Genomic DNA, 144,179 nt, shown 5'->3' with positions numbered 1-144,179 from the left:
GGAGGACGAGGAGGACGCTCACACTGTGGGGAGATATCGCAGGATCCAGGGGACAAGGTAAGTCAGCTTTTCCTGGATCCTGCGATGCGATCCCGAGTCTGGCTCGGGGTTACCGCTTTTGGTACTGAAATTCCACCCCGAGCCAGACTCGGGAATACCGCCAGGGAGGTTAAATTAGTTTAATTTGTTTTGTTTATTTGAGTTTGAATCGATTCTAATTTTCTAAATTTGGTCGAATTGAAAAGAATAGAACAGAAAAGAAACAAGAGAATAGAATACATTGGAAAGAATATAACCTTAGTATTGTTAGTTAAATTAGAATATAACCTTAGTAATATAAGTTAAATTAGTTTAATTTGTTTATTTTGTTTTGGGGGAAAAAAAGGGGAATTTATCAGACGTGCAACCGACCAGATTCCTTTCATTTTGTCCATTATCATGTCTGCAAAGAACAGGGCCAGCACCTGATAGTGTGAAGTGGATGTGGTTCAGGGGAAGACTGACCTTGAACGGTGATTTCCTTTTTTCTATTCAGTGATCCCAGTAGCCGTTGCCCAGGCCTGCTGCAGAAGCAAGGGAGGCGTCCCACTGCTACAGAACACATCATCCTTCCCACCAGAGAGATAAAGTGCATCAAACGGGGGCTCCTCCAACATCTTGGCTGAAAGAAATCTCAAGGGAGACTGGTGAGAGGGTCGCAGATTCGCAGTCAAGCTAGAATACTGACATTGTTCATATTGTTCACTTGCAAGAAGTGTTTTTCCCAAAATACTACACACAACTGCCTTAGAATTCTGCTGCTGAACTAGGCCTAACTTGGCCACTTTTACCTGCTTTTCAATCAAGCTGCTGAAATTGTCACTTAAAGATCCTCTATCTCTTTCATCCCAACCTCTTGAGTGCAACTACACCCTGTTCCAAATTATTATGCCAATGATATTTTTCCCATTTACCTAAATAATTGATGTAAACAACAGTCAGCGTAATTCTCATTTTATCAACTATTAAGAGTACAATTCAAAGTTTATTGAACAAACCTCCTAATGATAACAGTTTTTTTTTTTTTCAAAATAAAAAACTTACAATGCACTGTTCCAAATTATTACGCACAGTAAGTTTCAAAACACTTTATAGGTTGTAAAGAACTTAAAATTGTCATTTGTTGTGTTTGCAGCATACTTACTGAAATCAAAAGCTATTTCAATCAAACTTTGAACAACATTTTAACTTTCTAAACATTTTAACAGGTCACGTTACATTTTAACATAGGACCCGTTATTTGAAAGTCTTGCTTCCATTGAACTTGTGAGTTTTTGGACAGTTTCTGCTTGAATTTGTTTGCAAGATGTTAGAATAGCCTCCCAGAGCTGCTGTTTGTATGCCATGACTAGTATGTTTACGGATAGGGTTAATATGGTTGCTTTGTCAACTAAATTGCAGTACCCTTGCCTTGTAATTTGGTACGTAGTGCCGTTGCGCTTTCTTGTGCTGACACCCAGACGTCTTGCTGGGTCATGTAACCGCGGCAGGCACGTGATGCGCCATGATGACGCGTGACGTCATTACGTTCCGTACTGCGCATGCGTCGGCGTCCCTATATAACTCCAGACGGTGCACCTGCTCCATGTGGATGCTGCCTGCTGGGTTTCTGTGTGAGACAAATGCCGCCTTGTCTCCACTAAGGTACTAAATACAGCATTTGATTCTATGCAATGACAATCATCATACAATCTGCTCTTACTTTTTGGCTTTATTATAATAACAAGGAGACTTAATTTAATGAATTTCTTTATTATCTTTTTTGATCTATTACTATTCAAGTTACTATTACAATGGAGGCAATGCTCGATATTTGTTAAACATTACATGCTCTTGCTTTGCCTTCCTTTTTGTAAAGTATTTTCATTTATTTAACCCTTGTTATTTTGTTCTGTAGGACTGATTTTTTCCAACAAGTGTAGCTATATACTTTCATGAACGTCTTTGTTGAGAGGACTCACTTTGTTCTTGGGGACCCTTGTGAAGGATCTCTCGAGCCTTGAGGATTTACATTTCTTGCTTGGGTAACCATCTCCCCTGCCTGAATATATATCTCCATTTGGTATCATCTTTTACCATCTAATTTTAATATTCTATTCCATGAATCAGTATTGGTGTGTACATTTTTTATAGTCATGATGTTTTCCATGTTTGACATTGCTCTCTTTTCTGTAAGTCTAGATTTTATCTGTTTCTTGGTTTCAGAGCATCACCAATTATTGTCTCCTCCATGCCCCCGAAGAAGGGATTCATCCTAAATCTCCCGAAATGCGTCAGTCTATAGGAGAAGTGCTTTTCTACTTATATATTGGATACTATATATTGTTCTGTGCATCACTGTTATCTTTGTTTATGACAGTGCTTTTTATCTAATACATTTTTCTATTTTTCTATTTTTTGAATAATATTTGTGTCTTCTAAAAAGTTCGCCCTTAAAGTCACTTTTGTACCGGGGGGTACTTGCCTTTATATACAATATATTTTACCAGAGTTTCAGTTTGCAAAGTATAGAAGGAAAAATAGGACTGAATGCAACTTCAGATACTGTAGACTTTCCCAACACAACTTTTCCCTAATTCGAACAGACCAAGATATTTGCTGCAAAATAGAATCAACAATAATGTTCTAACAAAAATGGTATCAAATATGCTGTATGACTTTTATGTTACACAGGAGAAAGGTAAAGTTCATAGAAAACGTTTGCCTTTTAAATACGCATAGCTTTTTTGCCTAAATGATGTTACAGTACATTTCTATGCAAAAAAAAAATCATCTGTTTGTGCAAATTGTTAGTGTAACCAGAAGATAACATCATGTCGGACTTGCACAGACCCAAATTAGCATAACCTCTACAAATTAAGAGTGACAGTGCACATGCTTGTGTAAGCATTTAAGAGCATGCAATACAAGCAAATGTCAATCACAGCATCAAAGGCATTTATTTATTTATTTATGTATCCCAGTTGTATTGGGAGAGGGATCTGAGAATTAATGGTGTGAAGAGATCATTTTATTTTTCAGCATTTAGGGCCCCTTTTTCACTAATGCACTTTGTTGTGGTGTGTTACCAAACTCACATTACTATACACTGCACAATTTTGCAATTTCATCACAATGCCTTGCATGTGAGTTGCAATACAATGCATCGTGCCTTGTTTTGTTTTGTCTCTCTTTTTTTATACACTTTTATTTTTTTTTCTTCTTCATGAAAAGGCTAGATCAGACCAGGAGGGATGTCAGCCAGACCGCAATATACCTCTGCAAGAAAAACATCACTTATGTTACAGATCTATTTCTTGTTAGTTATTAGCAAGTTATATATATCACTATTGTAGTGATTCATTTCTGTAAGGGGAGACAGGGCACAGCTGATCCAGCACTACTCTGCCTAAAGCCTCGTACACACGACCGGATTTCCTGACAGAAAATGTGTGATGACAGGCTGTTGGCGGAAAATCCGACCGTTTGTACGCTCCATCGGACAATTGTTGTCGGATTTTCCACGGACAAATGTTGGATGGCAGGTTTTAAAAATTTCCGTGGACAAATGTGTGTTGTCGGATTTTCAGAGCGTGTGTACACAAGTCCGTCGGACAAAAGTCCAAAGTACAAACACGCATGCTCGGAAGCGAGGACGAGCCAGAAGCGGTCGGTCTTGTAAACTAGCGTTTGTAATGCAGAATTAACATTCGTGACGTGGCAAATTATGAAATCTCTAAATGCAGCGCACAATTCTCTTCTTCTTTAATGGGATAATAATGAAGCTGCTTTGCTGGTGATACTGATGGAGTTATTGCAAACAAATTTTCAAAGGTTTTTTTTTCTAATGATATCAAGAATAATATTATTATGCCTTTTTTTTTTTGGGGGGGGGGGGGAGCAAGTTACCACAACATCATTATCCTTTCATTTTTAAGATCAAAAATACAACTATGTTGGTGTCCCTTGTCAATTTTACATTGTATTTTTTTAAATGTAACTGCCTACTCCCAAACTGTCATTTGAAGTAAAACACATTGCCAAGTATTATTCTACACAATTTAAAAAAAAAATTGTGCATTAAAAAAGAAAACAAATAAAATTAGGCATGCTATCTGCCAATAGAACTTAACCAAAAAGTGCATTCTATGCATCCAAAAATATAGAAAATATACCAAATCAAATCATTATTCAACCAAAAAAATTAAATAAAAGCCTCATGCATGTGTCCTGCTTCTTAATATAGGGGGTCAGCAATGCCAAGAGTTGGTGAAAGCAGAGGTCCGTCATCCGGAGATAATTCCGAAAATCATCTGGATTATTCTCCTGGAGCTCCTGAGTCATAATTAATGGTGACATAATTGGTCACCATTAATAAAGCAACCAATTTTTGGTCCAAGAAATCCTCCTCCTCCTGTTCCTGGACTGGACTTGGGTCAAAGCAATAATTCCAAGGCCAATAATAAATATTATCTCCTTTGATTCCACAACATGTCTGGTTGACGAACGGCCGAGCACAGAGGAAATGTTGATCAGGTTATAGACGACATTAGAAAACTCACATTTGAAATACAGATGTATTGTGTGATGATTGCACTCTCAGATGCCACCTGTGACGTGTGCAGAGATCTTAAGGCTCACAGACAGCAATCCAATAACCAGCAGATTGAGAGTGATTGTCATTGGAGCAGGTTAACAAAACAATTAAGCTTTTACACACATACCCAGATAGCAAGGATAACTTGCCACACATTTCTGGCAGTATTGAACTGTAAGTCTTGTGAACTTGCTGCACATCTTCCCTGGCAAGGTGTACACTTGCAGAGCACTTGAAGCACAAGTTCTTGTTGAGACTTTTCCAATTTATAGCAAATTTGTGAGGCAAGTCTCTAGCAAGAGCAAAATTGCAGTGGTGAGTCTACAGCAAGAGCTCTGCAAGTCTCCATTTTTGGCAAGAAAAAAGAAGCAAGCAGCGCAAATCTATAATCCCACAATCTGGTGATAGTGAACCCACTGCGGTTAACTGCTTGCTGCCCGCCCACCGTCAAATGACGGCAGGGCAGTGGAGCTCTCGTTCTGGGACAAAGTCATATGACGGTGTCCCAGAACGGCTGCTCTCGCGCGCCCTCAGGGGCGCACAACGAGGCGATCGTGGGGGCGCATCACGGCGATCGCTGCTGCGCTATGTTGCTAGGACACGGCGCAACCCCGATCTCTGTAAAGAGCCGCGTCTGCGGCTCTTTAACCATGTGATCGGCTGTAAACAAGGAAGTGCCGGTAATCGGCTCTCCTCACCTTACACTGACAGAGTGTGAGGAGAGGAGAGCCGATCAGAGGCATCTCCTGACAGGGGGACATCTAGGAATGTAATCAGGGCACTGATCATCAGAGCCCTGATTACAATAGTGCAATACACTGTCACCAATCAATGCCCACCAATGCCAGCTATCAGTGCCCACCAGTGGCAGCAATCAGTACCCACCACTGCCCACAAGTGCCACCAATCAGTGCCCATTAGCGATGCCAGTCAGTACTGGCAATCAGTGCTGCCCATCAATGCCCATCACTGCTGTCAATCAATGCCCATCAGTATCACCCATCAGTGCCACCCATCAGTGCCCATCAGTACCCCTATCCATGCCACCTCTCAGTGCCCACCAGTGCCGCCTATTAGTGCCCATCAGTGCCACCAAACAGTGCCCATCAGTGCCGCCTATCAATGCTCATGAGTGTCACATATCAGTGCCACCTATCAGTGCCCATAAGTGCGGCATATTAGTGCCTCCTCATCAGTGCAACCTAATCAGTGCCCATAAGTGCCACCTCATCAATGCCTACCAGTTCAGCCTATCAGTGCCCATAAGTGCCTTCTCATCAGCGCACATCAGTGAAGGCAGAAAATTAATTAGTTACATTAGTTAAATTTACTGACAGCAAAAAAGTAAAAAAAAACATTTTTTTTTTTCAAAATTTTTGGTCTTTTTTTTTGTAAAAAATAAAAAACCCAGCAGTGATTAAATACCAAAAGAAAGCTTTATTTGTGTGAAGAAAATTATAAAAAATGTGTTTGGGTACAGTGTAGCACGACCGCGCAATTGTCATTCAAAGTGCGACAGTGCTGAAAGCTGAAAAATGGCCTGGGCAGGAAGGGGGTGTAAGTGCCCGGTAGGCAAATGGTTAAAGGGGTTGTAAACCTTCGTGTTTTTTCACCTTAAAGCATCCTATATTTTACCATTTCCCTAAAAAATGTACCTCAGTTCACTGAATAGTGCATTAAGACAAAACTTATCCTTATAGAAAAATGTATTAAAATATTTGAATAGAATCAATACATAACACTGGATTACATCTTAGTTATTTTTTTATTAGGGTGAACATTTAACAAAACATAAAAAAGAACATTTGTAATATGAAAAAGAACTCAAAAACAATAAAAATGACACAAAAAACACACAAAACAAAAATTGAAGTGATATGCGATACTATGTGAAACAGTGATGAAGTGCACTAATTCAAGAAGCTAAGCAGCAAAAATAGACAAATGTGCATGAATGCCTATCCCTAATTTAAAAAAAAAAAACACAAAACAAAAATTGCAGTAATCTGCGATAATATGTGATACTATGTGAAACAGTGATAAAGTGCACTAATTCAAGAAGTTAAACGGCAAAAAGACAAATATGCACAAATGACAATCCCTAATTTAAAAATAAAAAATACAATAAAATGCAATATGTGAAACAGTGATAAAAGTGCTTGAATCAAAATTCATCTGATTTTACATTAAAAAAAAACAATAAAATAAGTCCCAAATAATAAAGTGCATGTGCATCAAAACGCAATAAGATGTGAAGGTCACATGCTCAAAAAAACTGTTCTTGAAAGTTGTGAACACAGTTGTTCCCACCATCCAGGCATCCACCTGACACAATTACTTGCTATCTAGGATAGTAGCTGTCACCACTTGGTTTAACAGAAACACACATCATTCATAGCATTTTCTGTTGCAATTTTGACCTTTATAGAAAATGTCTGTATCACTCCGCTCCAACATCCAAAAAGAAATGTAACACCCTTTACAATATGGTAGATTCCCTACACAGGTAAAGTCCCTTAAATTCTAGTTAGAGCATTCAGCAATTCAGCTTAACATTTTTTTTAAATTGTATGAAAGGCAAGAGAAATTGTGCAATAAGCTTCTTACTGTACAAAACTGACATAACATACAATAAGCAACAGTAAAATAAATGGGATTAAAAGAGAAAAGTTCTTAGCAATATTTGCCTGGTCTTTGGTTCTGTCCAATGCACTTGTAAAGCAAGTCCAATCTGATGTATCAGAATCCCTAGCTTATTTTCTCAGTATCCTTAGTAGTTTCATGTCAAACATGAGTTGCAGATACAGCCACTTTTTTTCTGGTCCCTGGAGTGAGTTGATGTTACAAAATTAACACCCAATGAAATGGTTTAAGGGGTGTGTCGAAGGGGCAGTAGAATATTTTCTAATGCTTCAGCGGACACCCGATTGTGAGATTCTTTAGGGGTACCTGGACTATTGAGTACACCTAAACACTCTGGGACTTCTGAATGACCCCTAAATGCAGCATCCCCTCAGTGTCCTTCTTCATGTCTACTTGCACCTGCAGCAAGACCTGGTGGGCAAACTATTTGATGAAAGGATGTGCTCCTTGTAAACTGAAAGGTGTTTCCTCTCAGCCCCCAGGTTTCCTTGTGAAACAGTCAAGGTGTGCTGCGAACATCTCCAGCAGCTGTGTTTCCTGTGTAGAAGAGAGATGTCAATTGAGCTCCCAACTCATAAGTGTCAGCTAAGGAATCTCAACAGTGGGTCTGTTTCTTCCTTTTCAGCTCAGCAGCATTATTCCATTACATATGCTGTTCTTTCATGGTGTGTTTTGAGCATATTTATATGAAATGTTCCTGGAATTATAACTTCTTGTTCCAAACTTACCACATAGGTGATATCATTCAGGCACTTTGTGATTGGATATGGCCTCTCCCATACAGCCTAAAGTTTGGTCTGCCACATAAGGAGTAAAACCCTCTGACCTATGATGTACATCCACTCTCCAGCATTACGGCTTATACTATCATTTTTGTTTGGCCTTCCCCTGTCATGTTCTTCTGTACCTTCCCAACAAGAGTCTCCATTGTGTCCTGGAACCTTAGCACATATTCGGCCACAGAGATCTCAGGGCCAGCAATCTTGCCCTCCCAAGTATCTTGGATAAGGTTTAAGGGTTCTCTCACTCCCCTTTCATATAGAACTTCCAGTGGTGAAAAGCCTGCCAGGTCATGGCCGGCTGGATTGCCCCAGCAGAAGGAGAGCAAGCAGGGGTCAGGTAGCTGATGAAGCAGATAAGGGATAAGCAAAAGCGTAGTCAATAAACAAGCCAAAAGGTCAATAAGGAGAAGTAGCTAGATGGGATCATATGGAAGCGTAGGCAATGAACAGGCCAAGGATCAATAACGAGTGGTAGTGGTAGTGCAAACGAGCAAGATATTGGCTGGAGAGACAATAATTTGGTATAACAGGAAGTGCAGAGACATGGTTTAAATCAGGAAGTTCATGAGAAGAGCAAAGTGTTCAAGGTTCACCATAAGCAAGATACAAGATAAAGTTGTCCAAGTATCAGACAGGGAGCTTTCTAGCATCTCAGGTGGCACACCTCTGGACCCTGATAAAATGAGGCAAATATAATTCCCAGTTCCTTTCCTATAAGTTCACAAACATCCTCAGAATTTGTATTTCTAACAGAGAGACTGCATCAGGTTGAACATTAACCGACCTTGATCACTGAGGAGCTCTACAGCATCAGGAAGTATCAGCATCTTTATCTGCCCTGAGGGAGGATAATGCCACAGCCTCTGGGTACCAGCTGGCATAGTAAACTAGTTTCAGCATGTATCATTTGCATGAACTTCTGGGAATCATTTACAGGCAAAGGTTATAGTGGAGCCCTGTGATCACCTGCTATATCAATTTGCTGACAGGTAACACAGGATTACCATTAGCTGGCTACATCTATAAGCATGGTAGGCCAAAAAAATATCTGTATCACTCACGTCTTGGTCTTAGTGATTACCAAGTGACCTGCTAGGGGAATTTCATGCACCACCTTCAACAAATGTCCTCCAGATCTGTCAGATATGTTGAGCTGTCTTTTGACCATTTCTGCCTCACTGCCCTTGGTGGGAAAATCCTCCCTATACAACTTTTCATTGTCCCATTGTCATTTTGTTTGTTTCCCTCCACAGGGGGCTGGAGGCTAGGCTTCTGAGCTTCTCTAGATTTGGGTCAATCTGCAGTATTTGCTCAAAGTGGCACTACAAGTCCTAGCTAATTGTTCTGGTTAACAAGGACAGCAGCTAAGGCTTCTATGGGTGCCATATCCCTGCTCTGCAACTAGAGACTGTGCCTCAACAGACTTTTTAGACCTATAAGTGACTGCTAACACTGGCAATACATTGTCATAAGATTCAACAATTACATTTTTTACATCAGACATACATTGAGTAACTTTGCACAGTGGATACTTCATCCCCAACTCCTTCCTTAGGAAAATTTTGCATCTCCTCCCCACTTTCCTCCCTTAGTCTATCCCCATGTTGCCCAGATGTCACAACCACATCTTTACACAGTAACTTAGTATGTTCAGAAGGTCTCAAATCCCAGGTGTCATCAGAAGTCGCATAGCATGAGACCAGACCCACCACATTTGCACATATTAGCCCCAGAATCTTGTCCAAGACTCTGCCCTATCTCATTCTATTCCCTCCCCCCCAATAAATAAAAAACATGCATAAACTACATATGAGTAAGTTCTCCCAACACCATTGAAAATTTCCCTGGAATAATATCCTCTGGGCCCACTAGTTCAGGGTGAATGAGTGTGAATTCTACACCAGTATCTGAAAAACCAGTAACAGTTCAATTTCCCACAATGGAAGACTGTGGGTTGGTGTTTTTGCCCCTTGCTTTGCCACTGATGAACAACAGAGGGGGGCTTGCCAGCTAGGTGAAGCTGGCTTCTTCTCATCAGGACAACTGTTCCTGAGACGTCTGAGCAACTGACACCCACAAACGTTTAGCACCTGTGGGTGTCAGTTGGTGCCAACTTGCAGTTGTCAGATAGCCAAGTGCTTATGTAAGTATCTACTAATTCTGATGTCACTTTGGCGCACTCAGAATTGAGTTCCATCACAAGTTGCTGAATTTCTGCATGACAGATGTGTCGGAGTTGATTCTTGAAAAACAGGCCTTCCAGGGAGTCTCGGGAATGTTTTTTAGTCCTTTAGTCCACTACTGGAATATTTTGTGAAGGTAGCTTACCACATTTCTGTAAGTGGCTACAATGATCACATTTTTTTGAGGTATATGTCTGGTGTCAATGAACATGTTGTAATTACAGTATCCTTCATGGCTTTATAATCATCAACCTCCTTGGTTAGCAATTACACATATGCCTCCACAGCTTTGCCTTTTAGCTCCATTGTCAGATAACAGGCCCACTGTGTCTATGGAAAGTGGTAATGACTGGAAAATTTGGCTGTATGGATGTCGCTGTTGCTAGAATTCAGCCATCTCTAGTTCATGTTGACAGGCAGCTTCCCTCTATGCAGCCTTTCTCTCAGCCTGACGCTCTGCAGCTGCAGCCTGGTACCCCAAAAAAACTACAAAATCTGTCGTGCCTGCATATTTGCCTCATATAAATCACAAAAAAGTCAAAAAGTCTTCTGTGTGTGTGCCACATGTTTTACTATGCCTTGGTGGACACACATTCATCAGATTGTCTTTACTCATTTCTGTTTCCCCCCACTGGACCAGGCACGATTGTAAAATAAAAGATAGGATAAAAAAAAGAAAAAAAAGAATAGGATCTCTTTCTCTCTATACAATATACACATTATATATTGGCTTATCTCTAAGAACTGCTTCCACAAAGGTTACAGTCCTTTAGTGTCAAGTTATTCACTTTAACTCATGCACTAATGTTATGCTCTTAGTAGAAATTTCCTACCAGGCTGTCAACCAAAATGTGAGGATTCATAGGTGTGCGCAGCCTATTGCAATTGCTATTGGGTTAAAAATACTTTCAGTAGAGTTGCACTTTAAAGCGTCGTGCACACGGTCGGACTTTTCGACCGGACTGGTCCGACGGACCGAATCCGGCGGACAATCCGATCGTGTGTGGGCTTCATCGGACCTTCAGCGGACTTTTCCAGTCGAAAATCTGACGGACTTTAGATTTGGAACATGCTTCAAATCTTTACGTCGTAACTCCGCCAGACCCAGAAATCCGCTCGTCTGTATGCTAGTCTGATGGACAAAAACCGACGCTAGGGCAGCTATTGGCTACTGGCTATCAACTTCCTTATTTTAGTCTGGTGTATCATCACGTACTAATCCGTCGGACTTTGGTGTGATCGTGTGTAGGCAAGTCCGTTCGTTAAAGTCCGTCGGAAGTCTGTCAAAAGTCCGTTGAAAGTCTGTCGGAAAGTCCGTCGGACCAGTCCGGTCGAAAAGTCCGCCCGTGTGTACGCCCCATAAGTCTTATCGGTTGCGATAGGTTACTGCACATCATTGCTCTTCACACTAACCTATCACATAAGCCTGGTTTATTAAATGCTTATTTATTATTTAACACCTTTTGCAATTTGCCTACTTACTTTTGTACTTCCACTGTGCCAGGTTTATCTGCCGTCATTCAATTTAAGAAAAATAGGATTTTATTTTGCTTCCCAAAGGCTTGCTCAAGAGATTATTTTCCGCTTTGCAGCTTGGTTAAACAATTCAAATTGCACAGAATTCCCTCTTTAATCCTCTCCTGAAAAACATTGAACTTCCTATGAAATAATAAAGAAATCAGCGTGTCAGAGAAGTTTTTAGCAGCAAAAATTGGGTAATTCACAGAACAATTCAATTGTTAGTGCTGTACATGTTGTTCCGGCAGTCTATAGATCTCTGTTTTAAAGGCAGTTATTTTCAGTAAGTATGTTTTTTGTTAATTTAGTAATGTTCTGGAAGTAAGGTTGCCCAGCAGCACATGGGGTGAATTGAGAACCCTAATACAGTAAAACCTTGGTTTGAGAGAAAATTGGTTTTAGAGCGTTTTGCAAGAAAAGCAAAAATTTTTAATACATTTTGACTTGATATACAAACGATGTCTTGATATACAAGTAGCGTCATGTCACATCTGAGTATAAAAGAGGAGAGGCACCTCTAAGTGTAGTAATATGGTTACATTTAATGAAGGTACAACATTTAGCAACTCACATGGTTGATGATTAAAACAGGCACATCTAAATATGCAGGCATCCGGGGTAAAGCTGTCCACATAGACCATCCTCTGCACCGCCATCGATGTCATCCCTTCCATACGGCGCTCCGTGAGTGGTTCAAGCCTCTTTTTCAGATTGCTCTACTGCAGGGTGGTCTTCCCGGTTATGATTGCAGACTGAGAGCCGGTGGTGCAGAGGATGGTCTATGTGGACAGCTTTACCAGAGATGCCTGCATATTTAGATGTGCCTCTTTTAATCATCAACCATGTGAGTTGCTAAATGTTGTACCTTCATAAAATGTAACCGTATTGCTACACTTAGAGGAGCCTCTCTTCTTTTATACTCTGTAGCTCCAGCTGGATTTTGCTTCTAATCCCCTTGTGGAGGTTGACATTTGTGGATGGACATTTTATGGTAACACAACCCATCACATTGCTATAATCTTTTTATATGGACTATAAACTGAAGGACTTATGAATAAATGGTTGTGGAACGAATCATTTGAGTTTCCATTATTTCTTATGGGGAAATTCGGTTTGATATACAAGTGCCTTGGATTACATGCATGTTTCCGGAACGAATTATGCTCGCAATCCAAGGTTTTACGGCATTTACATTTTTCAAGATGCTAAAGTGGAGTTCGGCTTAAAACAAAAAAATTAAGAGCCAGCAGCTACAAATACTGCAGCTGCTGACTTATAATAATCAGACAATTACCTGTCCCAGGGTCCAGCGATGTGGGGGAACGAATCCCCGCTCGTCTCCCCCTCCTCTCTGCAACGCCAGCATTGTCACTGTGGGTGCCCAGCTGTGGCTTCACAGCTGCACGCACTGCGCAAGCACGAGCCACGCTGCGCATTGTGACTGGCCGGGCAATCATCTGTGATTTGTGACCTGTCGCAGATGATTGCCGAGAGGGAGGGGGGGGAGAGGTGAACTTATTTCCGGCGCCGCGGTGCCCCAGGAGGAAGTGGGAGTTGAAACCCTCTAAAAAGAGGGTTTCCGCCCCCCCCCAAAAAAAATGACATGCCAAATGTGGCATGTCAGGGGGTCACCTTCCCTTAAAGTGGCAGTTCCATTTTTGGGTGAAACTCCACTTAAGTAATGTGTAAGTGTTGCACGTTCAGGAATATATTACCTCTCACACAACTCCCCCTAAAAATACATTTGTTCAGGCAATATTTAGGCCCAGCATCTACTTTTTGGATTACGATGCTGGCTCACAGATGACATAGTAATGTCAATTCTGTTACCTGTACAGTACTTGTGCAAGATTAGGTTTGCCACACTAACAATAAATAAAATGTAACGTGACAACAGAAAAAAATAAATAATAACAGATAAAAGAAATCAAATGTGTCAAAAAGTGAGTCCAATGTGCTTAAACAGTCTGTTATAACACACCATGAAAGTTCCTAAAGTCAAGGTTCCAAATCTTTTTATACGTCCAGCAAGTGCGTCCAATGTATCCAACTTATTCACTCCTTGGTTATTTCCCACCTTGACTATTGCAACTCTTTCCTTAATGGCCTACCCTTACGCAAGCTATCCCCCCTTCAGTCTATTATGAATGCTGCTGCTAGACTAATACACCTCACTAATCGATCCGTGACTAGACATGTGCATTTCATTTCGTTCCGAATCGAAATTCGGACAAATTTTTCATTATTCGGAAATTCGGATGCATCAGAATTTCTGAATTACAAAAGTGATGAATTTAAACGAATCCGAAAAAAAGCGAACGAATTCGAATCCAAATTCAAATCGAATTCGAAAACATATTCAAATTCGAAAACATATTCGAATCAAAGTCGAAAACATATTCGAATCGAATTCAAAAACATAATCGAATTCGAAAACAAATTTGAATCGAATTTGAAAACAATAGAAATCGATTTTCTAAAAAATACAATAAAATATTTATTTATTTATTTATTTCAGGTACTTATATAGCGCCGTCAATTTACGCAGCGCTTTTACATATACATTGTACATTCACATCAGTCCCTACCCTCAAGGAGCTTACAATCTACAGTCCCTAACTCGCATTCATACATACTAGGGACAATTTAGACAGGATCCAATTAACCTACCAGCATGTCTTTGGAGTGTGGGAGGAAACCGGAGTACCCGGAGGAAACCCACGCAGGCACAGGGAGAACATGCAAACTCCAGGCAGGTAGTGTCGTGGGTGGGATTCGAACCAGCGACCCTTCTCACTGCTAGGTGAAAGTGCTATCCACTGCACCACTGTGCCGCCCTCAAATAGAATATAAAATCATAAAGCAATAGAATACATATATATAATATTTTTTTTATTCTGTTTTATTGTTTTTCTATGCTTTTCTTTTCTTTTCTATTATTTTCTATTCTTTAATAGACTTTTCTATTCAAATTCGAATTCATTCTATACGAAATTCGAATTTCGGAACATGGCTTCTGAAAATCGAATTTCGTATAGAATGAATTTGAATTTGAATAGAAAAGATTAGAATAGAAAAGAAAATAATAGAAAAGAATAAACTAGAAAAAACATATATTGTATTTTATTCTATTCTGTTCTATTGTTTTTCTATTCTATTCTTTTTTCTTATTTTCTATTCTATTCTAATCTTTACTATTCAAATTCAAAATCATTCTATACAAAATTTGAATTTTGGAAAATGGTTTTATATATATATATATATATAAATATTTTATATATATATATATATATATATATATATATATATATATATATATATATATATATATATATATATATATATATATATATATATATATATATATATATATATATATATAACCATTTTCAGAAATTCTAATTTCGAAAATCGAATTAGAATAGAAGTAATGAATAGAAAAGAATAGACTAGAAAAACAATAGAATAATATATATATATATATATATATATATATATATATATAAAGTTCCAAAGGTTGCTGCACTTGAAAATTTGTTGCTTTATTCCATCAAATCTTTAGAAAAAGATTACAAGGCAAGTAGAGTCATTCCAAACAGAATCATTACAATCATTTGTTCAGACAAAGATTACGTTTCAGGCTGATTTATTCGCACCCTTCCTTAGATCAGTCAGAACACATCTGAACTTTATTTTTATATATACAAGGTCGGTGGGAGGACCTGTTTGCTGACACTAGATTGAAAGCTGTGTGTGTGGTTCTCCTCTACACTTCAATCTATCTATATATATATATATATATAATATTTTTTTCTATTCTATTCTATTGTTTTCTATGCTATTCGTTTTTATTATTTTCTATTCTATTCTAATCTTTTCTATTCAAACTTGATTTCAGTCTATATGAAATTTGAATTTCGGAAGATGATATATAATATTTTTTTTTCTATTCTGTTCCATTGTTTTTCTATGCTATTCTTTTCTATTCTAAACTTTTCTATTCGAATTTGAATTCATTCTAGACGAAATTCGAGAATGAATCTGAATTTGAATAGAAAAGATTAGAATAGAAAATAATAGAAAATAGACTAGAAAAACAATAGAACAGAATAGAATAAAATATAATATATATATATATATATATATATATATATATATATATATATATATATATATATATATATATATATATATATATATACTGTATATATTATGTTTTATTCTATCCTGTTCTATTGTTTTTCTAGTCTATTCTTTTCTACTCTATTCTAATCTTTTCTATTCAAATTCAAATTCATTTTATACGAAATTTGAATTTCGGAAGATGGTTTTATATATATATTATTTTTTTCTATGCTGGTCTATGGTTTTTCTATGCTATTCTTTTCTATTATTTTCAATTTTTTTCTAATCTTTTCTATTTGAATGCAAATTCATTCTATACGAAATTCGAATTTCAGAAAATGGTTATATAGAAATAGAATGAAATCGAATTCTAATAGAAAAGACTAGAATAGAAAAAACAATAGAACAATATATATAAAACATCTTCCTGAAATTTGGTACAGAATGAATTCGAATTTGAAAAGAAAAGATTAGATTAGAATATATTATATTTTTTCTATTCTGTTCTATTGTTTTTGCATGCTATTCTTATTTTCTATTCTATTTGAATCTTTTCTATTGGAATTCGATTTCATTCTATATGAAATTCAAATTTCACAAAATGGTTATATATAGTTTACTTTTTCAAATTAGGTAAATTTTTTTTCGAATGCGGTAGAATTTTTTCGAATTTGATAGTTTTTTTCGAATGCGGTAGAACTTTTTCGAATTTGATCGTTTTTTTTCGAATGCGGTAGAATTTTTTCGAATTTGATAGTTTTTTTCGAATTCGGTAGAATTTTTTTCGAATTTGATAGTTTTTTCGAATGCGGTCGAATTTTTTCGAATTCGAATACGAAACTAAACGAATCCCGAAAACGAATGTAATGAATGCAACTAATTTAACTAAACGAATTTAGTTAAATAACGAACCGAACTGAAACTAAACTAAACTAATTTTTTCATCCTGCACATGTCTATACCGTGACTGCTGCTCCTCTCTGCCAATCCCTTTACTGGCTTCCCCTACCTCACTGTATAAAATTCAAAATACTAACCACAACATACAAGGCCATCCACAACATAGCGCCCAGCTTCATCACCAACCTCATCTGCAGATATCGCCCAAATCGCCCCCTCCGCTCCTCCCAGGACCTCATGCTCTCTAGCTCCCTTGTTATCTCCTCCCATGCTTGCCTTCAGGACTTCTCCAGAGCCTCTCCCAACTTCTGGAACTCCCTGCCCCACTATGTCCGATCAGCCCCTAACCTGTCCACCTTTAGGAGATTCCTGAAAACTCATTTATTCAGGGAAGCCTATCCCACACCCACCTAAGAACTGTCCCCGAGCCACCCCCATCAAATCCTCCCCCGCAGCTATTACCTTTTGTACCATCACCCCCTCCCTTTAGAATGTAAGCTCTATGAGCCGGGCCCTCCTGTCCCTTCTGTATTGAACTGTACTGTAATTGTGCTGTCCCCCCTCTACATTGTAAAGCGCTGCGTAAACTGTTGGCGCTATATAAATCGTGTATAATAATAATAAAAATAATGTATGACTATAGATGACAAACCAAAAAAGCGAATCACCTAAGTGTGCCTCCACCATAAGGTTAAAAGTGGCTTCTTACCAGAAATGATGGACTCTTAATCAAAAAGAGTCAAAAGCACTATATGAATGAAATATCACTTGGGATGGAATTCATTCGCTCCTTTCCTCATCTCTTTAGAGCAATATCGCAAGTAATGGTTGGGATTACTCCATCATATCATGTGCAGAAAATGAATCCAAAATATCCACATAGTGTAAAACTGTATACTAAATGTATTAAAAGCAAGGAAGTACTAATCACTCACAATGTTAATCATAAAAACAAGCATGTATGTAAAAATGCCAGTCCTGAAATCCGATCCAACCACCTTGTGGTTTCAGCGTGCGTGGTGACGTCACCAGCCTGTACGCGTTTCATCACAATTGACGTTCATTGTCACCACACCTTTATATGGAATCCAGTCAAGAAGTGACAGCTACATTGGCCTAACCAGGCCTCACACGTTAGTTACAATTCCATACGATTGTTTGTTATTTTTTGCCAGTGATTTATTTGATCTCCCAGCACAATCATTTTTTGTTTTTAGCCTGTACAGTACTTGCCTGTGTTCACAAATGTCTGATAAAAATCAGTCACTGTGGCAGCCTCTTATATGCTACAAAGTCGCAATGTTGCGGTCTGATTATTGGGGACAGAGACTGAAAAAATGCTTCCTCCTGCCTGCAGCAGACTGATAACATCATCTTAACCCATGCAAACACACTTGATTGCAATTTAGATACTGCTTCTTAAAGTAGTTCTAAAGTCCAAAGGTTTTTTTACCTTGATGCATTCTCTGCATTAAGATAAATACACCCCACTATTTGTGCTACCCACCCCCATCCCTAAACACTTACCTGACTCCTGTGTCGGCTGCAGCACTGCTCTCTTCACTTCCTAATTTCAGAGGAGACACTGAAGATAGCGGAAGCCACAGGGTCCTACTGCTGTCAGTCACACTCCTGTGAGCAGGGAGGGGGCATGACTTATCAGCACTATGTGTGTCTAAAGGTGCACACAGCCTGGCTTGGGAGCAGCAGCTGCCAGAAGAGGAGGTATAGGATATTTCTGTGCAACAATGCCTTTAATATCACTTTAATGTTAAAAAGGTGGAGTTTTTTATTTATTGTTGCGGTTTATTGTGGCACAAATTTATCCTACTGAATGGTCCACTTTTTAAAATGGCCAGGAATGCCTGCAAAACTGTCACTGTTTTCTCCTAATATTTGAGTGCTAAACTAGATAATATATACCGTATTTATCAGTGTATAACATGCACTAGTCCCCTGAAAATAGGGGGCAAATCAGGTGTGCATGTTAAACGCCGATAGTGTACCTTGGAGGGGAAGGAGGGGGGCGAGCGCCGCCCGGAATTCACCGAGCCGACATCTCCTCTCCGCTTGGCTCTCACGTCACACACACACAATCCCGCCTCCGCCACCGGCATTGGACCAGTGTTCTGTCTATCACTGGAGCTGGTCCAATGCCGATGGCGGAGGCGGGATTGTGTGTGTGAGAGCCGAGTAAACAGGAGATGACGGCTCTGTGATTTTCTGATGTTCAGGCTGCTGTGATGAGAGATGGTGAGGCTGCAAATGAGGCTTAAAAAAACGGCATTAATCAGGCTGCATTGATGGGCTGCAGATGGACATTGATCAGGCTGCATTGAGGACATTGATCAGGCTGCAGATGGGCATTGATGGGCACTGACCCTTAATTTGCTTCAAAGTTGTTTATTTAAAAAATAGTTTTTTTTCCCTGAAACTTCCCTCTTAAAATTAGGGTGCATGTTATACACCTGTGCATATTATACGCTGATAAATACGGGTATATATATTTATTTATATGATTAAGACTGCCCACCTAATATTGAGTAGGTCCCCCTTTTGCTGCCAAAACAGCACTGGCCCATTGGGCTCCACTAGACAAAGCATTACACTGCCTCCGCATCTCTACATTACACTGCCTCCACATTACACTGCCTCTGCCAGGCTTGCCTTCTTCTCATCCTGCAACCTGATGCCAACTCTTTCCCAGGTAAGCTACACACACACCTGGCCATCCACATGATGTAAAAGAAAAACTTGATTAATCATACCAGGTCACCTTCTTCCATTGCTCCTTGATCCAGTTCTGATGTTCATGTGCCCATTGTAGGCACTTTTGGTTATGGACATGGGTCAGCATGGGCACCCTGACCAGTCTACAGATATGCAGCCCCATATACAACTAACTGCGATGTACTGCGTGTTCTGAAAATTTCGGAACCAGCATTAACTTTTTCAGCAATTTGCGCTACAATAGCTCTTCTATTTATTCAGACTACACGGGTCAGCCTTCGTCCCCATGTGCACCAGTTCATCGGTTTTCCTTCCTTGGACCACTTTTGGTCCTGACCACAGTAGACCCGGGAACATCCCACAAGAGCTGCAGTTTTGGAGTTGCTCTGACCCAGTCATCTAGCCATTACATTTTGTCCCTTGTCACCCAAATCCTTATGCTTGTCCATTTTTCAACACATCAGCTTCAGCGACAATACGTTCACTTGCTGCCTGTTGTACACTTGTCAGTAGTCATATTGTAATGGCTGATGTGTATGTGTGTGTGTGTGTGTGTGTGTGTGTATATGTGTGTGTGTATATATATATATATTTTTTTTTTTTATATGCACAAATATACTACATATGTGTACTGTATATACAGTGCCTTGAAAAAGTATTCACACCCCTTGACATTTTCCACATTTTGTTACAAGCAAAACGTAAATGTATTTTATTGGGATTTTATGTGATAGACCAACACAAAGCGGCACATAATTGTGAAGTGGAAGGAAAATGATAAATGGGTTTCAAAATTTTTTACAAACAAATATCTGAAAATTGCTGTTCACAGACGTTCTCCATCCAATCTGACAGAGCTTGAGCTAAGAAGAATGGGCAAAAATGTCACTCTCTAGATGTGCAAAGCTGGTAGAGACATCCCCAAAAAGACTTGCAGCTGTAATTGCAGTGAAAGGAGGTTCTACAAAGTATTGACTCAGGGGGGCTGAATACAAATGTACCCCACACTTTTCATATATTTATTTGTAAAACATTTGGGAAACCATCATTTTCCTTCTACTTCACAATTATGTGCCACTTTGTGTTGATCTATCACATAAAATCTCAATAAAATACATTTACGTTTTTGGTTGTAACATGACAAAATGTGGAAAATTTCAAGGGTTATGAATACTTTTTCAAGGCAATACTGTATATAGAGAGAGGGTGCGCTAATCCCTGTGGAGCCTTTGGATTGTTTGGGTCTGTTTTGCCTTGCACCAGTGATGACCCGTCCTGTACCTGTGACCGTCGACACACTTGGAACTTGGGTTTTATTAAATAGGCAGAGCCCTGTGAAGGTTGGTCCAGACAAATTCCAAACAACAGATTAGAAGGTGGAAATTTTCAGTCATTCAACCAAGTCAATGAGTCAAAGAGAACATAACTTTTTGGCCCTATATATCTAAGGATTTTAGCGGCTTTGACAAGGACCAAATTGTAATGGCGAGACCACTGGGTCAGAGCAACTCCAAAACTGCAGCTCTTGTGAGATATTTCTGCTCTGCATTGGTCAAAACCTACCAAAACGGACTGTTAAAAGCAAACAAAATGTTTAATTACTTTCAAACAACGTCTGTCAATTCTCCATTGGCATTAATGAGATTTTTCATACAAACATTCATACAAAAATCTACCAGTGAATGGCCACCTATAAAAAGGAGTCATTTTACACTAATCGTATGCTCTTCAAACTTTAAAACAGGAAAATAATTAATTCTCTTTTTTCATTAATTCCCTTTGAACATGATTGGGTGCAAGAAGCGAATGCTTGCAGAGTAAAATTCCTCCTGAAGTAAATTAGCCTCAGTCTTAGTCTCCCGAGTGACACATTGTGCTAAAGCCTAGCCCATGTGCTCGGCTGGAATAAATGATGTGCCTAACCAGAGAGCAAGGTTTGAAAAAGGAAAAGGTAAAACACAGCCTTTCCTGGCTTAGGCGACCACCCATCCATGCATACATTTCTCCTGCAGGGACCTCGCTTGTGCACCTAATTAGACAGTACGTAGGGCTAAAAAGTTACGTTCTTTATGACTCATTGACTTGGTTGAATGACTGAAAATTTCCACCGGGTAAAGTTCAATTTACTTCTGTGCCCCAATTAACAATGCTAATTGGGGCACAAAATCTGCGCAATACAAACTGCATCATTGAAAAAGTGGCAGAAAGCCAGCGGAGCACTCAGAAAAAAAAATAAAAAGCATCTGACCCTCCTTTTATCCTTCTGTAGTTTGTACAAAACATACATCGTGTGAAACTGGATAATGATTCCATTATTTATTTGCACTAGGTAATAAAATCCCCTTGATTTCCACCAGTCCTACATTGACTTCCCGATGAGCACGTAAACCTACCCTTCTAATTAAACTGTGATTATAACACACATGAATGCTCACTTACATGTACACATAAAATCACTGCATGTTGGACCATGAAAGTGGCATTGGAAACTTGGCATTTTCAGATTGTATACTTTCTGGGACCAGGCATAAGAACGTTTTTTTTTTTGTTTTTTTGTTGTTTTTTGTTTTTTATCAAATTACATTGGCTTTTGGTGATTTTAAAGGGTGCAAAGAACGTTTGAATGACTTCTGAGGGTTACAGTATCTTCTTTCAACTATCCTGGATCTGTTCTTGTTGCTAAATATCAGCCCCCATCCTCACATTACATTTAAATACACAAAAAAGAAAAAAACACAAATAAAATGAACACTAAATTAAACTAAACTACCCTAAATACACCTGAAAAAAAACCTAGTCCTCTAAATAAAGAAAAAAAAAAATTTATTTTTTTCCTTTCAAGCACATTTTTTAATGCAGCTCAATGAGCGAAACTGAGAGCTTCTGCTTTGACAAAGTTTTACTGGTGCAAAAAAAAAAAAAAAAACAAGTAATCAAATCCACATCCCTAGTGGTCAGTAGAGCTGCACGATTAATTGTTAAAAAAATGTGATCTCGATTCAACCCCCCTCATGATCTAGGATAAGGCAGCAAGAGAAAAACTCACCCAAGTTCTACCCCTATATAGTATAGTTGGTATGTAGAGTAGTCGGTGCTCTGGCTAATTAAGCTCACAAAAGATCCATAGAAAGTACAGGCCGGCAACTCGACAGCTTCTCCATAGAAAATATTTATTTAAGCATTACAGCAATAACATCATCCAAAACTGACGCGTTTCGGCCTTAGGCCTTCATCAAAGCTTTTGATGAAGATTTGGATGATGTTATTGCTGTAATGCTTAAATAAATATTTTCTATGGAGAAGCTGTCGAGTTGTCAGCCTGTACTTTCTATGGACCCCTCATGATCTCTATGCAGAATTTCCCCATTTATTCATGTAACAAGTGTAGAGTTCTCTGCTCACTCAGCTGTCAAAAGATAAAAAACGGGCAGCCTGCCAAGTTTTTCACAACATTGTCTGCGCTGGTAGAAAACTATAAACATTGTAACTTTTTGTTTTTAGATCAAAGGAATAGAACTTCGGTCTGTAAATGAGGGAAATTTAACGATCAAACCAGACCAACTAGCTTTTTCTGACGCTTTTTTCTTACAAAGTTAAAATCAGTATTTTTTGCTAGAAAATTACTTGAAACCCCCAAACATTATATATATATATTTTTTAGCAGAGACCCTAGGGAATAAAATGGCGATTGTTGCAATATTTTATGTCACACTGTATTTGTCTTTCAAACGCAATTTTTTGAGAAAAAATACACTTTAATGAATTAAAAAAACAAACTAAACAGTAAAGTTAGCCCAATTTTTTTGTATAATGTGAAAGATGATGTTACGCCGCGAGAATCGTGATCTTTATTCTAAGCAAAAAAATAGCGATTCTCATATTAGCCAGAATCGTGTAGCTCTAGTGGTCATTCTTATTTTTGCTAAACACACAAGTGCTGCACATTTTATTGTTTTTGGGGTCATGGCGAAGACAGGCTGCTATTCAGTACCAAAACACTTTCGAAGCTGATAGTATGAAAAAACATTAAATAAGACATATTTTTTAAATTACTACTAAGTAAGGAAAAGTATAATGATTTGTTGTCTATATTTTAAGCTTATTGAGTTTTAAGCTGACGTTGTGTCCCTTTTTAATTTTTTGGACTTTTAAAAAATTTGTATTTGATAAAAAAAAAAAAAAAAAACATATTTTAGGATGTATCCATGTTTTGCTTGCAGCACATGCTGGGCATTCCAATGAGAAAGCCCAGCATCTCCTTCATCTCCCTTTTTACATAAATAGCACTGCTGTTGCTGTTCTCTCTTGGAAATGCTGGTTGTTTGGCTGTTGTGACAATAATTTGGATTCGGTGCTTTCTGAGTCACTGACCTGGAACAAGTACAGAGGTTACAAATTCTGACTTTCTCTAGTTTTCATTTTCTGCATGCTGTTTTTGCCAGAAGAGAGGTGGAGAGGTGCGTCGCTTCACTAAAGGCCATTTTGAAGTGTGTATAATCTGATCTCCCTGCAATTCAGGTCTATTTAACCACATAGATTGTTATGTGATTCTTCAAAAAGCCAGTGTTCTTGCTAAAGGCATCAATAGAATTCTTGAACTGTACCCTGATGCTTAACTCCCTAAAACCCCAACCATATAGTCTAACTGTGGGCAGACTAGACATTTTAGTATTTACACTTTTTAACAAGCAGTATTGACTTACCTCTCACCATGCCCCCTTTGCAGATGTCCTGAGCTGTATTTACATTAGAGTTTAGAAGGTTGGAAGTCTTATGGGTCACTGCTGGGAGAGGGGAGCAGGGTGAGCTGAGCTGCTGAGTCTCTAGAAGGGGGATGCAGAGTGACCCAATCTGTTTAGTAATTAGTAGGGGTGTAGGGTGAGCTGACCTGCTTAATCACTGATGGTAGAAGGGTAGGGTGAGCTGACCTGCTTAGTCACTGTTGGTAGAAGGGTAGGGTGAGCTGACCTGCTTAGTCACTGTTGGTAGAAGGGTAGGGTGTGCTGACCTGCTTAGTCACTGTTGGTAGAAGGGTAGGGTGAGCTGACCTGCTTAGTCACTGTTGGTAGAAGGGTAGGGTGAGCTGACCTGCTTAGTCACTGTTGGTAGAAGGGTAGGGTGAGCTGACCTGCTTAGTCACTGTTGGTAGAAGGGTAAGGTGAGCTGACCTGCTTAGTCACTGTTGGTAGAAGGGTAGGGTGAGCTGACCTGCTTAGTCACTGTTGGTAGAAGGGTAGGGTGTGCTGAGCTGCTGAGTCACTAGGAGGGGGAAGCAGAGTGCACCAAGCTACTTAGTCACTAGTAGGGGGTGGAGGGTGAGCTGAGCTGCTTAGTAGGGGGGCTGATAGGGGGGTAGGGAACTTCTCAGAGAATTACTTTGATTACTCAAGTAATTCTGTTGTAAAGCTTGAGGATAAATTGCTCCACAGTGCCTGTACCTAGAGAGGTCAGTGAGGAATCATTTTAACCACTTGCCTAGAGGGCACTTTTACTCCCTTCCTGCCCAGGCCAATTTTCAGCTTTCAGCACTGTCACACTTTGAATGACAATTTTGCGGTTATGCAACACTGTACCCATGTGAAATTTTTATCATTTTTTCACATAAACAGAGCTTTCTTTTGGTGGTATTTCATCACCGCTGGGTTATTTTATTTTTTGCTAAAATAAACTAAAAAAGACAGAAAAAAAGAAAAAAAAAGTTTCAAAATTTTTTATACATTTTCTCCTTCACTGATGTACGCTGATGAGGCTAAACTGGTGGGCGCTGATGAAGCTGTACTGATGAGGCAGCACTGATAGGTGGCACTGATGAGGTGGCACTGGTGGGCACTAATGAGGAGGCACTGATAGGTGTCACTGACAGGCAGCACTGAGAGGTAAAACTGATGAGGAGGCACTAATGGGCACTGATTGGCAGTACTGGTGGGCACTGTTGGGGCTGCACTGATAATCAGGACACTGATAATCAGAGCCCTGATTATCAGTGTAGATGTCTCTTTAACAGAAGCCAGTTATCGGCTCTCTTCACGCTGACAGTGTGAGAAAAGGAGTGTCCGGTAACCGGCTTCTGTTTACATCGTGATCAGCTGTCATTGGACACAGCTGATCATGTGGTAAAGGGCCACTGTAATTGGCCCTTTACCCCAATCTGCAATCACAGAGCGCGCCGCCCACTCACTGCAGGGGGGTGCATGGGCAGCACGATCACAGGAGGACATCATAGGGCGGCCTCCCAGCAAAGTAAGCCCGCGCTGTAGCCGTTAAAGCTCATTCACTGTTTGTTAGGATTATGTAAATAGTTGAATGTTTAAAGCTTGGTTATGATTGCTCTTTAACCCTAACTCCTAACCTTTACTATCTAACCCTTGACACAGCGTCGGAACTAGCAGGGTCGCAGAAGTGACCGTTGCGACTGGGCCCTGGGTATTCCGCCACCGCGGGGGGGGGGGCCTGGGCTCCTCCCCCTGCGAAATCCGGTTTAGACACGCTGTGCTAATGCGTGGAGCCCAGTGCCAGGGAGTAAGCTCTGGCACTGAGCTTCAGTTCATGTTTCGCTTTATTTAGAGGAGGGGGACAATAGTAACTTAGAAAGGGGAAAGGGGGAGGCTATATGAAAATATACCTGGAGGAGTGATAAGTGGGTGGTAAGAGGACATGTGCTGTGGGGTGCAGCCACACGGATTTGACACCACACCTTGTAAGTCCTGCCCCCTCCCAAAGCACCCCCCGGAACATAGGCTCTTACCCCCCAAACAAAGAGATGCCGCCTGCCTCAGAGGTGGGGCAATTGCAGTGTCTGGACCCCTGGCACCCTGTAAGAGATGCGGGGAAAGTGCCCTGGGTGCCCACTCTGAAACTTTGGGGGGCGAAGGGAGGATTTGTGCCATGCTGGAGGGGTGTTGCGCTAGGAAGGGGGATTGGGGGGTAAGATCATTTGTGCTGCAGAGGATTAGGGGAGTGGAGAGAATTTGTTCCAGGATGGATAGGACAGGGTTGTACTGTATGTACAGGGGTCACAACTGCAGCGTATAGAGGAGGGGCAGTAGGGGTGGCATATAAAGCAACCAATCCCGTCCATTTTCCTCCTGCAGGTTTTCAGTGGCTGCAGGAGGAAAATGGACGGGATTGGTTCCTCACCTCACCGCCTCTCCTATCTACCTTCTGCTGCCCCCAGGCACCTGTGTACTCCCTTGCTCCCTCATCCCCCGCCACGCTGCCGCCCCCCCCCCCTTCTCCTGCCATCTGCTGCAGGGGATGCGTCAGGATGGAGAGTGGGGAAAGGGCCCTTTCCTTGTCTTAATGATTAGAGTCAGTGATCCGTATCAATCACTGACTCTGTTCATTCATAACAGGCATAATAAACTCTGTTTACTATGCTTCGAATGAACGGGAAGACTCTGTACAGAGCTATTCCTGTCCATTAATTCTGTGCAGCAGAGATGGAGATTGAGGGCTGGGTCCTCAGTCTCCTTTCTCTGTCTCAAAAGTGAAACATCAGAGGTCTGTTTAGACCCCTAATATCTCACCAAAGCCCCCCAACAGGGCTCCTAAAATTTTTTAAAAAATAATAAAAAAATAAAGGTGTAAAAATAAATAAAATAAAATGGTCAAAACTAATAAACAAATAAAATAACAAAAATAAAAAACTGACACCCATGGTGGAACTACCAGAGTCACAAAGGCCAAAGACCCTGGTGTTTAGACATGGTGGGGGGGGGGGGGGGGCCCTGAAGGTTTTAGTTACACAAGGCTTGACACTAACACTAACCTAACCCTACCATGAAATTACCCCTACAGCATGACAAGATCTTATAACTTTAATGCTGAAAGGGAATGATCTGAAGCATACTTGCCTTGAGGGTTGGATTGTGGTTGTAGCAAGAGGACTCACCAGCTGTTTACTGCAAGTGAATAAAATATAGAATATTCATCTACAAAAAAAATTTTCTTGTATGGAGAAAGTCACAAATCTCTTTAGTGTAGTACTAAGACCTCACATTTTTTGTTCTAAATAATCTGGTACAGAGAAGCAGAACATAACTGCCGTGGCATATGAAAGTTCAGAAACACTTATAATTAGAATGATAACCACCATGGCCTCTGGGTTTTGTGTGAGCCACTTTCTGGTCAGAAGAGGAAACTCACTCTGCTTTTTTGGAACTACATGTTCCAAGATACCAAGCACTTCTGCCCTTGCCTGCCCCATCAAGCCTGCTCTGCCTGCATGTTTATAGGGCGACCTGTCCAGCCTGCTCTGGCTGACTCTGCACATTGGAACGTATAGGCAGTTCTAGGCTGCAGTATTTTCTCCCACCTGAAGGTGGCACTGTGCTATTTCTTCAAACCGCCAGGAGTCCATTGAGGAATAATTGTCCCCTGCTATGGGCTCCAGGTAGCCATTTTAGGGAGGACGGGAATCTTATTTGATAGGAATAGGAGCAGCATTAAGGTGAGGTATTTATCAAGGAGGGAAAGAGTAGGTTTTCCCTTACTGGGTGTTTCCTCTGTCATCTAATCAATGTGTTCAAATAGCATTGATTACATTGGTATGTTGACGTTGTTGCGAACATACAATGCCATAGACACTTTCTATTAAAGTTATAACTATGCAGGCACCATAACTGCTTTTGCTTAGTTTAAAAAATGATCGTTCTTCCCTTTTTTACAAGATTAAAAAGTTCTGTTGTGTGACCATGCATCTCTTCTTCCTGATAGTGGGGGGTGGGGTAACAGGACACTGTGCAGACTCACAGTGTGCCTGTATTCCATAGTGGTTGAGCAGGGGGTGTGTTCAAGAGGCAGACTGTGATTGGGAGGGGGGTGTGTGCCAGAGGCAGGCTGAGATTGGTCGGGGGGTGTTGTAGCTGAACAAACTACCCAATATAGGCATGCTGTGTACTAGCACAGTGTCCTGTACCTCTGAATGGCCAGCCAAAGGAGGAAAACTGACAACACAAAAAAGAAAGGTGACTTCAGGTACTTCAAATGGAAGAATTACATGAAAATGATAGCGACTATGATTTAAAAAATTCACATATGTGAATACACACACAGAAAGAAGAAAAAATTTAGGGTAACATACACTTTAATTAGGCCCCACCTGCAAGTGTGCACTCACAGGTGTCAGCAGAGGACCCTGCTTGGGCAAGAACACCCGACAACAGGAAATAGAAGGACTGCCTAGTGGAAGGAAGGCAAAGCATACAATCAACAAAAGACAAACAGTGGCTAATGCAAATCTGCTGCAGGAAACTTAAACAAAAATTGTATTTAAAGCGGAGTTCCACCCATTTGGCACCTTTCAGGGGGGAGCAGATACCTGTCTAATACAGGTATTTACTCCCACTTCCAGCAAAAGTTTGCCGCAGTATCCGCGGCAATCTACTCCATGTCCGGCCACTCACACTCCCTCCCCCCCCCCCCTACCCCCCCCCCCCCCCCGTCTTTTTTTTTTTTAGGCGGAATTCCGCTTTAATATCACTTTAAAGTGTTTGTTACTCCGGCCTATCATATTCCTGTTGTGGCTGCTGTACCATGTACTTGTATGAAAAAGTCTCCTGTTCTCTTTGTATTGCTTCCTTTGTGTGAAATCCTTGGTGTTCTTGCCCTGGTGTTCCTGCCATTCTCTCTGCTTTCCTATTAGAAACAGATTACACTAAGCAGCAGAACACACTGTGGTCAGTCCTCCAGCTATGCTGGAAACTTAATGTGCCCTCCTCCAATGATCAGACGTGTCCTGACACCCCCCCACCCCCCTCCACTGCACAGCCATTCACTGGGAAGCTCAGTGTGCTGCTACTTCTCATCCCCTCGGCTCTTATGCAGCTGAGAACAGAGGGAACAGAGAGAATGCGATAGAAAAAAGTGAAAAAATGTATTGATAATGTGTTTTTTTGTATATATCTAAAAACTGACTGTGTTGTTTTACAAGATGATCTTTTACAATCACTTTAAAGTGGTTCTAAAGCCTTAACCACTTGCCGACCGCGCTATAGGAGAATGACGTGGCGGGGCGCCAGTGGCTCGCTATGTGATCAGTGTCCGGAGGACACTGCTGATCACAGATTTAGGTAAAGAGCCAAGCAGTGGCTCTTTGCCATGTGATCAGCTGTGTCCAATCACAGCTGATCACAGAAGTAAAAAGAAACCGGTTATCAGCAATCCTTCCCTCATGCTGACAGCAAGAGGAGAGAGGAGAAGTGACGAGAGACAATAACCGGCTTATCAGTGTCCTGATTATTAGTGCAGTCCCAATAGTGCCCACCAGTGCTGCCAATCTGTGCCTACCAGTGCTGCCAATCTGTGCCCACCAGTGCTGCCAATCTGTGCCTACCAGTGCTGCCAATAGGTGCCCACCAGTGCTGCCAATCTGTGCCTACCAGTGCTGCCAATAGGTGCCCACCAGTGCTGCCAATCTGTGCCTACCAGTGCTGCCAATAGGTGCCCACCAGTGCTACCAATCTGTGCCTACCAGTGCTGCCAATAAGTGCCCACCAGTGCTGCCAATAAGTGGACAAAATATATAAAAGAACCGCGCTAAATAAGATTGATGATTAAATGAATGAAAACCATAAAGTGATCACAATACTATACTTAAATAGCAACACGATGTAAAAAATCAAAACACTGTGCTATGAGCCACATAGGTATAATATAATTGTGGAAAAAACATAATTAGAATAAGGAAATCAAAAAACACAGTCCATAAACCAAGGTGACTTCTGTTGTCAACAGTCCTTATCATATTAGATTCCACCCATAGTGATTGTAGGCTTTTAAAAACTCGTGAGAAAATCCACCACCTATGAAGGTATATGATTACCAGAAATCAGTAGTAATGAAGCCTTATATCAGAAATCCGCTCAACAGGGACATCACCATCCGTCTCAGCCAGGAGGAATGATCACCAGGATACATCGGAAGTGGTTGGCTCAATTATGGAGACCCAGGGAGATAAGAAATATGTCCACCATAGTGTAAATCCGTTTGACCAGTTTATTGATAGTAAAAGTAACACACTTACCAAAAGAAACAATTAAAATCGCATATATAAAATCAGCCGGCCGGCCTGCATACACCCGTTCGTTGTAGAGTGAAACGATGACGTCAGCGCGTCTGCCTTCCGACGTACGTTTCGTCCTATTGGACGTTGTCATAGGAACGGGCGACGCACTGACTCATCGCTCTTTAAATACACTTGTACCACCATACCTCGTTCTGACGCTCTGGTGACCACATCCTGTTAGGGAAACAGGAAGTGCCCAGGACAGACCAAGCCTCCCTGTGAACCAGGAAATGACGCTCATCAGCCTAACCAATGTGACAGGAAGCTGCTATACGCCAAGCCTCCATATGATGACAGGAAGTGATGCTCGTCGGCTTATCTAATGTTAGCATAAAAATGCTGAACTTAGGGCGAACCTTTGTACATAAAGTACAAAACACTGGAACGTTAGGCCTACTAGCTAGACCTCCTAGTACCATCTCATTTAGGGAGTGGACATTCTGACAAGAACAACTTAATGAAAGTCGCCCTATCAGAATCCGTCCATAGAGATTAGGATAACGCCATCTAGTGGGGATCAATCAATTAACATTCTTTTAAAGCAACACAAATTCTATTCGAAAAGATGAATAGTTATTGCTATGATGACCAAGGGGCCTATAGCAATCCCTAGAAATTATGGATCATCTCATTTCTCCGCTATATATCAGAAAAAAGAGGTTATCTTAAGTATAGGAACATAAAAAAAAAACTATAAAAACAAATAGGCTAAATAGCCATAAAACCATATGTGCCTCAAAGAAAGGGGGGTTGTTATACCCACTCAGCTATCCTATAAGGTAGATAGATATTAAATTATTAAAGAAACCTCTACTAGGAATGAGGTATATCGGATGTTAGGTGGACTTAGGTAGGTACCTTATCCGGTATTCTAATAAAACATTGGCACTCAATATAAAAACCCATATTGATATATATCAGCTCAGCCACCATTCCAGGAAGGTTACAACTCTCAAAAAATTGAGCCTTTATCAGGAATGGGGCATGCCAGATATTAACTAGACTTATATGAATGTCCCAACCATATGGCGGTCATTACTCAAACCCTGGACATTATATGGTGTGAAACATACATATTCTCAGAATAAGGCCATACTATGTTGGAAAGTCGAGACCTTAACTGTTAAATTAACCAACAACTTAAGGCCTGAGGGGGGCAAAACCGGTAACAACTGGTGGGCATTACCCAGTTGGCAATAGAGCAAGGCTACCAAAGGGTCAGAGCAGGTTTACATTAAACAACATAATCTAAATTATATATCATAACTAGTCAACATTCCCAAACCTTCACAGTCAATGGATACATTTTCATATATATGCAACTCTCACAGCCCTATAGGCGTATTATAAACATGTGAATTCATGAGTTGTCAAGAAAGGCGTTGAGATCTACTTCAACGTTGAGTCCAAACGGAGTATAACACCTAAGCCTGTATATCCAGGCCATCTCAAGTCTAGAGATCCCCCTTAACAGGGAACCGCCTCTCCAGGGTGTGGTATACCTATCGATCCCCAGAAATATGGTCTTCCTAGGGTCACGATTGTGAGTTTCCAGATAATGTCTGGAGACTGGATGTTTGGGAAAACCAGCCAGGATGTTGGTTACATGCTCGTTGAGCCTTACGGAGAGAGGGCGCTTTGTCCTCCCTACGTATTGCAATCCACACGGGCATTGCAATAAATACACCACACGCTCAGTAGAGCATGTAATAAAGGTTTTGATCTCAAACTCAGCCAACGTACTGGTAGAAATGAACTTATGTGTCCTCCTATGTGTGCATCCACTCAGGGAGCATATTCTACATTTTTTGCATTGGTAAAAACCAGTCATATACTCAAAAAAACCCTTCTTAATTGGGGGAGGGTCAAGGATGTTGGGGGCCACTCTCCCTCTAAGTGAGGGAGCCCCTTTATATACCATTTGTGGCTTAGCCGGGAGAATGGTACCCAATACAGGGTCATTACGAAGGACATGCCAATATTTATTGATCAGCTTCGCCACATTTCTATGCTGTAAAGAATAAGTGGTTATAAACGGTACAGATGGAGTCCTATCTTTATTGGGAACCTTATCACTAAGTAGAGTGCGCCTATCGATAGTAGCAACCTCATCCAATGTGGTTCTAAGGGACACCTCCGAGTAGCCTTTCTCAAGGAAACGTTCAATCAAGACATTGGCCTGAATTAAAAATTCCTCATGGTCTGAACAATTCCGTTTCAGACGTATGAGTTGGCTTTTCGGTACTGACCTTAACCAGGTTTCGTGATGGCAGCTATCTGTAGGTATGTAAGAATTACGGTCAGTATTCTTAAAAAAGGTTGCTGTGGAAAATTGCCCATCTTTAATACTTATCCTAAGATCTAAGAAGTTGATCTCAGTCTGACTTGCCTCGTAAGTGAATCTTATGCCACGATTATTGTCATTCAGCATATTCATAAAGATATCCAGATCATGGCGGTCACCATCCCATAGGAGGAGGACGTCATCTATATATCTAGCCCACAAAGCCACCTGTGGTCTCCGATGGGCATAGATGACATCCTCCTCCCATAGGGCCATAAAGAGGTTAGCCAGGCTCGGGGCGTATTTAGCCCCCATGGCGACCCCTCTATCTTGTCTGTAAAACTGACCCCCAAACCAAAAATAGTTCCGGGTAGCCACAAAGTGAAGTAACTGCATGATGAAACAAACCTGTTCATCAAATAATGCGGAGTCGCGCCTTAAATAATACTCAACCGCAAATAACCCCAAGTTATGTGGTATCACTGTATATAATGAAGCGACATCAGCTGTCACTAGCCAACACCCTGATTTAGGGGTAACGTTAGAAAGTAGGTTGATCACATGACGGGAATCTCTTAAATATGACGGCATTTTGGAAACCAGGGGTTGCAAAAAGAAATCGATATACCTGCCCACCCGGGATGAGATAGAATCAATGCCACTAACAATAGGGCGTCCCGGGGGGCAGGTAGGATGCTTATGGATTTTTGGCAAATAATAAATAACTGGGGTGCGTGGGGCCTTAGGAACCAAATATGATCTTTCCTTACTATTCAGGACACCCAGCTCGAAGCCATATTGAACAATAGCTTCGAGTTCCCTTTTATATTGTACCTTAGGGTCTGATCTAAGGGGGGTGTATGTGTCACGATCACCCAAAATCCTCGACATCTCCGCAAGGTAGTCCTTTTTGTCTAACACAATAATACCCCCCCCTTTATCGGCGGGTCTTATTATTAAATTCTTATTTTCACATAGGGAGTTCAAACCTAATTTCAACTCACTATTGAAATGTACTTTTTTCAGGGGTAATTGCTCCAAATCTCTGAGGAGGAGGTCCCTAAATACCCTTAAGGAGGGGGCCATAGCACCCGGGGGGTTGAATAAAGACGCATTAGCCAATCCCGAATGACGGTATTCAGTGGAATGGGACACAGTATTTGTAATGGGATTGGAGGTCATATACCTTTTAATATTAACCCTTCGCACAAATTTGTGTATATCTATATAAGTCTGGAATTTATCCAGACCACGGGGAGGTGCAAACTTGAGGCCCTTGTTGAGTAAGGTTTTTTCAGAATCGTTTAACGTAACAGAACTTAAATTAAATATCCCATCAGAGGTTACGATTTTTTCTTTTTTTGCTCGCAATCGCCGCCCCCCTCTAGATCCTCTCTTTGGTCTGCCGACCTTTTGATGCCCTGACCTGGTCTGTGAAAACCCCACCGTTGGTGGCCCATATCGGAGGGACCAGAAACACCCCCATTGTCGCTAGATCCCCTCATCATGGACATGGACTGCAGGACACCTCCATTCAGGTCCTCTCTTGTACTGGGACGTGGAGCAGGTCCTTCTAAATCATTTAGGGGATAGAAACAATTGGAGGTGCTGATATTATAATCAGGATAGCCTCTCCCATTGTTAGAAGGTCCAGGAATTTGTGAACCCCGCCCTCGTCTTTCATAGTAGTCGTGCCTGAAGTTTTGATTGGACTCATAGTTACGATCAGGATATGACCCAAAATCAAAGGCCCGGGGGGTGGATGGACAGTCCGCATAGGCATTATATTGGTCATACGGTCTGTCCCCAAACCCTGGGGCCAACCAAGAGTCATCACTGGCCTGATTACCCACTCTGCCACGTCCCCCCTGATGGGGAACACTCATCCCACGAGACCGTCGTGGGAGGGCATGTGGATAATTAGATGTAACCCTTTTCCCTCTACCACCCCGTCTTGCGGGAGACTGTTGAAAACCCTGTCTAGATCTCACCTGGGGGCCAATATGGCCGCCAGGGTATTGCCTAGCATTACCAGGTTGTGCCCACAATAAGTGCCAATAAGTGCCCACCAGTTCTGCCAATACGTACCCATCAGTGCTGCCAATAGGTGCCCATCAGTGCCTCCTCATCAGTGTCACATATCACTGCCACCTACCAGTGCCAATTAGTGCCGCCTACCAGTGCCTATCAGTCCTGCCTATCAGTGCCGCTTATCAGTGCAGCCTCATCGGTGCTGCCAATAAGTGCCCATAAGTGCCTCCTCATCAGTGTCACCTATCAATGCCGCCTACCTGTGCCCATCAGTGCCGCCTACCAGTGCCTATCAGTCCTGCCGCCTATCAGTGCAGCCTCATCAGTGCCTCTTCATTAGTGCCCACCAGTGCCGCCTCATCATATCAGCCTATCAGTGCTTACCAGTGCCCATCAGTGAAGGAGAAAAATTACCTGTTTTCAAAATTTTATAACAAACTTTCCCTGGGGGCACCCGATGAAGAGAAGGAGCCAGGAGCGCCGGCAGGGTCCCCCAGAAGAAGAGGATCGGGGCTACTCTGTACAAAACCATTTCACAGAGCAGGTAAGTATAGGCATGTTTGTTATTTTTAATTAAAAAACTAAAATAAGCCTTGTAACCACTTTAAGTCTTCCGCATGTACTCAACAACTTCGGTACCAACTCTCCAAACTAATACAATCCCAAGTTACCAACTAAACAGACTCTTTTTTGCAAAAGTTTGGGCAAGATTGTCATGTTCAATTCATTCCGAATAAAAAAATAAAAAATAAAAAAAATAGAAAAAAGGAAGAAAAAAAAAACTTCGGAACACTTAATGAAAGGGTTGTTGTAATCACACAAAGCACTTCACAGTCCCCTAACAATTATTACTCAAAATGAAATATTAAAGCTGATGCAATCTGCCAAGCGTCGGCGACAAATTGTTGATAATCTGTTTTAGCAAATGACATTAACAAAACACTAATACTGACCTGGAGCATTGGGTTGGGGTACTTAAGACACTATTATTGGAAAGTAAAGTGTATTTAAAACCACTAGAACCTCATCTGGAAGTAAAATGAATATTGGTTTCGTTATACTGGTACGTAAGATATAATCAGACGAACCACAGGAAACGCCATAATCTTTCTTCTTTATGCCAGGCCGCTAATCAAGCTTTTTTTTTTTTTTTCTGTGTGTTTTAGATGTCAGCAGTTTAATAGTGATAATCTGCACCTACCTACCTCCCTTCAACAATAGCCGAGAAAAATCATTTTACCAGCTCAATCAGATCTGTTCAAATCCCGTAGCTTTTTCTACTTGTAACTCCCCTTGAAAAAAATTCTAGCTGCTGTAATCTTCATATCAATGAGGGATCTCACGCAGCTTCGCCTCTCAGGAGAAATTTCCAATGCAGAAGTATTTATGTATGTCACTCCGACAACAATATATCGAGAGCAGTGCCACTAATCAATGTCAATATGTTAGATTCAATGGCCTTCAAAATGATTAAAGGTTTTACAAAGCTGACAAGCTTTTTGGAGACTGAAATAATGTACTAATATCATGATATTATGTCTAAAAACACTTCAGTCATTTAAACCGTTACCACGATGTATAATTCGAGTGTATTAACGCGGACACTTTTCCCAAGCCAATATGTCAGAGTTATAGTAATTATGGACGGCTTATGTATTGAATGCTTTTTGCAGTTAAAATGAAGAAAATGGTGCGGACATTTTTTAAACGTATGTTTTTATATCTAGAATGACTATTAAATGTGGACTCCAGCTGCATTTAAAGTTGAACTTCCGGCAGTTAACCACTTCCTGACCGCCTACTGCAGATATATTGCGGCAAGGCAGCCGCTCTGTGCCAGATCACGCACCAAGTACATGATCTGACATTTCCAGGTCTGGGGCACGTGCTCCACCGGTGACCCCCTCCCGCTGTGATCACACGCAATGGAAGCCCGGCAGCGGGTACCACGGACTCGATGTCCACCGGCAACCAGTGGCGGCCCGTCCATTAGGGGCGCTCGGGTTCCGCTCCCTCTCTCCAGGCCACCACCCTAAATGCAATGGATAGATTTATGCATAGCCTGAGTCTATACACAGCCGCCGCGGCTGCCCCCTATTCATGCGTCCGGCCCCTTTCAGGGCACCAGGCACATGAATTACAGCAGCCAGGGTTTTTTCTTTAAGCACCTGAATAGAGCCAGAGGCTCTAATAGGCTTCGAAATAGGGTTGGGCTCGGGTCGCAGAGAATGCGCTCCGATCCCACCCAGGTGTGTTACAACAGCGAATGGATATTCGCTGTTGGAACACTGATCCTTAATCCGGCCAAGCGGGTGTGAGACCCATTTTGGCTGGAAGGGGAAGACTTCTGATTGGCCACCGAGGAGGAGGGAGGGAACAGAAGCCGCCGCTGCCGTGATGACCCGTGGAGAGCAGGAGAATGGGAGGCTGCCGAGCAGAGGAAGCTGCTGGTGATGGGGTAAGTGCCGACCGGAGGGGTGGCATGCTGTTTGCCACCCCCAAAAAGAAAAATTTCCACTGGCCGCCACTACTGACCAGCACCCACTGATTATAGAGTACACGGGTAGAACGCCGATGTAAATAAGACAGATTGCCGTTCTGTCGGTAGGAAAGGTATTGATCCTGTGTTTCTGCAAAGCAGGAACATGGATCAATGTCTTCCCATAGTAAAAATACCTCCCCCACAGCAACGCTGTATCCTGACCTAGACCGACAAGGCCCAGGCCTAGGGCAGCACTTTGCAGGGGGGCAGCACGGACAGAGTCCCCGCTGGCTTGCACTAACCTGTTAGTGTAGCGCCAGTCTTATGGGGCGGACTGGGCTGAGAGGCAAATTAGTCTAGCGCCCCCACAAAGCGGCCGCACTGCTTCCGGTATGCGGGCGGCCGGCATTCCGCAACTGTGGGGGAGTGGCACTTCTCATTTTGACTGTCCTATCATCCAGGACCACAGACCTTCCTCACTGTGCTATATGTTTTCTGCTGCACCGTTGGCATGGTTATATCTTCTTAGTGCTCTCAATAAAATTATCAGAAATTTGTGCTTAACCACTTCCCGCCCGCCCTATAGCGGATTGACGTCCGGGAAGTGGTTCTGTTATCCTGACTGGACGTCATATGACGTCCAGCAGCATAACATGCCGCAGCGCGCCCCCGGGGGCGCGCATCGCGGCGATCGGTGGAGCGGTGTGTCAGTCTGACACACCGCTACACTGATCTTGGTAAAAAGCCTCCGGCTGATCACGCTGTCAATAGGAAGAGCCGTTGATCGGCTCTTCCTCACTCGCGTCTGACAGACGCAAGTAGAGGAGAGCCGATCGGCGGCTCTCCTGGCAGGGGGGGTCTGCGCTGATTGTTTATCAGCGCAGCCCCCCCGCAGATCACCACACTGGACCACCAGGGATTGCCACTAGGACCACCAGGGAAGGGGCAACATGTGGATGGCCAGGTATGTACCCCATGGCCATCCACATGTGCCCAGTGTGCCAAATCTGTGCCAATCAGTGCCCACAAATGGGCACTGATTGGCACAATTATGTTGCAGTGATGCCCAGCAATGCCACCCTTAGGGGCATCACTGCAAATAGGCAATGCCATCAGTGCCACCCATCAGTGTCCATTCATGCCACCTGTCAGTGCCCATCCGTGCCCATCAGTGCCCATCTATCAGTGCCCATCCGTGCCCATCTGTGCCAACTATCAGTGCCACCCATAAGTAACCATCAATGCCACCTACGAGTGCCCATCAATGCCACCTATGAGTGCCCATCAGTGCCGCCTATAAGTGCCCATCCGTGCCACCTATGAGTGCCCATCAGTGCCGCATACCAGTGCCACCTATCAGTGCCCATCAGTGCCACCTATCAGTGCCCATCAGTGCCGCCTATCAGTGCCCATCATCAGTGCCCGTCAGTGTCACCTCATCAGTGCCACCTCATCGGTGCCACCTCATCTGTGCCCATCAGTGCCGCCGTATCAGTGCCCGTCAGTGCAGCCATATCAGTGCCCGTCATTGAAGAAGAAAACGTATTTATTTACAAAAAGTTTTAACAGAAACAAAGAAAAACGTGTTTTTTTTCAAAATTTTCGGTCTTTTTTTATTTGTTGCGCAAAAAATAAAAACCACAGAGGTGATCAAATACCACCAAAAGAAAGCTCTATTTGTGGGAACAAAATGATAAAAAATTTGTTTGGGTACAGTGTAGCATGACCGCGCAATTGTCGTTCAAATTGCGACAGCGCTGAAAGCTGAAAATTGGTCTGGGCGGGAAGGTGTCTAAGTGCCTGGTATTGAAGTGGTTAAAGTAGAACTATAGGCAACACTTTTTTTTTTTCATTTTGGAAAGAGTAGGGGAGGGTTATAGCCCCTGTCAGTTTATTTTTTACCATCCCTGTCCCATTGCAGAGATTTCCCTTCACTTCCTGCCCCATAGCCAAACAGGAAGTGAGAGGAAATCTATTCAAATTAAGGGAATCCATTCCCCCCAGGTCCTCAGAACTAGTGTCCCCAGTTGAAAATTTCAGGGCGGGTCTTAAACAGCAAGGGGTGTGGCCTTGACAGGAAGGGGTGGGTCATATTTAAATTAGAGGGTGCACGAGTTGAGTCAGGTCTAGGGCAGCACAAAACCTAAATACACTACTGCCCCACAGTGAGAAAGCTCAGGCTAAGCAGACAGTTAAAGTGATACTAAAGTCTATTTTTTTTTATTAAAAACAACAAACATGTTATACTTACCTGCTCTGTTGCAGTGGTTTTACACAGAGCAGCCCCAATCCTCCTCTTCTCCGGTCCCTCTTTGGCACTCTTGGCCCCTCCCTCGTGTTCAGTGCCCCCACAGCAAGCAGCTTGCTATGGGGGCACCCGAGCTGCAACTCCCTGTGTCCATTCAGACACAGAGCTGCGGCCCGGCCCTGCCTTCTTTCTCTCTCCATCGACTCACTGACTTTGATTGACAGCAGCGGGAGCCAATGGTGCCGCACTGCTGTCTTAACCAATTAGGAGGGGAGTCCAGGACAGCCAAGTCTCTCGTGCAACAGCGCTGGATTGAGATGGGCTCAGGTAACTATTGGGGGGTAACCTTCTGCCTTAACAATAACTTTATCCCTTTGATCACCCCTGATGTGAACCCCTTCCCAGCCAGTGTCATTAGTACAGTAACAGTGCATATTTTTAGCACTGATCACTGTATTAATGTCACTGGTCCCCAGAAGGTGTCAAAAATGTCATTTAGTGTCCGATTTGTCTGCTGCAATATCACAGTCCTGCTATAAGTCACTGATCGCCGCCATTACTGGTAAAAAAAAAAAAAATCCCATAGTTTGTAGACGCTATAACTTTTGCGCAAACCAAATTAATATACACTTATTGGGATTTTTTTTACCAAAAATATGTAGCAGAATATATATTGGCCTAAATTGATGAACAAATTAGATTTTTTCAATTTGTTTATTGGAGATGTTTTATAGCAGAAAGTAAAAAATATTCTTTTTCTTTTTTTTTTAAATTGACGGTCTTTTTTGTTTATAGCTCAAAAAATAAAAACCGCAGAGGTGATCAAATGCCACCAAAAGAAAGCTCTATTTATGGGGAAAAAAGAACATGCATTTTATTTGGGTGCAGTGTTCCACGACTGTGCAATTGTCAGTTAAAATAATGCAGTGCCATATCGCAAAAAATGGCCTGGAAGGGGGGTAAATCTTCCGGAGGTAAAGTGGTTAAATATACAGATGAAATAACTGTATAGGAGCTTTGTTACCTGGCAAAGAATTTATTCATGACCGCAGCGCTACCCCCCCCCCCCCCCCCCCCCCCAAAGGAGCCACTTAATAGGATGGGTCCTCTGCTCTCTGCTATGACTTTGTGAAACACTTTGTCCCCCTGAAACACCTGGTTACCCGACAGCATACTGCAAAGACCTATATTAGCTCAGGTATTAGAATATTACCAATTCTATTGGTACTGTATATGGAAAATAATCACCAGGCTATTGGATTGTAAACTAAGTAAGTAGTACTCTATATTGAAAAAAGGCAAAGTGAGTAACAATGTGCCAACAGTAAAACAGGTAAGGACTCCATTAAATTGCAGTAAAGTAACTGGCGTGAGTATTAGACTATGATGCGGCAGTCAACCCCGACCACAATAATATCAAAACAAGTTAACCTGATAGATACAGCATTGATAAAGAACAGCATAAATGGCGAGAGGCAAAAACAGCAATAAAAAAGTCTCACATTCACTCTGGTAATAACTGGTCAAAAAGTGTCCCAGAGTGTACTCTGTGTATATACACCTGGGTGCAGGCATATGAATGTTTTTCTGAGTGGGGTACCTCTTGGATGTGGTTGTATAGTACCTGGTGCCTAATTTGCAACTTAAGCTGGCTCACATTGGGGCCCAATCTGTATGGTGATGCAATTGTTACTGTCTTTTTAAACATGCATGCAGTAAAGGGCTGTTGGGTCTGCTAAGTAAATGGACAGTCTCCTCTAGCAATAAACTGCTAGACAGTAATGAAGTAAACAGCAATTGATAACCAATAATAAGGGGGGATATGATCAACATGTACAAATATATAAGGGGTCCATATAGTGAACTTGGTGTTGAGTTATTTACTTTACAGTCAACACAGAGGACAAGGGGGCACTCTTTATGCCTAGAGGAAAAGAGATTTCATCTCCAAATACGGAAAGGTTTCTTCACAGTAAGAGCTGTGAAAATGTGGAATAGACTCCCTCCAGAGGTGGTTCTGGCCAGCTCAGTAGATTGCTTTAACCACCTCAGTACCGGCACTTTCACCCCCTTCCTGCCACAAGCTATTTTTCAGCTTTCAGCGCTGTCGCAATTTGAATGACAAATGCGCGGTCATGCAACACTGTACCCAATCATTTTTTCCCCCACAAATAGAGCTTTCTTTTGGTGGTATTTGATCACCTCTGCGGTTTTTATTTCTTGCGCTATAAACAAAAGAAGAGGGACAAGTTTGAAAAAACAATATTTTTTACTTTTTGCTATAATAAATATCCAATTTCTTTTTTTCTTTAAACAATTTTTTCCCTCAGTTTAGGCCGATATGTATTCTTCTGCATATTTTTGGTAAAAAAAAAATCGCAATAAGTGTATATTGATTGGATTTCGCAAAAGTTATAGTGTCTACAAAATAGGGGATAGTTTTATAGCATTTTTATTTTTATTTTTTTTACTAGCGATCTGACTGCGATATTTCGGCGGACATATCAGACACTTTGACACATTTTTGGGACCATTCACATTTACAGTATACAGTGATCTGTGCTATGAAAAAGCATTGATTACTGTATAAATGTGACTGGCAGGGAAGGGGCTAACACTAGAGGGCGATCGAGGGGTTAAATGTGTGTCCTGGGAGTGATTCTAACTGTAGGGGGAGGGGACTGACTGTCGGAGATGACCGATCGTTGTCCCTATGTAGAAAGGACACACCATCGGTCTCCTCTCCTCTGACAGGACATGGATCTGTGTGTTTGTCGGGCACGCACATCGGGCCCCCTAGTGGCCCAGGAAGGCGATCACGTCATATGACGGCAGCCCAGAACAATAGCTGCCTCGTCCCGCCGTCATATGACAGTGGGCGGGCGGCTAGTGGTTAAGAAAGGCCAGGATTTTTTCCTAAATGCACACAATATAACTGGGTACTGACATTTATAGGTAAAGTTGATCCAGGGAAAATCTGAATGCCTCTTGGGGGTCAGGAAGGAATTTTTTCCCCTGCTGTAGCAAATTGGATCATGCTCTTCGGGGTTTTTCGCCTTCCTCTGGATCAACTGTGGGTATAGTATTGTGTATATGGGATTGTATGATATTGTTTTTTATTTATTTATTTATTTATTTTTTGGTTGAACTAGACGGACTTGTGTCTTTTTTCAACCTGACTATGTAACTATGTAACCAGTTCTGGTAGCACAGCAAACCTTGTCCTGGTTGCTTGTCAGTCTGCTGTCCTCAGTAGTTCAGTCCTCATGAACAGGTCCTCACAGCACAGTCCCAGCTCCGTCTCTCTGGTGCTAGGCACAGACATCACAGGCAACAAGTCTGCACCAGTAAGATTGCTCTCCTCCTATATCCCAGTGACTCCTAGTCATTGTAGTTTGCGGCCCCATTAGCCTCTATGGCACAACACTCTTCCCACGACTACATGTCCCAGAGTTCTCTGCAGATGTTATGTTATCAGCCACCTCACCTCCAGGGCCGGACTGGCCTACCGGGATACCGGGAATTATCCCGGTAGGCTGGCTGCACTGTAGTACCGCTGGGGCCGCTCTCACTCACTGCCTGTGTTGTGTCAGCATCAGCTGCAGCAGCGGCAGCCGCCGCTGCTGCACTATGCCAGCTGTGTGTCACTCACTGGCTCACTCTCTGTGTGTGTCTCCGCTCTCCGGGGGGGCCGCTCACTGCCTGTGTCCTGACTGAGTGACGCTGAGTGAGCCCTGAGCCGCCGCTGCTGCACTATGCCAGCTGTGTGTCACTCACTGGCTCACTCTCTGTGTGTGTCTCCGCTCTCCGGGGGGGCCGCTCACTGCCTGTGTCCTGACTGAGTGACGCTGAGTGAGCCCTGAGCCGCCGCTGCTGCACTATGCCATGGCTGCCTCCCTGTGTGTCACTCGTCACTGTCTCCTCCGTTCGCGCCGCCCACCACACTCATCTGGCTTAGCCTCGCTCTGTCTGTGTGCCTGAGGGGGAGGACCAGGAGGAGAACGCCGTGCTGCTGCTCCATTTTGCCTCGTCCCGTGCGGCGCCAGCCAGCACCGCCCACTATCTGCACGAGGAGAGGATTTCAGTGAATGGTCGGCAGCAGCTGCTACAGCACAAGAATCAAGGTATTTCCTCTCTCTCTCTCTCTCTCTCTCTCTCTCTCTCTCTCTCTCTCTCTCTCTCTCTCTCTCTCTCTCTCTCTCTCTCTCTCTCTCTCTCTCTCTCTCTCTCTCTCTCTCTCTCTCTCTCTCTCTCTCTCTCTCTCTCTCTCTCTCTCTCTCTCTCTCTCTCTCTCTCTCTCGTTTTGTTCAAGTGCCAGATAACTTTGAAAAGCTGTATACTCAAACGCTGCCACTGTGCCCATAGATTGCCACCACTGTACCATCAAACACAGCCGCCCACTGTACCCATAAATTGCCACCACTGTGCCCATTAAACGCAGCCACTGTACCATCAAACGCAGCCACTGTACCCATCAATTGCCACCACTGTGCCCATTAAACGCAGCCACTGTACCATTAAACGCAGCCACTGTACCATCAACACAGCCGCCCACTGTACCCATAAATTGCCACCACTGTGCCCATTAAACGCTGCCACTGTACCATCAAACGCAGCCACTGTACCCATAAATTGCCACCACTGTGCCCATTAAACGCAGCCACTGTACCATCAAACGCAGCCACTGTACCATCAAACGCAGCCACTGTACCCATCAATTGCCACCACTGTGCCCATTAAACGCAGCCACTGTACCATCAAACGCAGCCACTGTACCCATCAATTGCCACCACTGTGCCCATTAAACGCAGCCACTGTACCATTAAACGCAGCCACTGTACCATCAACACAGCCGCCCACTGTACCCATAAATTGCCACCACTGTGCCCATTAAACGCTGCCACTGTACCATCAAACGCAGCCACTGTACCCATCAATTGCAGCCACTGTGCCCATCAAACGCAGCCACTGTACCATCAAACGCAGCCACTGTACCCATAAATTGCCACCACTGTGCCCATCAAACGCAGCCACTGTACCATCAAACACAGCCGCCCACTGTACCCATAAATTGCCACCACTGTGCCCATTAAACGCAGGCACTGTACCATCAAACGCAGCCACTGTACCATCAAACGCAGCCACTGTACCATCAAACGCAGCCACTGTACCCATAAATTGCCACCACTGTGCCCATCAAACGCAGCCACTGTACCATCAAACACAGCCGCCCACTGTACCCATAAATTGCCACCACTGTGCCCATTAAACGCAGCCACTGTACCATCAAACGCAGCCACTGTGCCATCAAACGCAGCGACTGTACCCATCAATTGCAGCCACTGTGCCCATCAAATGCAGTTTTGAACATGTTTACGTCTTCCATACTTTGAAATAAAGTTCTTTGATTATTCCTTATTCTGGCAATATATATCACCATAGCAATAAGTGGATTGTTCTTGATGATTGTTCCACTTTTACCACGTTTAACTGTAATTTGCTTATATATATATATATATATATATATATATATATATATATATATATATATATATATAAAAAGCCCTATGTGCTTTTATATGTGTCTTATCTATATATAATGCACTCTTTAAATGTGCTTTAAAATGCATGGTTTTCCATTTTATGAACAAGAAAATAATGACGTTATGCTGTTGGGCTGGTATAATAATGCTATGGGGCTGGTATGACATTTTTTCCAGGGCTGGTTTTCATTCCCAGTCCGGCCCTGCTCACCTCTCATAGGCTGCTGCTGCCAGGCAGAGGGGGAGGGGATCACTTACAGCCTGCAGCACAGCAGTGGGGTGGCAGGGGGAGGGGTAAACTGGAATCAGAACAGACAGCCCACTCCTCACACACAACAACACACCCGGTGGGGGGGAGGGGTGATCCGGAATCAGAACACACAGCCAACAACACACCCGGTGGGGGGGAGGGGTAAACCGGAATGAGAACACACAGCCAACAATAAATGAAAACGGCATCAAAAAACACACTGCAGTTGCGTTTTTGGTGTGTTTTTTGAGTCACATGTCCATGCTTCACAGTTGCATGATTGAAGTCAGGCAACCAGAAAATTCCCCGAAAATACCTAAAAAACGCATATGCATTTTCTTTTTATAGAGCAGTGTGAAAGGGCTCTTAGAAATAAGAAAGCCTGCACCCACTCATACAGCAGTGCCAAGCCTGCGCCCCCTCATACAGCAGTGCCAAGCCTGCGCCCCCTCATACAGAAGTGCCAAGCCTGCACCCCCTCGTACAGAAGTGCCAAGCCTGTGCCCCCTCATACAGCAGTGCCAAGCCTGCGTCCCCTCATACAGCAGTGCCAAGTCTGCCTCCCCTCATACAGCAGTGCCAAGCCTGCACCCCCTCATATAGCAGTGCCAAGCCTGCGCCCCCTCATACAGCAGTGCCAAGCCTGCGCCCCCTCATACAGCAGTGCCAAGCCTGCGCCCCCTCGTACAGAAGTGCCAAGCCTGCACCCCCTCGTACAGAAGTGCCAAGCCTGCGCCCCCTCATACAGCAGTGCCAAGCCTGCGCCCCCTCATACAGCAACGCCAAGTCTGCGCCCCCTCATACAGCAGTGCCAAGCCTGCACCCCCTCATACAGCAGTGCCAAGTCTGCGCCCCCTCATACAGCAGTGCCAAGCCTGCGCCCCCTCATACAGCAGTGCCAAGTCTGCGCCCCCTCATACAGCAGTGCCAAGCCTGCGCCCCCTCATACAGCAGTGCCAAGTCTGCGCCCCCTCATACAGCAGTGCCAAGCCTGCACCCCCTCATACAGCAGTGCCAAGCCTGCGCCCCCTCATACAGCAGTGCCAGCCTCCACAGCTGTAAGGAGTTTGTGCAGGGCTGAGAGTTGTGGACGGAAAGGGAGGGCCGGTTGCACAGAGATGCAGCTGTGGGGGGTGGTTGTGGGCAAGGGGCAGTTGGTTGGTACTCAAGTTGGAAGAATGTCACACAGAGCCAAGGAAAGGTTGCACAATTATTGTTTTGTTGAATTGCAGGTTAAAAGTGGAGTAACGATGGCCAGTCACCAGCACTAACAATGTGGCTGCAGTGACTGCGGCAAAACACTTGACATATTTCTAAGCAGTATAGTATCAGCAAACACACTGATACTGGCAACACAGGTGGGGAAAGGTGGTAGTAGTGTTCTCAGCAATGTTAATGGCAGATTGGCAGAGTTCCAGCATAATGATTGTCACTTTGGTATAGTTTATGGTACTCGAGCAGAACCGGCATAGGCAGTGGCTGATAGGCTGAGTGACGGTGGAAACGGCATTTAAAAGAGCAGTGCATGTCATAAGGCACAGCACTGGGGACTGGAGAACAGCAGAGCGGACAGAAAATCTTTCTCTACTTTGCATATGCTTAATGAAACTACTGCCGGTGGAAATTTTTTTTGAGGGGGGAGGCAAACAGTATGCCAACACGCCAAAACCCCCCCCCCAGGTTGGTCGGTCAGTCGGTAGCACTTACCTCATCACCAGCGGCTTCCCCTGCTCTGCGGCGGTAGCCTCCTGGTCCCCTGTCCTCTTTACGGGTCATAACGGCGGTGGCCAGCTTCCGTTTTTTCCGTCCTCCTCCTCGGTGGCCAATCGGGAGTCCTCTCTTTTCGGCCAATTGAAAAACGAAACGGGCCTCACACCCGCTTCTGATTGGCCGGATTGCCGGATTGAGGATCAGTGTTTCAACAGCAAATATTCATTCACTGTTGTAACACACCTGGGTGGGATCGGAGCTCATTCTCTGCGACCGAAGCCCAACCTTATTTTGAAGCCTATTAGAGCCTCTGGCTCTAATCAGGTGCTTAAAAAAAAACAAAAACTCCTGGCCGCTCTATTTCATGTGCCCGGTGCCCTGAAAGGGGCCGGACACAAGAATAGGGGGTGGACATGGCGACCGAGGATAGACTCATGCTATGCGTTGCATATAGGGGGGTGACGTGGGGAGAGGGAGCAGAGCCCTAGTGCCCCTAATGGACGGGCTGCCACTGCATACTGCTAGGGCTTTTTTTCTCAGAGAATAGGTGCAGGTACCCCCCCCCTTTCCAAGTCATCCCAATCCCTGATCCCCTGCAGCCAGCCACAATAGATCCCCCCATCAACAAAAGATACCCCCAACAACAATAGACTCCCAACAGCAAAATGCCCACCAGTACCAATAGATCCACCCAAGCAACAATAGACTCTGCCAGTAACAATAGATCTCCCAGCAGCTAGCATCAATAGACCCTAAGCAGAAAGAAACGATAGACACCTCCCTCAGCAGTAAATCCCTCCCAGCAACATAACCCCAGCAACAATAGATCCCCCACCAGCAATGATAGCCCCACAATGACAATAGATCCCTGAGTAGCCAGCAACAATAGACCTCTCAGAACAATCCGCCATCCCTTGCCATTGCATAAATTCAGTGTTGGCGGTGCCGGAACTGCATTCCCCGGGGTTCCCGCTGAAAAACAGCCCTGCATACTGCCAACCAAAGTGTTCATTGTTTCAACAGCATATTTTAGGGGTATAAGGACTGTGACATATGTGTGCTGTGCATACAGTGGGTAGGCTCAGATATTATTTAATTATGCCCCTTTAATGGTCAGCACAGAAAGGCCACACTTTTGTTTGCTGTGGTGCATATCCTTGTCCGTGGAGCGCCCAGGGATACCCCAGGTCTTTCATAATTCTAGCAATGCCCTCCACTACAACATTAGGCAAGATTAGGTTATTTAATAGGGGCAGGATGAAATTCCATCGGGTCGCCGCCATGCAGCGGGCACGCACACGCGCCCTCTGTGGGCTCTAAAAGGGAAAGACGTACCCGTATGGGTTTTCGCCCAGCCGTGCCATTCTGCAGACGTATATCGCCGTGAGCCGGCCGGCAAGCGGGTAAAGCGTATTTTTCAAAAGACCACTGCGCAAATACAGAGTGACATAAAATATTGCAATGACCGCCATTTTATTCTCTAGGGTCTCTTCTAAAAAATATTTACCGTATATCGAGTATAAGCCGACCCGAATATAAGCCGAGGCACCTAATTTTACCACAAAAAACTGGGAAAACTTATTGACTTGAGTATAAGCCTAGGGTGGGAAATGCGCAGCTACTGTAAGTAGAAAAGAGGGTCAACAATGCCCATTTGCATGCCTCACTGTGCCCATTTGCAGCCATGGGTCCCCCGAACTTCAAACTTGGTAGTTAAGGGTTCCTAGATGCCCCCTAGCTGCAGCCAAAATTTGGGGTTTTCTGGACCAAAAGGGTCCGACAGTCGCGAGTAGAGCAGAGCCGATCGGCGGTTCTCCTGATGGGGGGGGTCTGCGCTGATTGTTTATCAGCGCAGCCCCCCCTCAGATCACCACACTGGACCACCAGGGATCGCCACTAGGACCACCAGGGAAGGGGCAACATGTGGATGGCCAGGTATGTACCCCATGGCCATCCACATGTGCCCAATGTGCCCAATCTGTGCCAATCAGTGCCCACAAATGGGCACTGATTGGCACCATTATGTTTTAGTTATGCCCAGCAATGCCACCAATACATTTTATCAGTGCCACCAATCAGTGTCATCAGTGCCACCTGTCATTGCTCATCGGTGCCACCTGTCAGTGCCCATCTGTGCCCACCTATGCCCATCAGTGCCCATCAGTGCCCATCTATCAGTGCCCATCAGTGGCACCTATCAGTGCCACCCATAAGTACCCATCAGTGCCACCCATATGTACCAATCAATGCCACCTACGAGTGCCCATCAGTGCCTCCTATGAGTGCCCATCAGTGCCTCCTATGAGTGCCCATCGGTGCCACCTATGAGTGCCCATCAGTGCCGCATACCAGTGCCACCTATCAGTGCCCATCAGTCCCACCTATCAGTGCCCATCAGTGCCGCCTATCAGTTCCCAACATCAGTGCCCATCAGTGCCACCTCATCAGTGCCACCTCATTGGTGCCACATCATCGGTGCCCATCAGTGCCGCCGTATCAGTGCCCGTCAGTGCAGCCATATCAGTGCCCGTCATTGAAGAAGAAAACGTACTTATTTACAAAAAATTTTAACAGAAACAAAGAAAAACTTGTTTTTTTTTAACTTTTCGGTCTTTTTTTATTTGTTGCGCAAAAAATAAAAACCGCAGAGGTGATCAAATACCACCAAAAGAAACCTCTATTTGTGGGAACAAAATGATAAAAAATTTGTTTGGGTACAGTGTAGCATGACCGCGCAATTGTCATTCAAATTGCGACAGCGCTGAAAGCTGAAAATTGGTCTGGGCGGGAAGGTGTCTAAGTGCCTGGTATTGAAGTGGTTAAATCAAGCCCCATGTTTATAGGGAATCACAACTTTAATACTTACTGATTAGTGATTTTTACATAGTGACCACAAGAGGGTGCCAAAACCACGCCAAAAGCTCCATAAAGTATGTGACAGGCGGGGAGAAAGACTGTGGAGAAAATGTAATGTAAGAAAAAACTATGTAAACTATATTAACTTGCAAAATACACAAATTAAGAAAATTAATATAAGCAGCGCTACCAGTGACACTCTAATGTGATAAAGTGACCATACATTTGACCAATCAAAATTGTAGTGTCATAAAAAATCACCAAAAAATCACCGTGTCAATAAAAAAACATAAAGTCCATAAGTAGATGAACACCGTGAATGATGTGCAGATTTCTTAAAGTATTCACCAAATCACACGTGACAGTGATTCCTCTCCCTTCAGATTCAAAACTCACCGGACAAAAATGCCTCACACTCTCGTGTTTTGGCAAATAAGCGTGATAAACCTTACACTCAGGTTTAAACGAGTAATCCAATTTCCATCCGTGTGTGTGCCATTTCAATCCACATGTAAATAAAAATGCACTAATAGTGTAATAACGTAAATCCAGATTTAATAATCACTGTGTGCACTTCAATCATTACACTCACATAAAATCTCTTTAAATGAGCAAACTTCACAGTAACATCACATCACAATCCTCCTGTGTAAACGCCCAACACCAGATGCAATAATGGTCACGACGGACCCAAGGTGTGCGGATGAAATTCTCACCACCACTCGCTAATGCTCGCTACTCGGGCTTGGATCCCCGCTCTCAGACTTAATCCAGCGCGTCCTCCGTCACACGCTGTTACAGATGGATGCCGTACAGCCACACCCCGACATGTTTCGTCATACCTGACTTACTCATAGGATTGGCTGTACGGTACGGCACCTCCTCCTCTTATACCCCTTACGTCAGTCCCGGCTAAAGGATACGTAACTATCAACTCCGCTCACCAGGTGTCCCCGCAGCCATTACAACAGTATCGCCATATCCCATTAACAGTGATATGCACCGGAGATCAACAACTTCATTAAACTTAAATAGTAGAATTTACAAATAATAAAAATACATATTTCTCACATGTAAATTAATCTATAGCAATCTAGTGAAGAACCGATTAATCCAGTCATTCTCAATATTTTTAAAAGGTTAAAACTATTACAAAGAATACATATATACCCATTATGGTGCCCATGTGGATTATTGTACGTAGGGAGAACTAAAATTATGGTGTTGTAATAGTTAGAAATGTGTATTCAGATGTATTCGCCTCTCCTGTTGATGTTGATCGACTCAATATGGGATGTATTGTGGCTGCGGGGACACCTGGTGAGCGGAGTTGATAGTTACGTATCCTTTAGCCAGGACTGACGTAAGGGGTATAAGAGGAGGAGGTGCCGTACCGTACAGCCAATCCTATGAGTAAGTCAGGTATGACGAAACATGTCGGGGTGTGGCTGTACGGCATCCATCTGTAACAGTGCGTGAAGGAGGACGCGCTGGATTAAGTCTGAGAGCGGGGATCCAAGCCCGAGTAGCGAGCATTAGCGAGTGGTGGTGAGAATTTCATCCGCACACCTCGGGTCTGTCGTGACCGTTATTGCATCTGGTGTTGGGCGTTTACACAGGAGGATTGTGATGTGATGTTGCTGTGAAGTTTGCTCGTTTTAAAGAGATTTTATGTGAGTGTAATGATTGAAGTGCACACAGTGATTATTAAATCTGGTTTTAGGTTATTACACTATTAGTGCATTTTTATTTACATGCGGATTGAAATGGCACACACACGGATGGAAATTGGATTACTCGTTTAAACCTGAGTGTAAGGTTTATCACGCTTATTTGCCAAAACACGAGAGTGTGAGGCATTTTTGTCTGGTGAGTTTTGAATCTGAAGGGAGAGGAATCACTGTCACGTGTGGTTTGGTGAATACTTTAAGAAATCTGCACATCATTCACGGTGTTCATCTACTTATGGACTTTATGTTTTTTTTATTGACACAGGGTGATTTTTTGTGATTTTTTATGACACTACAATTTTGATTGGTCAAATGTATGGTCACTTTATCACATTAGAGTGTCACTGGTAGCGCCGCTTATATTAATTTTCTTAATTTGTGTATTTTGCAAGTTAATATAGTTTACAGTATTTATTTTTAAAGTGGCAGCTTTGGAGGTTATACAATTTATATACACTTTGATACACACACATTCTTTAGTGCAGTGGTGGAAACCTAGGAAGGGCGTGATTTATTGCTTGGTTACCATTATTTACAAGAAAAAAACTATAATTACCAAAATTGTAAACATTAGAAAGTATAGGCTCCATATACAGTATCTCACAAAAGTCAGTACACCCCTCACATTTTTATAAATATTTTATTATATTTATTATGTGGGGCAGCACAGTGGTGTAGTGGGTAGCCCTTTTAACTGGCAGCAAAAGGGTCGCTGGTTCAAATCTTGACCACGACACCATCTGCTTGTAGTTTGCATGTTCTCCCTGTGCCTGCGTGGGTTTCCTCTGGTTTTCTCCCACACTCCAAAGACATGCTGGTAGGTTAATCGGATCCTGTCTAAAATTGGCCCTAGTATATGTATGAATGTGTGTTTAGGGACCTTAGATTGTAAACTCCTTGAGGGTAGGGACTGATGTGAATATACAATGTATATGTAAATCGACAGCGCTATATAAGTAACTGAAATAAATAAAAATAAATGTCTTTTCATGTGACAACACTGAAGAAATCACATTTTGCTACAATGTAAAGTAGTGAGTGTACAGCTTGTATAAGTGTAAATTTGCTGTCCCCTCAAAATAACTCAACACACAGCCATTAATGTCTAACAAAAATGAGTACATCCCTAAGTGGAAATGTCCAAATTGGGCCCAATTAGACATTTTCCCTCCCCAGTGTTATGTGACATCGTTAGTGTTACAAGGTCTCAGGTATGAATGAGGAGAAGGTGTGTTAAATTTGGTGTTATCGCTCTCACTCTCTCATACTAGTCACTGGAAGTTCAACATGGAACCTCATGGCAAAGAACTCTCTGAGGATCTGAAAAAAAGAATTGTTGCTCTATATAAATATGGCCTAGGCCAGTGATGGCGAACCTTGGCACCCCAGATGTTTTGGAACTACATTTCCCATGATGCTCATGCACTCTGCAGTGTAGTTGAGCATCATGGGAAATGTAGTTCCAAAACATCTGGGGTGCCAAGGTTCCCCATCACTGGCCTAGGCTATAAGAAGATTGCCAAGACCCTGAAACTGAGCTGCAGCATGGTGGCCAAGGCCATACAGCGGTTTAACAGGACAGGTTCCACTCAAAACAGGCCTCGCCATGGTCGACCAAAGAAGATGCGTGCACGTGCTCAGCGTCATATCCAGAGGTTGTCTTTGGGAAATAGACGTATGAGTGATGCTAGCATTGCTGCAGAGGTTGAAGGGTTGGGGGGTCAGCCTGTCAGACCATATACCACACACTGCATAAAATTTGTCCGCATGGCTGTCGTCCCAGAAGGAAGCCTCTTCTAAAGATGATGCACAACATAGCCCGCTAACAGTTTGCTGAAGACAAGCAGACTAAGGACATGCATTACTGGAACCATGTCCTGTGGTCTGATGAGACCTATATAAACTTATTCGGTTCAGATGTTGTCAAGCGTGTGTGGCGGCAACCAGGTGAGGAATAAAAAAGACAAGTGTGTCTTGCCTACAGTCAAGCATGGTGATGGGAGTGTCATGGTCTGGGGCTGCATGAGTGCTGCCGCCACTGGGGAACTACAGTTCATTGAGGGAACCATGAATGCCAGCATGTACTTTGATATACTGAAGAAGAGCATGATTCCCTCCCTTCGGAGACTGGGTTGCAGGGCAGTATTCCAACATGATAACGACCCCAAACACACCTCTAAGGCGACCACAGCCTTGCTAAAGAAGCTGAGGGTAAAGATGATGGACTGGCCAAGCATGTCTCCAGACCTAAACCCTATTGAGCATCTGTGGGGCATCCTCAAATGGAAGGTGGAGGAGCGCAAGGTCTCTAACATCCACCAGCTCCGTGATGTCGTCATGGAGGAGTGGAAGAGGACTCCAGTGGCAACCTGTGAAGCTCTGGTGAACTCCATGCCCAAGAGGGTTAAGGCAGTGTATGAAAATAATGGTGACCACACAAAATATTGACACTTGGTCCCAATTTGGACATTTTCACTTAGGGGTGTACTCACTTTTGTTGCCAGCAGTTTAGACATTAATGGCTGTGTGTTGAGTTATTTTGAGGGAGAGCAAATGTACACTGTTATACAAGCTGTACACTCACTACTTTACAAAGTGTAATTTCTTCAGTGTTGTCACATGAAAAAATATAATAAAATATTTACAAAACTGTGAGGGGTGTACTCACTTTTGTGAGATACTGTATGTGGAAATATATATAAAGATATTAAAGGTTCCCCATTAAAATATAAAAATTCTTTGGGGTCCCTAAAAAAACATATCACTTTATTTTCCAAAGACCAGACACTAATTACATCAAGGCCAAAAAAGAAAGCAGCCAACATGGTAAAGGAAACAGTAATGCTGAAAAAGCAAGGAAATTCCCAGTAACCGTGAGCTGACATTGTATAGGCCATCCTTGTGGGCTCCAGCAAGATGGCTGCTGAAGCCGGCAGCTGTCTATGTCCTTCCTGGGACACTGATTGGCTGTCTGCGCGTATGCCCAGATCGCCCCCTCTCTTTCTCAGCCCCGCATTGCAGGAAGTGCTGACAGCGCATCGCCCTCCCCCAGCCATCCCAAAGACAAAAATCTGTCAACCGGAAAGGCAGAGGGGAAGAACCAAGCACCATAAGCACCACCCAGTGGGGGGAAGACCACAAGGCACAACCCAACTGCTGCAGCACTGGTAAGAATTGGAAGTGCTGAAAGCGAAGAGCATGCCATAGAGCGGTCTCCCCCCCATAACTCCAACCACACCTGATTGGAGGAAACCCCACAATCAGATGGAGGGAGCCATGGGCCGAGGATGTAACAAATCGGGCACACACCACAGCAGTCCTCCAGAGTGCCAGCGTACCCCGGGGAGAGAAGGCCAAAATAGCATTGATCACTGCTATAAGCAATAGTTTTAGCTGTCATGAATGGCTTTCTGTTGTGATCTATAATTGGCTACAGATTGGCCCAGGTACCATGTGATAGCTGTGGGCCAATCACAGCATCACAACAGTAAGCAAGCAGTCATGAATAGAAGTACTGGAAGTACTGTACGCCCTAGTACTGTGAGCAGGCGGCAAGTGGTTAATGATTTATACAGAGCTGCAAAAATTAGTATTTTACTACAGTATTGTTTTTGTATCTGTCTGGAGTTCGGCTTTAACCACTTCCCACCTGTAGGACTTCATATGACATCCTGGACTTTGAGTGATGATACTGGGAGGATGCCTGCAGCTACAGTCATCATCCCAGTACATTTTTTTCAGCCAGTGTTTCATTTTAGTGTAAAAGTAATCCTAACTGCTAAATAGCCTCTGAATTGCTTTTACATGCGGTAGTTCTTAATGAGATTGGCTGTATGTTTGGGGTCATCGTCCTGCTAATAAGTTTGGGGCAAATAACACACCTCCCTAATGGTATGGCATGATGGGTAAGTATCTGCCTGTATTTCTCAGCATTGAGGACATCATTGATCCTGACCAATTTTTCGACTCCATTTGCAGAAATGCAGACCTAAACTTGCAAGGAACCTCCACCATGCTTCACTTTTGCCTGCAGACACACATTATTGTATCAGACTCCTGCTCTTCACCAACAAATTGTCTCCGGCTACAGCCAAATATTTCACATTTTGACTCATCAGGCCAGAGCACCAGCTGCCATTTTTCTGCACCCCAGTTCCTATGTTTTCATGCATAGTTGAGCCGCTTAGCCTTGTTTTGGGGCGGGGCATACTTGCCTCAAGCAGGGACCCTCCGTGAACTATGGTGACTATGTGGAACAGGTCACCTTTGGCTAATTTGCACCTCCAACACGTGTCTGGAGCTCCCGAACCAAACAGTGCCAGCTTCGAAGGGGTTAGAAACCATCTGAGGGACATTTTTTGGGTGATTTCCCATAGAGCGGAGCATTTAGTTGCTTTGTACATTGATTGTAGGCCTTGTTGCCATTGGTGTTCTGTGTATGTGTGACCCAAGTCATTTTCCCAGTGGGTGTGGGGGGGTGATCTTGTGAAGTGAAGTTTTGGGTGAAGCGTGTTACAAAATATAGAGATCCTTTTGGTTTTGTGGGATGTATTTGTCAGGTGTTCCCAAGCTTTCAGATGTACCGTGTAAAGAGGTAAGTGGATCTTTTCGAGGCAGTGCTTGACTCTGATATATGTAAAAAGGTCAGTAGGGGGTAGGTTAAATTCGCGTTGAAGGAGAGTAGAGGGTTTCATACGGGAGCCCTGGAGTAAATTTTGAATATAGAGGATGCCTTGTCGGGACCATTGGGTTAGAGATAAGTCATGTGATAGGTGATGGAGAGATTCAATTGGAATTAGTATCCGTGGCGTGTTGGGGTATTTGCCACTATCTTGGATCAATTTTTGCTAAGCGATGGCCGAGGTTATCATGGTGGGGGATAGCGCCAAAGGTAATTTGGATCATTAGCCACAATTTTAAATTTGGGCGTATTAGTAATAAACTCTCTATTTTACTCCACAATTTGTTAGGGTACTGTTGGAACCATTCAGTAAGTTGGTTCAGTTGGTCCAGCACTGCCGCTGTGTAATAATCCTCAAAGTCAATGGTTCCCGAGCCACCCGCTAATTTATGTTTCACAAGTTTTGAGTGTGCGCACCTAGGTTTAGATCCTTTCCATATAGATTTGTTGAATTAAGAAGAGATTTGAAAAAGTACTTGGGTATGGGGATAGGGAGAGTCCTAAATAAGTAGAGGATTTGTGGTAGGTGTAGAATTTTGAATGCTGCAAGTCTGCCGGACCATGATAATTTATGCTTAAGTATTGATTGGATTTCTGTTTGCAGTTTGATAAGGAGAGGTTTATAATTAACCGAGAAAAGGTTTTTGACCGATCGAGTAAGGTGAATCCCAAGGTAGGAAATACTTTTGTCTGGCCAAGTGAATGGGTATTGGACCTGTAGCAAGTTTTTTGTTGTGGCGTCTAGTTTAAGGTGTAGAATATGCGATTTGGATGTGTTTAGCTTATAGTAGGAGACCCTTCCGAACCAGTCTAGCAGTTTTTGGGCTTCCTTCAGTGAGGAAGTTGGATTAGTTAAGATCAAAATTACGTCGTCCGCGAAGAGACTTATGGGTTATTTTAGTCTAATGCTCTGTACACACGGTCGGACTTTGTTCGGACATTCCGACAACAAAATCCTAGGATGTTGGCTCAAACTTGTCTTGCATACACACGGTCACACAAAGTTGTCGGAAAATCCGATCGTTCTAAACGCAGTGACGTAAAATAGAAACGGGGCAGTGGCCAATAGCTTTCATCTCTTTATTTATTCTGAGCATGTGTGGCACTTTGTCCGTCGGATTTGTGTACACACGGTCGGAATTTCCCACAACAAGGTCCTATCACATATTTTCCTGTCGGAAAATCCGACCGTGTATACGGGGCATTAGTCCTTTGCCCCTTCAGGCAATGTGACAAATTTGTTAGAGGTGGAATAAGAGGTGGCTTTGATTTTGCGCTGTATGTGTTCGAAGGAGTTGAGCAGTAGTGTCCTCAATTCCTGCCTCAGTGACAGCAGTTGGGCCAGTTGTGTTGGGTTTGGTTTGGTTTTGTGCAGGGTCTCAATGCTTGCAATTTGTGAGGTCAGATCCTCAATGCACTGCGTCCTCTTCCTTTTACATAGGGAACTTAATTTCATAATAACCCCTCTAATAACAGCTTTGTGCATGTTCCACACCGTGGCGGGATCCCCCACTGAACCACTACTGAGGTCAAAGTATTCTTTTAGGTGCTCCTTAATTTCCTGCAAGTGGGTTGGGTGTTACAATACGTAGTTGTTGGCGCGCCAGAGAAATGTATTTCGCTGGCGTTCAGTGTCATTTATAGAGATTGTGATTGGAACGTGGTCTGACCACGTCATGGTGTGGATAACAGATGCGCTGATTTTTTATAACAACCATTTATCTGTAAGGAACATGTCTATTCTTGAATAGGATTTATGATGTGGTGAAAAATAGGTGTAGTCCTTTTCAGACCCATGAATCATGACATCTCCAGACATCAAATACATCCTGTGATGTGAGGAATTGCTTCAGGGGCGACTCTCTTCTTTTGGCTGAAGAAGTGGTATCCATATGGATATCTGCTACCAAGTTGAAGTCGCCACAAATGAGTAGATGACCTTGTCTGACTTCTTGGGCTTTGCTTAAGGCTTTCCAGATGAAGCTCAACTGGTGGGTATTGGGGGCATATACATTTAGTAGCGTGTACTTGATTTTATTAAGGGTGCAAAGTAGAGTTAAGTATCTACCCTGCGGGTCAGAGATCTCTTGGAGCAGGTGGAAGTCTAAAGTATTTTTTATAGCCACGAGGACTCCTTTTTTTGATGTATAGGTAGCGTGATAGATGTGGGAGTATTTGCTATTAGAACAAAGGGCTGCTGACTTGGGCAGCAAGTGTGTCTCAGAAGTGGTGGGTTCCCAATTAGGATTGGTGAATGCAGCAGGAAGGGCACTATGGGCTTGATGGGCCTGTCTTTGTCTTCTTGGTGGCTGCGGGACTCTACTTGTGCTAGCCACCTCGCCAGCTTGAACTGCACTTATGGGACTCGCCACGTCACCATGTGATACTGCAGTGCTGGATGTACGACCAGGGTGTACTAGGCCGCTGGTGCTTGCCAGTTCACCAGAAGGATGAGCAGCGCTAGTACTGGCTGTCTGCTCCATACGAGGGACCTGCTGTTCTTGCACCTCAACAACAGCAGAAGAACAGGGTCTGGTATGCCTGACCTTGGCAGGGACCACAACTCCATCATCAGAGCTATCTGTCAGGGTGCCGCTGCTGTCTACAGGTTCGTATTCTGAGCCTGAATCTGACAGATGAGTGACTTCCTCTTCACTATCTGTCATGCTCAGAAACATGTAGGCCTCTTCACTAGTGTACCTTCGATTTGACATTTTGGTCTCTAAATTTACTGGTACACTAGTGAGACTCACAGGTAAAAAAGCTCCTAACTGTTAGCGACTGATTGAAATAGTACGAAAAAACTGTTAGGGTTCGCAGGGATCAGGCCTGACTCTGTGAACGCTACAGTTATGTGTGTTGTGTTTTGTAAGTGACAGTGATCGATCGATACTGTACTTGGGTGGGCTGGGCGGAGGGGCTAAACGCAGGTGCTAGCAGGTATCTGGGCTGATCCCGCTGCTAACACTGTGTTTTTGGGAAACCTAAACCGCTGGAGACGGTAGTATAGATCTGATCAGATCAGATATCGATCCGCTCAGACACTATAATACTAAGGGAGGCGTATGGTGTGTGCGTGGGTGTTAGCGCTACTGGCACTATTCTGACGCTGCCTGGGGTGATGCAGACCCTAACTGACGCTAAAACCTAACTTATATCACCCTCCGGGCGATAAGGGGATTAAACCTTTATTAGGTAATATACGGCGGGTGCCCTGATGCTATAAAAAGCAGACTAACTAACCAGCGTCACCCATAACACTAATACAGTGATCACTGGTGAAAGGGTTAACTAGGGGGCAATCAGGTGGATAAAACCTTTATTAGCTAATATATGGGGGTACCTGAGGCTATAAAAACCTGACGGTGAAACGAACTGGCTAACTAGCGTCATCAGTGACACAAATACGGCGATCAATTAGTGACACTGGCAACAGGGAGTGAAAGGGTTAACCAGGGGGTTAAAACCTTTATTGGGTAGTATATATGGGGGTACCTGACGCTATAAAAAGCTGACGGTGAAACTAATCACCTAACTGGCTAACTAGTGTCACCAGTGACACAAATACGGCGATCGATTAGACACAAATACAGCGATCAATTAGTGACACTGGCGACAGGGGGTGAAAGGGTTAACTGGGGGGCGATCAAGGGGTTAAACCTTTATTAGGGGGGTTTAGGGGGGTAACCTAGACCTAACTGGGGCTAATACTAACTGCCCTAACAGTTATTTCAGTCACAAATGACACCAATGCAGTGATCAGTGAAAAATCTGAAAACTGCAATTGGTGACACAGTGATAGGGAGTGAAAGGGTTAACTGGGGGGTGATCAGGGGTGATCAGGGGATGGAAAGTGTACCTATGTGTGCTGATGTCAGTGTGCTGTTGGTGCAACTCACGGTTAGATGTCTCCTCTCTCTCACTGGAATCGAAAAGACTCCATGAGGAGAGATGACATCACTTCCTCCTGTCTGTGTTTACATTTACATTTTCATTGCACTTCCCACCCACGGGGAGGGCGTGACATACAGGTACGCCCATTTCCCCACCAGTGCCATTCTGCCGACGTACATCGGCGTGCGGCGGTCGGGGACCAGTTAATGAAGCGCCCATCAAATGCAGCCCACCAGTGCCCATCAAATGCAGCCTCACCAGTGCCCATCAAATGTTGCCTCACCAGCGCCAATCAAAAGCAGCCTCACCAGCTCCCATCAATGCTGCCTACCAGCGCCCATCAATGCAGCCTCACCAGCACCCATCAAATGCAGCCTCACCAGCGCCCATCAAATGCAGCCTCACCAGCGCCCATCAATGCAGCCTACCAGTGCCCATCAATGAATGTTTGCTTGCTTCCATTCATTCGGGAGTCGGGACACGGACACAGTCCTCCGCCGCCACTGCGCCTCTGACACTATGTGTGAACGGAGCGGCGGCTGCCCACTGATGCTGTGACTTAGTTGCTTGCTTCAGAGAGAAGAGCGTAGGAACACCAGTGGCCGGGCACCCTAGGCAGCTGCCTAGTTTGCCTAGTGGTAGCACCGGCCCTGTCTGTTCCTCATTTGGAAGGAACTGTCCTTTTGAAACCAAACCTCTCTGTCCCCCATTTAGCCTTAATTGTTCCTCTTCCTAGTCTGATGTGTACATTTCTATATGAAATGTATTATTTTACTACTAAAAGTGTTATGATGTTATCCAACCTCTATTTTACTGCATTTGTTATGTTGAAAAGCAAAAATTAAAAGAGAGGTCATAAAAAGCACTGGTGTGGTTTAGCCAATCATCTTCTGAATATTAGATCTTTGTGGTCCATGGCAGGGACATATCCTTTGCCTACATACTGTGTGCTAAAAGGTGTCCCTATTTATCATTTCAGAATGATATCACAACAGCAAAGTAAAATAGAGTAAAATAGAGAATATTTTTTCATATTTTCAAAAGTAAACACTTTTCAAATAATGAAAAATAATGGGGATACTGTATCATAATATTTCTGCCAAAACCTCTGAAACAAATAAAAAAAGTTTGGAACCTCTGAAGTGCCGTTGGTCTCATTAAAGGCTAAAATTCAAAGCAAATTCTCCTGAACGGAGCTTTTTAGCCTTCAAAGATAGCTCCGATTTTTGATAAATACATAAAAAGATTTTTTTTTTCACAAATAGAAGAAAGGCCAAAAAAAGTGAGCTAACATTAAAGAGTGGAGAGCAGAAAGCAAAAGTTTGAAGCAAAAGTCATAATACATCAACCAAACATGTTTAACTTTTGAAATAGTAAAAACTGCAAATAATAAAACACCAATGTAAGCCACATGAAGCCAATTTCGTAAAATACAAAATTGATTTTCTATCATGGAAACATTTCAGCTTCTCAGTTGTGTAAAGCATCAAAGTGACAACAAAATTAAAACTTATCTGGCCAAACCAAATTAATTCCAAATACTGAATCTTGCAACAGCAAAGTCGCTGCTCCCTTTTTTTAATTCTTAGCCTCAGTTTGTCTTACTGAGACGCTGGTGTTCCCCCTTTTTTATTATTATATTTTTTTTTTTTTAAAAAAAGAAAAGTAAATTTGGGACTTTGGAATGAGGCTGGCACCAAAGGGATGCTCGCCTCCATCCCGGTCATTGCCCACAGCATTTTAGAGGTTGGATGCCCAAAATGTTTTTTACATACCATGGATTATACCAAATAAATGTACTTTGGCCACTTGACCTGCTTTTGTGCTGCTGTGTGCTTCATTTAAAGTCCCACTTCTCTTTTTCTTTTTTAAACCAATGACCGGGATGGAGTCGAGTATCTCTTTGGTGCCAGCCTCATTTAAAGTCCCAAATTTACTTTTCCTTTTTTGAATATATAACCCAGGATGGAAGCACACAGCAGCAGTCACACAATTACTCCCTCTATCCATGTAGGCCGTTGGTATCAGCGGTCCTACAATCAATTTTCCATACTGATTGGTTGTTGTGTCCTGCCAAGTTTGCATCTGCGATCCCTTTGACAGCGTTTTTGCTTTCGCTGATCTGTCTGCATTTGCTCGCCTCCGCTAGCTGCGGTGTCTCATGTGGGTCTCCTACCCCTCTCCCCGCCCGGATCTCTGCCTCATGCCACATGCTCCGGTCACCAGGCGTCCTTGTGGCGCAGTGTTTCCAGCAGTGTGTCATTGTTCGGCAGACACACTGGGGAGATGGCATGAGGGAGAACCTTTAATTAATTCCATACAATTAAACTATTCTTATATAAAAAAAAAAAAACCTTTTCATCTGCTGCTTATTTATTGAATATATATATATATATATATATATATATATATATATATATATATATATTTTTTTTTTTAAATAAAAAAATATTTTTTAGAATCATTCCATGACGTATGCTCCTGATGAGCAGTTGTTATACCGTGAAACGCGTAGAGCTTTGAATATTACCAATCTTCCCTTATCATGGAATATCAAGAATTTAATGATTCCACTTACCTCCATAAGTATCTGTTATGGCATTAAGTCTCTTATTATTTGAATTTTCTGTCCTTATTTTTTATGGCTCTTTTTGGGTCCATTCATAGTAACAAATGTACACATGTATATTGATTGTTATCTTTTCTCTCAGTGTGTGACAACGGATCATGATTTATTGTGTAATTTATGTATAATTAATCCATGGTTTATTATATAGAGGCTTGATGCCCACAGCATTTTAGAGTAGACATGTGCACAGCCAAAAAAATTTGTTCATTTTCGTTTTCGTTTCATTCGTTTATTATTTTTTTCGTTTTTCGGGTCATTCGTTATGATCGCGATTCGTAAAATTCGTTCATTCGTAAATTCGTAAATGCATTCATTCGTACGTTCGTACATTTGTAAATTCGAACATTCGCTCATTCGTACATTCGTTCATTCGTACATTTGTACATTCGTAAATTCAAAAATTCGGAAATTTGTAAATTCTAAGTTTGAAAATCCAAAAACCCGAAAATTCAAAAATCTGAAATAGTAACTAACTATTAAATTATAGGTATTGTAATTTCCTTTCAAATTTGACTGTCAGTGAACGTAACAAATACGAATTTATCCAAAGTTACGAATTACCCAAAACAAATGCTGCATCTAAACAAATGGAACGGAACAAATTAATAATAAATAATAATAATAAAAAACGTTGTTATTATTATTATTGTTATTTATTATTATTAATTCATTACGTTCCATTACGTTTTTTTGGATCATTCATAACTTTGGATAAATTTGTATGTGTTACGTTCACTAACAGCCAAATTTGAAAGGAAATTACAATACCTATAATTTAAAAGTTACTAGTAATTACTGATAGTTAAGTTATTATTAGTTAACTATTATTTCAGACTTCTGAATTTTCGAATTTACAAATTTACGAATTCACTAATTTACTAATGTACAAATGTACGAATGTACATTCGTAAATTGCGAATGTACGAATGTACGAATGCCCAAATTTATGAATGTCCAACTTTATCGAATTTACGAATATTCGGAAAAAATTCGTTAAACGGGTTTTCGTTAATTCGGATATTCCCGAATTAATGAATTTGTCCTCAATTGTACACAGTTTATAGGACACCAGACACCACATTTCATTAAATAAAGTACATCCATACACCCATTTCCTATTATCTGATAAATTTGTGTAATAAGCATCATGTCTGGGAGGCTAATGAGGAGAGGCAGACGTTCCCATGCCATTATAAGGGGGCCATCAGTGTTTGTGTCCAAGGTGAACGTGGTCCATCCTCAGGCAGGGCACATTTGTCTCTTTTTATTGATGTTGGCCATGCTATCCAACCACAGCATGCAGAAGAGGTGGTGGACTGGTTTACTAAACCATCCTCATCCACTATTACTCAAGCTGACACTACTTCCCAGTCCCCAGCAGCTGCCATAGCGGCCTATTCTGCCTCCTTGTCCACAGCTACTCCTGCCATAGCCCCACCATCATGCACAAAGGAGTCAGCTGAATTATTTGAACACAGCGTCAGCCACTTGCATGCATTATGAGGCGCTCCGCGGCACTCAAATTATCTGCGAACGCCCCATATGTTTGGTTCGTTTTAAAACAAATGAACACCCGATGTTCGAGTCGAACTTACGTTTGACTCGAACTGTGGGCTCATCCCTACTGCTGACACGTGGTCCAGCAAGCATGGTCAAGGATGATATATTTAGTTCACAGCACACTGGGTATCTCTGCTTGCAACGGCCTGTCAGCTCTACCCCTCCTCCTCCTCAATGTCCTCTTCTGCTGAATTGTCCTATAAACCACCAATACCCCTTAAACGTTCAAGGGGCTATTTAATGAGTCAGGCTAAAAGATGCCATGCAGTGCTTCAGCTGGTCTGTCTAGGGGACAGGAGCCACACCAGAGCAGAGATTCTTTCAGCTCTGCAGGTGCAGGCCCAGAGGTGGTTAATGCCATGGCAGCTTAAGCCAGGAATGGTGGTGTGCATTAATGGCACTAACCTTCTGTCTGCCCTTCGAGAAAGTTGACACATGTGCTCAGCCTGGCACATATCCTCAATTTGGTGGTGCAGCATTTCTTAAACAGGTACCCAGGGTTGCAAGATCTTCCAAGGCAAGCCAGAAGAGTCTGTAACCATCTCAGGCTGTCATACACAGTCAGTGTTCGGTTGGCTGAAATTCAGCGGGAATTCCACCTGCCCGTAAACCACCTGATTTGTGACATGCCCTCCAGGTGAAACTCAACATTGTCAATGCTGCAGCGGCTGCACATGCAGCTGAGGGCCATCATCGAAAGCCTGTGTGAGTTTGGCACAAGGACACGCTTATGGAAGCTCAGCTTTTTTCCCCACGCCAATGGCTGCTGATAAAGGATGCATGCACTGTGCTATCACCATTTGAGGAGTTGACAAAGATGGTGAGCTGTGACAATGCATGTATCAGTGACAGTATCCCTCTTGTGTTCCTGCTGGAGCATACTCTGCATGGCATTATGGACAGGGCACTCGAGAGCAGTGGGAGGAAGAGGAGGACTTCCTTTCCTTTCAAGGGCCCCTTTATGCAGACACCATTCTTGTGAGCCCACAAAACACACAAGAGGAGTAGGAGGAGGATTCAGGCAGTTTTGGAGACATTGAAGCAGAGAATGACATGCGTCAATCTTTAAGAGATGGTTTTCAGTCCCCAGAAATCTTGTAGTATGTTGCTGGGAGGGGACAGTTCCAGATAGATCCGTCCGGACGCCCCATTGTCAATCGAATCCAATCAGTTGGGGTGAGGATGGGTCAACACCTGGATCACCATCTACAACCACTAGCACAGAAAACCAAAGCATATTTGAGGGACACTAAGCACCTCATCCAACTTTTAGAAGAAATCAAAGTAGATGGTTCCTGTATATTAGCTACAGCAGACGTTAATTCCCTGTATAGAATCATCTGTCACCAGGAAGCAATTAAAGCAACACGATGGGCATTAAAACATCTAAGCAAATTACCAAGGAAACAGCTGCCTTTTTTGTTGGAGAGTCTGGAGTATTGTCTGTCACTAATTATTTTTGGCACAACAGCACTTATTTCAAACAAATTAAGGGTATTGCCATGGGGGCAAAGTTTGCCCCAAGCGTGGCTAATATCTTTATGGCTCAATGGGAAGAAAAAGCAATCTATCAAGATATGCCAAGGGAGTTACTCCTATATAAACAATATATTGATGATGTGTTCATTGTTTGGAAGGGCACTGAAACTGCATTGATCTATTATTTAAACAAGGTTAACCAGAATGACCAGAGTATATTGTTTAAATGGGAACATGATACAAAACAAATACACTTTTTGGACCTTACCATATCAGTGACAGAAGGAAAATTCAAAGCCAAAACTTTTTTTAAGATGGTAGACAGGAATGGTTACATACCTATGAAAAGCTGTCATTATGCCCCTTGGTTGCTAAATGTGCCAAAAGGTCAATTTATGAGGCTGAAGAAAAATTATACTGATGATGGGGATTACAGAGAGCAGGTAGATCTAATTAGTCTAATGAGATTTCTCAAAAAAGACTACCAAGAAGACCACATTAAACAACAAATAGAAATAGTAAATGCAATAGAAGACAAACCAAAACAGAATGCCTTTCGATATTCCACGCCCGTCATTCTCAATTATGGAGTACAACAACATAGAAAGATAGAAAAGGTTTTAAAAAAACATTGGCCCATACTAATTGCTGATAAACATCTCAGGCAGTGATTACCATCTTATCCAAAGTTTACTTACAGACGAGCCTTAACATTAAGGTATAAAATCACTAAAAATATAGTAGACCCCCCAAAAACACCAGATTTTACTTTTTTTTCAGGAAAGGGTTTTTTCCATGTCGACAGTGCTATGCTTGTATTAAGACAAAGAGAAAGAACACCAAAAGGGACAAGTTTTTAGCCACTGTAATGGGAAAAGAATACCAAATAAGGGATTGCATTACATGTAGAACAGAGGATGTAGTTTATGCCCTTCAGTGCCCTTGCCAAATTCAGTACATTGGCTGTACTAAACGACTAAATGTGGAAAAGAATCTGGAAACATGTACAAAATATTACCCATGGCTATCCCAAACATGGTATCTGTAAACATTATGCCACCTACCATAATAAAGACCCCTCTTCCCTGCTATTTTGGGGGATAGAAATATACCATCCCCAATGTAGGGGTACTAATAAGGTTAACACTTTAAACCAACGTGAATCCTTCTGGATACATGGAATGCAAACTCTACACCCTTTAGGAGATAATATTGAGTTTGACATTAATTGCTTTATAAATGATTTCTATTTTTTTTAAACATCACATTCCATACAGTATCATTCCTTTATCCTAACACTTCCTTAATATCTGTTTATAAATATCATGTCATCCTTTATCGTATCTAACTATTCATTATCTTAATCTGTCAAAGTTGAGACAAATGTCATTTTATTAACATTTATAATGGTTTACTCCACATTAATTTATCTAGAACCATAGTTCAATCATGTTATGTTTTAGTTTAAATTTCTTTTCTTATTGCTATGCATCTTTGATGTAAATCACTCAGAGATGTTCTCTATTTCACTTTTGACAAATTTTAGTGAGATCTCCTAATATTTATATGCTGTATGATTAGATATCTGACGAGATACTGTTTCCACTTTGGTTCTACCTCTGCTTTATGGTACATATGTCCCCGTTTGTCGGCCATTTTATTGAAGTCCTTTGTTTACATTGGCTGTGACTGGAAGTCATCATTAACCACTTTCTTACTGGGCACTTAAACCCCCTTCCTGCCCAGACCAATTTTCAGCACCGTCGCTGTTTGAATGACAATTGTGCGGTTATGCTACAGTGTACCCAAATTAAATTTTTATCATTTTTTTCACACAGATAGAGCTTTCTTTTGGTGGTATTTAATTGCTGCTGGGTTTTTTATTTTTTGCTAAATAAAACAAAAAAGGACAGAAAAATGTGAAAAAAGAAAAAACTGTTTCATAGTTTGTTAAAAATTTTGAAAACAGGTAATTTTTCTCCTTCACTGATGTGCGCTGATGAGGCTGCACTGATGGGCACTGATAGGTGGCACTGATAGGCAATGATAAGGCAGAACTAATGGGCACTGATAGGTGGCACTTATAAGCACTGATGAGGCGGCACTGAGAGGTGGCACTGATGGGTGACATTGAAGGGCACTGATAGGTGGCACTGAAGGGCACTGATAGGTGGCACTAATAGGTGACACTGATGGGCACTGATGATCACTGATGGGCACTGGTAGGCAGCAATGATCTGTGGTATTGATTATGAGACACTGATGGGCATTGATTGGCAGAACCGGTGGGCATTGATGGGTGGTACTGTGGGCACTGGTAGGTGGCACTGTGGGCACTGGTAGGTGGCACTGGTGGGTACTGATAGGTGGCACTGGTAGGTGGCACAGTGGGCACTGGCAGCTGACACTGGTGGGCACAGAAAATGCAGCTGCGGCTTTCTGTGTGAGGGACTGATGATGAGGGAAAAAAAATACTGATTACCGAACTTCTGTTTACATCACATGATGAGCCGTCATTGGCTGACAGCTGATCACGTGGTAAGGGGCCAGGATCGACCCCTTACTCGGATCTGTGATCAGCCGAGTCTCATAGACTCGGTGATCACAGAGCGCGCCGCGCGCGACCCGCGCGACCCTAGCTGTCTTTCAGCTATAGCGCGGCGGCAAGTAGTTAAACGCTGACTTACGGTTTTATTCCGGAAGTTCGTCATCATAACGAGCCCTTAAAACACACTGTGTCGGGGTGTGGCCTGGACATGGCGGAGTGAAGCTGTACTTTTTCAGAGCTCCCGGCCCTGGCCCTACACCCACGGCAAAAACAGACATAAAACACGGAATGCAATCAACTAAAAAATATAAGACAAGAGCAGCAGCCAGGGAGAACCGTTCCAGTCTACCCACCGGCGATATACACCGCTATTTCAGGCATAAACAAAGAAACTCCACCAGAACTAGAGCGGCGGCATCACGAGGCAGTCCGCGTGGAGCCTACTCAGAGGCCCAAGAACGAGACGAGTGGCAATCTCATCCTAATCAACTCACCACACCGGACCGACCTTTGAACACCTCGATTACATCACAATCTGCAATGGAGAACCCCAAACAATCCCAGACACTACATCCAGCAGATCAGGACATTAGGGCACTTATACAAGCCCTTCCTACGAGAACGGACATTGAGGCACTAATCCTACGGCTAGAGGAAACTCACTGCCGAGATATACAGGAGGTGAGAGAAGACGTGACGGCCCTAACAAACAGAGTATCTACAGGAGAGGCCTCCTTCTCAACATTGGAGAACCGGGTGTCAGAGTTGGAACGATCCCAAGACCACCACCGAGACACCGCTGTAGCCCTCCAGCTCCATCTGGAGGACGTGGAAGACCGAAGCCGAAGGAACAACCTGCGGCTCCGAGGCCTGCCGGAGTCTATCGAGGCTGAGGCTCTGGGGGGAACGGTGCAGGAGATGTTCCGCAACATTCTAGATGACCCAGCCGGCTCCATAGAGATAGACCGTGCGCATAGAGCACTGGGACCCAGACCGACGGACCCAGGACAGCCTAGAGATGTGGTCTGCAGATTGTTTCGTTACACACAGAAAGAGGCCATCCTACGTAAAGCATGGGAGCAAGGAGGTATTCAGCTGGATGAAGCGCACATCACAATCCTGCCTGATTTGTCCAGGGCTACATTGAAACGCAGAGCTATGCTTAAACCTGTCCTGGATCTAGCGAAGCAGAAAGGGTTTACCTACCGCTGGGGATATCCATTCGCGGTAACATTCAGAAGAGACGGGAATGCCTTCACACTACAAGCGCCAGCGGATCTCCCCGGGCTATTCAGATTCCTCGACGTGGATCAGATTCCAGTTCCAGACTGGCTCCAACTACTACCGCGTCCTACCGGCAGGTCTGGCCACTCCACATATAGAGGATCGGCTCAATCACGTTCACAGAGAAATAGAAGGGGATCCCGTGCGGAACCAGAAGAACGGCACCGTGAGTAAAGTGGGAGCTATGAACCCTGACCTGACTGTATCCATGTGCTAAGCCGCCCGCGGCAATCCACCCGGGGCAGGCGGAAACTAAAATAAGTTAATAATTCCTGTAGTGCCGCTCCAGTCTCTCTTCATCCCGGGATATCCCCCCCCTCCTCATTAGGGAAGCAGAAATATCTGCAGCTCACCCCCTATCTCATAACCCTTAAGTGATCTAGCAGTAACAATCTAGGGGATTCAGAGGAGAAATTGTTTATGTTCCCCCCCCTCCTACCTATGATCCAAGCAGACAAAGAAGATGCACACAAAGTCTGCCATCGAAAGACAAGATCTCTTGGGTCACATCTCACTAGGAAACACAATTGGTGGAACATTAAACACTGTGAGGAGTGATTGACTGGTGGCTGACTTGCTATTACCCCTCCACTCACAAAAGAACTGCGGGAAACCACTACTCCCTGGTACATAGTGTCCCGGAGAAAACGCAGTCGGGGGAGGGGGCCATTGGGTGTTCAGGGGGGTGGGGGGGATGTACGTCGGATACCTGTCTAAACAGAGAGATTCATGGAAGCAAGGGATGATGGGAGCTCCCAGCTCAAACACCAAACAGATGTTATGGTAGCTGGGTTCTGGAAGACATGGGTATTATCCTACAGCTTTGATGTGTGTGATCAAATTGAAAAAGGGACGATGACATTCACACATCCTAGATCTAGAGTTGGGAAGGATTATGCTACAGATCACTCAGTCTACCAACTTAGCTTCCGTCATGAGAGCCACTTATAGGAAAATGTTTGTAGTTTAATATTTACGTCAGAATCTGCTCCCATGTGGGGAAACGGGGGGACGGCAGTATATGCATAATCCTCGGGTCAGATACATAGCTACTTACTAGGAAGCCGGTTTACAAATGTTCTAATAAATTACCTTTTCTATCGTTCAAAGTTAATGCCACTTACTGTCTTATTATATGGGACATGTTTTTGTTACCAGAACTTGGTCTATTTTTATATACTTGGATTGCACCCTAACTTAACACATCACAGACACAATTGCCGGGGGTGGCGGGAGGGGTCATGGAGCTCGCTTCACGGTCCTGTCCATCCACAAACCCAATTAGGTCTGCGCTCAGCTCCCAGCGAAAACTGGTGGGCGCCTTAGCTAAACACTGCTACACTAGCACACCTTTTAGGGACTACACACCTCTGTGGAAAGTCCCTATTTTGTTTTTCCCCCCCTTTTTTTTTTTCTTTTTTTAATCCATCCCTTTTCCTCAGCTTTAATCACTGTACTGCTTAATTCTTCTACTTAACCCTCCTACCACCTACCCTATTTATCCCCCCTTATACACCTAATCCTAAACTCATGAACATGGATGAGCTATACATAGTCTCATTGAATACGAAAGGGCTAAATACACCAGAAAAAAGGAGAATGCTGCTCCATGACATGCGTCGCATGAAGGCAGATATTGTCCTTATACAGGAGACCCACTTCAGAGAAAACACCCTGCCAATACTTAAAAACAAATACTTCCCTACAGTGTATCACTCCACCTACTCCGAAGCTAAATCCAGAGGGGTTTCCATTCTCATCTCAGCTAGAATACCCTGGACACATACAGACACAAAAACTGATAAAGAGGGACGGTACTTATTCCTGAAAGGTCGGATTGGAGACGTGAAGGTAACTTTTGCAAACTTCTATGCTCCAAACGTTCACCAAGACACATTCTTAAGACGTCAACTAGAACGTCTTACACAATATGCAGACGGACAACTGATTGTTGGAGGGGACTTCAACATCCCCCTGACGCCAAAAGAAGACACATCCTCTGGACTGTCTTCGGTCTCACGGGACTTGCGTAAAGGAATCTCCAAATCATTGCATACAGCACAACTGATAGACGCCTGGCGCCTATTCCATCCCGGAGAACCGGACTACACATTCTACTCCAAACCACACCAGACATACTCCCGGATTGATTACTTCTTAATCCCTCACAGAAATTTACAAGCAATCAAAGCTACAACAATAGAATCAATCACATGGTCAGATCACGCCCCGATAACCTTACGATATGCGATAACGGATATAAATAAAACACAGAGACCACCATGGCGCTTAAACGAAAGTTTACTACAGGACCCTGAGATCATAGCGGATGTAGTAAAAGAACTAGGACATTACTTTCATTCCAACTCCACGCCTGATAGTGACCCAGGTGTAGTATGGGAAGCACACAAGGTAGTGATCCGGGGTGTACTTATAAAGCACGGATCCCGACTCAAACGACAACGGACAGCACAACTAACTTCATTGCTCCACAAATTACAGACGCTGGAGACTAAACATAAACAGACTTCATTTGTAAACGTAGGTACGGAACTAGACATCACCCGCAAACAGATCACAGACCTCCTTCATTACAAGGCCAAAGCAGCACTCCAAATTTGCCGGAAAAAAGTATACGAGTCGGGAAACAAGTGTGGAAGACTATTGGCCCAGTCCCTACGAACACAAAAACTGGTATCATACATACCGTATATAAACTCCTCCAAAGGCCAGAAACTATCCTTACCCCAACATATATCACAGGAGTTCAGAACATTCTACAACTCCCTTTACAATCTGAACACTCCGACACCAAATCAGGAAACAACATCCAAGTACATAACTGATTCCCATATGCCAACCCTACCAGCCGAGGTTAAAGACCTATTAGAGGACCCAATTACCTTATCAGAAATTCAAACTGCTCTAGGTAACACCAAACCAGGTAAGGCACCAGGACCGGACAGATTTACCATCACATATTACAAAACCTTGCTCCCTTCCCTAGGCAATCACATGGTTAAATTATTTAATGGCCTTAGTACAGGATCAAATTTTCATAACTCCACATTACAAGCACAGATATCTATAATACCAAAAGAAGGATAAGACCCTACACAATGCGGGAGTTATCGCCCTATCTCCCTGTTAAATACAGACTTAAAACTTTTCACAAAGATCATAGCCTCCAGACTACAACAGCACCTCCCTTACCTAATACATTTAGACCAGGTTGGCTTTGTCCCAACCAGAGAAGCCAGGGATAACACCATTAAAGTCCTGAATCTACTTCATATAGCCAACAAACATAAAACATCTAGCGTATTCCTGGGAACAGACGCTGAAAAAGCGTTCGATCGGGTGAGTTGGCAATTCATGTTTATGACGTTAAAACACATCGGCATAGGCAAAAAGATGCTAAACTGGATAACGGCAGCATACTCCAATCCGTCGGCTAGGGTTAGGGCGAACAGTGTAATCTCAGACTCATTCCCGATCACCAACGGGACTAGACAGGGCTGCCCACTCTCCCCTCTACTCTTCGCACTATCCTTAGAACCATTCCTGTGCCATATCCGATCGAATCCTGATGTGAAGGGAATAGAAATTGACGACATACAACATAAAGTATCCACATATGCAGATGATATGCTATTCACAATAACTAATCCAACCATCTCCCTCCCCAATCTGATGAACGAATTCGAAACCTATGGGAACCTCTCCAATCTAAAAATAAACTTCAGTAAATCAGAAGCAATGAGTGTAGGAATACTTCCAACACAACTCACACGACTCCAAGCCAACTTTAAGTTTAAATGGACGAATACGGCCTTGAAATACCTGGGAACATATATCCCACCAAAAATCTCCCAATTATTCAAACTCAATTTCCCACCCCTGCTAACAGAAGTCCAAAAACTACTCAACCAATGGGACAGCGGCCTGCACTCTTGGTTTGGCCGCTGTAACATTCTTAAAATGACAATCTTACCCAAGTTCCTCTATCTACTACAGGCACTTCCCATAAATATACCTGCAACGTATTTCAAACAAGTACACTCAGCATTCATAACATTCCTCTGGGCAGGGAAAAAACCTAGGTTAAACAAAAAAATATTATCACTCCCGAAACAACACGGAGGTCTGGCAATGCCAGACATCCAAACTTATTACCACGCGGTACACTTAAGTAGACTCATTGATTGGTGCAGACATAGAGATACCAAAATCTGGACACAGATTGAACAAGCCCAAAGTGAGGTTCCTTTGCATAGAGCTCCGTGGTGCCATGAGGACATGCCTACGGAAGTGAAACATCAACCATTAATAGGCTGCACCATCAAACTATGCGCCCAACTGATATCTCAAACCTCTTTATCCTCCCGTCACTCGCCCCTCCGCCCAATCCTAGGAAACCCCCGGTTCGTTCCGGGTATGAAAGACAAGAAGTTCTGTGCTCTACATGAATCGGGATTTTACCAAGCCTCACATTTCAGTACCCCACAGGACAATACAAACTTGACTTCCTGAGAGCACGACAACTAAACCATTTTCTTAATACCATGACCCCCCCTAGCATTACTGACCAACATCTCACGATTTTAGAAGAGATTTGTACAGAGACAGGTACAATCTCACATACACTTTCCCTCACATACAACTTACTAATCACCCCACCTGAAGACTATCAGATCCCATGTCTTGACAAGTGGGAAAGAGACCTAAACTGCCACTTCACCCAAAACAAGAAACAGCATATTGTGACCTTCACACACAAATCATCTATCTGCACTAAAATACAAGAGACCAAAATTCTCACAGGTTGGTACAGGACCCCGTCAGTACTGAACAAGATTTTCCCAGCCACATCGGATCTCTGCTGGAGATGCCAAAAAGACAAAGGGACCCTGTTACATATTTTCTGGTCCTGTCCGCAGATTCAGAACTTCTGGAGAGAGGTACGTTGCATAACACAGAAATTCACAGACCGTACAGTCCCAGACGATCCAGCATATTTCCTCCTACATGCAACGGACACCCCAGCACGCATATATAAAAAATCGGTAGTACGCCATCTGTTAGATGCAGCCAAAGCTTGTATTCCGCTCCACTGGAAATCAACACACCCTCCATCTATAGACTTATGGTTTAAAAAAATAGAAGAGATCAACAAAATGGAAGACCTTATTCTAACAAACCAAAATAGACAGGAGACATACTCCAAGACATGGCAATTATGGAATATGTTCAAATACTCAGTACAAGGACAAAACCTCAGAGAGGCTCCTCATGACTCGACCACATAACTACTCACAATACCAGATACATAGTACACTTTAGACTGAAGAAATAATTTACAATGAATAATGCCTTGTTCGTGAGCTCCCCCCCCACATGCCCAATCTTGCTTCCCTCCACCCCACCTCAAGTATATACACAACCCCCCCCCCCCGTATTTCCATTTTTCTATAATGCACTTTACTTCGTGCTACTTTTTTTTTTTTTACCACTTTAGAATTTTGTTTATATTTCCATATTTCTACTCTATTTTATTTAATTTAATTAGAAAAAGAATGGGAGACGACTCCACAGGACATAACATAGATTGCAAACTACCGGATATGGGAAGTAACCACATAAAGGCTAAGACATCCTTACCAAGAGTCAGAAGAGAGAACTATACATAGATATAGACAGGAGACCTATCAATCCATCCTACTAACCCCAGCGGCTTGCTTTATAGAAATTTATCATCACGTAATTAACATAATTTATAGGCCTTGCACCCTGTTACCATGTAACCCTCTCTGTCTTTGTAATACTATTATGTTGAATATTTTGTGATGGTCCTTGGGGGCCTGTCTCCTGGAATAAATAAACAATTTTGAAAAAAAAAAAAACACACTGTGTCTTGTTGACACGATGTGTCACTACTGCGCATGCGCGGGCGTCCCGGGAACGCCGCAGCTGTTTTTACTCACTGTAATTAAATATTTTTATCCTTATACTATAAATTGACCCCGCCATAGCCACTTGGCTCATTCCTCCAGATGAAGCCACGTGTGAGGTGGTGAAACAAATAGAGGTGGAGCCTGACGGTGGAATCTCGTCGCAACTGAGAGAGGCCTTTCTGATGTATTACCAATGCTTTTAACGTTTTAAATAAATGTGAGTTGTATACTAGCTGGGGTGGAGAGGTTAATTTTTAATCCCTCGGATACTGCACTATTGGAGGCACTTTCTGTTTTTTCCATGCATTGTTGAAACTATCGGTAGTTAATGTGGATTATACTGGATCCAAGTCTGGAGTAGCACAGTGGAAGGAACCCTTATCCGATATAGATCATTACCTGTGTCCTGAGAGTCCAATAGAGGTTACCAAGGACCAGCGAGGATTTCCTGAAGGGAGAGTTGCACAGAGTGCAAGATGTGTTTGACCCCTAGTAGGGTCTTGTAAGGAGGTGAGTGAGCATTGCATGTGGTGGTGGGAGCACTATGCATATAGAGGCTGTTTGAAGTAAAGAAACACTTCACATTTCTCTGCATGTCAGCGGAAGAAATCATCACTTTAATGATGGACTTTTGTTTTGAACACTTACATTGCACATTAGTTTTGTTTTGTTTTTATACTTTAATGTTCTTCACAGCAGCGCTGTCTCATTAATATTTTATTTACAGTTCCAGATAGTGTAATGCTCAGTGACCCCGACGACTCTGATTCTCATGCCTCCACAAACTTGCAGTGCATGTGAAAACACAAAGGATAGTGGCGCAGGTTGTAGTAAAAAAAAACTTAACATGAGTCCTTACAAAGTTCCTTTGAACTATCCAGCTCTGTGTGAGAAGACAGTCTGCAATATTAGTGCAGTGCCAGGGGCGTTGAAGCACGCTCCAAACATGTGAAGAAAGAAAAGGACATAGGCTCCTTCTAAGTAAGACTGTTATATTTAATAGACAAAGCGTATTAAAATCTCACATTACAGTATCTGTATGCAGGCACAATGGAGTCCACAGTCACCATCCCGCCTGTCAGCAGTGGCCTCGTTTCAGTGATCCATGTGGAGCCGGCGTTCTGACCAGCAGGAATCTTGGGCGCTCGAGTGGGATCCAAAGCGAGGGTTGGAGCACAGCTGAGGACCACAGGAGAGGGCTGGAATGCAGCGCAGGGCAGGATGGCGTCACGGATGTTCTCGCGACGTGTTTTGGAGCATGTGCACTGGGAAATGTGTGCAGTGCGCGCTCTTTTGTCAAGCTAACCTTGGTTACAAGGGAAAAGTCTCAGAACTCATCCTGCCCTCACAGAGGGAGCACAGGATGAAATATCTTGAGGAGACTCTAGATGTTGTCGCCGTTGTCACGTCAAACGCGATCTTCCACCTTCCAAACTGCCCATCAGCTGCTGCCCAGAGGGGTGGCACATCATTAGTCTGCTATCTCCGCTAGAACCTATCCACTGTACGAGACCCTGCTGGTAGTAAAACTACTGATGGCATAGCTTTCGGCTTCATAGACACACGCAAGTCCTGGCAGCACGACAAGCCTATGTACCATGTCTGGGGTCTCCAATAACATGTCGTGTCAGGCAGGGATGCATCTTGTCACCTTGCCTGTTCAAACTATATTATAAGGCCATCTTAAGAAAAGCAAATTTGGAAGGAGAGTCTGTCGGTATCAAAGTTGGCAACTGAAACATAAACAGCCTGCGCTATGCAGAAGACACACACTCATCACCAGCAGCCAAAAAGTTATGTTGTATCTACTGAAAAAAAGTCAAAGCGTGCTTGGTACACACATCTATGGCCTACATAAACCCTGTTCTGGTACCTGCTGTCACATTTTAAAAATGGTACAGCTGTGTGCTACACACGCACATTGACAGGTTAGATTAGCTCTCTTTCATTGATAAGAGAGCCCCCAACCTACCCGCACAAACAGTAAAGGTGGAGCCCCTTGGAAGGGCTGAGGCCCAGAGCCTACCTTGTCTTCTCCAGAGCTCCTGAAGGTGGAGAAGGAATGCCCCGTACCCCTCCGTAAAAGGGGTACAGGAATCTGTAGAGCCGGCTTCATTAGGGCAGCCAGCGTAATTTTGCTGTTGCTCCCTGCAGCTCCTGACCGGCCTGTCAGTCTACGCTTGTCTTGCTGATTTAGACCATCCCGGAAGGTGTAGGAGAGAGCTGCTACTTCTCCCCACTGACATTAGCTGTTGTGCAGGCGAATGATAGGTTGGCCACAAGCACCAGATGACCAATGAATAGAATACCAATAGAATAGAAACCAAACTTGTCGAGACTCTAAATTGTGCGCTCCCTTAACATTTTGAAAAACCATGGTACCTAAAGTTTTCATAGATGTCGCTTTAAAAAACATTACAATGTATCTGTTTTTTGCTCCCCAAAAGACAGGATAAACTTCTTCTAGACTCATAGAGGTTGACTTACTAAATCTTGAGAGTGCAAAATCGAGTGCAGCTCTGCAAGATAGCCAATCAGCTTCTAATTTGAATTTGTTCCATTAAGCTTTGACAGAAAATACTGGAAGTTGATGGTTTTTATGCAGAGCTGCACCAGATTTTGCACTCTCCGGTTTTAGTAAATCAACCCCATAGTGTCCACAACAGTTCAAGTGGAACTTGGGCCGCAACTAACGATTATTTTCATAATCGATTAGTTGGCCGATTATTGTTTTGATTAATTGGATAAAAATTTAAAAAATAAAAATAGTGCGGTGTATAATTTAGTTAATATGTAAAGTTTAAAAAAATAATAATTTATTCTTGCATATCTATATGCAGTGGTAAATATACATAACAATATGAAAAAATCCCACGCCACTGTATATATTAAAAAGCTGCCAACCCAATGTGACGTACAATCACTTAATAAATAAAACCCCAATAGGGGGCGCTATATAAATACAATTTTAAATGTTAATAAAAAAGAACCTCCAAACCAAATTGTGCAATTATCAAAATGACATCTCAATTGCTTGTCTAAATAAACATCAAATGTGCTATAAGTCCATAATATCCATAAGATAGTCTTTCCTTGTGAAAACTTCTTTGTGCTTCTATATTCCTCCACCAAAGATATATATAGAACACACAGTGCAAAGGCGATGTTTAACCACTTCAATACAGGGCACTTTTACCCCCTTCCTGCCCAGGCAAATTTTAAGCTTTCAGCTCTGTCACACTTTGAATGACAATTGCGCAGTCATACAACACTGTACCCAAACTAAATTTTTATCATTTTGTTCACACAACTAGAGCTTTCTTTTGGTGGTAATTAATCACCACTGGGTTTTTTATTTTTTTGACAAATAAATGAAAAAGACAGACATTTTTGAAAAAACAAAACACGTTTTTCTTTGTTTCAGTTATAAATGTTGCAAATAAGTAATCCTTCTTCTTGAATTTGGGCCAAATGTATTCTGCTACATTGCTTTGGTGAAAATAACCCAAATCAGTGTATGTTATTTAGTCTGTAGGAAACTTATAGAGTCCATAAACTATGGTGTATATCTAAAAATTGATGAATCCTGATGTACTGAAGGCCTAATCTAATTTCTTGGGGCCCGAAAAATGTCAGGACAGTACAGATATCCCCCAAATGACCCCTTTTTGGAAAGTAGACAGTCCAAGGTATTTAGTAAGAAGCATGGTGGGTTTTGTGAAGTTTTGAAGTCATTTTTTTCATACATTTTTTAAAAAATTAAGAAATTTAACATTATTTTTTTTTTTACATACTGTCACCAGTGCAGTACAGCATCATCATATAATGGGCATGGCAGTGATTAGGGACAATGACTGGTGACAGTACAAAAAAAAAAAAAAAAATTATATATTTTTTTTTCACATTTTTTGTAATTTATTTTATTTATTTTTTACGATTTTTTAACACACTTTGACCAGAGCAGTATAATGTTACCATAGTAATTTTGTACTACTCTGGGGAAGTGATCAGTATTTTTTTTTTCTTACACATTATGTTTGCATATAGAAGTGCATTACATTGCTACTGTGTATGCAAATATTTTACTGAATGAAATCGATTTATTCAGTTCATTTGTTGTGATCAGCTGTGATTGGTCAGAGCTAATCACATGGTACAGATGGGCTGTGATTGGCCCAGTCTGTACCATGTGATCACACTGACGAATCACAGCAACACAATAGTATACAACTGTCATGTGATCTGGTACAACTGGTTACAGCGGTCACATGGTACCGGCAGCAGGCCGCTGCAGTGTGATTAGTGGATTCTGGTGGACACAGCCGGTGACAGATTGCGCCGTGCACGGGTCATGATGCGGAAGGACACCATACGACGTCTGCCTGGATCGATGAGAGATTTCCACCGGCATCATTCCTCAATAGGCCAGGCAAACAAGGATTAAATAACTCACCAGACCCAATTGACCCCTTTATTTAAAAAGGAAGGTCAATATGCGCTGGATTAATAATCATCCAGGATCCAGATCCAGCCAAAGTGGGATAGCTGTGGATGTTCCTCTCAATCACTCCACCATATTACATAATAACCAAGACATAAAGAGTACTAATAAACAGTAGTGTAGTATAGCACATTCTAGTTAGGTAGGTGCTAGAGGTTAGATTTTTCTATAGAGTAGGAAAATTTAGGCAGGCCTAGCTGGTGGCTAGGCCTGTTTGTTTTCATTCTGGGCTGGGAGTGGCTCAGGGCAGGGCTGGGTAACTCACAGGTAACATCACTGTCACCTCCCTCTTCTTCTTAGAAGGTGCTAGAAAGAGAGGAGGAGAGGAGAGGTGGAGATGCCTGGGGTATTTTGAGGAGCCTTGACCAATCCCCAACTTGGAATCACAGGGGGCAGGCCTCCTCAGATATCCAGGGCCAGCCCAGCTGGAGAGGAGTTGTCCGGTGGTAGAGATGCAGTGAGAGTGCTGAGGCTGTCGGGGGGCCTACAGGGAGCTCCCCAGTTTGGGGGGTGACCTTGGGCCTGGGCACAGGTGCGGCCAGGAGGAGAGAAGAGATCCTGGAACAGAGGCACATGAGAGAGCAAGGAGAGGACAGCGAGAGAGAGCACTGCTGAGAGACTCCAGGGAGGTCAACTGGTCGCAGCCAAGAAGGCTGGTGAGTGAGACACAGTTGGGAGGACTGGGGAGGCACGCCTGAGAGAACTGGGAGTTTTCAGTTTGAGATGGGTGCAGAACCAGAACAGTGGACGTTGGTAAAAAGGGGCAATGGAAAGAGACACCTGCAGCCAAGAAGGCTGGCAGGACCTGAACAGGGTTTACTGGGATCAGTAGCCGAGTTGAGGACAGTTAGCACCGGAACAATTACTACATCATAGGTGCCGGGGCCCCTGCCCGCAAAAGGCAATTCTCTGAGGTCTGGCTGAGTTAGTGTCAGGCCTAACCATGTGGTGCTAGCTGGTCCAGGAATCTGCAGCAAGTGAAGTGCTGGAGGAGTGATGGATAAGAGGTCTTATAGTTGTTGTAAACCCTTACAATCCACTTTTCACTACAGGTAAGCCTATAATAATGCGTCATCGCGGCTCCAGCCAATTACAGCGCCGGAGCCCGCGATACCCGGAAGTAACTTCAGGAGCGATGTCGCTGGATGGTCACGCAAAAAGGCGAACTCACGCATCAGTCCCGCACACATACATAAACAGCAATCGCACCACACATGTGAAATATCGCCGCAAAGTCAGATCATAGTATCATAGTAGGTGAGGTTGAAAAAAGACACAAGTCCATCAAGTCCACCTATGTGTGTGATTATATGTCAGTATTACATTGTATATCCCTGTATGTTGTGGTCATTCAGATCAAGAGCAATAATTTCAACACCAGACTTCCTGTGTAAATCTAAAGTGGTAACCTGAAAAGGCTTTTAAAGCGTATGCCTATGGATAATTTACTATAGTTCATCACGTTTCACTGGCGTGTGCAATTTTAAAGCATGACATGTTAGGTAACTATTTACTCGGTGTAACATTTTTTTATATCTTACCAAAAATGTGGCTATTATATTGTACTTGTGTGCACTAAAATTCATTAAAATGTGTTTTTTTTCAAAAAATGTGTGTTTAAAAAACCGCTGCACAAATACCTCATGACATAAAAAATTGCAACACCCACCATTTTATTCTCATGAGCCTCTGCTTTAAAAAAAATCTATATAACGTTTGGGGGTTCTAAGTAATTTTCTAGCAAAAAAAATGCTGATTTTTACATATATATGTGAGAAGTGGCAAAATAGGCTGTGAGAAAATGTAAAAATAAAAAAAAGTAAAATAAGGATTTAAAAAAAAGAAAAAGTGTAAAGCACCTTCGTTGCCGTGTGCTCGCACACAGAAGTGAACGCATACATAAGTCACGCCCACATATGTAAACGGCATTCACATCACACATGTGGGGCATCAATCACCACGTGCGTTAGACCAAAAGCAACAATTGTAACTCTAATGCCCCGTACACACGGTCGGATTTTCCGATGGAAAATATCCAATCGGAGCGTGTTGTCGGAAATTCCAACCGTGTGTGGGCACCATCGGACGTTTTCCATCGGATTTTCTGACACACAAAGTTGGACAGCAGGAGATAAAATTTTCCGACAACAAAATCCGATCGCGTCAATTCCGACCGTGTGTGGCCTGTTCCGACGCACAAAGTGCCACGCATGCTCAGAAGAAATTCCGAGACGGAACAGCTCGTTCTGGTAAACTTAGCGTTCGTAATGGATACAGCACTTTCGTCACGCTGCAATGTTAAAAATGGTTTAATACAGCGCACTCTCTTCTTCTTTATAATGTGACAAGAATTAAGTAGTTTTGCTGCTCATATTCACACACACTTCTCACAAACTTATTTCTTTACTATTTATCGTGATTCCCTCACTATATTTTGATTTCTCACATCTGACAACATATTTTTGTATATTTTTTATATATTTTTTGTCTTTAATGTAGATTCTTTTTTTGTGTTTGTATTTTATTTTTTTTTGCGATTTTGATTTGTACTGTTTGTGTGTGTTTTTGGTGACAAGTTCCCACAACACCATTGATATGTTGTTTTATTTAATCTGTAGGAGATTGTTTGGTGTTGTTGTCCCTTGTTAATTTCACATTTTATGTTAGAAATGTACCTGAATCGTCACCAACAAACTGTCCTTTTTGGATGAAAACACACACAGGAGAGTATAATTTACCTAAAAAATTTTTATTAAGGGCTCACAACTACACAAAGAGGGAGGCAACGCTGGAGAAGCTGCAGAAGTGGGTGAAGCCTTGTACCCCCAGGGCAGACATCAACTATTTTTAAGTAAAATTGGTGGCCTGAGGAGTCCTTATCTAAGGGAGGACAGTCTGGTCCAGAAGTCCCAGAGATCCGGAAAGCAGCAGATGACATCTGATGACGGCTGTGGTCATACGAGAGACTGCAGCTTCTGTCAGACCAGACTGAACCCAGGGTCATCACTCTCAGGTCTTCCTTCCACGCTTCCTTACACGCTGTGGCTGTGGCGGTGGAGTTGTGGCAGCAGCAGGAGGAGGAGGAGGAGGATCGTCCATCTCAATGACATCCGTCTTGGGTGTTAGTTCCCCACTCACCCCCTTACGTAGGACTTTATAAATAAGGTCCTCAGAGAGCCTGCGTTGGCCCTCCTGCATGCCCAGCAATTTGGTGGCAGCCATGCAGGCAAAGGCCTCTTCAGGAGTTGGTAAGGCTCTGAGGGACGCCGAAGCCTCCTGGATCAGCCTGAATGCTGAATCCTGCACGGGACTCGGAGTGGCCTTCCTGGCTCTTTTATGTGGCAGGCGGAGGGGAGGGACCTGAGACTCAGTCAGGCTGCGACTGGTCCCAGGCTTCTCTTGGCTGACACTTAGCACCGCCTCCTCCTGGCTGCAACTAATCCCCGCCTCCTACTGACTGCCACATTCCACAACCTCCTCCTGGCTGAGGTCTTCCTGTGTATGAAAAAGGGACATAGTTTTATTATTTTCTTCATCAATCACACACAATTTTCACCTCCTGACTGTTGCAAATTCAATGTTAACAAATATAACAGACTATCATTCTGAGCCCAGCAGTTTTCATTCTTGTGGCAATTTTGGGTGCCCAATACTGTGTATTGATATGTAAAACACTTTTTTTAATCAGAAATTAGTGATCAATAATAACATCTAATAAACATCATTTATTTATTGACCAGAAATCTGTAGAAGAATGCTATACCTGACTCCAGCTGGGCTCCTCCACTTCTTCCTGGCTGGAAGGCCCAGGTTGGACATCGGAAGCCTCAGCTGGGGTGGAAGGAAGCGTGGAAGGAAGAGTGGAGAGGGATTCCCTGACTTCAGTGTGGTCTGACAGAAATCGCAGTCTCTCATAGTACCACAGCCTGGGGACATAAACGTCATCTGCTGCAGCTCCGGATCTCTGGGAATCCGTGACCTTCTTGCGCTCCCTAAGATAAGTGCTCCTCAGGCCACCAATTTTGGCTTTTAAATAAGGGATGGTTGCTGTGGGGACCACCGGCTTCACCAACTCCAGCAGTTTCTCCAGCGCTGCCTGCCTCTTTTGTTTATGGTTATAGTGGGGGTGTCTCACCTGCCACAGACAGGGCAGCTCCCTGTACTTGTCTATGAACAGGGGCAGGAAATTGTGGTCATTGAACCCATCCATTTTCTCTGCAAGACACAACACAAGACAAACCCTAATGTCAGGCAAAACTCTCCTAATCTTGTTACAATATAGGCTTCCATTTCAAAGCAGTATAGGCGCAAGTTTAGATCTTACCTTCGTTATCACGATCGGCGTCTCCGATGTACCTTCCTCCGCTCACAGATCGTACGTAATATGCACGTGTGTTACGCTTTATACACACTGCGCATGCGTATAACTCCGCCCGCCCCTGACGTTCTTTCTAGTCTATTCCCCGCCCCTTTTCGTTCGGCGCAGTGGGGGAAAAGCACATGGCGGATAGGCAGCAGGTGCGTGCTAATTGTAGCAACGAGGAGGAGGAGGAAAGGCCGGAGCCTGAAACGTCCCGATCCAGAAGGAGATTTAAGGACTCAAATATGTCCTTTGGGGAGATGTTGGAAATGGTGGAGATCCTGAAGAAGGCCGACTATGATGGAAAGTATGGGCCTTACCCCAACCCCAATGTCAGAAAGGCCAAGATCATGGCGAAAGTGGTCAGGAGTCTGCACCGGAATTTTGGGGTACGACGATCGAAAGATCAGCTCAGGAAGCGGTGGTCGGACCTGAAATTACGAGAACATGAGCAGTACAGAAAGATCCGGAGAGTGCTGCAAAAAAGTAAGTAGTTGTGCTGTGTTCCTATTCTTTATGTTTAGTACGTTCGTGCTGCTCCATGTGCTTTTAGGAACTGTTGTACAGTTTAAAATGGCAACTTTCATGTTCATGGGCACATTATTCGTTCTGATCAAACATTTTTCATTCCAACTATAAAATACCATTGTTTAGCCCATATGCATTTGGCCACCATTTTGACGCCCTATACTTGTCTTCAAAGAATTGGGGTGTGTAGATGGCTTTGTTACTAGAATGAAATGCAAACTAGATTCTGTGTAAGGAGAGGACACTGAGCAGCTGTTTTCACATCTGGACACTGGAGCACTAGTGTGGGACACCAGAACACCATTTTTAGTAGGGGGCCCCACACAGGTGCTCCAGTGTATACTATAGGGGGGGCTACATCTGTGAAGCTTGTACTAAACAGGTAAAGTATTGCATGTTGACAAAGGACACTAAAAAAAATACATCTTGGAACTCTGCTAAAATTGACAATTGTACCCCACTTCCAAGCAATGTTTCCTATTTCTAGTTCTGACATTAAATATCTGTGTGCTAATTATACCATTTTTGTTTGACATAGGGGAGAAAAGACTCGGAGGACACCCCTCATCCGAGGAGACCAGAGACCCCCCACCTCTGGAAGAAGGTGAAATACCACCAACCCAAGCTGAGCAGGAGGAAGAAGATGTGGTGGAACTAGTCACCACAACAGGTGAGTGTCTGCAACCACAGGCTCAGATAAGAGATGAATGGCGGCATTTTTTTTAAACCAAATTTATTTTGGGGTTCCTCTCTTTTTAGGTGATCGTGAGGTTGTGGATCCAGATGCTTTCACATCCGAAAGTGCCCAGATCCTGATCGGGGAGATCATGGGGTGTAATTTACAATTGGAAAACATCAAGCAAAACATCAATGATGTTATTCCAAAATATAAAAACATCATTGATGTTTTGGGGCGAGTTTAAAACCCCTCCAAATCACTTTCTTCTTTTGTGTGCTACAATGTGCTAAATGTTTTTGTGATTTTTCCCAAAGGCAAATTTGGAGGATGTACACAGTGTGCCAACATGTGCTATCTGCCATCACGGGAGATCAATGGACGCGTTTTGGGGGTGCAACCCCTTCCTCAATAATAAAGTAGCGGTGAGGAAGGGGTTTCTCCCCCAAAACACATCCCTTGATCCCCCGTGATGGCAGCTAGCACATGTTGACATTGTGAAATTTGTGTGCATCTTCCAAATTTGGCTTTTCCAGGGGTGATTTCCCCCCATCTGAACGCAATATCAAACACAGTTCCTAAATACTCATGTCTGATATTGCCTTCAAATTCGACCAAATGTGACGTTTGTAAGTTCAAGATTTGTGTCTTTTCTTGTTGGTTTTACACAGGCCTGTTTTCTATAAAATGGTCATTTTGATTTTGGATAATGCCACCACAAAAATTGTTATACAACAAACATGTTGGTTTGTTTGAAAAACCATTGGTAAATGCACATGTGATTGTGCAGGTATTAAAAAGATTATTAATCAAGAATGTGTGGATTATTGTCTCAACGCTACAACACTTTTGGGGTGATGTAATTGCTGCTTTCTGTGAAAATGGGGGCTATTTCCTAAGGGCAAATCCACTTTGCACTACAAGTGCTGTTTCAGTGCAGTTGCAAGTGCACTTGTAGTGAAATGTGTTTTTGCATTTAGGAAATAACAGCCAACAGTGCTTTGTATAAGGTTACACAATCACGACATTTTCTGGACTCAACACATTTATGACAGGGTCAGCTAAAACAAACACAAGCAGTAAATGTCCACCAAGAATTTTTTTGGTTTTTTTATTAGAAAAAGGCTTCACATATTGTCTGGCATATTGATAGCCCCCCTACCCGCAAAGAACTCCAGGTAGCGTAACCGGACATCACGGGCACTCAGGGAGGGCAAGCCAGGACGGCCACTTTCAAGCGCCGTCAGTGTGGTTTGATGTAGGATTCCGGCCTCAGGCCCAATTGAGCCAGCATAGTTGGCCGAATGTTTCCTTAAAAAGTTATGGAGAACACAGCACGCCAGTATAATATGGTTCAGTTTATACTCCGCCATATGGATGGGTGTCAGAAATAGTCGGAACCGGCTGGCCAGGATTCCAAATGTGTTCTCCACCACTATTCGGGCTCTGGCCAGCCGGTAAATAAAAACCCTCTGTTCCGGGGTGAGGGTCCTCATTGGGAATGGCCGCATCAGGTGGTCCCCCAGCGCAAATGCTTCATCAGCAACGAACACAAATGGGAGTCCTTCAACATTGTCCTCTGGAGCTGGCAAGTCCAAGCTGCCATTATGGAGACGCCTGTAGAACTCCGTCTGGGCGATGACTCCACCATCGGACATCCGGCCATTCTTCCCCACGTCCACATACAAGAAGTCGTAATTAGCCGACACCACCGCCAACATCACTATACTTTTAAACCCCTTGTAATTATAATAGTACGACCCCGAGTTGGGTGGTGGGACGGTGTGGACGTGTTTCCCATCAATTGCCCCTCCGCAGTTAGGAAAGTCCCACCGCTGGGCAAAGTGGGAGGCCACAGTCTGCCATTCCTGTGGCGTGGAAGGAAACTGTTGAGGAAAAAACAATAAACATTACTATTTTTACTCTGAAACATGGCAAGCAGATTAGACACAAACATTATGGGGCAACCTCCAGATAGCATTTATTAAGGGGAATTTAACAACACCAAAGTATAAGGTACACCTATCATATTCCCCCCTCCCATGGGCCATTTCTAACATTATAGGGGGTGTGTGTAAATCTTGGACAGGTAACCCTCTTCACTTCATTGAGAGATGAATGCCTAAATAATGGGTATTACTTTGAACAGACCCTCCTTAGTTACACTATTGGCAGACCACTGGACAGGTAAGAAGTGTCATAATACAAAGATATAAATACACATTGTACACATTTGAGGACATTTGGACATTCTGCTATTACCTATCAAGATAATAATAGGAAACAAAAAATTTAAACAGTACCATTGGAAAGTATACAGGCAGGCCCTTGCACTACATGCTTTGGGGAATTCATCCATAAATCTGACCAGTAAAGAGATGGGTATAGTGTGTATGGGTTTGGCAAAGTCAGCAGATAGATGATTGAGGATAGAGAATTGGGATCAGCTGACTTAGCAGTTGGGGGAGGGTTACTAAAAATTATTTGGGGACACCACAAAAAAAAGCCTCTGGCACTCTGCCTGAATTTAAAGCTAAAATAAAATTTCCAAACATTTTAGGGGGTGTTTGGGGTAAAGCACTACTATGGAGCTGATAAAATACATTGTTAAGTGACTACATGAGGTGAATATAGGCCAGGAGACACCATGCTGGGGAGCTTATTGAAGGGCAAATATGTATGAAGGACATAAAATAATAATTACATAAAAATCCAGCATGCATGAGGACAAAGGGGACATTCACAGCATATTCCAATCATGGTAATTAGGGAATGAGGAAAGAAATACAAGATATTAGCAAACATTCAATACAATAAAATGTGATATAAAAGGATAAAAATCTTACCTTCATATACTCCTTCTGTAGGACCTGTATGATGGCAGAACAGGTCTCTGGGATAATGATCCCCAGAGCCTGGGGGGAGATGCCTGTCGAGAACTTGAGGTCCTGCAGACTTCTCCCTGTGGCCAAATACCGCAGGGTAGCGACCAACCTCTGCTCCGGAGTGATGGCTTGCCTCATGCAGGTATCCTGCCTGCTAATATAGGGGGTCAGCGAAGCCAACAAACGGTGAAACACGGGGTCCGTCATCCTGAGAAAGTTCCTGAAATCATCAGGATTCTTCTCACGGATCTCACGGAGCAAAGGCATATGAGAGAACTGGTCACGCTGAAGCAACCAATTCTTGGTCCATGAACTCCTCCCCACCCTGTTCATGGACTGGACTTGTGTCAAGGTCAGGACCCCAACACCAAGCCCCCGCACAGCACAAACTCTACGAGGAGTACGCATACGAAACATGGCTAGAAAACGGTCGGCTGCTCAGAACGAAGTAACAGAACGCACTGAAGAACAGCAAGGCCTGTGAAGAGCGACCTGAAAAACAGTAATGAACGAACAAGAATACAATGACTACCTAAAGTCACGCGGAACTTGCTGCACGCACTGAAGAGCAGATACAAACCCACAAGCACAAACTGAACGGCAGAAAACGATCTGAAAGCCACGAGTCTGAAAAAGCGTGAATCGTCTCTCACCAAACTTTTACTAACACGAGATTAGCAAAAGGAGCCCAAAGGGTGCCGCGCTTGGTTCTGAACCAGCCTTTTCTAGTCTCGTCGTACGTGGTGTACGTGACCACGTGGTTGGCGATCGGAAATTCCGACAACTTTGTGCGACCGTGTGTAGACAAAACAAGTTTGAGCCAACATCCGTCGGAAAAAATCCTAGGATTTTGTTGTCGGAATGTCCGAACAAAGTCCGACCGTGTGTACGCCCTATAAACGTGTGACCTGTAAAAAATGTTAAAGTGTCACCTATGGAGAATTTTAAGTACCGAAGTTTTTGGCGCCATTCCACGAGTGTGGACAATTTTAAAGCGTGACATGTTAAGTATCTATTTACTCGGCATAACATAATTTTTCACATTAAACTGGGCTAACTTTACTGTTTTTTTTTTTATTCACGAAAAAGTTTGAAAAATCGCTGCGCAAATACTGTGTGACATAAAAAGTTGCAACAACCGCCATTTTATTCCCTAGAGTCTCTGCTAAAAAACATATATAATGTTTGGGGGTTCTGAGTAATTTATTGTAAACAAAATTATGATTTTTACATGTAGGAGCGAAGTGGCAGAATTGGCCCAGATGGGAAGTGGTTACAATATGAGTTTCACTTTTTGAATTGATTTACTGAAATAAAGTTACTTATTTTATGATATTACATTTTTTTGAGATGCAATTGTATTAGTATTAAAGTGGACGTAGCCTTTAAGTGATTTAGTTTACAAATGCTTGGATTGGAGCAATTTTGTATTGCATTTTAAATTTTTACCACATGAGGGAGCCCTCTCCTAGCAAAACAAACGCTGATGCTTTTTAAGAAATGAATACCAAAATGAGCAGCAAGGGGCATACATTCTATATAAAGCAAACATTCTGACATTCATCAAACATTTACTGCAGGGGAATCTTCCAGGTGCACGTGTTTTACGTGACAAGGATTAATTCACCAGCAGTGAATGATTGGTGAAAATCAAATTTATGTATTATAATTATATCCCCAAGTGTGAATCCAGTAACAATGTGTAGTGTGAGCAACTTGCTTCTAACTATTGTCATGACGCAAAACCATGTAGTATTTTTAGCTATTCTTATATGATTTATGTAAAATTATGACGCTCCAGTTAACAAAAAAAAAGCACAAAACCTGCTCTGAGAATTTTCTACATTTTTGCACAGCAGACCTTGGTTCCATCAGTGTAACCATGTAGTATGGCTGCCTACCATTGTCTGTTGTCCTCAGTATTTTGTGCCTGTGGCCAAAATACAAAATAAGAGGTGTGGTGCAAAAAAGAAAAAAGTTGTCAAAAGTTCTAACCAGGCCTTTTTTTCTCAGAGCATAGGTGCAAGAAATCCCCCTTTCGAGACTCCCCTTGTCTCCGCCCCCTACCCACCTCCAAGCACCGTCCCTTGATTCCCTTCCCTATCCATCTCCCAGTACCGTCCCTTTCAGAGAATACAGAACCAAGTATCATTTTATGGTGCTAAGTAATTTGTATGGAATTTGTTAATGATAAGCTGTAAAATATATCCCCTGCAGCCACCAACAATTCACCCCCCTTTCAACAATAGCCCCCCCCCCCCCCCCCGAGCAACAATAGATCCACCCCAGCATTAGTAGACCCCTGCCAGCAACAATAGATCTCCTAGCAGCCAGCATCAACAAAAACTCCAGCAGCCAACAATAGACCACTCCCTCAACAGTAAATTCTTCCAGCAGCAATTGAACCCCCTACCCCAGCAACAATAGATCTTCCAGCAGCTGTCATCAATAGACCCTTCAGCAGTCAACAAAAATAGACCGCTCCCTCAAAAGTAGATTCCTCCCAGCAACGATTGAACCCCCAGCAACAATAGATCCTTCAGCAGCCAGCATCAATAGACCCTCCAGCAGCCAACAAGAATAGACCCCTTTAGACTTGTTGGCTAGGGTTGGGCTTTAAGGTTTGAGATGCCTGCATAGGACACAACCTACCAGATCAGGGCTTTGGTGTTTGATCCATGAATTTCTATAGTGAACTAATCAACCCTAATTAATTATTTTGGTAATCTGATGATCCCTTTGGCTGACCAGTTTGTAATGTAATAGAGGTACAGTGGAACCTTGGTTTACGAGTAACACGGTTAACGAGCGTTTTGAAAGACGAGCAACTTTTTTTTTTTTACATTCTGACTCGGTTTGCGAGTGTTGTCTCGCAAAACGAGCATAATTCAAGCTAATAGGCGGTGCAGTACTGTATTTGGCCAGAGGTGCGGGGGCGCCGGGGACACTCGGAATGGTTCAGAGCCATTCGGAATGACTCAGAAATACTCGGAAATACTCTGTTCCCGTGTGTTTCCGAGGCTTTCCAAGCTGTCCCCGAGTTTTTCTGAGGCTCTTCCCCACCTCCGGCCACATGCGGTATTGCATGTAATAGAAGTCAATGCGGAACGAATTATCTTTGTTTCCATTGACTTCTATGGGGAAACTCGCTTTGATATGCGAGTGATTTGGATTACAAGCATTCTCCTGGAACGGATTATGCTCGTAATCCAAGGTTCCACTGTATTCCCAAGAAAAAGTTCCTCATAGCCACCAATCAGATTGCCATGCCAGGCAATTCTGAATATGGTTAATGACAGATTTACAAGGTACACATTTGGGAAGAAGATCTATCAGCCCACAAGGGAGAAGCTATGTGCAATCTGGCTGCAGTAAAATTAAAGTGAGTGTATACCCCAAAATAGTTTTTCTATTTTTAAAGTAGGTAAGGACTCAAATCTGTCAGGTTTTTATTGCTGGAACATGCATGTTGGAGGTCCTTGATTGGACTTAGGTTATGGTTGTAGAAAGTCAACTGAGTTCACATGGAGGGCAGCAGCTCTGGTGAGGCCATTCTCAACAAAAAAGGTGCCTTTTATCTAGGGGGCCCAAAGCTCCATAAAAGTCTAATGGGAGTGCCAGACCAAAGAGCTTAAAGTCTTTTAAAATTTGTTTTTGCTCATGACAATAAAACACCCAACGCATATTAGGGGCACCAACACTTCCTCTTCACCAGGGCTACAGTAAACAATGATTGTTCTCACATGGTATGTTTGGGATTTTCTCGTGATTTGGTGTTACTGATTTTGGCTGAATTCTTTTTAGGTATTATAGGTAATAGGTAATATAGGTAATAATAGGTAATATTTTTTTATATTATATTCTACAATCTCTTATGATTTTTCCAATTATTTTCATTTTTGCTTTCTAGCTTGTACTTTAGCCCTGATGAAGGGGAAGTGTCAGTGACCTGAAACACAGGAAACTCACATACTCTGTTTGTCCTGGTGACCGTTGCCAGCAGAACAGAAAGCAGAACAGAAAGAAAGAGGAAAACTGTTACATTTGCCACAAGAAAAAGGGGTGAGGGTAAATCTTGCAATTTCCAGCGGCTCTGTCTTACCATTCAGTCCACAAGCATTTGAGTGCATGGCATTGGAGGTGACTGTATTGGGAGTCCTAAGATGGCGGGCATTACTTTTAGGGCATGTGGTGTTTCCTGTGGCTTTTCCTGCTCTCAGGTGTACTAAGATGGCCTGGGATGACACATTTCCGGTGGCACAGGTCAGAGGCCAAGTACTATCGGGTTCAGATGCTCTCCAGCCAGGAACTCTGCTTTGGAACTAAAGTTCTCCAGGCTGCGGTTACCCCCGAAAGGTATGAAATCTTGTTTATCCCCTCAAGTAAGCTGCCCTGGAAGATGAGAGGGGAAAACCTCTGTTAGACTTATCAATAATGGTATTGCCATGAATTTTCCAGGACAGCGTCCATATATGTTTCCTGTAGAAGGAAGAGCTAAACATATCTCAAGTAAGCTGTCCTGGAAGATTCATGGAAATACCATTATTGGTAACTCTGAGGTTTTTTTTTCATTATGGTTGGAATAGGGAAGAGTTAGACCCCCTAGTAACAGGGGTTACTGGTTATTTAGTATGGTCTTTTTTCCTTGGCATGACACCCTGTGCCTGCTTAGAGAGGTCCATCTGCTAGGATCTTTTATGGAGGGAGAATTTAGCTAGAGTATTGCCATGTTTGGGATGGTTTTGACTGTGTGATTAGGACCATACCTATTTAAGTTTGGTTCAGGTCTTTGTTCTGAATGTTTGTAATTAAAGCGGTATTAAAGGATAAGTTCACCTTTCTCAACACGTTGCACACCTGTATTTGGGGCGTAACACGTTTAGCATCTCCCCCCTCACCCCCATCCCCTTCTCCTTGTGACAGCAGGCCGGGGACCTTCCCCCCACACCCATTGTCACAATTCGAAAACGGCACGGCCGTGTGGGGCTTAGCCGTGTCATTCAATTGCAGAGTTCTGTGCATAAAATGCCTACACGGCTTGTACTTCTCAATGAACGTGTTGTTGAGTACTCTCCTATCCATGTTGCTTTTAAGCGTTTCAGCAGTGCTTTTTGCTGTGCTTTCCGCATTTTCAAACATTCAGTTTTGACGCATTTTTGATGCGTTTTTGATTCTTTTTTTCTTTACTAAAGGCAAATAGACTGTGCACTCTGCAAGAGCAGTTGCTCCAGAGCTTAGTAAATGAGCAGAATCTCTGCAGACTTCCATCATCCAATCACGTGCAAGCAAAAATGCATTTTTTTTATTTTCCTTGGACGTGATTGGCTTTTTTTGCAAAGTGAAGACACTTACAGGGTGCAAAGTGCACAGTCTATTTGCCTTTAGCAAATCAACCCCAATATGTTTGAAAACCAAATGTAATTCAGTTTCATTTTAAACCTAAAAATTTGTCTAAATAACATGTATCAATGGGATGTAGAGCTGAAGTTTCTCTAAAAACAAAACCTGATCAGTTCACATTTTGTTATCTATAACCAAGAAAACCTACACTACAATTATCATTACTGTTTAATGTGCTGATTCACCAGAACAGTTGTTAGCTATTCAAAAAAAATTGCGGCAGATTGTAAAATTGCTTTGTGGGGCCACGGAGCACTTAGAAAATAAAAGCAATCAGCAATTTTAGTTGCATAGAGAGTTGTGGATTTATTTTAAACAAAAGCAATAGTCAGCAAATGTTTGTTTTTTTCATATTTCAAGTTAATAGCTCCATAAACCCATTGCTCATTGATTCACAGTACCTTAAAGCAGAGGTCCACCCTAAAAAAAAAAAAATACATAAACACGTTCCTTATAATACATTAAAAAACATTTGAAAGAAAACATTTTTTTTTTTACTTACCAGAAATGGCTGTTGCTAGGCAGATCGTCCTAATCTGCCACTTCCTACTCCGCGGTTCTCCCTCGCGTTGTCTCCTGGGAGATGGGGGCAATGTCTTCTGGGACATGTGTGTGTCCCAGTAGACAGGCGTCCATTCACAAAGCGCCGCGCGACTCGCGCATGAGCAGTAGGAAACGGGCAGTGAAGCCGGAAAGCTCCACTGCCTGTTTCCCTTCGTTAGGATGGTGGCGCCAGCACCCGATCCGGTGGACGGATCAGCCTGGGGGGGGGGGCGACATTGCGGGCTCGCTGGACAGGTAAGTGCCCTTATTAAAAGTCAACAGCTACAGTGTTTGTAGTTGCTGACTTTTAAAAAAAAAAACGGCCGGACCTCCGCTTTAAAGGAAATGCCCATTAAAGGAAACTTGCCCTAAGAAACCGCAGCACAGTGGCTTAGGCTCAGATCACACCTATGCATTTTTTTATTGCTATTTGCAGAAACGTACTACAGTCCATTTAACATGGTTTCCTATAGAACACGTTCACCCCTATGCTTTATTCAGCTGCCGTGTTTTTGGAAAGGGTCAGCATTTTTGGTTAATTTGGTTCTTGGTGATTTTGCCATGATTTGTGGTTTTTAACCACTTGCCGCTCACCCACTGTCATATGACGTTACCCCAGAACGGCTGATCTCACAGACCCGCAGGGGACATGGTGCGACCTCGATCTTTGTAAAGAGCCAATGACGGCTGTGTCCAATCACAGCCAGTCACATGTAAATGCGGATGTGCTGGTAATCGGCTCTCATCGCCTCACACTGACAGAGTGGAGGCGGGACACCCGGACAGGTAATCAGGGCACTGATTATCAGTGCCCTGATTACAGTAATGCCCCCCCCCAGTGCCCATTAGTGCCACCAATCAGTGCCCACTAGTGACACCAGTCAGTGCTGCCTTTCAGTGCCCATCAGTGCCTGCTCATCAGTGCTGCCTATCAATGCCTATCGGTGCCTCCCATCAGTGCCCATCAGTGCCAGCCATCAGTGCCGGCCATCAGTGCCCTCCATCAGTGCCTCCCATCAGTGCCACCCATCAGTGCCTCCCATCAATGCCGCCCATCAGTGTTGCCCATCCGTGCCCATCAGTGCCCACCAGTGCTGCCTATCTATTCCACCAATCAGTGCCCACCAGTGCTGCCTATCAGTGCCCATCAGTGCCACCTATCAGTGCCTATCAGTGTCCATCAGTGCGGCATATTAGTGCCTCCTCATTAGTGCCACATAATCAGTGCCCATAAGTGCCGCCTCATCAGTGCCCATAAGTGCCACCTCGTCAGTGCCCATCAGTGCCGCCTATCAGTGCCACCTATCAGTGCCACCTATCAGTGCCCATTAGTGTGGCATATTAGTGCCTCCTCATCAGTGCCACCTAATCAGTGCCTATAATTGCCACCTCTTCAGTGCCCATAAGTGCCACTTCATCAGTGCTCATTAGTGCCCATCTGTGAAGGAGAAAAATTACTTATTTACAAAATTTACTGACAGAAACTAAGAAAAACTTTTTATTTTTTAAAATTTTCAGACTTTTTTCTTTGTTTTGTAAAAAATAAAAAACCCAGCAGTGATTACATACCACCAAAAGAAAGCTCTATTTGTGTGCAGAAAATGATAAAAAATTCATTTGAGTACAGTATGACCACGCAATTGTCATTCAAAGTGCGACAGCGCTGAAAGCTGAAAAATGGCCCTGGCAGGAAGGGGGTGAAAGTGCCCTGTATTGAAGCGGTTAATCAACTCCATGGTTCCCTTCTCTGTCTGTATTGTTCTTATTAAGAAATGTCAATTTGCTATATTTGTGATATATATATATATATATATATATATATATATATATATATATATATATATATTTTTTTTTTTTTTTTTTTTTTTTTTTCATGCATGCCTATAATCACATAAGTCTAAATACTAATTACAATTCATCTCCCATTACCAATATGATTCCTTGAGGAAGCCTTTGGCGAAACACGTAACGTTTACTACTGGTGATGGTACATTGATTCCTGCATCTGGCCGTATGTATGGAAGAATTTTCTCTCATCTATTTCTCTACCACTATAATCTGAATGAAGTGGGTCATTAAGACAGGTCTCTATGTATATGTACACACCATACCAGCTATTTAGCCTATGGGGGAACATAATACATACCTGATTGCACATACTTCTTGATATGTTTTTATTATGAGATTTTAAGTTAACTATGTTGTTAAATAAACTTTGAATACTTTTGCAATTTTAGTACTCATTTTTTCCTACTTGGGATTACAGTTGACAACTGTTAAAGTCCTATGTGTTGTTTTTTGCTCTTTTGTGCCAACACCAAATTGGCCAAAAAAAAAGCATAAAAAATGCTAAACGCATCAAAAAACATTTTTTTTTTGAAAAAAACACATGTGCAAAAATGCAAAATGCACCGCAAAAAGCACTGCAGAAAAGGATCAAAGGCAAACTGCATAGGTATTATCCAGGCCTCAGTGGTTAGTAGTTTTACATAGCAGCACTAGGGTCATTGATTTGAATCCCAATCAGCACATTATCCGCATGGAGTTTGCATGTTTGGAGGAGCCTGAGAGCAATAGAAGGTGCTTTCTGAGTTAGAAATATGTACACAAATAAACATTTTTAATTTGGATTTAGTGTCACTTTAGAGTGCATACCCACCTGTGAATGCACCCGAACTGTGATTGAATATGAGAACCTGAGCAGAGCTTCCCCTGATACGTTTCAGGCAGGCCCCATTGAAAGCAATAGGAGGCTGTCGGCTCTCTGCTAATCGAGGGTACTCGCATGTAATCTCTCATGCAGCAATCACATGTGAGTTATAAGCCCTGGGTGGAATGATAGACATCGGAGCAGCTTATAAAGTACTAGAGTATTCTGGTTCTAAATGAAATGTACTGCATATAGCATTGGTCATCTTCCAAAATAACCTATTTTTGTACCATATTATATGCTGTTACTTTTATGACATATTATGCATATTTTTTTTTTTTGTGTAAATATTGTTTTTTTTATAGTTTTTTTTAATTATTAAATATTTCCCTTGCTTCTAGTTGTGCATCTAGGGGAAAAAAAAGAATGACAAGGAAAGCAACATTTTTTTTCTACAAATGTAGAAAAATATGACAAAGTAAAACAAAACCTGCCAAAAAGGATTCCTTCTAAGAATAGATGAGATGAGCTATAATTAGGTAAATAAGGAATTGCTAAAAACCTCTCTATGTGTCACAACAACATTAAACATAATTGTCATTGTGATGAAAAATCTGCTCATTTAGGAAATGTGTTATTCTCATTTGTATTCAATTCAATTAAAGAAAATGCACTTTGTCATTATTGGAGATGTTTAATGTGATTTTTAATGAGCACAACAGCTATACACGGCTAATTGTCACTGCCTTCTCTAAAACAGTGCGCAGAATTTATTTCTTGGCCTTTGACTAACACATAAAGTTTGTCATGATGCATTTGTTTTCCTGGCGAGAAAATTGGCACGGTACTATTGGGTGCATCCAATTACACTCCCAGGAATTTCCACACCCAAATAGGTAATTGATCATACCTGAAAAAGTAATGCAAACTTTTTGCAATACTAAACTCAGCCCTTGAGCTTAAATCATAAATTAAAAGTAGACCTAGATTCTGAATTTTTTTTGACGTTATGTGTGTAGGAAGCCTACTCTAAGAAGAAGTGCCCCAAGCTTAAATTTAGTGCTGTTGCCAGCCCGTGCTCTAAATTGTTATAGATAATTCTTTTGTTGGATTTTCCTTCAACCCAGACAATTATTTGTTTCTGTTTGCCGTTGAGGAGTATACCTGGCAATACTTCCAAATTATGAATATTTATATTACCCTGGCTAACCACTAGGAGTGTTATTGTCAGTGGTATAAGCGGGGGGATAATATAAATAAGACCTTCCAGAAAGGTATTTTGCCCCTTTCCTACTGGGCTGTTGCCAGTAGAGGAGGTTGTGTTGGAGGTTCCTGCCTCCCTGGCCTCCTGCCTTGGGAGGTCAAAGTCAAACATGGGCCTGAGTCTGGGGCTGAATACTTGAAGGGAATGCACTGCCTTCCTGAAGGATACATGCAGGAGGAGTGAAGCTGGAGCCTTGTTAAAGCACCAGGGGAAGGAATTTCACTGCTGAAAAGTATCCTAAAGAACTGGGAAGAAGCTGCCGCCGGTGGACATTGCAGGGAGTCTGGTGGCTCAACTGGAAAGGAATTTGTGTGCAGGACACAATGCTAGAATGCTAATGTGTTTTAAGGCATGTACCCTTTTCCTCAGAGCTCTCAAAATCCCACCTTCACCCTCCCGTGGCACTCTCCTCCTTTCCATCCTGCTCCCCCTCTGCAGTGCCGATGTTTTTTTGTTTACTTTTGCATCAAAGGCTCGGGCCACCTCCCAGCTTCCAGAATTCGCCTAGGCGAATGACACGGTGCCTTCTGGAAAGCATGAAGTGCAGTCCTATTCAGCAAAGAGGAGGGAGCGGCCCTGGTGGTGCCTGCACCCGGAAGAGCCGGCAGCTGTCACAGACAACATGATTAAGCTCCGTGGGGGTGGATCGAAATGCTTTGGGGGTGTGGCCTGGCAGGAGCTCAGGCTGAGGTTGTCTCTATCATACCACCATAGGACTCCGTGGATGTGCGGCACCAGCAATCTTTCCTCTCTTCCTTCCACAGACAACATGGTGGCGCCAGATCCATGCAGTGGCTGCAGAGGAGGATCCCAACGCTGGACCCACTGGCTAGGGGAGTATGCTTACTGTGCACTAAAAAACAGCAAAAGGTAAGGAGGGGAAAAATGGGGAGGGGGAGGGAAAAGGCTGCAGTTCCTCTTTAACCTTGCCAGAAATCAGCTCATTGCTTCCTGTGCTCTCTACTTGTGCTGACTGTTACCAGGTACATTTCTTACCCAGTTATCTCTGGGGACTACAAAATCCCACCCATTATAAAGAAGAGTAGAAGGGGATCTATTGGTAGTTTCTGTTGTCCTGATAAAGTAGGGTGTAGGGAATGAGTGATTTCACTCTAGGTCACGACATGTTACTTACTGAATTGCCAGGTGAAAATAAAGGTTGAGAAAAGAAAACTAACACAGCTGCCACATCTAAGAACTGGAAAGTTGCAATATATAAAATGTTTGTTTTTTGGTTTAAATACATTTTAAAGACACTTTTGCTTTTCCTGTGACAGTCATGAGCACTCTACATACATCTGTTCCTGGGGAATATGATTCGAGATGGCAATAAAGGTTTAGCTGTTGACTTTTGACAAAAAGTCAAAATTTGCATATCAGTAATAGCTGCTTACTTTGCTCAGACTGCATGTTGTGTGTGTTTTATGCTGGCCATAGATTGAGGGTTGTTTTACTAAATCCAAATAGACTGTGTACTTTGCAAAGAGCAATTGCTCTCTGCAAGTGCAGTTGCACCAGAGCTTAGTAAATGAGGTAAGGCTTCACTTTCCAAAGAATACCCAATCACATGCAAGGAAAATTTAAAAAACAGCATTTTTGCTTGCACATGATTAGATGATCAGCAGAGTTTCTGCTCATTTACTAAGCTCTGGAGCAACTTCTCTTGCAGAGTGCAACCACACTTTGCATAGTGCACACAATCTTTTTCTCTTTAGTGAATCAACCCCAGTGCCTTTTTGTGCCTTCAACCATGGGTTGAAGGAAAGAAAATTGCTTGATTCCCTCCTGTTGTGCTATTGTATTCTGACAGGAGGAGGTTTCAGAATACAATCACTATAGCCAACATCAGTGATCGAACAAAAAAAAAAAACTGATAGGCTGGTTATACTGAAGTCGGTCGATAGAACCAGCCTGCCCATAGATGGATTAAAATTCGTCCTCCGGTTGTTTCCCAATGTCCCCGAGTCCTGTTTTGGAGGCTGCCCTGATACTGGTACATTCCTCCACATTTTCTGGAGCTGCCCAACCCTCAAACCCATCTGGCAACAGGCAGCCTCTAAAAGTGACCAAATGACTGGGACTCTAATCACCCCGACCTTACCAATGTGTTTGTTCTTTGCTCCATTGTCAGATGTCCCAGCCCCAACTCAAAAACTAGCTCACACGCTTTTTAGTGCGATTTTATGGGCTATTGCCCTTAACTGACATAACTGGGCTCAGGTGCTACATAGAATGGAGGCAATAAAACTGATGGAGCGAGTGGGCGTGTTGGGAATCATATGGTAATGTTTTGGGAAATAGACAATAGACTTCAATTATCATACCTGGTGACAAGTGACATTTTCTTATGCTGTTTATTTTTGTTCATTTTCTATTTTATTTTTCTTTATTCAAAGCTTTTTGGTTTGATCTTTGGTTTTTTCTTTTGCTTAGTTATATAGGATGTATCTATCATTGACTCAACTACCTTTACAAATACTATGAGCCGGACCAAAGTATAATTCCGATTTGGATGTGCTTGGTACTAGGCCTGGGTCATTCAGTACCAATTATTAGTCAATATCATAGGCTCGATCTGAAATTGTGAACCCTTGTTTATGTTTTTGATATCTGTATCGCATTTATTGTTCTTATTCAATGGATCACATCCGTGTTACCTGTTACTTTTTTTTTGTAATGCTCTTTTATTCCTCAATAAAAGTGTTTGTATTAAAAAGAGAAATCCGTTCAGTTGAGTTTTGATCCATCTACTGTATGACCAGCTTGACACATCTGATGGAGTGGATCATATAGATACTACTATGTTTACATGACTGACAAATGGAAAAGTTGACTTTAAATAGTGAATAAAAATGGTGCAGCAATTTTCTAGATTTTTTACCAATACATAAAAAACGATTGTACATTCCATAGGCCATACAATTCCGAGAAACCAGAGAAAGAATTTCTTACAGGTGACTTCATTTCATTTGTAATGATATTTTTTTCCATCTCTTTTGTGTTGAGTTCTCATATCTGAGCAAAAAAATGTGACACTTGCATAACTTTGCTGTTCAGATTGTTCTGCTGTTTGCTAAAACTGTAGACTAATAAAGGAATCCTGGAAGTGAATTTAGGATCACTGAACAGGAAGTTAGGCGTCTACTGGAAAATATCACTTCCCACTATTTATATTTAATCATCTTCCGTTCTGGTAAACTCTTAAAATGTATGCAAATTGACCCATAAATAGCATGTTCAGTGGCCCTTTAATCTAAAATTGCAGCCCAAATATTTTTTAAGCTGTTTGTGTCCTTACTGGCAATTAAGGGAACACTACTGACCCCTTCTGTCATCACCATGATTGGCAGTATCGCTATCCAATAGTATGGTGATTTTTAAAGGGCCAGTCTACCTAAAAGTAATACTTAAATACTTCAATACAGGGCACTTTCACCACCTTCCTGCCCAGGCCAATTTTTTAGCTTTCAGTGTTTTTGCACTTTGAATGACAATTGCGCGGTCATTGAACACTGTACCCATATGAAATTGGTTTAATTTTTTATTGAGACAGAGGTTTCTTTTGGTGGTTTTGGTGATGGGCACCAATGAGGCTGTACTGATGGGCACCAATGAGGCTGCACTGATGGGTAGTGATCAGGCTGCACTGATGGGCACCGATAAGCTGCACTAATGGGCAGTGATAAGCTGCACTGATGGGCACTGAATGGCACTGATGGGGCTCTACTGATAACCAAGACACTTATGTACTGTCAGCCTTGCTGGTTATCGGTTCTCTTTTCTTCACACAGAGGCAGCATATGAGGAAAGCACTGCCTTTAACCAGCAAGTCTGTTTACATGTGACCAGCTGTGATTGAACACAGCTGATCACATGGTAAAGGGCCGCTGTAATTGACCCTTTACTGCCAAGGGACGCAGCGGTCACATAGCGCACCCCAAGGGGGTGTGCAGGAGGCACGGTTCCTGGAGGACGTCCGTGAATTCTCTCCCAGAACTGGAGAGCTGTGCTTTAGCCATCTTTCGGCTATAGTGCGGGTGGGAAGGGGATAAAAGTAGTAGCTGATAAGATGAGAGAGCCCCTGGTTTCCTATATATCTTGGCTACTCCAACAGTGAGATTCCTCTGTCTTAATACCCAATCCTGTTCCTGTCTGGTGAGAGTTTTGGGGCTCTTTCCGACTGGCACCAGTGTCTACCATCCTCTGAAAGGCGATTTGCAGTGGATCACTTTTCTGACAATAGTAAAGCTGCCAGGTGTTCAGGAGGCAACCAAACTAACATCTGAATGCTTGTTTTTTTTTAATCCCAAGTGGGAATTTTGCATTAAAATATCTCTCCTATTGATCTTAATTGGTGCATTTAACAGACTATGCCACCTGTCAAACTCCGCAAGCCAAGCTTAAATCACCGTTGCATGTGTACAGCCTTGCCTGGCTGCAATAGTAGATTTTAGCTGGGTGATGAGGGAGCAGTAAAGCAGCAACCCAACGCCTGTTTTTACCACCCTCTGGCCGTTGGTGTGAAAGATCCTTAGAGATTCCGGCACATCTATGTTCCATTATATTCTCTCTAATATAAATAAAAAATCCAATAGAGCAAATGGGAACCCTTTTTAACCAAGACTGACAGGTAGTTTAAAAGAGAAGTGTTGGGTATATATGAAAAAAAACTTATACTCACCTAGGTGGATGCAGCATTAATCTGATGCTGCATCTGTCCCTTGCCGGCTCTGCACTGAGAACTGCACTGAGAGTTTGGGGTGGAGGAACTTGACTGACCTGCACAGAGTCCTGACCTCAATCTGATAGAACACCTTTGAGATGAATTAGAGCAGAGACTGCGAGCCAGGCCTTCTTGTCCAACATCAGTGCCTGAACTCATAAATGTGCTTCTGGAAGAATGGTCAAACATTCCCATAGACACTCTCCTAAACCTTGTGGACAGCCTTCCCAGAAGAGTTGAAGTTGTTATAGCTGCAACGGGTGGGCCAACTCAATATTGAACCCTACGGACTAAGACTGGGATGCCATTAAAGTTCATGTGCGTGTAAAGGCAGGTGTACCAATACTTTTGGTAATATAGTGTATTTTTGGCTATGTAGTGTAGGAGTGATAATCACATGGGCATATATATTTTATCCAACAATCTATTCAATCCCTTATGGTTCCCCAACATATGACTATATAACATATTCTCTTAAGGGTTAAGGAGTTGCCAGTATACAGTGCCTTGAAAAAGTATTCATACCCCTTAAAATTTTCCACATTTTGTCATGTTACAATCAAAAATGTAAATGTATTTTATTGGGATTAGGCTAAAAACGGCTTAAAACCACATTACCCACATAAGGGTTCATGCGGTTTCGTCAGTGCGTTCTGACGTCATCAGGGATCCCTGATGACGTCAGAACGCACTGACGAAACCGGTCGGATGTAAACGAACGTGACACGCCATTTCCGCTCGTATTTGGTTTTCCTGCTTTTTTGTTTGTTTGTTTGCCCGCATGAACCCTTTATGTGGGTAATGTGGTTTTAAGCCATTTTTAGCCTATTAAATATTTTGGCTTACTATTCATTTTTCCACATTCTTATACATCTACGGTCTCTGTGACCCACCTTAGGAGGTCCGGTTGCATGCATCCAAGTAGCCTTAGCGCTGATCAAGACACCTGAGTTCCAGCACCTGAGTTCCAGCATCTGCACCTAGCCGTGACCGGGAGAAGCCCTGTTGGTTGTCCCCAAAGCGTGTTTGACTCCTGTCATGGGAGTCACTTCCATCTGGTGAGTAGGCTGTGTGGCTGGTGATGGTGACTGAATACTGCTATTTGATGCTTCGCTGTACCCAAGGAAGATTTGTCCAGAAGCTCAATCTACCCAGAAGCTCTGTTTTTCATTATTTGAACATTTTTTGATTGATTTATATTTTTTGTACACATTGGTATTTGGATATTATTTGCGGATTTTTCACATTTCGATTATTTTGATTAATTTTTGTTTAATAATTTTTTTCACTATGATGATTTAGCATTCAGTTGGCAGACATTATCTCACAATTTTCATGACTTTTCTCATAATATGTTGTTTTCATATAGAGTGATTTTGCACTTACACTTTAATAGGAGCACGGTTTGTAATTAGATAGCTAATTATTTTTTCAAAATTGAACTTGTTGGCCTAAAAGCAAAACGCTACGTATGGCAAAAAACTAACACTGCACATCACCCTGAACACACAGTTAGAGGTTGACCGATATGGGTTTTTCTCTGGCTGATGCCGATATTTAGAAATTGCGGCGTCCGATGGCTGATATATAATGCCAATTTTTTTGGGCCGATATGTTATTGTTTTTTTTTTTTCGTTTTTTTTCCCCTTAATCTCATAAAATCTAACAGTTAGACCCCTTTCACAATGGGGCATTTTTCAGGCGCTTTTGGGCTAAAAATAGTGCCTGTAAAGTGCCTGCAAAACAGTTCCCCTGCAGTCTCAGTGTTAAAGCCCGAGTGCTTTCACACTGAGGCGATGCGCTGGCAGGATGTTAAAAAAGTCCAGCAAGCAGCATCTTTGGAGCGGTGCATACCGCTGCTCCACCACTCCTGCATATTGAAATGAATGGGCACCGCTGCCGAAGCGCCTGCAAAGCGCCTGCAAAGCGATTCCGCAGTGACGATTCACGGGCGCATTTAACCCCTTCCTCGGGAGCTAGCTGGGTTATAAGTGCCCCGCTAGCAGCCGAAAAGCGCCGCTAAAATGACGGTAAAGCGCCGCTAAAACTAGCAGCGTTTTACCGGTAACGCCTGCCCGCTCCAGTGTAAAAGCAACCTTAAGTAATAAGTAATACAGAAAATTTCTTACATTTAAACATTTATTAAACAAAACAAACCTCCAATCAGTTCACTTGTATGTATAATTTAGATAAAAAAAAAACTATATCTTAACTATTAAATACACAGAAACAGGTAATCAAAACTTTTGGACGAAAAAAAAATGGGCTAACTTTACTGCTTAGTTTTTTTGTTTTAATTCATTAGTGTATTTTTTCCAAAAAGAAATTGCGTTTGAAAGACTGCTGCGCAAATAATGTGTGACATAAAATATTGCAGCATTTTATTCCCTAGGGTCTCTGCTAAAAAAATATATATATAATTTTTGGGGGTTCTAAGTGATTTTCTAGCAGAAAATACAGGATTTTTACCTGTAAGCAACAAATGTCAGAAAAAATTTAGTCTTTAAATGGTTAAACTGAGAACTTCTACAGGAGTTCAGTTCATTGATAAGTAGAAACATTGTATCTTTTTAGCTTCTTTTATCAGACTTGGCAGGCTGCCCAGAGAGGAGAGAAGTCGCTCCATGGAAGACTTCAGGCAACTTGCATTGACTTCTATTACAGAAGTCATTTGCAAGTCGCGCTGAAGTTATAATCGGCCTTTTTTATCAGCACAATCGGCCAGTGCCGATTAATTTAAAAAATGCCAAATATCGGCTGATATATCGGTCGACCTCTAATACATACTTATCAGTTTCCATGGGTTCCCATCAAGGAGCAGGTATAGGGAGGATGGAGGTCAAGAACCACAACCTGACCAGTTTTGCCGGTATTACCAGCTGCATCAGAGGCAATGTGCCATATAAAGTTTAGCTATAAAAACATCCTGATAATGCTTATATTAGTACAATGAGGGAGAAAGTTCAGCATTTTTAAATCAGAAACAGATACCTGGAGCATTAGCCCGGGTTCATACTATTGCAATGTGAGAACCAGCGCAATTCAATACATTCAATACAAAGTTAATGACAACCTCAGATCGGTTCACAGATCGCAGTGCGAACTGTGAATTCAGACAGGAATCAGATCCCATGCCATCTGATTCCAGTGTGGGGGGGGGGGAGGTTCCTGCACCTCTTTTGCGTGAATCCAATGCGAGTTCAGTCATACAACTGTTTGGCTGAATTCGCATTGCACAAACATTGCATGTGATCTGCACCAGCAATGCAGTGCAAATCACATGCGATGTTTGTGTTCGCATATGTGTGAACCCAGGCTAATGCCCCGTACATACGGTCGGATTTTCTGATGAAAAATGTCCGATCGGAAGCTTGTTGTCGGAAATTCCGACCGTGTGTAGGCTCCATCGGACATTTTCCATCGGATTTTCCGACACACAAAGTTGGAGAGCAGGAGATAAAATTTTCCAACAACAAAATCCGTTGTCGGAAATTCCGATCGTGTGTACACAAATCCGACGGACAAAGTGCCACACATGCTCAGAATAAATAAAGAGATGAAAGCTATTGGCCACTGCCCCGTTTATAGTCCCGACGTACGTGTTTTACGTCACCGTGTTTAGAACGATCGGATTTTCCGACAACTTTGTGTGACCGTGTGTATGCAAGACAAGTTTGAGCCAACATCCATCGGAAAAAATCCTAGGATTTTGTTGTCGGAATGTCCGAACAAAGTCCGACCGTGTGTACGGGGCATTAGGGTTTGGTGTTTTAATCCCTTTTGGAGGAGTATATTATTTATGTGTAGCACCTTCCTAGATAAATTAAAGTGGAACTACACTGTAACTGAGCACCACAAACCAAAAACGCTATTTAAATCTCTTTAAATATTTAAAGCACACTCTCCCATCCATCCATGCTTTATTTTGCTGAGAAATCACATAAAAAAAACACTCCCCTAGCATTTCTGGCTGTGGCCATCTTTTGTAGATTTATGTAACATTTACTTCCTGAAGTCCATCTGCCCTTAGCTTAGGCATGCGGGCAGGAGGGTGTGCATAGATAGGAAAGTGTATCATATTTACTGGTTTTAAACAGTTTTTTATCCACATAGGCTTTTATGGAGTTGAGTTTAGGAGATTTGGCAAAAAAAACAAAACAAAAGCGTAATGCCGCGTACACACGAGCGGACTTTTCGGCAGACTTGGTCCGGCGGTCCGGACTCGGTCGGACAATTCGATTATGTGTGGGCTCCAGCGAACTTTTTTTTCCCAAAAGTCCGACGGACCTAGAAATAAAACATGTTTCAAATCTTTCTGACGGACCAAAGTCCGGTCGAAAAATCCGCTCGTCTGTATGCTAGTCCGACGGACAAAAACCGACGCTAGGGCAGCTATTGGCTACTGGCTATCAACTTTCTTATTTTAGTCCGGTCGTACGTCATCAGGTCCGAATCCGTCGGACTTTGGTTGATCGTGTGTAGGCAAGTCCGTTAGTTCGAAAGTCCGTCGGAAAGACCGTCAGACCAGTCCGGTCGAAAAGTCCGCCCGTGTGTACGCGGCATTACGCTTTATGTACACTACCCTATACTGGCAGCTCCTAAACTTGAGTTTAGGAGCTTTTGGCATTTTTTTTTGCCAAAGCTCCTAAACTCAACTCCATAAAAGCCTACAGTTCAATGTACACATAGGCTTTTAGCAGAGTTTAGAAGTCTGCGTTTGGGTGAGCTTCAACCTCACTCTCCTGAACACGGAAGAATCGCATTCAGGATAGCAACGTTTTGACTGCCGGCCATGGGAAAGTGCAAAATGGAGCAAAATCTCAGTGCAATTTTGCCACGTTGTGCGTTTTTCCACGGCTGCGGCAAATGTAGACCAGTGTACGCGAAGCCTTACCCTACAACCCATCCAAGTTCAAGTTATAATAAAGCATCAAAAAAAGGATACCCCAAGACTATTTACTGAGCCAGAAGAGTGACTGAGACTACTCTAGCTTGGGAAAGAACCTTGGGCAAATCAACAGCCCCTAAGAGGGTGAACGCTACATAAGGATTACACGGTAGACACTGTATTTAAGCATAAAGTTTACAGCTTTTTGTTTGTGATATTTATGTTTGTGCTGCATAACTGGGTTTCCCTTTATTTCGTTTTATGTTACATGCAGCTCAGATATAACGACCCTGCAGAACGATGACTCTGCAACCAGTGCAGTATACTGTAACTCTGGGCTTGACATCTTGAAGGAAATGTCAATCAGAAGACAGCATAGGAATGACCCTTGAGCAGAAAAGACCTAGATACGTGGGACACAGCAACCGAACAAACCGCAAACAGAGATTAGGCAAAAATGATACCAGGAAACAGATGCTGCAAACATTAGTTAACACGAGGATGGAAATTCCTGGAATGTTACTGGAGAATGTTCTATGATCAGTAACATATATCTTAATGGAGTTTTTATACAACTTATTTAGTCCAGGTTTTTACTTTTTTTCAAAAGCTAAAACTTTTGCAGGATACAGGCTTTCATGTTATCATACACCTTAAAGCTGACCCTTTACCCCTTTCACTAAGAAACACAACAACACACAGCTCTGCATGCTGATACAAAAATAATCTTACATTCATTAGTTAAGAAACAATTTTTGCTTTTACTTATAATTACTGTTTTTTTACCTGTCCACTTGTTTTTACCCTACTGTATTGTCCCATTTTCCAGGCGGCAGACCCAGAGTTATAGGCAACATTCCAGGACATAAAGGTATTGGAAGGATTCATCTTCCCTTTGTGAAAACGGCCACCATGAGAAGAATGGGGAGAAAAAAAAAAAATAAGATCTGCTAAGAATAAAAAGCCTGTAATTATCTGTAATGCCTTGGACACACGATCGGATTGTTGGCCAAAAAAAACGTGGAATTTTGTCCGAAGGGCGTTGGCCCAAACTTGTCTTGGATGCACACGGTCACACAATTGTTGGCCAACAATTACGAACGTAGTGACGTACTAGATGTACTAGGTGGTTTTTCAGGTCTTTAGAGCCAGCTTTGGGCTCCTTCTGCTAATTTTGTGTTAGTAGAAGTTTGGTGAGTGTTGATTCGTGCTTTTCATTTCACACTTTTCATTTCGCACTTTTCATTTCATGCTTTTCAGTTCGTTTCTGAACGGCCGTTCGTCAACCAGGCATGCGGAATCGGAGGAGATAACGTGTTATTTATTATTGGCCTTGGATTTATTGCTTTGACATTATTTTTTTGGCTGAATAATGATTTGATTTGGGATATTTTCTATATTTTTGGATGCATAAAATGCACTTTTTGGTTAAGTTCTATTGGCAGATAGCATGTCTAATTTTATTTGTTTTCTTTTTTTAATGCACAATAAAAAAAATGTGTAGAATAATACTTGGCTATGTGTTTTACTTCAAATGACAGTTTGGGAGTAGGCAGTTACATTTTAAAAAATACAATGTAAAATTGACAAGGGACACCAACATAGTTGTATCTTTGTTCTTAAAAACTATGGGATAATGGTGTTGTGGTAACTTGCCCAAATAATAAAAAAAAGCATAATAATATTATTCTTGATATCACTAGAAAAAAAAAGCCTTTGAAAATTAGTTTGCAATAACTCCATCAGTATCACCAGCAAAGCGGCTTCATTATTATCCCATTAAAGAAGAGAATTGTGCGCTGCATTTCGAGATTTCATAATTTGCCACGTCACGAATGTTAATTCTCCATTACGAACGCTGGTTTACAAGACCGACCGCTTCCGGCTCGTCCTTGCTTCCGAGCATGCGTGTTTGTACTTTGGACTTTTGTCCGACGGACTTGTGTACACACGCTCGGAAAATCCGACAACACACATTTGTCCGCGGAAAATTTGAAAACATGCTAGCCAACATTTGTTGGTGGAAAGTCCGACAACAATTGTCCGATAAAGCATACACGGTCGGATTTTCCGCCAAAAGCCCTTTCCCGTTGAAACGACGATCGTGTGTATGGGCTTTAATTGTTTGTGAATTGCCATTGCCAAATATTTCTAAAGGTGCCTTTGTTGTAAATTTTATGATAAGGGTGAAGTTCCTGTATAGCTAAGGCCCTGTGCCTCCTCAGAGGCCTTTTAGCCACGAGCCTCCAAATCTGCTAATAAGCACAAACAGAAGATACATTTGCAGGTTTATGGTCTGTGTGAGTTGTCACAGACCAGTATTTCATCTATAAGGATGGTTTTCTAGCTTTAGAACAACTTGTGTTATTAGGACAGCCCTATGTACTCTGTTACATATTTCATGATATATTGCTGCTATATGAACATGAAAAATAGATGAATAAAAACCTCCATCTATAAGGAGTACAGAAAATGAGTGTTTAGAACACCTGAAATTATAGTCTTGTCTATATTCCCATAGCACATGTTCCTGGATTACAGGTTCATCTGTAGAGGGTGCTGTAGCGATTACCAGCTGGAAACTGAATACATCACAGATCTGTACATATACAGTTGTGCTCATAAGTTTACATACCCTGGCAGAATTTATGATTTCTTGGCCATTTTTCAGAGAATATGAATGATAACACAAAAACTTTTCTTTCACTCATGGTTAGTGTTTGGCTAAGGCCATTTATTATCAATGAACTGTGTTTACTCTTTTTAAATCATGACAACAGAAACTACCCAAATGACCCTGATCAAAAGTTTACATACCCCAGTTCTTAATACCGTGTATTGCCCCTTTTAACATCAATGACAGCTTGAAGTCTTTTGTGGTATTTGTGGATGAGGTTTTTTATCTGAAGACCAAATCCAGTGGCGTCACTACCGAGGTGCGACCCGCATCCGGGTGAAGAGGGGGGGGCACCTGCTGAAAGGAGGGACTTTGCTGGAGATACCTGACGTAAGGAGGGACTCTGCTGGGGGCATCTGATGTAAGGAGGGACTCTGCTGGGGGCACCTGATGTAAGCTGGGACTCCGCTGAGGGCACCTGATGTAAGGAGGGACTCCACTGGGGACACCTGATGTAAGGAGGGAATCTTCTGGGGACAAACAATGTAAGGAGGGACTCCACTCGGGACACCTGATGTAAGGAGGGACTCCGCTGGGGACACCTGGTGTAAGGAGAGACTCTGCTGGGGACACCTGATGTAAGGAGGGGCTCTGCTGGGGGCACCTGATGAACTTCTTGTGCATCATCTTTAGAGGAGGCTTCCTTCTGGGACGACAGCCATGCAGACCAATTTGATGCAGTGTGCGGCGTATTGTCTGAGCACTGACAGGCTGACCCCTCATCCCTTCAACCTCTGCAGCATTGCTGGCAGCACTCATACATCTATTTCCCAAAGACAACCTCTGGATATGATGCTGAGCACGTGCACTCAACTTCTTTGGTCGACCATGGCGAGACCTGTTCTGAGTGGAACCTGTCCTGTTAAACCGCTGTATGGTCTTGGCCACAGTGCTGCAGCTCAGTTTTAGCGTCTTGGCAATCTTCTTATAGTCTAGGCCAGGGATATACAATTAGCAGACCTCCAGCTGTTGCAAAACTACAAGTCCCATCATGCCTCTGCCTCTGGGTGTCATGCTTGTGGCTGTCAGAGTCTTGCTATGCCACATGGGACTTGTAGTTCTGCAACAGCTGGAGGTCCGCTAATTGCATATCCCTGGTCTAGGCCATCTTTATGTAGACCAACGATTCTTTTTTTCAGATCCTCAGAGAGTTCTTTGCCATGAGGTGCCATGTTGAACTTCCAGTGACCAGTATGAGAGAGCGAGCGATAACACCAAATTTAACACACTTGCTCCCCAGTCACACCTGAGACCTTGTAACACTAACGAGTCACATGACACAGGGGAGGGAAAATGGCTAATTGGGCTCAATTTGGACATTTTCACTTTTGTGACTACTCACTTTTGTTGCCAGCAATTTAGACATTAATGGCTGTGTGTTGAGTTATTTTGAGGGGACAGCAAATTTACAAGCTGTACACTCACTACATTGTAGCAAAGTGTCAGTTTTTCAGTGTTGTCACATGAAAAGATATAATAAAATATTTACAAAAATGTGAGGGGTGTACTAACTTTTGTGAGATACTGTATGTCTCTGGAAGGCTGCAGAGGAGCAGGGCAACAATATAGTTATATTTGATGTCCTCTTCGATGTTTAGACTTGAACGCTCATACAGTTTCTGTAATGAAGTCCACATACCTTTGGCTGTTTTCTCTGTTCTTATGTGGATAAGCTGGTCATCTTCCACTAATAAGCTTATGGTTGCTTTTGCCTGCCTATCTCTTCTGTCCCATTCCTCTGTCTCTCCGTTTGTGGGTCTGTCTGTATTTAGCACTTGCCACAAGTCATCCAAGTCGTTCAGAAGTAGGGATGAGCCGAACACCCCCCGGTTCGGTTCGCACCAGAACCCGCGAACGGACCGAAAGTTCGCACGAACGTTAGAACCCCATTGACGTCTATGGGACTCGAACGTTCGAAATCAAAAGTGCTCATTTTAAAGGCTAATTTGCATGGTATTGTCCTAAAAAGGGTTTGGGGACCCGGGTCCTACCCCAGGGGACATGTATCAATGCAAAAAAAACTTTTAAAAACGGCCGTTTTTTCGGGAGCAGTGATTTTAATGATGCTTAAAGTAAAAAAAAAAAAAGTGAAATATTCCTTTAAATATCGTACCTGGGGGGTGTCTATAGTATGCCTGTAAAGTGACGCGTGTTTCCCATGTTTAGAACAGTCCCTGCACCAAATGTCATTTTTAAAGGAAAAAATCTCATTTAAAACTGCTTGCGGGTTTAATGTCATGTCGGGTCATGGCAATATGGATGAAAATCAGTGAGACAAACGGCATGGGTACCCCCCAGTCCATTACCAGGCCCTTTGGGTCTTGTATGGATATTAAGGGGAACCCCGCACCCAAATTAAAATAAGGAAAGGTGTGGGGCCACCAGGCCCTATATACTCTGAACAGCAGTATACAGGCGGTGCAAACAAGACAGGGACTGTAGGTTTGTTGTTAAGTAGAATCTGTTTGTAATTTTGAACATTTTTAACGTGTTTAGCTCCAGCCAAAAAATCTTTTCTAAGCTTTTTGGAAAACATAGGGAAGGGTTATCACCCCTGTGACATTTGTTTTGCTGTCTTTCCTCCTCTTCAGAAGATTTCACCTCACTTTTTTGTCCCAATGAAAAATGTTTTTTGAAAATTTGGGTTTTTTTGTGGAACAAGGATTGGAAAGCATCAGTGGAAAGGAGAAATTGTTTTCCCATATTAACTCTTACAGGAGAGAATTTCCCTTCCTAGGGGTAGATTTCATCTCACTTCCTTTTGTCTCCTTCCGTTTGCAAGTAGGAGTCGTTTGTAAGTTAGATGTTTGAAAGTAGGGTCCTGCCCTATATACTCAGCAGAAATTTGGGCCTTAGGTGTTGCTGTGGCCACAACACTGTAAGCCCTCACAGGGCCCTGCTGTGAAATATTAGATCAAGAATTGTAATTACATGCCCCTGTTGAACAGGAGCTGAAAAATTAGGCCTTAGGCACTGGTGCTGGTGCCACAACACTGCAACCCCTCACAGACACTCTAGTTGGAACGCAGGAACGAGCCCTGCTGCAAAGTATTGCTTCAAAAATTGTAATTACACGCCCCTGTTAGACAGGGGCAGAAAAATTGGGCCTTAGGCACTGGTGCTGGTGCCACAACACTGCAACCCCTCACAGACACTCTAGTTGGAACGCAGGAACGAGCCCTGCTGCAAAGTATTGCATCAAAAATTGTAATTACACGCCCCTGTTAGACAGGGGCAGAAAAATTGGGCCTTAGGCACTGGTGCTGGTGCCACAACACTGCAACCCCTCACAGACACTCTAGTTGGAACGCAGGAACGAGCCCTGCTGCAAAGTATTGCATCAAAAATTGTAATTACACGCCCCTGTTAGACAGGGGCAGAAAAATTGGGCCTTAGGCACTGGTGCTGGTGCCACAACACTGCAACCCCTCACAGACACTCTAGTTGGAATGCAGGAACGAGCCCTGCTGCAAAGTATTACATCAAAAATTGTAATTACACGCCCCTGTTAAACAGGGGCTGAAAAATTGTGCCTTAGGCACTGGTGGTGGCGCCCAGAACCAAAAATGTTCTTACAAGCTATCAGCGTGATGATTGAGGAGGAAGAGGATAATTACTCAGGGATAGTCACTCAGCATCAGCATAGGCAGTCTTTGAAGGGATCTGAGATTTAAAAAAAAATTATTCGGTTACATCAGCATCAGGTGCTTGGTAGCTGGTGGTGATCCAAGACTCATTCATTTTTATGAAGGTCAGCCGATCGACCGAGTCGGTGGACAGACGCACCCTGTGATCGGTTACCACGCCTCCAGCAGCACTGAATGTGCGTTCCGAAAGAACGCTGGATGCAGGACAGGCCAGTAGCTCAATTGCATACTGTGCAAGCTCTGGCCAGTGATCCATCCTCAAGACCCAGTAACCCAGAGGATTTTCGGTGGGAAAGGTGTCCAAGTCTGATCTTGCCCCTAGGTATTCCTGCACCATGTAAAACAGACCCTGGCGATGGTTGCTGGAACCGATCATACCTTGGGGCTGCGGACCAAAAAATTGTCTGAACGCATCGGTCAGACGGCCACCTTCTCCACCGCTCCTTCTTTGACTGACCGAAGCCTCAGCAACACGTTGTCCAGAAACAGGAGTTTGTAACCTCCCAGTCTCTGGGAACGCGTTGCACAGACCTTTCTGCAAGGCCTCCCGAAGATGTTTCATCCTCTGCTCCCTCTGCGATGGCAAGATAAGGTCCGCAACCTTACCCTTGTAACGTGGATCAAGGAGGGTTGCCAGCCAGTATTGGTCCTTCTCCTTGATACCACGAATACGAGGATCCTTACGCAGGCTTTGCAGGATCAGGGAGGCCATGCAGCGTAGGTTTGCTGAGGCATTCGGTCTGGAGTCCTCTGGGTCACTAAGAACGACATGGTCCGCAGCCACCTCCTCCCAGCCACGTACAAGTCCATGTGTTTCTTGGGACTGATCCCTTAAAGACTGCTGCTGATGCTGAGTGCCAGGCTCCACCTCCATACTGACACAATCTTCCTCCTCCTCCTCCTCCTGTGTGATCGGCGGGCACGCAGGAACACTGTCTGGATAAAGGGGGCCTTGAGAGCTAAGGAAGTCCTCCTCTTCCTGCCTCTGTTCTGCCTCAAGTGCCCTGTCCATTATTCCACGCAGCGTGTGCTCCAACAGGTGGACAAGGGGGACAGTGTCACTGATGCATGCACTGTCACTGCTCACCATCCTCGTGGCCTCCTCGAATGGTGACAGGACAGTGCATGCATCCCTGATCATGGCCCACTGGCGTGGGGAAAAAAAACCAAGCTCCCCTGACCCTGTCCTGGTGCCATAGTCGCACAGGTACTCATTGATGGCCCTCTGCTGCGTGTGCAGCTGCTGCAGCATGGCCAACGTTGAGTTCCACCTGGTGGGCATGTCACAGATTAGGCGGTTCTTGGGCAGGTTAAACTCCTTTTGGAGGTCCGTCAGCCGAGCACTGGCATTATATGACCGGCGGAAATGCACACAGACTTTCCTGGCCTGCCTCAGGACATCCTGTAAGCCCGGGTACCTGCCCAAGAACCGCTGCACCACCAAGTTAAGGACGTGAGCCAAACAGGGCACATGGGTCATTTGTCCCTGTCGGAGGGCAGAGAGGAGGTTGGTGCCATTGTCGCAAACCACCATTCCTGCCTTAAGTTGGCGTGGCGTCAACCACCTCTGAACCTGCCCCTGCAGAGCTGACAGAACCTCTGCCCCAGTGTGGCTCCTGTCCCCCAAGCACACCAGCTCAAGCACCGCATGGCATCTTTTGGCCTGCGTACTTGCGTAGCCCCTTGAACGCCTACGGAGCACCGCTGGTTCCGAGGAAGAGGCCATGGAGGAAGAAGAAGAGGAGGGGGTGGAGGAGAGAGGTGTGTCACAATCAGCATTTTGGAGGCGTGGTGGCGGAACAACCTCCAACACTACTGCACCTTGTCCTGCATCCTTCCCAGCTGCCAGCAGAGTCACCCAATGCGCCGTGAAACTTAGGTAACGTCCCTGTCCATGCCTGCTGGACCATGAGTCAGCGTTAATATCCACCTTACCGCTGACCGCCCTGTCCAGCGAGGCATGGACATTGCCTTCCACATGCCGGTAGAGAGCCGGAATCGCCTTCCGTGAGAAAAAGTGGCGTTTGGGTACCTGCCACTGAGGAACCGCACATTCCACAAACTCACGGAAGGGGGCAGAGTCTACCAACTGAAAAGGCAGCAGTTGAAGTGCTAGCAATTTTGCCAAGCTAGCATTCAACCGCTGGGCATGTGGATGGCTGGGAGCAAACTTCTTTTGGCGGTGCAGCAGCTGGGGCAGGGAAATTTGCCTGGTACAATCTGATGTCGGTGTACCAAAAGCAGATTGCCCACAAGTACTTGGCTGTGACAAACCTAATTCTACACCTTCATTCCTCTCACTGCAGGTCTCAGAGAGGACTGAAGGTCTAGTGGGGTTGGAAATCTCAGCTGATGAGGAGCAAGGAGAGATCTTCTTTGTTCTTTGGTGTGGGTCTTTTAGATACGCTTGCCAACGAACTGCATGGCAGGTCAACATATGTCTGGTCAAGCATGTGGTACCCAAGCGGGAGATGTTTTGGCCACGTGAGATACGCTTGAGACATATGTTGCAAATAGCAGCGGTGCGATCTGATGCACTCGTCTCAAAAAAGGCCCACACCAAAGAACTTTTTGAATAACGCGCAGAGACTGCAGCGCCCTGCACATGTGGAGCTTTGGGGTGTGATGCAGTCAATGTGCTGCCCTTAGGCTGGCCCCTGGAGGGCATCCTGCCTCGTTGGTGATGTGCCGCCGCCTCCTCCTCCTCCTCTCTCCTATCAGGCACCCACGTTGAGTCAGTGACCTCATCATCCCCTCCCTCCTCATCACTGGAGCAAACCTGGCAGTATGCTGCAGCAGGGGGAGCATGACTGCCAGATTGCTGTCCTTCTTGGGCACCCCCTCTGTCCGTGCTCATGTTACTGCCTTCATCGAGCTCAGTATCGTCATCAGAGCCTTCCAAACGCTGGGCATCCTCCTGGAGCATGTACCCAACACTGTGGTCAAACAGTTCGAGGGAATCCTCATGAGGACATGGTGGAGCTAGGGAAGGAGTCACTGATGACATTGAGCTGAGGGAAGAGGCCGCTGCTTTGCCAGACAAAGCACCCTGGGCATGGGTGAGAGAGGATGAGGAGGATGAGGACGGCTTGGTCATCCACTCGACCAAGTCTTCCGCATGTTGCGGCTCAACACGGCCAGCTGCCGAAAAAAAGGCCAAGCGTGTCCCATGGCCACGTGCTGATGAGGATGCACCGTCTCCACGACCAGCACTAGACACAGAGCCTGCTTGCCCTCTCTTATTGGCTTGTGACTGTCTGCCTCTCCTTCTTGGCCTTCCAGACATACTAATGGCCTGTAGCTGCACTAAGCTGGGATAGAACACCTGTAATTTTCTTCAGGTAGCTTTATATACTGTAACCAGACAAGCCTGCCTGTCAGTAGGAAGATAACAGGAACGGATCTAGCTGTACACTGTGAGCAGGACGCACTGTACTAAATGTAAATAGTCTAGCTGCCTGACCGTGGTACTAATAGGATCAAATAGAACACCTGTAATTTTCTTCAGGTAGCTTTATATACTGTAACCAGACAAGCCTGCCTGTCAGTAGGAAGATAACAGGAACGGATCTAGCTGAACACTGTGAGCAGGACGCACTGTACTAAATGTAAATAGTCTAGCTGCCTGACCGTGGTACTAATAGGATCAAATAGAACACCTGTAATTTTCTTCAGGTAGCTTTATATACTGTAACCAGACAAGCCTGCCTGTCAGTAGGAAGATAACAGGAACGGATCTAGCTGAACACTGTGAGCAGGACACACTGTACTAAATGTAAATAGTCTAGCTGCCTGACCGTGGTACTAATAGGATCAAATAGAACACCTGTAATTTTCTTCAGGTAGCTTTATATACTGTAACCAGACAAGCCTGCCTGTCAGTAGGAAGATAACAGGAACGGATCTAGCTGAACACTGTGAGCAGGACGCACTGCACTAAATGTAAATAGTCTAGAAGATAACAGGAACGGATCTAGCTGAACACTGTGAGCAGGACGCACTGCACTAAATGTAAATAGTCTAGAAGATAACAGGAACGGATCTAGCTGAACACTGTGAGCAGGACGCACTGCACTAAATGTAAATAGTCTAGAAGATAACAGGAACGGATCTAGCTGAACACTGTGAGCAGGACGCACTGCACTAAATGTAAATAGTCTAGAAGATAACAGGAACGGATCTAGCTGAACACTGTGAGCAGGACGCACTGCACTAAATGTAAATAGCAGGAACGGATCTAGCTGAACACTGTGAGCAGGACGCACTGCACTAAATGTAAATAGTCTAGAAGATAACAGGAACGGATCTAGCTGAACACTGTGAGCAGGACGCACTGCACTAAATGTAAATAGCAGGAACGGCTCTAGCTGAACACTGTGAGCAGGACACACTGCACTAAATGTAAATAGCAGGAACGGATCTAGCTGAACACTGTGAGCAGGACGCACTGCACTAAATGTAAATAGCAGGAACGGATCTAGCTGAACACTGTGAGCAGGACGCACTGCACTAAATGTAAATAGCAGGAACGGATCTAGCTGAACACTGTGAGCAGGACGCACTGCACTAAATGTAAATAACAGGAACGGATCTAGCTGAACACTGTGAGCAGGACGCACTGCACTAAATGTAAATAGCAGGAACGGATCTAGCTGAACACTGTGAGCAGGACGCACTGCACTAAATGTAAATAGCAGGAACGGATCTAGCTGAACACTGTGAGCAGGACGCACTGCACTAAATGTAAATAGTCTAGAAGATAACAGGAACGGATCTAGCTGAACACTGTGAGCAGGACGCACTGCACTAAATGTAAATAGCAGGAACAGATCTAGCTGAACACTGTGAGCAGGACGCACTGCATTAAATGTAAATAGTCTAGATAGAAGATAACAGGAACGGATCTAGCTAAACTGAATACAGTGTATATATATATATGCAACACCTGGGATGCATATATATACACAATACACTGTAAGTGCAGCTAACTGACTGACTGTTCTGCCTAATCTATCTAACTCAAATCAAATGACACTGTCTCTCTCTCTCTCTATCTCTCAGCACACCGGAACACACACTACACAGGGCCGCCGTGCAGGCGGCCTTATATAGTGTGGGGTGTGTACTAAATCCCCTGAGCCATAATTGGCCAAAGCCACCCTGGCTTTGGCCAATTACAGCTCTCTCTACTGACGGCGCTGTGATTGGCCAAGCATGCGGGTCATAGTGCATGCTTGGCCAATCATCAGCCAGCAATGCACTGCGATGCCGCAGTGAATTATGGGCCGTGACGCGCCACACGAATTTAGCGCGAACGGCCCATATCGTTCGCAATTCGGCGAACGGGCGAACAGCCGATGTTCGAGTCGAACATGGGTTCGACTCGAACACGAAGCTCATCCCTATTCAGAAGCATTTCTAGTTTAAACTTCCACAGCTGGTATTTGGCATTGTTCAGCTTTGCTATTGCAAACTTCACATCTGTACCACTTGCCATGGTTCAGCAGCTTGTATACAGTATTCTCTGATTCACTGTACTCACTGAGTATTCTTTCCAGTGCCTATGGGTGCTGCTGGGTTTGCTGCTGGGTGCGCTGGGCCCATAACCTGTTGTCAGAGTATTGAAATCATGCGTTGGAAGCTTCTTGTATACAGCAATGCGCTTTGCTTTTATGGAGGAATATGAGGACATATCTTGCAGTGTGTCTTTATCATGGAACAGGAAACAGGGATAAGGATACAAACAAGTACACATTTAGATAAAGAAGGTACATCCTGTCATTACTTCGTATCATAGAGAATACACATTATAACACTGCAGTGCCACCTGCTGGATAGATAGGTATAATGCATACAGTATAAATCGTTCACAATATAAAAAGCAACTTGCTGTTGCTTCTCCAAGAAGTATAAACCTGTCCGTTATTTTTTTTTTAATTGCATTTAAAATCACTTTAATAACGGCAAACACAGCTGCCCACCCACCTCATAAACAAAAAGAACTATGTAGCATTTTTCCTTAATGGCGAGTCCAGAATAGAGTATATAAAAAAAAGGTAAGCAGCAATATTTAAATATTTTTTTAAGTTATGCTAAGTGAATGGAGACTTACAATAAATATAAATTAGGTGTTGTGCCAATTTGGCTGCAAAACTGGAAATACTCTTTAAGGTTGTTTCAAAAATACAATTACTGATAACTGCAGGATATCAGCATAGATGCATAACATTTATGTCATTGCGAAAACAAAAGCCACTACAGAGATAAGCTGTATCCCCTGAGAGAATTTAAATGCAAATCTCCAATGTTTCAATAGAGTGTACTTTTAACTTTATATGCTCTTACAGTATGGGTGCATCTAAGTACACACAAATTAATTTCATGAGTCATTTGATATTAAGCCAAACGGCAAATAGCATAGATGGCTAATTACAGCAAGTTCATTATATATGTCGGGGAGATTGATGATTAGATAACACCATTCATCTTTTTATTAGTAAATTGTTTATTGGCAAACTAAAGTTTTTGTCATTCTTTTCTGTAGATATTCAGGTACATCTGAATTTATTTGGATTGACCTTGTCACTACATGAACCATAAATATACAGTGCCTTGAAAAAGTATTCATACCCCTTGAAATTTTCCACATTTTGTCATGTTACAGTCAAAAAAACGTAAATGTATTTTATTGGGATTTTATGTGATAGACCAACACAAAGTGGGACATAATTGTGAAGTGGAAGGAAAATGATAAATGGTTTTCAAATTTTTTTACAAATATATATGTGAAAATTGCAGCGTGCATTTGTATTCAACCCCTAACATTGGGGACAGGGACAGGGAAGCTGATTAGAGTTGATGGGAAGATGGATGGAGCCAAATACAGGGCAATCTTAGAAGAAAACCTGTTAGAGTCTGCAAAAGACTTGAGACGGGTGGAGGTTCACCTTCTAGCAGGACCAGTGGTGGTGCCCCCTCTCTCTTCAGCCACCCCCCTCTGTGTATAATGGATAGATTCATGCATTGCATGAATCTATCCATGGCTGCTGTAGATACCCCCTATTCAGGTGTCCAGACCCTTTTCGGTCACGGGGCGCCTGAATTATAGCGGCGGGGGGTGTTTTGATGCACCTGATTAGAGCCATAGGCTCTAATAGGCTTTAAAAAAGGTGAAAAGTATTGTGCTCTCAGTTCACCCAGGTGGGTTAGCAAAGCAAATTAATATTTGCTTTGCTTACACTGAACCACCTCTCAGCCAATCAGGAGGCACGGATCTAATACCCGTCACCTGATTGGCTAAAGGCACAGGCGTCCTGATTGGAGGCCTAACGGAACGGAAGAGAGCAGAGGAACGGAATGGGAGAGGACAGAGAGTCACGGAGGACACAGGAGTTCGCCGCCATCACCTGCTGCATGTCCCACAGCTCGCTGCCGTCACCCGCCACCAGGATGGGGTAAGTGTGTGCCGGTCAGATGGCGAGCGGGGGGGTCACAGAGGCTGCATATGATGGGCACACAGCACACAGACTACACATGATGGGTCACAGAGGCTACATATGATGGGCACACAGGCTGCATATGATGGGCACACAGGCTACATATGATGAGCACACAGGCTACATATGATGGGTCACAGAGGCTGCATATGATGGACACACAGGCTACATAAGATGGGCACACAGGCTACATATGATGGACACACATGCTACATATGATGGGCACAGAGGCTACATATGATAGGTCACAGAGGTTAGATATGATGGGAATACAGGCTACATATGATGGGCACAAGCTGCATATGATGGGAACACAGGCTGCATATGATGGGCACAGGCGCTGCAATTGATGGGCGCACAGGCTACATATGATGGGCACACAGGCTGCAGATGATGTGCATAAGCTGCATATGATGGGCACACAGGCTGCATATGATGGCCACAGGTGCTGCAGTTGATGGGCACACAGGCTACATATTATGGGCACACAGGCTACATATGATGGGCAGAGGCACTGCAATTGATGGGCACATTGGCTGCAATTGATGGGCACAGTGGCTGCATTTGATGGGCACAGTGGCTGCATTTGATGGGCACAGTGGCTGCGTTTGATGGGCACAGTGGCTACATTTGATGGCACAGTGGCTGCGTTTGATGGGCACAGTGGCTACGAGTGATGGGCACAGTGGCTACATTTGATGGCACAGTGGCTGCGTTTGATGGGCACAGTGGCTACGAGTGATGGGCACAGTGGCTGCATTTGATGGGCACAGTGGCTGCATTTGATGGCACAGTGTCTGCAATTGATGACACAGTGGCTGCGTTTGATGGGCACAGTGGCTGCGTTTGATGGCACAATGAGGCTGCAATTGATGGTTTTTTTTTCAGAATTTTTCAGTTTGTTTGCGCCCCCCAAAAAATTTGGAGCACCAGCCGCCACTGAGCAGGACAAAGACTCTAAACATACAGCCAGAGCTACAATGGAATGCTTTAGAACAAAGCATATTCATGTGTTAGAATGGCCCAATCAAAGTCCAGACCTAAATCCATTTGAGCATATGTGGCAAGACTTGAAAATTGCTGTTCACAGACGCTCTCTATCCAATCTGACAGAGCTGGAGCTATTTTGTAAAGAAGAATGGGCAAAAATGTCACTCTCTAGATGTACAAAGCTGGTAGAGACATCCCCAAAAAGACTTGCAGCTGTAATTGTAGTAAAAGGCGGTTCTACAAAGTATTGACTAATGCACGCCACACTTTTCACATATTTATTTGTAAAAAAAAATGAAAACCATTTATTATTTTCCTTCCACTTCACAATTATGTGCCACTTTGTGTTGGTCTATCACATAAAATCCCAATAAAATACATTTACGTTTTTGGTTGTAACATGATAATAAAATGTGGAAAATTTCAAGGGGTATGAATACTTTTTCAAGGCACTGTATATACAGTATGTACTCAACAACAGCCATATTTGTCTTTACAGTTGCAGGTTCTGCTTCTTGCTTTGTATTGGAGCACCCCACCTCTGCCTTAGGATGGCCATACACATGTCCATAATTGCCCCCAATATGTAGAGGAAGTATAGGTCCCATTATGATGTACATGGTATTTTGTTAACATGGAGGTAATGGTGGCTGGCAGTAAAATATTTTTGTACTGACACGTTTCACAGAGGCTTATTAATTAATGATTGTAATTTGTATTTATAAGGCAGGGTATGAGCCATGGGTGCTATGTATGAACATTTTTTTAAATTATGTTTGGAGATTGTAAAATAAAGGTTTTTAAAACAAGAGCATACAGACTTTCTTATTATTCTTACATTTCTCTTTAGACACTAGAGAATCTTAACTTTTGATCATGAAAAGATAATAAATACATTTTGTGGTGCATATGCTATGATTGCAAAATCTAATACTTATTGCTGATGTCCTTATAGGTCTCAAAAACGATTTGTTGGTGTATAGATAATTATATAAATAGGATGTGGACACCCCCAACCAGTATGAGCTTATTTATTGGGAACAGATCACTAATCCTTAGGGGCTTTTCAGTATCTAGGCTGCTCCCTCTGTTTTTGCCTCCAAGCTTTGATGGTAATCGCCACTTAAAATCACTAAAAGAATGTTGATGCATCTCTGGTCTATCAGTAAAACATTTACAAAGCTCAGAAATGTCCCCAAGCTTCACGAAAAAAGTTACAAAAGCCCAACACCAGCCTAATTTTCTTTTCAATATAATGACTCAGAACTTCTGTCAACTGTCCTCATTAGGGTGTTTTCTCTTATTCAGAGACACCAGTAAGTGAAAGGAAAACACAGAGAGTAAAATCCTGGCAGACGGAGGTAATATGTCAGCCTACCTGACTACTAGGGGTCCCTATCTGCTCCTAGGGGTAGAGGAGTGGTATAGCAGCTCAACTAAATAAAGGTGCTTTTGTTGCCATCTCCATCCTCACCAGAGAGAACTCCCTTCACCTTAACCAGGTGATGGGGGATCACTCCCGCTGTGCTATTGTATTCTGTAAGAGGGAATCCCCCCCCCCCCCCCGGTCAGAATACACCAACAAGACCGTTCTTCGGAATTTGGTCATTAGACCAGCTTCTGTTGAATAGATAGTCTTACACACTTCTACTGGGCCTTCATATTTACGGCTTGGTCATGGGCACTGAAAGACTCAGGGAGTGGCCTTACTATCTATCTCCTCACGGTCAGTTACCGTTGCCAAAAAGAGCCTCCTCCGATTCCTCTTATTTGGAGGTGGAGCCTTGATCCGTAAGAATTTGGGATCGCCAACAGTCCCCAAAATTCAGCCTTTGGCTATATTTGATGCTCTTAACCATTACATTTTTTAAAAAAGTCCTTCAAGTGAAATTAACTTTTGTACAAGATACTTCTCAGCACACATTCACGAAATGACTAATATATGATAATAGAAGAATATTGTGGAAGAACCTGGTGCTCCCATGACTCCTGAATGGGCAGATGTCTCCCTGAACCTCATTCTCAGTGTAACAGCAGTTCATGTATGGTTCCCCTTAGTTCTGTCAAAGCTGGAACCATCTAGTTGTTCATGACTAATAGCTGCCTTACGTGTGTGCGATAGCACTGGACCAGTAGAAGCAAAAGTTGGTTTTGATGGATCTACCAGAAAGTGATTTTTCCTTCAAAGCAGATCCGTGTTTGAAATATAATATAGGTGGATCCTGTTTCAGTCCTAGGCTGCTACCTCTCTGACTGCAGCACAGAAAGCGCTTGCCAGACGGTAAATTCTTGGATGTGTTCTGAGAAGCACCTGGTACAAAAGTTCATCTCATTTTCAAAATCTTTTTGAAACATTTAATGGTTAAGTGCATCAAATATAGCCTTTAAAAAAAGTCCTCTGTGTGGGATGAACTTTTGTACCAGACATTTCTCAGAAATAACTAAAAGCTGAGAATGGAAGATTGTGGAAGGACTTGGTGTTCCCATGACTCCTGAATGGGCTGATAACTCACTGCACATCATTCTCAGTGAAATAGCAGTTCATGTATGGTTAGCCTCAGTTCTGCCAGAGCTAGCTGGCTGTTCAGAACCCACAGGGGAGTATGATGTCACATAGGCTCTATTTCCTTTTCCAGGCATTGCATCACTTGGAAAAGGATGTATGTAATATTCTTTCAAATGGTGCAATCAGAAATGAAAAGCAGGCACACAAGAAGTCAATTTACACATTTAAAGGAAAAGTACTGAGAAAATAAGTAGGCCGCCATTGCTGAACTCTCCTATTAAAAAATCCAGTTTTCTGGCTGTCATGTAGTTCCTAACACTTCAGTGATTTCTGATCATCGGCTTTTAGAAGGATGTTAGCAATGTCTCCTGTATTTCTTCCCAGTACAGTTTTTTTTTTTCTAACCACTTGACCTCAGGAAGATTTACCACACTTTATGACCAGGCCATTCTTTGCAATACAGCAATGCATTACTTTAACTGACAATTGTGCAGTCGTGCAATGATGTACCCAAATAGAATATATGTCCTTTTTTTCCCACAAATAGAGCTTTCTTTTGGTGGTATTTAATACATTTTGGAAAAAAATATATATTTTTTTACTTTCTCCTATAAAACATATCCAGCCAAAAAAATGAAAATGTTTTATTTCTTCATAAATTTAGGCCAATATGTATTCTGCTGCAGATTTTTGGTAAAAAAAAAAATCCCAATTAATGTATATTGATTGGTTTGCACAAAAGTTACAGCTTCTACAAACTATGGGATATTTTTAATTATTTTTATTTATTTATTTTACTAGTAATGGTGGCTATCCGCGACTTATAGTAGGACTGCGATATTGCGGCGAATATTCTGACTTTAACTGACACTGAAGAATCCCCTGAAAAAGTCACGTGATGACGTAACGCGTAGGGAGTGGCCGTAGACTGAGCGATACCGGAAGTGATGTGAAAGCGGCGTTCAGATGCCTTAGTAATTGTTTATGCCTGTCTTTGAATTTTTTATTGATTCGAGGCTATAAGATGACGTGGATGTGCAGCTGCATTTGGGAGATCTGTTTGGTGAAGTAGAGGACCCCCTGGTGGTAGAGATTAATATAGCGGATCCAATTCATATTTATGGCTATATGCTGGCACTTCAGGCAATTATAATCTTACATATGATGGCACGGAGGACCCCCTGGTGGTAGAAGTTGGAGCAACGCAACGCAACCAACCTCAATTCATCACTATATGCTGTTTTATCAGGTTATGAAGGTGAGGGCTCTGTGAGCATAATTTGTGGGATTTAAACTTCTCCTTGTCCACTGAGTCTTATATTGGAACTTTTTTCACTTTTTCTTTCTTTTTGGACATTTTTTGGATAACGTGGTTAAGAGACTATTATTATTCTAAATCATTTGCCCTGGGATTTTTTATTAATATATGAATGTATTATGGTGTACACTTGCACTGTTTTTAACCATTTAATTAGGTTGACACTTTATTGATTTACTTTATTTAGTGAAAAGTTTTTTATCTTACACTGTAGCGCGGGATCACTTTACAATTAGTATTTATTGAGAGTGGATTGTGATACACTGAAGATTCTGCTGCAGGCAGCTGTTGTTTACTTATTTGATTGCACTTAATGCAGTATATGCACTTTAAGATTTGATCACGTATGATAGGATTTTGTACTTGATTTCAGTTCATTCACCAATACATCGTAGTAGCGCGAAGGCTCTTTATATTTCTATTTATATATTTTTTTTACTTTCTCCTATAAAACATATCCAGCCAAAAAAATGAAAATGTTTTATTTCTTCATAAATTTAGGCCAATATGTATTCTGCTGCAGATTTTTGGTAAAAAAAAAAAAAAAATCCCAATGAATGTATATTGATTGGTTTGCACAAAAGTTATAAGCTTCTACAAATTATGGAATATTTTTAATTATTTTTATTTATTTATTTTACTAGTAATGGTGGCTATCCGCGACTTATAGTAGGACTGCGAAATTGCGGCGAACATTCTGACATTAACTGACACTTTTTACACTTTTTGGGAACCAGTGACACTAATACAGTGATCAGTGCTAAAAATATTCACTGTCACTGTACTAATGACACTGGCTGGGAAGGGATTAACATCTGGGGCGATCAACGGGTTAACTGTGTGCCTAACCTGTGTTTATGTGAACTGTGTGAGGTGCTTTCACTAGGGGAAGAGATGGATTGTATTCCCTGCTTTGCAGGGACACAAGCTCCATCCCCTGTCAGAACAGCGATCTGCCATGTTTACATAGGCAGAGTGCAGTTCTGTGTCTCTGCCTGAAGATCAGAGGGTGCCAGCAGACATTGAGTTGGCTTCCGCTGTATGTAATCCAGGGGTCGGCCCGTCCATTAAGGGGTGCGGCCACCCCCTATTCATGCGTTCGGCTCCTTTCAGGACGCCGGGCACATGAATTTTACCGGCAGGGGTGTTTTTTGAAGCCCCCAATTAGAGCCATAGGCTCTAATAGGCTTCAAAATGGGGTGGACTCGGAGCGCAGAGCATTGCACTCAGAGCCCACCCAGGTGTGGTAGAAAAGCAAATGAATATTCGCTTTTCTAACACTGAATCTCCTCTCCGCCAATCAGGAAGCGCGGGTCTGATACCTATTTTCCGATGGGCTGAAAGGTCAGTTGATCCTAAAGGGATGCCTAGGAGATGGAGGAGGTGGATACATGGTGGATCCACACCACAGGAGGTGGAAGAAAGCCACCGGATATGCTGCCCATCCACTTCCTAGATGGGGTAAGTGCGGGGCTTTGATGTCCTGGCTGCTCCAGCTGTCCTCCCGGGGGGGGGGGGGTTTGCCGTCGCCGACCGACCGGGGGAGCGTCTGTGTGTTGCCCCCCCTGCAAAAGAAAAAAACACCAGCCGCCACTGATGTAATCACAGCGGAACCGAGCCGCCAGTGGTGCACATGAGGGATCACGTATATATACTGTACGTGGTCTGGCACACAGCTACCGCTCTGTAGCAGTAAAACTGCTATAGGGCAGACGGCAACCGGTTAAGCTAAAGTGTCTTTTTTGTTGAGATCTGCCCTCTGCACAGGTGACCAAAATTAAATCTAAGGACACCCTTCTGACCATGCCCACTTTTAGTGGGGGTGGGACAGGGGTGGGGATAATAGCCACATCCAACGCATGCCACGCCAAATGTTGGGTGTGGAAAATTGTGCTAACAATGGGAGGTTCTTAAAGGGATATGTTTATAGGGGTTGAGGTAGACGTGGAGTCACAGGTACTCCTGCAGAGGCACCATCCCCCAAGACTATGCAACTATGTTTAAAAAAAAAGGGTTTAGAATAGGATGGGACTTTGTGCCTCAGAGGAGTATAATAAAAAAATATACACATACTTGAATTTATAGAAAAATATACAAACTTTATTCGTCTGCCATATGGCAGTATCTTCTGTAAATGAATAGATTAAAATGAGATACAATTTAGGAATTTTGGGGTCAGGGTGTGCCAGTCCCAAACACACTAAAGAAGATATGGCTTACGCGTTTCGTGGACAGTTCCGCTTCGTCAGGGCCTTGAGGGTAGCAGCACAGTAGATATCACATGAATTTAAAAAATATCAATAAACAGTATGTAAGTGACTTGATTTAGCACGAGAAATTTGAAAAAAGGGAAAAAGAGGATATAATAATGCATTGTATAAGGATAACACATCATATATAACATTTGTTAATGCAGCTTATATTTTATATATTGTAGGAAATCCAGTGGTATCATAGGTGTGCACAGCCTATTGTATTAGGGTGTGCACCCTTAAGCTCAAACACACATGCATGTGTATGTGTCTTATGGCAGAGCAGGTAAGAGGGAGATCTTTACCATGTTCCTGCTGCTACACAGAGCGATAACACTAATGCGCATGGGGTGATTAGGGTGTGCCTGGGCACACTCGGCACACCCTGTGCGCACGCCTATAAGTGGTATGTAGATACAGTTACATTACATAGATATTTATGAACAGCGGCGTTTTCAAATGCATGGAGTATTCAAGTTCAAGTGCTCATATAGATATAAGATTGAAAAACATATAAACGGTCTGTTTACATGCAAGAATTTGATTCTCACTGCATGTCACTTTAAACAGGTCAAAATTGGGGACGTTTTTTTGCCCCATTGGGGACAGTCACCAGAGACTTCTGGTCACCCTACTATGTAAAGCACAGTGATGATGTTACTGCTGGTTTTACAAGGTAATATGTGGATTTGTAAGGGTATTTGGTGCACACAAAGTGGATTTATACTGTATCCTTTCTGGCTATAGAGGAATATATTTCAATCAACGTTTTTGGCTTGGAGTTCAGCTTTATATATTTTCTGCTGTCCAGCCTTTTGAATCCGCACTCAATAGAAGCTGAATTTAGTGATCTTTCTCAGCAATGTCTCTTCCATGGCTTTCCATAGTAACAAAGAGTGGATTTAAAGAATTATCCTTGTAAAAGAAAGGGGTCATTTACTGTACAAACAATAGGCCGAGCTTTGGGAAACAAGCGGCATTCTGAGTCAGGACTGTATAACTGAGAGACGTCCAGTGTTCCAACCATCTGCGAAAGGGCCATTAAGAGTCGCGGCGCTGCCAATGTGTAACTCAATTCTGTGGCTGCTTAAAGGGCGGTCAGAGTTTTTATTAAAGGTCTCCTTATCAATTGCGTTTCAGTTCTGGATAAACAAAAAAATAGTTTTCATTTCTGCCTTGTGGAGACTTGTTCGGCTCATTCGTCAGAAACCAGCCCTAAGGCCCTGAAGATTGGTTCTAACCTGCAGCAGAGCTGTCAGCGTAGACACACTAATCTTTGATAAACCAATACATTGGCAGCGATTTATAGAGGGAAAAATGCTTCACCTGGTTCACCTGAGATCAGGATGTAATAAATTTTCATCAGATGAAGAAATGGAATTTTTTTAGGGGGCAACTTAACATTTGAGGGGAAAATATATATATATAACATTCCTAGGCAAGCTATTTTGTATGCTAAAGCTGAACTCCAGACACAATAGCCTTAGTTTATTCTGAAATAGCCACTTTGTGTGCACCAAATGACTTTAAAAACCCAGATGTTGCCTTGTAAAAGCAGCAGTGACATCATTACCATGCTGTCCAGAGAGCGGAGCTGAGGGAGGGGCCTAGTAGGTCCACCCACTACAGGCTGCCTGCAGAAAACTATAGGAGGGGGCAGATACAAGACCAGTCACCATGCACAAAGATAGAGAGCAGCAGGGACCAGTCTTTATTATTGGTCGGCACAGAGTCAAAGTACAGAACTTGTTTTATGCTAGACTGCAAATACAAAAAGGGCATCAAGATTCAAGAATACGCATCCCTCTTGTATTTAGACAATATTTGTTTAGTCTGGAGTTCTGTTTTAATGTTCCTAAAGTGGCCTTAGTATTAATACATACGAGCATTCCATGTTAACGTGTATGTCGAGCTGAAAAGAATAAAATAACAAAAATTATATATATATATATATATATATATACATAGTATCTCACAAAAGTGAGTACACCCCTCACATTTTTGTGAATATTTTATTATATCTTTTCATGTGACAACACTGAAGAAATGACACTTTGCTACAATGTAAAGTAGTGAGTGTACAGCTTGTATAACAGTGTAAATTTGCTGTCCCCTTAAAATAACTCAACACACAGCCATTAATGTCTAAACCGCTGGCAACAAAAGTGAGTACACCCCTAAGTGAAAATGTCCAAAATGGGCCCAAAGTGTCAATATGTTGTGTGGCCACCATTATTTTCCAGCACTGCCTTAAACCTCTCGAGCATGGTGTTCACCAGAGCTTCACAAGTTGCCACTGGAGTCCTCTTCCACTCCTCCATGACGACATCATGGAGCTGGTGGATGTTAGAGATCTTGCGCTCCTCCACCTTCCGTTTGAGGATGCCCTACAGATGCTTAATAGGGTTTAGGTCTGGAGACATGCTCGGCCAGTCCATCATCTTTACCCTCAGCTTCTTGGAGGTGTTCGTCTTGTAGGTGTGTTTGGGGTCCTTATGATGTTGGAATACTGCCCTGCGGCCCAGTCTCTGAAGGGAGGAGATCATGCTCTGCTTCAGTATGTCACAGTACATGTTGGCATTCATGGTTCCCTCAATAAACTGTAGCTCCCCAATGCCAGCAGCACTCATGCAGCCCCAGATGCTGACACTTCCACCACCATGCTTGACTTTTACGCAAGACACACTTGTCTTTGTACTCCTCACCTGGTTGCCGCCACACACGCTTGACACCATCTGAACCAAATAAGTTTATCTTGGTCTCATCAGACCACAGGACATGGTTCCAGTAATCCATGTCCTTAGTTGGCTTGTCTTCAGCAAACTGTTTGCGGGCTTTCTGGTGCATCATCTTTAGAAGAGGTTTCCTTCTGGGACGACAGCCATGCAGACCAATTTGATGCAGTGTGCAGCGTATGGTCTGAGCACTGACAGGCTGACCCCCCACCGCTTCAACCTTTGCAGCAATGCTGGCAGCACTCATACATCTATTTCCCAAAGACAACCTCTGGATATGACGCTGAGCACGTGCATTCAGCTTCTTTGGTCGACCATGGCAAGGCCTGTTCCGAGTGGAACCTGTCCTGTTAAACCGCTGTATGGTCTTGGCCACAGTGCTGCAGCTCAGTTTCAGTGTCTTGGCAGTTTTTGTTCTTAAAAACCCCCTAACAAAGCTCCATAAAAATGAGAGGGTGTGAAAAATAAATGTGGAAAACTGGACACATTGACAACTAGTTGCAAAAAAAAACTAGCAGAAAAAATGAAAAAAAATAAGGACACCCTGCATGGAGTCTGTGGGGTTGATTTACTAAAGGCAAGTTGCTCCACAGCTTAGTAAATGAGCAGAAGCTCTGCTGACTTCCATCGTCCAATCATGTGCAAGCAAAAATGCATTTTTTTAGTTTTCCTTGCATGTGATTGGATAATCTTTGCAAATTGAAGCTTTACCTCATTTACTAAGCTCTGGAGCAACTGCTTTGCAAAGTGCACAGTCTATTTGCCTTTAGTAAATGAACCCCTGTATGTTCTCCGTTTGCTTGCTTCGTTTTCCTCCAGGTACTCTGGTTTCCTCCCACAGTGCAAAGACATGTTGGTAGGTTATTTGGTTCCTGTCTAAATAGGCTCTTATATGTGCGGTGGGGACCTTAGATTGGAACTTATGTGAATGAATAGTATCTAAAGTGCGTAAAAATTGACAGCGCTATATAAATACCTGTAATTATACATTTATAAATTATAAATAAGAAATATAAATGAAAAAATGGTGTAAATGTTATTATCTGGATTATTCCAGTTGCAAAATATATATTCCTATTTTTTTCTGTGTTAAACTACAGTAGGAATAGTTGAAGTAATTGCTTTCTAAATAAGTGAACCTGTCCAAATCAATCTGGAAATATGCTATGCTGCAGTCACCTGAATCATGCAGCTCCCCAAAACCGACACTAGAGAGCGCTAAAGGCAGAAGCTTTGACTGTGCAGTCAGCGTCAAACTCATGTGCATGATTGTCAATGAACTTTGTTTTCTCTGTGGAGTTGATGTACTAAAACCGGAGAGTGCAAAATCTGGTGCAGCTGCACATGGTGGCTAATAAGATTCTAACGTCAACTTGTTAAATTAAGCTTTTACAAAAAAAACCCTGAAGAGGATTGGTTTCTATGCAGACCGATGTGAACGTACAATGTATATGTAAAGCGATGCGTAAATTGACGGCTCTATATAAGTACCTTAAATAATAATAATAATAATGCAGAGCTGCACCAGATTTTGCACGTTCCAGTTTTAGTAAATAAACCTCATCACGACTTGTTTGTCAGCAGACATCCCTTATAAAGACAGGGAGCATTCACTACAATCCTTAAGACCCCTTTCACACTGGGGCGTTTTTCAGGCGTTTTTCAGGCGCTTTAGCATTAAAAAAGCGCCTGAAAGAAGCCTCATCTGCAATACCAATGTGAAAACCCGAGTGCTTTCACACTGAGACCCCTTTCACACTGGGGTGTTTTCAGGCGCTTTAGCGTTAAAAAAAGCGCCTGAAAGAAGCCTCATCTGCAATCCCAATGTAAAAGCCGAATGCTTTCACACTGGGGCGCTGCGCTGGCAGGGCGTCAAAAAAAGTCCTGCAAGCAGCTTCTTTGCAGCGCTTTCGTGTTTTTGCCACCGGGCTGGGTGCGCCGATGGCCCAAGCCCTTTCAAACTGCCAGCGCCTGAAAAATGACTGAAAAACACCCCAGTGTGAAAGGGGCCCAAAGAGGCGCTTTACCAGCGTTTTTCGGGCGCTGGCAGTGTGAAAGGACTTGTGCTTTCACATTGGGATTGCAGATGAGGCTTCTTTCAGGCGCTTTACAGGCGCTTTTTTTAATGCTAAAGCGCCTGAAAAACGCCCCAGTGTGAAAGGGGTCTTAGGTCCCTTTCACACTGGGGCGGTGGGGGCCTCAGCGGTAAAACGCCGCTATTTTTAGCTGCGCTTTACCATCGTTTTAGCGGCGGTATTCAGCCGCTAGCGGGGCGGTTTTAACCCCCGCTAGCGGCCGAAAAAGGGTTAAAACCGCCCGCAAAGGCGCTATGCCGGCGGTATAGCTGCGCTGCCCCATTGATTTCAATGGGCAGGAGCGGTGAAGGAGCGGTGTATACACCGCTCCTTCACCGCTCCAAAGATGCTGTTTGCAGGGTTTTTTTTCCCTCCTGCCAGCACACCGCTCCAATGTGAAAGCCCTCGGGAAACACAGCAGCGGCAGTTGTAGGTCGATTTGCAGGCGCTATTTTTAGCGCAATAGCACCTGCAAACCACCCCAGTGTGAAGGGGGCCTTACAGTCATGCTGGTGATGAACATGATTGTGCTACTAAGTGGTCTCTGATTTTAGCATGGTTGCAGTGCTTCCGGTTGGACACTGGATGATTTTGGGCTTGTCAATGCTTCCAGGTGCATTTATCCTGTATTTGATCTCAGATGCATTTAGGATCTCTCATAGTTCATTGACAGGTGTAGTTGGCCTGCATTTTACTATCTTCTAAATTGCATCAACCTGCTTTAACCGCTTCCCAACCATACAACTTACATATACGGTGGCCAGGCGGCTCTTCTGTGCAGGATCACGTACCTAGTAGATTATCCTGCACATCCGAGGCTGGGACGCGCATGCGTGCTGCCTGCGACCCGCTCCCACTGTGTTTAATTACAGATCTGCGGGTACCATAGACTCAATGGGAAATCCGGCTTCTCCTCCTCTCCCTCCCGCCAGCTTTCAACATAGGGCACTTTCTTTTCATTTTCCTGGAGTGCAACTGAGGCTGCAGATAAAGGGATTGGGGATATATGTTCTCAGTCCCTTTCAATGCCTGTTACTCTATGGGGATGCAGTGGCTGTACGAACACAGCCAGGTGTAAATGAGTGTCCCCAAATGCATGCTGTGTGTGTTTGGGGATGTACACCTGAACCACACACCTTTCAAATTAGGACCTGCGGCTGTGTTCATACAGCTCTGCATCCTCATAATGAAATATAGGCTGCCTGCACACAGCTCCAGCCACATAATAAAAACAATGAGCAGAGTTGTGTTTGTGCCTGCGAATAAAAATGTTAGTGTATTTTTTGTGGTATTTTGATATCTTTGGGGTGAAGGGGCCCTATCTGGTAGGATGTGTAGTCATATGTTTTCTGTACATGTTACATGGTATCATTCTACATTTTATTTGAGGAGGAACAGATATCTATTCATTCATACCTAGTGCACATGTATACAACGTCTGCCTAAAGTCCACCTAAGCAGACGCTACCTTCAGACCGTTCTGATTTTCAAAATCTACCAAACAATATTTGGTTGTCATTTCCTTGCAATTCGGCAAACTGAGTGTCCTGTACATTGCTACCCCAATAATCTTATTTTGTGCTCAGTGCTATTCCCAGAAGCCTGAGCAGAGCTGGGAATCAAATCACAGGCATTCCCTGCAACAAGAATTGTGCATTTGTTAAGATACTTTTTAAAGCGGAACTAAATTTTCTTAACCTCCCTGTCGGTTTTCCCGAGTGTGGCTCGGGGTTAAATTTGAGCACCATCAACAAAATAAAGTATGGAGAATTGGGACAGTTTGCTTTGAATATTAAAAATGAATGAAATAGTGTTTTCAGTTTGTGGTGCTCAGATACAGTTTAGTTCCGCTTTAAGCCCCTGGTCAGAACTGAGTTTCAAATCGCATGACAAGTCACACCCTATTGTCTGCATTGGAAGTGGTCAAATCAGTGCAACAAAATCGCATAAATTTTGAAAGTAGTTAGTGCACTACTTTTTGCAAGTTCAGGTGCAACTTGCATAGACATCTGTACATGAAGTCGCACACATGTCTTCCAAGTCACACCTGAAGTAGCACGATTTCAATGTCGTGATCGGTGTGACCGGGGTGTAAGAGTTCACACTTAAAGGGATACATACGGTCCCCCTTTGCTTATAATGTCATGGAGATTGTTCAGGTGGTGATAATTAAGGAAGATCCATCCATTTTCTTAATAAGTTTGAAAGGAACTAGCAGACATCAGTTTGTTCAGAACAGAATAGTATGAATCTGCAATGAAGTTTTCTTAAAATCCTTACTAGTAGGAGAATTTGTTTCTTAATAAAATTGGAATTTCACTTTAAATAGAAAAGCTCCAGAGCAGTTTTCATAATTCAGCTATTGGTTTAATTGGTCTATTAATTCACTAATAACTATATAATTACTTATGATATTGAAGTAATACATAAAATGTTTTTTTTTTAGGGACAGCACATAATTTTCTTTTTGTGCTCTTGTCTTCCTAGATTATTTCATCTTAACATTATTTTAATGAAAAAAAAATAGAAAATATACATTTTTATCCTAGTTTGAACTGTGAACATTTTTTAAAACAGCCAGAAACACAATTGATAGAAACTACTAATTTTATTCTTGAAAGCGGAATTAAACCCTCCTATAACTTCAGCCAAGGAAGCTGCCATCTTAGCCTCTGTTTGATCTGCAACTGCCATGGTGCTCCACACGTGATCAGGTATGACACCAGCCATTTGAAGGTTTGAAAGTTTACTTGCCAGCACAAGCAAATGTAACAGTTAGCATTCCCAGCATGTCCGGAATATAACTGTTTTTTGAAACCATTAAATCGATTATTAAGTTACCCATCAATTAAATAGGTTTAGCTCCACTTTAATTCTAATGTTGCTTTGAAAGTCCTGTAATACCACCCAAGCAACGAGTCAGAGTAAGGGGGGGTCGCTGGTCTTCTGGTAAGCCTCCGGTGTGATCTTACCTTGGGTGTCATGTTTGCTGTCCTTTGGATTTTCCTTACTCAGCCCGGATTTTCCTATGGGACTTTTTTCTGTGGACACTTTATAATGTTTACATGTTTATTATTAGTTTTTATTAATTTATTTTATTATCAATTGATTTATACAATTCACTATAGGTATTTATAGCACTGCACTTTGTATTATTCATAACATAAATACAATAACCTACATATATATATATATATATATATATATATATATATATATATATATATTGTATCTCCTAGAAACGTATCATAATTACCAAGTATATCAAAATTGTTCTCCCTGGAGGAAGCAAGAGGTAACATGAGAGGTGGAGACACCCCGCTTCTAAATGCCAAAACTCGGCAGATCTCCCCCCCCCCCGGAACAAATCTAGGGGGTTACCATACCATGCTTCTCTACCTGGTCTAAGCTCCCCATACCCCCATCCCCTCGTCCTCCCCCTTTCAACACCCCCCCATCACGCCAATACTTCCTGTGTGACAAAATAAAGTCATCAAACCCCCCCCCCCCAAAAAAAAACCACATGCTTAAAAACACAAGAGAAAACGAAAAACAAAACATTTGTGATGATTTAGGGGATAAGATCTAGGGAGAGTTATGTCTCCCCGGTTCTACCCTTACCTTCCCTCACTATACTCCCTTACCCATTCAAGTCCATAATTGTCATTCTTTATCCATGAGCCTGTATAATTATAAAGCTTTAAAACACCATCCATCTCTTTTAAAGCAAATAGCACTGTATAAGTCCTGTGTTTTTTTTTTATTCTGATCTCCGTGGATTTTTCATTGCATTACATCACTTTACAAGATGACCACTTATAGGCAGCCATGAACTGCTTAATCAATTGGATCTGCTTTGGTATCTGGCACGAAAGGATCAGTACATTAAAACAAGATCTAATCCGTTCACACGTTGCAGGTGGTGGTATAAAATGAAATTGGCACCAAATTAAGAGTCCATTAACCCAGTCATGGGCTGCCTTCTAGCTCTTGGCACCTCTATAAAGTCTGCAAGCCATAATCCAGCTGTAATCCTATTACCTACAGCCAACTGTATCAACATGGTCTGGGAGACACTGCAGAGTGCAGCTCAGTCGCAGCACAAAGTCCCACAATTCAATTAGGCGTTGTTGCACTTATGCTCACATTTGTGATTCATAGATTGAAATAACCTTGAAACTGGACAGGGAGAGCATTTTATCACACTACAGTGATGCAGATATATTAATTCAATAATATACCAATAATGTTATATATATAAACAATGATGATATATGTAAATTGCTCATTGCTCTTTCATATGGATGTGTCATTTCTAAGAGACAAAGGCAAACAGTGAGGGCGCTATAGGCTACAACGATCATTTGCTAAGCATGGATATCATCCTTCGCTGATGTCACGACAGTGAATGTGACCCAAGGGGGGTTGGTTGTTTGGTTGAGGCATTCTTGCACAGTGCATATTGAGCCTAGGTTCACACTGCTGCGGGATTGAAATCGTGCGAGTTTAGCCAAACTCGCACGATTTCATACCCGCATTTCAGTTCCGACTTTGGGCATGAATTCAGAGACATCTGTGCGGGTTCCTGTACAGATGCATAGCTCCCAACTGTCCCTGATTTCGAGGGACTGTCCCTGATTTGGAGCAATGTCCCTCTGTCCCTCTTTCCCCCTCATTTGTCCCTCATTTTGGTCTGATCTATATAGCTGTATATAAAATGCACTATTTATCTTTCAAAAAGTGTTTCCCGGCACTAAACCTTTCATTCATATTCTAAATTGCTGCATTTGTAAATTTTAAAAGCCAATGTAAAGGAATAGCAGTGGTAAAATAAGCCCTTGTGAATTTATTTAACCTTTTTTTTTGGCTAATTCTCCTTTAAGGGGGTGTGGCAGGTGGCGTGTCCTATGCTTACATACATTTGCTAGTAGGTGTCCCTCCTTCCCATCTCAAAATCTTGGGAGGTATACAGATGTCTATTGAAATTGCACCTGAAATCACCAAAAGTAATACAGAAACGACTTTCGGTAATCGGTGTGGCGCTGCAAAGTCGGCGTTGCACCAATTCAGACGGTGCCTTTGCCAGCAATAGCCACCAATTTGGCCTGCGATTTGACATGTCAGTCAATCTGAACCTAGGCTAAAGGAAGAACTTGGAGAATGTCTTGCACTTGGCAGGGCAGGATTGTGGGTCCTCGCATTGAGCACCAAGCCTAATCCTTTCCGGTCCTGGTCATGTCGTTTTACCCTAATTACATAGTTTTCCTGTGCAGTGTTGCTTCTATAATTGCTTTCCTTTGTCACCTGGAAGAGTCAAAGATTAGTCCACCCTAATACTTCAGGTGGAGAAGTAACTTACTGTTTGCACTTTAGTATAGCATTCAGTACATCCGGTGTAGTCCTGGAGGGGCTCCCACTTTTCCTGTTGGATCTTTAAATTATTTTACATGATGGAGTATGCAACTGAAAGAATTGGTAAACTTCTAGGTGCATGAGGAAGGACCAAGAGGGACTTGTGCTTGTTGTTAGAGTCCCCAAGAGATATAATAAGCCATCAGATAAGTCATTTCTACAGACATTTGGCTCAATTTACAAAGCCAACACATCAGGGCTTTTTTAATAGTGAAGAGCAGATATTGCAGTGTTAATGCATAGTACCATTTATGAAATGTAGCCCGTGGTTAAGCTAAGGGCCTGCAGTGTCCAAAAGAGTTCTCTAACACAGCAGAGAGAACTCTTTTTTTGAAAGAAAGACCAGTCACTTGTCTTGGACTGGTCACATGCTCGGTGTCTTGCATGAAGTCAAGCAGCGCACAATACATAGTTGTAAAGTACATCACTGTGCTTTATAAATGTACAGTATGGGGGGGAGGGAGGGGTTGTCCTTTTTGGGGGGTTGTTTTTTAAACAGCAGCATGACTGTGGTAAGACCATATTGCTGCCCCGGACATGGTGCCTTAATTTAAATTTTATAAAAGTGAGCACTGAAATTAACACTGTATGCTTAATGCAGTCTTTCTCAGTCCTTAAAAATCGTAGAGTGTCTCTTCAGCTTAAAAGTAAAGGCTTTTGTAGTTCTGCAAACAAAAAAAAATATAAAAAAGTTTCTATTTGGTTCTTAGAGTAGTCGTGGCAGGAGTACTAACATTTATGTCATTATATAGAATATTGTGCTGGTCATTATTATTGTTACCAGTGGCGGCTGCATCGGGTCGGGTCTGCGCCCCAAGCACACCCTTTTTTGAAGCCTATTAGAGCCTCTGCCTCTAATCAAGAAGAAAAAAAAAACACCCTGATTGGAATCCATGCACCTGGCGCCCTGCACGTAGATTATGGGGCCGGACGCATGGATAGGGGGGGCAGTGCCCGTGCGTCCTGCATTGCGGGCCGCCACTGATTGTTACCACAACCTTTTCTTTTCTTTTTACTGACTACTACCCCACCTCTTGTGACATTGAGAGGGGTGAGAGGGCTTAAACTTTATACTAATGCCTATAATGCCTAGTGCACATAACCCGAATGTCGGGAGGTTCAATAAAAACTGTCCGACATTTGGACCGCGTATATGTCAACCGGCATTACAGAAGCGGGCTGTTAGGATGAGCATGCTGGAAAACCAGCAGCCTACCAGCTCCAGATCAGCGCTCTCTGCCATCAGAGTGTTCTGGCTGGAGGGGGGGCCGTCCCTTTGAACACAACAGCTCAGCGGGGGGAGATCGCTGTTCTAACGTCGGATCGCTATTACAGGGGCTCCGACCAGAGCTGTGCATCTTATTTCATTCAACCTGCTGTGTTGAACAAAAAAAAACTATTTGTGTACCAGTTTTAGGGCCCTAAGATCTGAGATGCTGAAAAAGACTGGCGAGCTACTGAGGACAACTTTCATCTGACAGCTCTCCTACTAATCCAACATTTTTTCAGGTGTGTATGGGACTTTCCAGATACCAAATATAATTCAAAAGCAGAAAGTATAGAGTATATATAAAAGGTTTATTACATCTTTATTACAAAACATAAAATCATATCTCAAAACATACAGTATATTGTAGGCTTATACCAGAGGGGAACAAAACCCCATATGTAACTCTCATAGGTTTAAGTGTAGCAAAACTGATGTGGAAGCTGCCCGACGCATTCCGAGTATCACTCCTCATTAGGGGCATAAATACACCTGAAAAAAGAGGTTATTGGTAGCAAGCCAACAGGTGAAGGTTATGTAGCACCCTCCTAGTTAGGCTGCCAGGTAAATGTTGTCTTCTGCTGTAATTACAGGAGCAGTGATTGTTTGGTTTGCTCTGCTCAGAGCTTCACAGGCTGGAATTGATTACTTCTCTCTGCCTCTAGAAGAAGTTTCTAGAGCTTAGGGTGGAAGGATTCAAACGTCCAAGCCTGGATATTCAGTAGGGCCTAGTCAATCCCTGGGTAGATGCCCAGATGGAGTTAGCTTGCTGTTAAATAGTCTGGAATCCTGAGGAGCTTGTCTTTTTCCACCAATGGGGATGGATCTGTGGGGAGGGGGGCTGCCAGCCCCTGGAGCTCTATGGGACCATTTTTAAAGAGCTTACTCCTATGGACTTTTTGTGTACCAGGATCCAGTGAGTAAAGCCTTTACTTGTGCTCAAACTACTTCACGGTCCCCCGCCGTGACCTGTGGACTGTTCCAGTCTGCCTTTACTTATGCTTGTACTACTTAATGGTCCCCAGCTGTGAACCGTGGACTGTTCCAATCTGCTTTTATTTACGCCTATATTATTTCATAGTCCCCAGCTATGAACCGTGGATTGTTCCAGGCTGCCTTTACCTGCGCTCATACTAATTCATGATCCCCAGCTGTGGACTATGGACTGTTCCAATCTACCTATATCAGTGCTACCGCTGCTAAGCAAGAAGTGTTCTCTGCTAGCAATATGTTCCATTTTGGAGTATCCTGCATCACCCCAAATCCCCTCCCAAGTTCCTTCTAGCAGATAAACTTCCAAAAGACAACCCCTAGACTGATTAAAGATCCAGAGTGAGTGGATCTTTGTTGATGTGTGTCTGGCTGCCCCTGCACTGTTGGAGAAAGAACCTGTCTAATCTACAGAGGCTCCTCGAGGGGTAGCACTACAGTTAAAAACAATAAGCCTGGTATTGAGCTGATGATAGGGCCAAAAAGGGACAACTGAAATTCTGAAATCCAGAGGGCAGCTAAGAGATATTAATCACGACCCAAAATGAATCCATCCAAGAGTATGGACGGCCGCAACACTCCAACACCAGGAAAGTTGCAGACCAAAAAGATCAATAACAGTAGGAAGGTCAACATCATCAAAATTTTGCTATTGGGCCCCATGATCTGTAGTTACCCACCTGTGTACACCCATGACTATGGTAAGACAGATGTAAACTGACCTTTGACCCTCTACACCTACCATAATACTGTATGCCATATTAAATAACCAGACCAACCTTTTTTGGAATAAAATTGGCCGTACCGGCCATTTATTAACAAATAACCATAAACATTTTATTTACAAACAATAATCTCCCAGATAGATCTTAACCATGTTGTTGGCCTTTGAAGGCACTGAAAAGACCCCAAATTGACTTAGTATCAGCGTGACCACACAAGGTCACCAGTCCCAGCACACCGACTCGAGGACGATACCAACTCTCCACCTTCCAACACTGATACCCATATCCAAGTGCCCAGTTAAACCTTGGTTAACTGGCATCTTACCGAGGACCTCATACCATAGATGGTTCCCCACTATGCCATATTGGTATTAATTTAGAAGGCCCTCCAACAATCCCAACCACCACACCACTAAAATAGTCACTGCTAGACGTCCATTTCCCAAATAAAGGGCGAGAGGGTGGGAAGCTGATTCTTCGTCCGGTGATCTGACCACCGGACACTTGGCACCTTCCTACCTAACCTACAAACCCCCTCCTGGCCACCCCCACCAAACTGACCAACTTAAAACACCGGGTTAACCCCTTGTGTCCTGATTGCCCTGCTACCCTGTCATGCCAGCCCTACACCTATTTCTGTTTCTTTTTGCTACAGGTTTCTCTTTCTAAAAAAGGAAGAGGTTTCCAAAAACAAAAAAATGTTTTGCATGGCGTTGGTCTTTAAATGGATGCATTTAGTGGTTTAAATATAAATATTGTGTTCTTAATTAGACTGGAGTTTTTCTCTGGAGTCTAGAAGACCACAAGAAAAGTTAGTATTGTTATAGGCATGCTATTCAACACTCTGTATACTTCAGTTATCATCGGCATTTGACTTTGTTCCAGGCGCGCGCCTCTTTGTCTCCTGTGAAAACACAGAACAATAATCCGCCTTCCCAGATCCTGTGAATAATGATGGTGAAAAGGTACAAGGTTAGACCTCAGGATTGTTCTCCATCCAATGCAAACAAACAGCAGCCTTCACAATTGGAGCGTGCCTCTCTCTGGGCTGCGGTTGCATGCGTGTAATATTTGGCTGCAAATGTGACTTATACGGCAATCTAAGGCTACAAAATAAACCTTTTGATGGATGTTTACAGTTCTAACAGTAAATCTCATTACTTCTGCTGCAGTGAAGCATTAACAAGAACACAAATATATACAACATGCTGGCTAGCATTAAAAGGGTTGGAACCAAAAGAACAAATTATTTGAGCTTCTTATGCTATTATCGACTGTTATCATAAGGTCAGAAGGAAACACAAACTTGAATAAATACATAGATTGTCACTGTTGACTTTCTTTTGAAAATGTGTTGCCTGGCTGTTTTTGGCTTGAGTATTTCCTTAGTGATCCAGAGCAAGTATGCAGCCAGTAAAGTCGGGAATCTTGATTGGTTCCAGGTCAGTGATTTAGAAAGCATAAAAGCCATAACATGGCAGTCAGGCAACAAGCATTTTCTCAGGTAAATGGCAACAGTAGTAATCAACATACTTTTCTCACTATAGATTTACTGGAACATTTACTTTTCTATTCTACCTCATTTGTCTTCCCCCCTTCCACTAGCATTGGTGCAAGTCTGCATCTGTCCCCCGCCGACTCTAAGACTGAGAATCGAGCGATCAAATACCACCGATCGCTTGGTTCTCAGAGCTCCCTGAGCAGAGAGCTGGTGATTGTCATTCATCGACTCCCTGTTCTGCTCCCCCCCCCCCCCGGCTTACTGGAGCGCTGAGTTGTGGAGGGGGCGGGAGTGGCCAGGTCAGGCTTCCAGAGGCTGAGCTGGGTGCCAGTCCAGGCACGTGGGTGGATCCTGACCTGATCTTTCCCAACCCTGGACCGGCTCTGTGACATCAGCCAACAGAAGGCTTCAGTCTGCTGTCTGCTGAAAAGGGGTCACAGGCGTGC

General features: G+C 43.1%; 1 long non-coding RNA gene across 1 annotated transcript; it reads left to right on the top strand.

Moving 5' to 3' along the window:
- The first annotated feature begins 43,272 nt into the window (after nucleotides 1-43,272).
- Nucleotides 43,273-109,812, top strand: LOC141147805 (uncharacterized). The gene is made up of 3 exons (XR_012245151.1): nucleotides 43,273-43,730; nucleotides 104,153-104,312; nucleotides 108,972-109,812. It is a non-coding gene; the product is annotated as an uncharacterized lncRNA (long non-coding RNA).
- Nucleotides 109,813-144,179: the final 34,367 nt, after the last annotated feature.

Source organism: Aquarana catesbeiana, linkage group LG06 (assembly GCF_042186555.1).
Source record: "Aquarana catesbeiana isolate 2022-GZ linkage group LG06, ASM4218655v1, whole genome shotgun sequence".
NCBI lineage: Eukaryota > Metazoa > Chordata > Amphibia > Anura > Ranidae > Aquarana > Aquarana catesbeiana.
Note: the sequence above shows the minus strand (reverse complement) of the source record. Positions and strands in the feature narration are given on the sequence as shown.